The sequence below is a fragment of the Lactuca virosa genome, chromosome 9, assembly GCF_052849685.1.
Source record: "Lactuca virosa cultivar CGN04683 chromosome 9, Lactuca_virosa_CGN04683_v6, whole genome shotgun sequence".
Taxonomy (NCBI): Eukaryota; Viridiplantae; Streptophyta; class Magnoliopsida; order Asterales; family Asteraceae; genus Lactuca; species Lactuca virosa.
Genome location: NC_136434.1, coordinates 153,609,094 through 153,753,272, shown reverse-complemented (window position 1 = coordinate 153,753,272; position 144,179 = coordinate 153,609,094). Strand labels below are relative to the sequence as shown.

The 144,179-nt window shown below is 39.2% G+C and overlaps 1 protein-coding gene across 1 annotated transcript; it reads left to right on the top strand.

The window, feature by feature from the left end:
* Window positions 1–17,797: 17,797 nt before the first annotated feature.
* Window positions 17,798–18,406, top strand: LOC145139925 (uncharacterized). Its single transcript, XM_079073582.1, has one exon. It carries the CDS (start codon window positions 17,798–17,800, stop codon window positions 18,404–18,406), a length of 609 nt encoding a protein of 202 aa, XP_078929708.1.
* The last annotated feature ends 125,773 nt before the right edge of the window (window positions 18,407–144,179 follow it).

Genomic DNA, 144,179 nt, shown 5'->3' with positions numbered 1-144,179 from the left:
GCCTTGGTTTGAGGGATTCGGGCATACTCGCGGGTGTGTCGGGACTCATACTAAGGAAATGGTAAATTTGTTTTTAAAAAAATGACATAAAAAGCTTTTGAAATAAAGGAAAAGATGAGAGTGCAACGCGCGTGATCAGCCGAGCCAAGTAAGTAGTTCCCCAATGTGCTACCCATGTTATTCTGATATTTGAGCATTGATGATCATATGGAACTTTCTATGTGTATGCTTTTAAAGTTATATACGGTTAGGAGCTTATAGCCTTAGAATGATTGATTTGGCATTATTTCCTGTTCCTTGTCTGGTTGTGGTCCTAGGGTAGAATCTTTTATTCCAAAGTCTATTTGATCCTTTTCTGTGTATAATTTGCTTGCATAAAGGCAACCAGTTATGATTGGTCTGATTTATATGAGTAGAGAAAATCTTAAGACAACCTGAGATTGACGTATGCAGTAGTTTGTGGAATATGGGTTGGTTTTGGGAGGAACTGGGGTTATCAGCTACAACATTGGGGAAAGGTACAGGTAGGTGTGGAAGGTAGTATTGGGCCCGTACTACTGAAAGCACAGGACCTGTAGTCGAACCGATGTTAAATCTGACGACTTCAAGGAGGACCGGTGTAGGAAGACCCTTTTATGGAAAATCCTAATCGTTATGATTTATGACATTTCAGTTTAGCATGGTGACGACACGATTTTGAGCAGGGGGATCAGGATCGGGATCTGGATCCGTGGGAGGATCAGGCGACACTACCGATGTGATTGATGAGAGGCTGCGCGAGCTTATTGCAGCCGAGGTTACCAAGGGCATCCTTGACGCTACCCCAATCATTTTTGGGATGGTCAAGGAGGGTATTTATGGAGATCATGGAGGAGAGACTCAGATCATTCAGGGCTGAGATTGATGCGGTCAAGATTGGGGCCCGAACTCCGTCGTTCTGGGAGTTCAAGGCGTGTGGGGCGCCAGAGTTCTTCGGGGCCAGGGACCCCATTGTTAGCCGACGATGGGTGGCGAATATCGAGACGCCCAGTGCACGAGTTCTTGCCCGGATATGGCAAATGTGGGATTTGCTTCTTGTATGTTGATAGACAGGGCCCGGGATTGGTGGGGCGAGGTTACGAGTCAGGTGGGAGCAGCCGGTGTGGCTGAGATGACCTGGGCCGAGTTTGTTCGGTGATTCGACTTGGAGTTTGCAACAGCCATTGAGGTGCAACGACTTGTGAGGGAGTTTCATGACTTACAGCAGACCACCGAGACTGTGGCAGAGATCACCGCCAAGTTTCGAGAGCGAGACTTGTTGATCCCGCAGTATGCTACCGATAAGGAGATGCGGAGGACGAGGTATCATTCCATGCTGAGGGATGATATCCGGGAGTTTGTGAGCTTTATAGGGTGCAAAACCATGAATGAGATGGTAGAGAAGGCTTCGGAACGGGAAATGGAGTTGGACTTCCGCACCAAGCGGAAGCAGGAGCAAACGCAGGCAGCAGGGGGTCAGGCTAAGAAGCCTAAGACCACAGACACTTCCAGCAGGGTCAGGGTCGGTGTTCCAAGTGTAGTAGGGTGCACGATGAAGCTTGTCGTATCACAGGCACGGGATGTTATGCCGACGGCCATCAGGGCTACTTGAGCAGGGACTGGCCCACGAAGGGATTGATTTGTTTTCACTGCAACCGGATCGGCCATAAGCGGGCCAACTGTCCAACATTACAGGGAGGGGGATGAGCGGTGGCGGCACCTGCACCCGCCACGATGAGGATTACCGATGGCTGCCCGGCCAAGGCGGATGCTCCAGTGGTGAAGAGTCGCGCATTTCAGTTGACCACTGAGGAGGCCCAGGCAGCGCCAGACGTTGTGGCTGGTACATGTCTATTATTCTCTACTCTTTATTATTCGTATGGCTTACGTGTGCATTATTTTTGTATAAGGACCATTTCGGTCAATGTTATGTCGGTACATGTCTTGTTTGATTCGGGTGCTACCCGATCGTTCGTGTCACTTGCGCTTAGAAAGAAGTTCTGGGATGCGCCGGGAACATTGGTTTCCCGCTGGAGGTAGAGATTGCAGATGACCGCACGACGAATGTTGTGAGGGTGACATTAGTTTGAGCAGCTAGAGTAATTCGCATTGTTGGGATTCAAGAAGTGCTAGCTCGTCTTCAGGAGTCACGTTGTATGGAAGGGTTATTCGTGGTGCTGGAGCTCTGTTAGGCGCCGACCGTCAGCAAATTGTCAATTGGGACGGGAGACGGTTTGGGGAATCCTTCAATTCTCGTGTGCCGAGCGGACCTAGTTGAATCTAAGTGGGGGAGAATCTTTCAGATATCTAGAATGGAAGTGAGTGTGAGATGAGGATGCATTTCACATCCACATTGGGGAAGGAAAGGAGGCCTTAGGGGCCTGCTAAACATAGGATAGCAAAGGATGGGAGGTCGGGAAACTCCCCAATGTTTGGATCGCGTCTTCTTGACGCCATATAGCAGAATTTGGAGGAGGGAACCAGGTAGAGCTCCTGTCAGTGTTTGATTTCAGCTGGGAGGGTGGACCGTGTGGGCGCTCACCGCTAAGATGCGTTCGGATTGATAGATGAGCGATAGAACTATGGTTAGTGATCATTTTTGTGCGGGAAGTGTCCTAAGTCTGCGGGTGTAGCTGTAGCATTCACGAATTTATTCAGATGGCTTAGACCAGTTCGCAAGGTCATGGGGAATCCACAACTTAGGTGGAATCCGGGTTGGAGATGATTATTCAATTGGATACCTGTGGGCGAGCCCGGGTGGTTATGAGAATTCATAATGGAATTGGTAGAGACTGTTGAGTCAAGGGTTGGGAACTTGAGTTGCAGGATCTGGTGGATAAGCGGTACGTGACGCAGGAGAGCTACGGCTGGGTGGTCCTGATATTTGATCACTTGGAAACTTGGTGGTTGGACCGGGTGCGAGACTGGTAATCTCAGGGATCGGCTAACGATGTCTATCTATCGGTCAGGTAAGGGTAATCGGATGTTATGATGCATAATGGATCAAGGATTGAAGGAGTCGAGAGAAGAGGAATTGCCAGGGAGGTTATTATCAGACGAGGTGTTCCTCGGAGGTTCTGTAGGACTGTTGAGCGTGTGTCTCTGGCTCAACAGTCGGTAAGGTGTCCGGTATTTCAGATAGTTAGTAGGCGAGTTGGGACCAGGAAGGTCCCGACCGTTCATCAGGAAGCAGTCATGCGGCATCAAGAGGAGTAGGAGCGACTTCAGTGGTTTGGAATCTATGTGTGGAATTACGAGTTATTCGTTAGTCACAGTTGGTCGGTGACGTTTGTTCTTTGAGAAGCCTCAAGGTATTATGAGTAGAAAGTATTCTATCTAGGCCAGCCTCTTGTGGAATCAGTTCAAGGATGATTTGATGTGGACAGTCTATCAGGGAGACAGACCATCTCGAGGCTTTAGGTTCAGATGGACCGGATGTGATCAGTTTGCAAGGAAATCGTTCATCTTTGGATTCTAGAACCCTGTGAGGGTTGGTTTTGATTTCCTTGGGAAGACTGGTGTATTCCCGGGTTTGTGTCCGTAATGCTCAGGTAGTCTGGTATGTCGGGGATGATGATGCATGACTTCGAGGACGAAGTCTAGTTTAAGTGGGGGAGAGTTCTAACACCTTGTTTGAAAGTACTCGGTTGGGGTCTCGGAAGCCAAAGGGTAGGGGCAATCGGTCATTTATGGGTCTCGGGTTTCATTTGGAAGGTTTTAGACTTGGAGGTGTCGATAGGAGTGTAGGGCTTCCCGCCACATTTTCGTGGATATAAGTTCGTCGGAAACGGACTTAGAATGAAGGAGATATAACACTTTGAAGTTATTGTCAATTTTAGCCCCTAATGGAAATTAGTGACGATAATGTCCCATGCATCCAAGGTGGCCAACATGAGTACGGCCAACGTAAGCTGGGGTACGCCCAACGTAGATGGGGTAAATGGTCACGGGTGATTGGAGACGTACGCCCAGAGTCACTAAACCCTAATTTTAAGGGTGTGACACTATATAAAGAACATTGCACCCTCTAGGGTCAGCCTCTTTCTCATCCTTCAGCCACTCTTCGAAACACTAACCCTAATTGTGAGAGTGTGAGCTTGTAAGGTCATCTTGGAGTGCATCTTAGTGTTCTTGAATAGGAGAGATCATATTGGAGTCTCATTGATTAGGGAAGAGCTTTTGGATCCAGGTTCTCCAGCTCATTTGCAAGTCTCAAAAGGTATAAAGTTTCTACCTTGTTATCTTATAGCTTGAGAACTAGATTAGGGCTTGTTTGGTGTTTCTTATGAGCTTATGGACTATCTCTTGGGAGTTGAGCAACTCCAGAGCTTAGGAAGAGTAGATATGAGGTCCTTTGATCCATCTACTTCATAAAAATGCAATCTTGATGAGTATTCTAACCTCATGCATGAATCAAGACCCTTGGAATGGTCTTAATGGGTTGTTGGGAGCATTTGGAGCATGCAAAGGCATAAAGTTGTCAAATTTATGCCTTAAGACGTCTTAATGGACTTAGATCTGATGTTTGATGTTGAAATTCCAAGTATTAAGCACTTAATGCAAAAGTAGCTTCACAGAGGAGTACGTTGGGTGTACATGCAGGTACGCAAAGCGTACACCACCTTTAGCCAGTACGCTTAGCTTACATAGGAGTACGCCCCGTGTACTCATCAGTTATGGCCTTGTGATGTTTTGGGCCCCGGGTTGGGCCAAGCAGTGGACTTTGGGTCTTTAGACCTTAGTGGGCCATCAGGAGTCACATGGTTTGGGCTAGAAATATGTTTGGGCTTAGGGTAAGGCCCATTAGAGGGATTGGGCCCAATTTAGAAAATTAGGCCATTAGTGGACCACTAGGGGGCTTGGAAAGCCTACTTAGTGTTGGGTTTTGTTTTGGGTTTCAGGCCTTAGTTTTTGGACCATACTGGGCCAGGGGTAGAATAGTCATTTTACCACCCCCCCCCAATGCATGGATTAAGGATCATGGTATAGGACCCAATTGCTAATTGGTGGGTATATTGATCGGTATTGATGGTTCAGGAAGTGGACATGGCAGCAGCTAAGGATTTTTTAAGGAAGCTTCTACATTTAAGGTAAGTCTTCTCACCATACCAATGGGTCTAAGGCACTAAGGCCGACCCATTTTATAATAGTTGGTATACTTGTTGTGTAGAGATGTGTGGCATTCTTATGCATTGATATGTGGTAGAGATATCCTTTATAGCTAGTGGTAGAGATAGCCTTCAGGGCTAATAGTAGAGATAGCCTTCAGAGCTAGTGGTAGAGATAGCCTTTAGGGCTAATGGTAGAGATAGCCTGTATGGCTAAAGGTAGCGATAGCCTTTGTGGCTAATGGTAAAGATAGCTTTATAGCTAATTGATTGCATTATGTGGTAGAGGTAGCTTTATATCTAATTGATATGTGCTATGTGATAGAGGTCGCTTTTATAGCTAGCATGTTATGTGGTTTGTGTGTGGGGTATGCTCTGGGGAAACTCACTAAGCTTCGTGCTTACAGGTTTGTTATGGTTTCAGGTACTTCAGATCCCAACGCCAAGGGCAAGGCGTGATGATGCGGCGTGCACTCTCTCACAGGCGTTTTATGGGACACTCTGATATTTGGAATAAAAGTTGTATTTGACTTATGTTCTGAAAACAATTATAAATGGGTTTCTTAATGAATGGGAATATGTTTGATAACTCTAAAATGAAAAATTTACATTGAAAATTTGGGTCGTTACATTATTATTCAAAAAACAAACTTAAGAAGTTCTTTAAGAAGCCATTCAATCTGAAGTTGAAAGGAAACAATGATTTCAAGGGAAGCTCATCATCTGGGAAGAATGTAAGATAAAAGTCAAAGGTTGAGAACAAAGAGAGTAAGGTTACTGGTGAGAAGGTGGAGAAGAAGTTAAAAGGAGATTCTTGTTTTGATTGCCATGACTGCAATGGTGCGAATCATATGGCAGTTGAGTGCATGTTGAGGAAGAGAGAGGAGAAGAAGGATAGAGTGAAGGACGAAGCCTATTATGTCGAAAGGCTGGAGGAAGTGAGAGCAAGGACGAAGGGAATGTCGCTTGTATCAAATGCAACTAGTGATGGGGATGGTACCTATCAAATCTGGTCATCTGGATCAGATGACGAAGAGATGAAAAACCCCACACACAGAGCAATGTATGCGAGTTATGAAGAGGGAAGTCAGGGTGAGGAGAAGGTGACCAAAAATGTTTCGTCTCTACTGGCGCACAGAAGTCTCCAATGACTTCGAATGTATGTTCTCTTCTTGAATCCTTTAATATTCCTTTTAGTTCATATGATATTGTTTTGTCTGATTTCGATGATACTAGTACGTATGTTAATGTTTTGTTTATTTCTATTAGTAGTGATGCTGAAAAATCGAAATCTTTATTGATAGAAACACATAAACGATTGGATTCGAAGAGGAGTAGACTAGACAATCATGAGTTGCAATTGAAAAATGTTACTATTGACAGGGATTATATTACAACAGATAATTGTATTTTGATGAAACAATGTAACATCTATTGCAGTTCTGCTAAGAGATTGTATGCTAAACTAATAGATTTACATCATTTTTCTGACATTAGTAAGGAACAACATAGGAAACTATAGCCCTTTTCGTCCTTTTAAAGGGATAAAATAGATTCGACATCCTATGATTGTGAGAAAAAGAGTTCTGAATTTGACAAAGTCCCAAATGATTCATATGCATATTGTATTGTTAAAATAGATGAATGTTTAGATGCTAATGATTTGGTACATATTGTTAATGAGACCTTGACCAAGACCGAGCATATACATTTTTTGAAAAAGACTGATAATTCGACATCTGACTCTCAACATAATTGTGCTGACATCGAAGACAATTCGTACAATATCAGTGAAATTGAGGAGGAAGAAGTAAAGATTATTCTCAGTTATCTGTCGTTAATGTCACTTCGATAACTAAGGGTAAAGAAATTTGTAATGATTCAATGGAAAAGTTTAACACTAAAAAACCCTTAACATCGAGAGTTCATGACTATGATCGTGTGATTGTCGAAGATAGTCAAACTGATAATGATAATGACGAAGAAGATGTTCTAATCGAAACAACTGTTCCAAGGGTTGTTGTCGATTAAGTTTATGAGGAAACACAGAAATTCGAAAAAGTGATGAAGGAAAAAGGTCCTCATTATCTCGAATCGAACTCAGTTGTTTACCCAAATTACAAATGCACCGATGATGTGGTGTTTCCCAATCAGGTGTTTGTCACTATAGAAAATGAAGACAAAGTGAATCCTAAACTCAACAAAATTGTTGTTGAAGATAACAAAGGAGTTTCGAAAGAAGGGTTTTTCTTAAACAAAGCACAGTTGAAAATACTCTTAACAATAAATCATCTACTTTTCAAAGGCAAAAACCAAAAAGAACTTGGGAAGTTAAGACAGAAAAAGTAAATGAGGACAAACAATCAAATGAACTAGTTTCTCAAAATCAAAAGACAAAAGCACAAATTTTCAATGAAAAAATTCAAAAGGTTCCAAAAGAAGAAGGAATTTCGATGTCAAAAGCTCAAAACAAGGTGTATTGCAAAAATAAAAAGTCTTTTAAGAAACCAAAGAAGATTGCACAAAAATCGTTTGATCAGAAAACAACTAAATAGGTTCAGACTTTTCCACAAAATAAGTCTTTTGTTCAGAACAAACCCGCTCTAAGGCAAATCGATTTCTCAAAAAGTCATTCAAAATTTCAAAAACAAATTCAAAAACCGAATGTTCAAAAACCAAGAAATGAGAATTTTGTTCAAAACCAACAACAAAGGAATTTTGTTCCCAATCGTCAAAGTGCATGGTTTTCACAAAACAGTTTTCATAGAAATGGTTTTAAACAAAATGAACAAAGACATTTTCATCAATTTCAAAATCAAAGCCGATTATCAAATGGACAACAAGTTTGTAATCGAACAACAGTTGGTTAAAACAAACTTTTTCAAAACCGTTTTCAAACCCAGGCAAAACCATCATTTCCAAAAAGAAATTTTGTAAAGTTGGATGTCAAAGACAAGAGAAACAAACCATTTAAACCAAAACCACGTCACTTTCCCAATCATGATTCGCACCAACAAGTTAAAGCTTCATCTGTAAAAGGGAAAACTGACTCAAAGAATATCAATCATTGGCTTGAAGGAAAAGGGAAGTTATACCAATCAAGGAAGTTTTCACAAGAGGAAATCAGATATGCCTATGAAAGCTACTTGAATGAGTCACAAACTGGAAGTATTTCGTCACAGGAATCTAATCCTTCTGTTCGAAAATGGAAAGCTTTTCCCAAAGTAAAAGTTGAAGTAAAACGAAGTGCTGAGGAAAAAGGGAAAGTCAGTGTCGAACCTAAACCAATGAATAATTTGTTTTCGATACCTAAGTCTATAGAAGTTGACTTGATCGATAGTTTGAAATCCAAGGTTCGTAAATGGGTATTAGGTCCTTCATTTCATAATGCATTTCACTCTAATCACCAAGGACCGAAAAAGCCTTGGGGACCTAAATTCTTTAATTAATCGCAGGTGATAAGTGACTAGCAATACAATGAACATTGGTACATGGACAGTGGTTGCTCTCGTCACATGTGACATCCCCTAATTTATCGGCCAGAAAAGACCGATTTGATTTATGCTTTTTAAAATAAAATCAGAGTAATCCTTTTAAAAGATGTTGCGGAGTTTGTTCCCAAAACAAAACATGATAAAAAAAATATTTATCAAAACCTTTCTTTAAAAATATATATTTTCATTTTATATCAAAATCTCGGGATGTCATGTTCTGATACAGATCATAAGCATAAACAAGACATTATAAGCCTTACAACAATTATTTACAACTACTGGCCTATAATCCGAAAATCTCTCATCATCATCCGACTATGCTCGGAGTCAACTACCTGTAAGATAAAAAGGCTGCGTGGGTCAGGCTTAGGAGCCTGGTGAGCATATAGGGTTTTCAACCCATAATAAATAATAAACTTATCAATCAGCAATAAATTTATTAATTTCATCAAACAAAAAATAACCCTAATTACCCGTTCCCGTTATCCTCACTTTAAGTCCCTAAAACAACTATCACAAGGGACCTAGCCTAAGGATTTTCATTAGGGGGACAACATTGCTTCGGGGGTTCCTCAACAATTTATGTCAAATAAGGCAACCATCGTGGTGACAACACTGATTTCTTCAGCAATTTATGTCAAATAAGACAACCAATGGGGTTAAAACATTGCTTTCCTCAACAATTTATGTCAAACAAGACAACCAATAAGGTAACAACATTGCTTTCCTCAGCAATTTATGTCAAATAAGACAACCTGACATAAAACAATCAATAAGGTGACAACATTGCTTTCCTCAGCAATTTATGTCAAACAAGACAAACATCGGGGTGACAACACTTCTTTTCCTCAACAATTTATGTCAAACAGGCACGAAGTCACATCGTCGCCAAGGTTTATACAACAGGCACTAAGTCCATAGCTGCCAACCTACTAAATCCATAGCTACCAGCGTACGTCTATATTGTACTAAATTCATAGCTACCAACGTACATCTATACTGTACTAAATTCATAGCTACCAACGTACATCTATACTGTACTTTTATCCCTCATTCTTTATCTACCCATGTTTTACCCAACATGTTTGAAGACAAAATATATATACATTATTTTAAACATGTATAAAACATCCATTCAACATCCATTTCAAATAAACAAACAACATATATACACATAGCACGTATTTTATATAAAATACTTCATATCTATGTGTAAGATGAAAATGACTATACACTCACTTGATTTAACGATAATCGGGAAGCACTTCGTTTCCTAAAACAATCGTTCCTAATAAAACCGGGAGTTTTATTGAGAAACCGGGCTCTGCGAGGGTCGGGCTTCAAAACCGAAAAGATAAATTTTTTGGGCTTCTCGGGCACTTCGGGACGTGTTTCGGGTGCTATAATCGATACCGGGGCTTCGGGGGATGTTAAAATAATGAAAATATTGAAAAATGGGTGAAAATGGGCAATTTTCCAAAATTACCCGGGAAGGCTCGCAAGCCTTCTATTTATAGGAGGTCCGAAGGTCGGCTAAGAAGCCTGAGTCAGCAGTGAGGGTACGTGGCAGCAGGAGAGCGAAGGCGCACAGGTGGCTCGTACGTGGGTTGCGCATGCGAGGGTCTCGCTGTCGGCCTCTGATTGGACCGAGGTCTAGGTCCGAGACTTCGGACGTGGCACTCCCTACGAGGCTCGATCATGTGAGAAAGGACACGCGTCGGATTTTCAGTGGACCACTTCGGAAGACACAGCAATTCCTGACTAGTGGCACGATTTGAGCGAGGGTGACGTGGCCGAAGTCCACGTATGTGAAATTTCCCGGTTTTGACATTTTTTTCTCGATTTTCGCGCCAAAACTTCTAAAATCCATAGCTTTCGCATACGAGCTCCGTTTTTGACGTTCTTTATATGCACGCGTAGGTAAAATTACGCTTTATAACTTTTGTTTAGACTTCGTCGGCAAATTTTGACCCTAATTTTTATATTATTATTTTTAACAGACCGGGACAGGAAATCCGTTAAAAATTCATAACTTTTTCATCCGACGTCCGTTTTCGTCTGTCTTTTTACCGTTGTACTACTATTTACGAGACCTTCGATTCTCGTTTAGGTCGTGTCGGCTAAAAATCACTCGATCTAAAATTCGAGTTTTTAGCTGTCTACTGCTACGCTGAAACTTCGAAAAATCATAACTTCCTCATACGAAGTCAGATTTGGGCGTTCTTTTTATACATACTCTCGGTTTAACGAACACTGCAACTTTCGTTTAGATCACTAATGCTAAAAAGTAGTTTATCAAAAACTCACTTTTTACGACATTCGGCACCGTGTTGGTTTTGTCGCGAAACTTCAATAGGTCATAACTTCTTCGTTATAACTCGGATTTCGGCATTCTTTATATATCCGTAATCCTTGTCATGACCACTACAACTTTCTTAATAAATATCGGCTTTATCTAATATTTATTTTCGACGCTCATTTTTATTCTTAATTAATTAAACCCTAATAATTAAGCATATAACAAATAAAACACATAATATTCACATAATTCCTTTTCATTTCTTCAAATTGAGTCACAAAGGTTAACCTAGACTATCATGTCAACATTAATGCCTAGCCTAGAAACACGGGCGTTACATCACATGACAGGTCGAAAGGAAAATCTACGAGATTATCGAAGTTTGGAAAATGTGGAGTTGTGAAATTTGGAAATAATCAGAAATGCAAGGTTATAGGCTATGGGAAAGTTACAAATGGAAAGTTCACTGTTAATCGAGTGGCATACATCAAAGGTCTTAAACACAACTTCGTTAGCGTTTCACAACTTGTTGTGGGCACTAATAATCAAGTGGTCTTCGATGAGGAAGGTAGTGTCATTTCGAACAAAGAAACCAAAGAGGTGTTGCTCAAGTCTAAGAGGAAAGGTGATATATTCACTCTCGATATCAAGCCAATCATTGGTATACTCTCTGTTTGCAAGGCATCATCTAATTTGAGCTGGATCTGGCATCGTAGATTGTCTCGTCTGAATTTCAAAAATATGAACAAATTGGTGGTAAATGATCTTCTTCGAGGCTTTCCTGTTTTAAAATTTGATAATGATTTGATTTGTGCAGCATGCGAACAGAGGACGCCACACCGTCAAGGTCATCCTATAGTCATCGATTTGAAGATCATTGAACCTCTGGAACGTCTTCACATTGACCTTTGTGGACCTTCAACAATTAAGACTCTCAATAAGAAGATGTACATCTTGGTCATTGTCGATGATTTTTCAAGGTTTACATGGGTTTTCTTTCTTCGTCATAAGTCTGAAACTACTTAAGTAATGATCGATTTCATAAAGTACATTGAACTCAGTTTGATAAAGAAAGTTAGAAAGATCAAAAGTGATAATGGCTTAGAATTCAAGAATCATGTTCTTGATACATTTTTGGCTAATCTAGGGCTTACGCATAATTTTTCATCTCCTTACACACCTCAACAAAACGGTGTTGTCGAAATGAGAAACATGTCTCTTTGCGAAGCAGCGAGGTCTATGCTCACCTATGCGAATCTACCACAATATCTATGGGCAGAAGCAATTTTGACAGTATGTTTCACTCAAAACTGATCATTTATTCATCGTCATTTTAATATCACACCCTATGAAATAATTAACAATAGAAAACCAAATGTGAAATTTTTCCATTTTTTTGGTTGCAGATGCTTTATAATGAATCTCAAAGATAATCTTTCGAAACTTCAATCCAAAGGTGATGAGGGGATATTCTTGGGATATTCGATCAATTCAGTCGCATATCGGGTGTTGAATAAGCGAAAAAGGTTGAAGAAAATTTCATTCTAACTTTTGATGATTACTATGTTATGCGTGTCGAAAAGATTTTTGAACAAAATCCAATCCTCACAGAAACTAATGACGAGTCAAAAATTGGCAATTCTTTTGATTTTGAGTATGATTTAATTTTTGGTGTTCCTGACAGGCAATAGATGCAGAACTTCATGCTGATGACAATCAGATTCCTGAAGCATCGAAACATTTTGATGATTCGACAATCACTCAGGAAGATGATGTTTCACATTCTACAACAAACTCTCCAATTCATGTCGAAATTCAACCGATGTTGCAAGGTGATCAAGTGGAGGGGGAGCACTTAAACTCGCAAGATGATATCGAGGGGGGGCATGGATGTTCGAATGATAATTTCAAGGGGGAGCATCACAATTATAATCCAATTTTCGAAAGGGAGCATCACAATACAAATCCAATTGTCGAGGAGGAGAAAAATGGATTTATACCTACCAATTCAAATGACCAAACTGATGTTCTTGATGATGTGGCTGATAATGTGTCTAGTGTAGGTGAAGGTTCTGAAATGGATGAAATGTTCGAAGATGCACCTTTGGATTTCCATCCTGTATATCCACTATAGCACCCGATTCCTGGTACGTATTTAAATTCAAGAATTTCATGTATTTCCTCTGGGACTCGACGAGTTGGTGACCAAACTCGTCGAGTAGAGTCGTGATTCGCGGGAAGTTTAAGTGGCCTACTCGACAAGTCGGGAGACTGACTCGACGAGTAGGTGCTGTTTGAGTGAAACCCTAAATTTGAGGGTTTGTGCCCTATTTAAACAACTTATCTCAGCCTCCATCATCCCTATTACTCCCAGAAAGCAGTATCTCGAAACCCTAGCCGTTATTAGTGTGTTTTTGAGGTTTGAGGTGTTACTTTGGGTGTTTGAAGCTTGAAAAGAAGGAGGAGGCTTGTGAGATCAATGAGGAATCTGGAAGATCCAGAGCTTTGGGCACATTTCCAGCTTATTGGAGGTATAAAGCTGAACCTTATCTATTCTTTTTGTAGATCTTGATATTGGTCCATTTTCCTCCATTTTCTAAGCCCTAGTGAGGATGTCTTCGGGATTTAGTGTAAGGAATGAGTTTGTGGTTCAGATCAAGGGGTATTGAGGGTTTTTATGGCATAAAGGTGCCTACCTTGTTGCCATAAACAACCCATGCACCTTGTAGACCATCTTTTATGGCTTTTTGAGCCAAGGACCCCATGCATCCACACCAAGTTTGGAACTTTACATGTAAAATGGACATTAGGAGGCTAGATCTATGGTTTTGATGTGTTAAGACCCATTTAAATCGACTGTATAGTAATGGTCAAGGATAGACTCGGCGAGTCGTTCTTGGGACTCGGCGAGTCAGGGTGTAATGACCACCAAATCCTTTCTATAGAGGGATCAGATGATAGGGTGGTAAGTCCCTCAGTTGTTTAGGCTCATAAAGGACCTGAGAATCATGGGACTCGACGAGTGGTTGAGCAAACTCGGCGAGTCCAAGGCAATCTCCCAATCTTTGAAGATGGACTCGACGAGTTGTTCATACAACTTGGCGAGTCATAGAATGGACACATTCTTATGCGGGAGATGAACTCGACGAGTTCAAGGATGAACTTGGCGAGTCAAATGAAGATGGTCCCGATGGTATGGTTGAAGGAGAACCCGTCGAGTTCTTGCTAGACTCGACGAGTAGAGTAGGGGGTTGGTTCGAGTTAGAGGAGTATGGACTCAACGAGTTGGTAGACCAACTCGGAGAGTCAGGTCAACTGGATGTTGACTTTGACCAATATTGACTTTGATTGAATTGAGTTGACACTGGTTTGGGTTGCATGTTCGAATGATAACTTAGAACGGTTTCCGTGTAGGGATTGAGGAGTCGAGGGGAGTCGATTTTCACGCGGAGGACATTTCAGACACTACATGACATCGAGGTGAGTTACATTCCAGTAGAAGTGGGTGTAAGGCACTAAGGTCGGGCCACTAGTAATTGTTTAGTTGTGATGATTGTCTTTGTGATAATCATCTGGGTTGCTTGTGCTTGATATATGTGTATGCTAGTATGCTATGTTATGTGAGATAGTATTAGTAGGAGGGGACTAGTCCCCGATTCGGTCGCTAGGACCAATGGGTAGGTCGGACACCCCAGATATGTCTGAAAGCATGATTATGATATGATATTATATGCTAGTGTTAGGGGGTGAAATAGTCCCCATATTCGTTTGAGATAGACCGGAGGGTAGGTCGGCACCCCATGGTTTAGATTCAGTCACAACATTGGAAGGGATCTGAGAGGACTTGGGAGTCGGAGTCCGAGATGCGAGAGCATTACCCAAGGTTGTTTCCGGAGAATAACTTCGAGGGCGAAGTCTGATTCTATTGGGGGAGAATTGTAACATCCCGACTCCCAGGTATAATATTTAATTGTGTATTATATTCATTTTGTTAGGGTGACTGGACGAGTTGGAGGCCCCAACTCGCCGAGTACAGATGGAGATGCCCACGTGATTTTTAGAGTCTACTCGACGAGTTGGAGGACCCCAACTCGACGACTAGGAGTTGAGTATGAAAACCCTAATTTTCGGGGTTTGTGTCCTATTTTAAGAACCTTAAGCCCTCATTTCTGCCTCCCTTATCAACCTAACACTCTGTGAGAAACCCTAATCAAGCTTCATTCATCGTAAGAGAGAGAGAGAGAGAGAGAGAGAGAGAGAGAGAGAGAGAGAGAGAGACTAATTTTCAGTATTCTAGTGCACTTTTGGAAGGAGGACGGAGAGCAACAAGGCTTGGAACGACAAGGGAATTTTGGATCCAATGTTCTTCGGGGTTAGCTTCTGTTTGGAGGTAAAAAGCTACAATCTTGATCATTTCTTTTGTTAGATCTCTTTCTAGGGAGTTTTAGGGCCTTTTCCCATCCATCTTTTGGTTCTTGAGTTGCTTGAGCTTGCCATGGAGTTGAGACTCAAGATCTGAACAATATGAGGTCCCATGAGCCCTAAGATGCAAGCTTTATCAAGCTATTGGCAAGCATCCATGCACTAAACATTCTACAGAGCGTTGTTTTGGTATTTTGAGCCCTAGATGCCATGCATGGACGTAAATCTTGCAGCTTTACATGGTATTTTAGCCTTGGGAGGCTAGATCTAGAGTTTCGGACCTTGGTTCTGCTTAGAATTGTCTAAATGCTAAATGGTCTACAGGGACTCGATGAGTGTATGCGCCAACTCGGCGAGTTAAGTTGAACTTTCCCGATATTTCTGAAGAGCACGGGGCACTCGACGAGTCGCATAGATTCACTCGACGAGTTGAGTCAACATGGACTGTTGACTTGAGTGTTGAATTTCGTTGACTTTTAGGGTTTGGTCAATTGTGGACTTTGGAGACCATGGACGGGTAAAATGGTATTTTCACCCTGTTGAGACTTAGTAGAAGAGTTACCTTAACATTTTAGGGTTGTTACTACAAATTTTTAATTAGAGATGATCATGATACATGTAGGGGGAGTCTAGACCTACCATTGAGTCCGAGATATTCTTATTCTGCTTACGAGGTGGATCTTCTCACTATACTTACCTGAGTGGTAATATTCGGTGAGTGGAGGGTCTTATTTGAGTTATCGACTGGAGGGTCCTATGTGCTTATATTGAGTTATGTAATATTATGCATCTTGTCTTTGTGATATATCCTATATTATTCTGTGCCTTACTGAGTTAGGACCGGAGGGTCCAATCCGAGTTGTGAGACCGGAGGGTCTTCACTGAGATATAGGACTGGAGGGTCCGACCCGAGCTGTGAGGCCGGAGGGCCTTCACTGAGACACATGACCGGAGGTTCCACACCAAGCTATAGCCATTAGAGGCTTACTATTTGTGTATGTGGCATTTTGGGGAACTTACTAAGCTTAGTGCTTACCGTGTAGTGTGATATGTGTTTCAGGTACTTCTCAGGATCGCGCGAAGGCGCCGGATTGATAGTACACACCTGTTCGAGATTATGTTTGATTATTCTAGGATATTATCAGTCATTTGTTGATTTGTGTTTTGACAACTGATACATTTGTGGTTTTTGATAAATGTGATATTGAGTTTTATGTGGTTTGAAAATGAAAATTTTGTTTTAAAAATTTAGATTGTTACATGCAACAATTGAGGCACTAAGCTTGTTAAAAATAATATATATTTTAAATACAATCATAAATTTGTTATTTTTCTTATTAATGTGAAATGGGTTTGTTATGTTAAGTTTGGATTGTATATTGGTGTAAAAGTAAGTTGTAGGTAAAGTGCGCAAATCTTTTTGTGGATCAAGATAAACCCGAACCTGGTTCATTTCCCATGAATTTTGATATAAAGATAGAGAGAGACTGCAGAGTTCATTTCATTCAGTCGTTTTAGATCAAACTGTTAGGATATCGTCTCTATATCTCTCTCGTTCTTTCATCTGTTATGATCAATATTTATGTTCTACTTTGTGTATATACATCTGTTAGATGAGTTGTAGATTTGATATAGAATAGGATGAGTGATAATTTTGAGAGTAGAATAGGGTTTTCGTAGTGAATTTTCTATTGTAAGTATCGTGAAAACCTTCTGTTTCTTAGTCCTTAAATGATTTAAGAAATGAAGATCTTGGTAATATTTGATTTGTCTATTTCAACATGGTATCAGAGCTGTAACGCTCGTGATTCTCGATCCTGACGTTTCGTTTGTCGTTCATCATTTGGTGTTCCTTTCCTGACGATTCGTTGAAAGGTATTATTTCTTGTTCGTTTAAGGTTCTTTTTCTTTTGCGATTGAATCTGTGAAGCTTTAGGGTTTTCTATTCTTTTAGGGTTGTCGTTTCTTATTTCCATAAAATTGAATATGTTTTTTTGTTAAGATCTTGGTACTGCGAGTTGTTTTGGTTTGATCTTACAGATCGGCGAGCTCGGTTTTTTGCTGAAATGCTATTGTTGTGATATTTGGCTAAAACTCTGAAGATTAATCGATCAATCCCTATAATCTGAAATAACTCTCTTGGGGTTGGATTTCATCTCCGATAAACCCTTGAAGAGAACGGATTTAGGGAGTTGATTCCAATAAACATCCTTGCCTGTTGCACCGTGAGGGTTTCTTGTTCCTTTGTTTTCTTTTTTTAGTTGTAGACGTGGGTGATCCTGGTTGTCTTGTGTACACCAGTTATTTGTTTTTTGTTCTATGGTTGTTTTGTTTGTTCTTAACTCTGTGTTGATCGTCTTGGGCCCCGCCATACTGTGGTGACCATCTGGACTTTAAGTCAACATAGTTGTCTGTTATTTGTTCTCTTTGGTTTGTTATATCTTCTATGATTCATTATGTATGGTGATATTCCTGAAGCAAGTAGTACTCCTAAAGACAGTCCTATTGACTTTGATGATCCTTTATATGTACATCCATTTGATAATGTTGTAACCTCTATCATAACTATTAAACTTACTGGAAATGAGAACTATCGCTTGTGGTGTAGTGCTATGACAAGAGGCTTAAACGCAACGAATAAACTAGGGTTTGTAGATGGTACTCTTACTCTTGGGAAAACTGAATCATCTAAAGCTTCCAAATGGGAGCATGTTAATGCTGTTTTGTGTAATTGGATCTTAGGATCAATCTCTGAAACTATATATGCTAGTCATGTGTATTCTGATAAAGCTGAGGGTATTTGGAATGAGTTGTTTGAAACATATAATAAAGCTGATGGGTCTGTAATCTTTAATGTTCATCAACAAATTAATACTTTAAAACAAAATGGCTATTCTCTCTCAGATTACTATAATAAACTTGATTCCTTGTGGAAAGAATTTGATGGCTTAACTATCTTAACTGAATGTGTATGTGAGGCTGCTACCAAGCTTAATGATCACTCTAAACTAATGAAATTAATGCAGTTTCTTAGTGGTCTTGATGATGTTTATGATGGATTTTGAGCAATCTAACACTCCTATGGTGTACATGCAACCCTAGAAACCTTGGATCTATGTTTTCTCTAATATATATATGCATCTTTGATTTTTCAAAGGTTCACATCCTAACTAGCATTTTATGGGGTACTTGTAATATAAAACTTAGTAGGATGACATACCTTTTCTTGTGGTTGATTGCTTGGAGCTTCAAGAGCCTAGCACCAATAATGTAGATGCCTCAAGTGGAATAATAAATCAACACACAACTTGGAAAACTTGAGAGAATAGTATGCACTTGTAGAAATCGGCCCACCTTTTTTCTCACACACACTAGTGCCATTTCATGTGCCAAAGACCTCTTTATATAGTATGTTGGATTAGGGTTACATCCATGTAAACCCTAATACCCATGACCTTTCATTTCCATATGATCCATGGGTTAAAACCTCCATCGACTATCCATGGACTTCCATGCAAGCTTAGCCCATCCTAATTGAACATTGTCCCATTCTATGTATAAAATAATCCATATCTAATTAGTTACCTTTTGATCACTAAATTAATTCTAAATTATTTCTTGATCAATATTAATTAAATAATATGATTTCATATTAATATATCATAACTTATAATATATTAATAAATCATAAATATACTATTCTAAAAAGATTATCCTTATAAATTGTTCTGGTGAAGTGCAACCCAAATGCACCATGCCGGGTCGGGTCAAGTACATACCAAATATAGTTATGGACTTAGACAACTTATCCAACAGTTTATAATGAAGTCAAAAGGTATATTCTTTTGATGGAACCCTTATCCAATGTTAAATTTGTTCTTTCTATTCTTTCTAGGGAAGAATCTCTTCAAAAGAATGGTTCTCTAGGTTCCTCTAGTTCTTCAAAATCACAGATTTCAGTTTTTAATAGTAAAGCCAATGAGTTTAAAAAGGCACAGGGTTAAAATAGGTCCAGAAATCAGGGACTACAATGTAAACATTGTGGTCTTAAAGGTCATTCTGTTAATAGATGTTATAAGTTTAGAGGATATCCGAAGGATTTTAAACCTAGAAATGAAAATAATAATCAAAGTAGGACTTATATGATATTACCGTCTCACTATGTAGTGCCACTTTAGATAAGTGATCAGATAATCCTCTGTTCAAGACATCAGTCAGACAAATACATAGAACAAGGTCGTACTTATTATCCAACAGTTTGTTTCCCGATTTCTGATTTGCTTGATATAGAACTAAATTGAACACATCAATTAGGTTCTGACCGGGACCGGTACATAGATCAAAAAAATCATCGAGGGGCCCAAATATCGCTTTTAATCCTCCAAGGACTAAAACGAACAGATAAACTTTGACTCATATGCTTGTACTAACTACTTGTTGAATCATACACAAAGGTACGTTTTATAACATCAAGTTACTGATGTGTTTTCATACAATCAATGTACAACCAACTCATAGTCAGCAACTCATATCTCTAGGTTTGAAGACTTATATGATATTTCCGTCTAACGATCACTCGAGATAAATTCCATGAAGTGATACAAGTGAGTATGGGTTTAATCCAATACTCAGAACTTATGAGCACTAATAAATGTTGCAGCAACATTTGCTATGTCTAAGCACCTTAGACATCTACAAGCCCAATTCATGACAGTCTTGATTCATACCTACTTCCAAAGTATGATTGACTGTGGAAAGTTTGAATAAAGTAATTATTCTGGAAGTCAAAACATGCAAAGTTGAAACAATAGTAAACGATTGACACAAGATAGTAACGCTTTACTCATAAACAAATAACAACTTTTATTTAATCACCAAATGTCAAATACATTTTACAAGTTTTAGAAATAGCTATCTAATTATTAAAACTAATATCGTCCTTCAGCCCGATGCTCCTCGCATGTTGCAAATGCTAAACCCTAGTCAGTCCCTTCGTGATGGGATCTGTTGGGTTATCTTCGGACGATACCCTCTTTGCCACGATGATTTCTTCTTCTATCTTGTGTCTTATGAAGTGATATTTTCTGTCAATGTGTCTGGATTTGCCATGATCTCTTGGTTCCTTGGATAAGTCCACCGCACTATTGCTATCACATAAAATCTCCATAGGCTCCTTTATAGCTGGTACAACTCCAAGGTCTCTAATGAAGTTCTTCAGCCATATCGCCTCCTTTTCCGCATCACTTGCTGCTATGTACTCAGATTCGCAAGTTGAATTAGCTACTGTCTCCTGCTTGGAACTTTTCCACGTAATTTCTCCTCCATTTAGAGTAAAGACCCACCCCGACTGAGAGCGGAAATTATCCCTATCAGTCTGGAAGCTGACGTCACTGTACCCTATCACTCTCTAGTCATCACTCCCACCGAAGTTAAGGACCCAGTCCTTAGTCCTTCGCATGTACCTGAGAATATTCTTTACCATAGTCCAGTGGGTTTTGCCAGGGTTCCCCGGATATCTTCTGACAATGCTCAAAGCAAATACCACATCAGGGCGAGTACAAGTCATAACATACATGATCGAGCCAACAGCGGAAGCATACGGTAATCAACTCATCTCAGCTATCTCAGCCTCTGTACTCGGACTCTAAGTCTTACTGAGTCTGGCATTGTGATGGATCGATAAGTCGCCTTTCTTGGAATTCTGCATGTTGAACCTCTTCAACACCTTATCCAAGTAAGTTCTTTGACTAAGTTCAATTAGTCTTTTACTCCTCTCTCTCAATATCCTTATCCCTAGGATATAGGTAGCTTCTCCAAGGTCCTTCATAGCGAAACACTTCCCAAGCCAGGACTTAACCTCATCCAAAGTTTGGATGTCATTTCCTATGAGTAGTATGTCATCCACATACAACACCAAAAATCTAACTATACTCCCACTAGCTCTGACATATACACATGACTCATTCTCGCTTATCGAAAAACCAAACTCTTTGACTTTTTCATCAAAACAAAGATTCCAGCTGTGAGATTCTTGTTTCAATCCATATATGGATTTCTCAAGCTTACACACTTTATCAGAGTACTTTGCATTGACAAAACCCTCTGGCTGATTCATGTAAACATCCTCAGCCAACTTTCCATTGCGGAAAGCGGTTTTGACATCCATTTGCCATATTTCATAATCATGAAATGCAGCAATGGCTAGCATAACTCTAATAGACTTAATCTTCCCTACTGGCGAGAAGGTTTCATCATAGTCAACTACCAGAGTTTGAGTAAAGCCCTTCGCGACCAGTCGCGCTTTGTAAGTCTGTACCTTCCCATCCATGTTTGTCTTCTTCTTGACGATCCCTTTGCACCCGACTGTCTTACGACCCGGTACATTTTCAACCAAGTTCCAAACTTGATTGTCATACATGGATTGGATCTCACTGTCCATAGCCTCTTTCCATTTAGTAGACTCGGGGCCTGCCATGGCTTCCCTATAGTTGTTAGGTTCATCCAGATTTACCATTGTACTATCACTGATAAATGTATCACCTTCCGCAGTAATATGGAAACCATAATAATGCTCAGGTAGATTCCTAACTCTAGTGGAACGCCTCAGAGGTATGGGCTCGTCAGTTGATTCAACAGGAGTTTCCTCCTCAGGTTGATTGCTAGGGTTTGAGGTTCCTTCACCGCTTGACTCATGAAGCTCTTCAAGGTCAATTTGCCTCCCACTATTTCCTTGGCTTATGAATTATCTCGCACGAAAGACTCCTCTCCTTGCCACAAATACCACATTCTCACTGGGTCTGTAGAAGAGGTAACCAAAGGATTTTTATGGTTAGCCGATGAAAATACACCGCTCACTTCGAGGTTCGAGCTTATCGTGAGTCTCGTGCCTCACGAAAGCCTCGCAACCGGAAATGTTGATGTGGTCTAAAGTGGGTAGTTTCCCAGTCCACATCTCGTGAGGTGTTTTGGCAAACTTCTTGGTAGGGACTAGATTAAGCATATGGGCAGCAGTCTCTAAGGAATACCCCCAAAATGAGGTTGGTAACGAAGCTCGACTCATCATGGAACGAACCATGTCCAACAAGGTTCGATTGCGCCTCTCAGCCACTCCATTTAGCTGTGGTGTCCTGGGAGGTGTCAATTATGAAACAATTACACATTCCTTAAGATAGTCAAGGAACTTTGTGCTAAGATACTCACCACCTCGATCGGATCGAAGCATCTTAATGTTCCTGCCCAGCTGATTCTCCACTTCCTGTTTAAACTCTTTCAACTTTTCAAAGGATCTGACTTATGCTTGATTAAGTAGATGTAACCATATCTACTATAATCATCAATAAAAGTCACATAGAAGTGATTAGCATCCCTTGTGGCGGTTTTGAAAGGTCCAGACACATCTGTGTGTATGAGATCCAACAAACCCTCACCCCTTGCACAAGTACTAGTGAAGGGTGACTTTGTCATTTTTCCAAGTAAACAAGACTCGCAACTATCATCTGACTTTAAGTCAAATGATTCCAAAACTCCAGACTTCTAGATTTGGCCTATGCGCTTCTAGTGGAAGAATCAATATGCAATACATTATTTCCTAAGTTATCTACAAAATTCACAGCTTCATATACACCATTGCAAGGTAGTGCTTGAAAATAAAACACATCATTATAAAAAACATTAATAGCACCACATTCATTAACAATGAAAAACTATAACCTTGTTTGTACAAGCCATGAAAAGAAATAATATTTCTCGCCATTTCAGACGAGTAACAGCATTTATTCAAATCTAATGTTAACCCACTACTTAGCAATAAAGAGTAAACTCCAATCTTCGTGACAGGTGATGCTTTCCTATTCCCCATGACTGAGTTTATCTTCCCGTGCTCCAGTTCCTCACTTCTTCTTAGTCCCTGCAAATCAGAACAAATGTGAATTCCACACCCTATATCAAGGACCCAAGAATTAGTATGTGGTGAGTTATTAGACAATATAGTGTAAATACCTGCAAAGGAGGGCTTGATCTTCCCATCCTTTATATCTTGCAAGTACTTGGGGCAACTTTGCTTCCAGTGCCCTTTTTCTTGACAATAGAAGCATTGTGCTTCTTTTAGGTTGGAAGTGGGTGTAGCAGAACCACCTTTGGAGTAGCATTGTGCTTCTCTCTCATGAATCTTCCAGTGCCCTTTTTCATGCCTGATTGCCAGAACAGGGGCAGTGGTAGGAGTAGAAACAACATTTTTCCCTTTGAGGTTGCTTTTAGCAGTCCTCAAAAGTCCCTGAAGCTTGCTCAAGGTGACCTCCTCCTTATTCATATGATAAGTCATGCAGAACTGATCATAACAGGGAGGTAAGGAGTGTAGTATGATGTCAATAGCTAGATCTTCATCAAAGTTCACATTCAGTTTGAGCAGACAGTCCACAAATCTTTGCATTTTTTGTAGGTGGGCCGTGATGGACTCTTTATCCTTCATCTTGGTTGTCATCTTGGCGGCGATTATTTCATACCACTCTTAACGTGCACTCTGATGGTACCTTTCCATCAGATCCTGGTGCATCTCAAAAGGGTAGAAGTCCTCCTAGGACTTTTGGAGTTCAGGTGCTATAGTGACATGCATGATACAAGCTACCTTGGTGGCATCTTTCTCATGTTCCCTATAATCAGCAACCTCCTGTGGAGTAGCAGACAACTCATCAAGTTCCTTCAGCTCCTTGTCGAGGACATATTCCTTGTCCTCGTAACGTGTGACCATCCTGATCTTCCTGATCCAATCATTAAAGTTTGAACCATCAAAGATGACTCTTCCACAAAGATTCATGAGAGAGAAGGAGCCGCTAGGGTTCGAGCCAGAAGCATTGTTGGAAAACATCTGAAAAAGAAGAAAGACAAAGTTTAAATTAGATAAAGAGTCGTTTTTAAGACATCCAAATGTAATATTAAGGCTAGGACACAACACAATACTTTATAACTTGGAAGAGGGATGTCGTAATCCAAGCTATAAAATATTTGAAGGTAGGTGAATGACGATTCACCAATTTCCACCATGAAAAAACGAAATAAATTATTAAGTTTTAATGAATTGAAATTCCTAGATTCTTTTGAGATTCATTGAACTTTTCAATGGCATGTTTAAATCTCGATTGTCCCATCATAAGTTTGTGACTAGGATGCCGAGGATCACAAACAAGGTGCGAATAACCATGGAAACTAACTTGGTACCCTTAATTTTATCACCTAATCGATGTACCGGTTAACCACACGCGCTCCACCAATCAATGATAAGCATTAAGTAACCCCTTGCCACTCTTTCTAGTCCATGTTGGTGTGTCGGTTAACCACACACGCTCCACTAACGACTTGGTAAGGTACAAAGTGTAATTTCATGGGTTAGCACCAAATTCACATTTTCCAAAGTAACTAAGATTGTGAATTTATAAAAGGTTAGTTACTTTATATTTATCATTATACTTTTAATGAGAATTATAGTCCTTGTCCTACCCATTCGGCTAATGACCCTCCACCAGTCAAGGAAGTGGTGGGTGAGAGTGGACACCCATTAAGCTGCCATTTTATAGGCAACAACCTTATACTCCCCTTATATATTGGCTTCTTGAATGAGGCCTACTAACGGTAAGACTGACTTGATCTTATATATATATATATATATATATATATATATATATATATATATATATATATATATATATATATATATATTATTAACTTATAATATTATAAAGTATAACGGTTGAATTTTAAGCTTTTAAAACTCTAGGGTTTGGAATTAAAGTGTGTGTGAGACTTTACAAATTCCATAACTTGAGGACAACTTATGGAGTCCATTAATTTTCATTTAGATCAAGAATTACACTAACAAAAAAATTTGCAAATAATTCCAATGATCTAATAAAACTCATGAGCAGGAACATTCATATCAACAAATTTTAAGAATCATATAAACATATATAAAACTTGAAACATTGATAAATATCATTGAAAATGGATTAGCATAATCATTACCACATCAAAAACAGATATTACAAGTCCCAAACAGTTTAGGGTAATGATTCTACTCCAATTCTAGCAACAAAACTCGAAAAATTGCACACAGGGCCTCCTACTCGCCGAGTGCATGAACCTACTCAACGAGTAGGATGAACTTTCCCTTGGACTCGTCGAGTCCCCCCATGGACTCGGCGAGTCCACTAAACAGTGAGCACAATTTCGACTTTTTCAAGCAATTTGCATCAAATATAATGAAAACAAGCCTAGGCTCTGATACCACTAATGGATTTTTAGCATTCTAACACTCCTATGGTGTACATGGAAGCCTAGAAACCTTGGATCTATGTTTTCTCTAATATATATATATATATATATATATATATATATATATATATATGCAAATTTGATTTTTCCAAGGTTCACATCATAATTAGCATGTTTTGGGTTACTTGTAATATAAAACTTAGTAGCATGACATACCTTTTCTTGTAGTTGATTGCTTGGGGCTTCAAGAGCCTAGCACCAATAATGTGGATGCCTCAAGTGGAATCAAAAATCACCACACAACTTGGAAAACTTGAGAGAATAGTATGCACTTGTAGAAATCGGCCCACCTTTGTTCTCACACACACTAATGCCACTTCATGTGCCAAAGACCTCTTTATATAGTATGGTGGATTAGGGTTACATCCATGTAAACCCTAGTACCCATGACCTTTCATTTCCATAGGATCCATGTGTTAAATGCTCCATGGACTATCCATGGACTTCCATGCAAGCTTAGCCCATCTGAAATGAACATTGGCCCATTCTATATATAAAAGAATCCATATCTAATTAGTTACATTTTGATCACTAAATTAATTCCAAATTAATTCTTGATCAATACGAAAATAATATGATTTCATATTAATATATTATAGCTTATAATATATTAATAAATCATAAATATACTATTCTCAAAAGATTATCCATACAAATTGTTCTGGTGAAATTCAACCCAAATGGACCATGCCGGGTCGGGTCAAATACATACCAAATATAGCTATGGACTTAGACACCTTATCCAACAGTTTATAATCAAGTCAAAAGTCATATTCTTTTGATGGAACCCTTACCGAATGTTAAATCTGCTTTTTCTATTCTTTCTAGGGAAGAATCTCTTCAAAATAATGGTTCTCTAGGTTCCTCTAGTTCTTCAAAATCACAATTTTCGGTTTTTAATAGTAAATCCAATGAGTTAAAAAAGGCACAATGTTAAACTAGGTCCAAAAATCAGGGACTACAATGTAAACATTGTGGTCTTAAAGGTCATTCTGTTAATAGATGTTATAAGTTTAGAGGATATCCGAAGGATTTTAAACCTAGAAATGAAAATAATAATCAAAGTAGACCTTTTCTGTGAATTCTTCTACTATTGGGTCTAACAGCAGCATCCCATGTGTACCTTCTGAGGTTGTTCATAATTGTGATGCTCACTATCTCACTAGTGAACAGTACAACAAATTTCTTCGTCTCATCAATGAGAACTCTGCTAGTGAGTATGTTACTGCTGCTGCTAATATGGCAAGTACATCTATTTTTCAGTGTTGTAGTTCCTTTGTTAGTTCTGATAACTCTCAAAGTTGGATAGTAGGCTCAGGGGCAAATCAACATATGATATCCTCTGAGTCTCAACTTAGAGATGCATTGGATTTGTCTGGTCTTAATCTTCTTGTGAAACATCCAAATGGATCCTCTGCTCATATAAACAAAATAGGAAATCTCCAGTTGTCCTCACATCTCACTTTACTTGATGTCTTTGATGTTCCTGACTTTACTGTTAATCTTTTGTTTGTACATAAGCTATGTAAAGATAGTGGTTGTGAAGTTGTTTTTTCTGAACATAATTTCAAAATTTAGGATTCACTATCAAAGGAGATGGTGGAGAATGGTAGAGAATCTGGGGTGCTGTATTATCTTGATTGTATCCCCTCAGGTAATTCTACTATTACAACTAACACTATGTGTTGTATTTCTAAACTTACTTGGCATAGTAGACTTGGTCATCCAGCAGATCAAGCTTTGAGTCTTTAAAAGAAAAATGAAAACTTGGTAATGAATCTCTTCCACCTTGTGATGTTTGTCATAAGGCAAAACAAAAAAGAGAATATTTTCCACATAGTCAGTATAATTCAACTACACTTGGTGAATTGATTCACCTAGATGTTTGGGGACCATATAGACTTGCTTATGTAAGGGTTTTAAGTATTTTCTTACTGTAGTGGATGATTTTACTGGGGCCACTTGGTTTTTTCTCTTGAAATCAAAAAGTGAAGTTTTTGGATGTTTTAAATCTTTTGTAAACATTCTTCAACATCAATTTAGTCTAAAAATCAAATTAATCTGTATTGATAATGGAACAGAAATTGTTAACAATCAAATGAATTATTTTTGTTCTGAAAATGGTGTTTTACATCAAACTTCTTGTGCTTACACTCCCCAACAAAATGGAGTTGTGGAAAGAAACCATAAACATATTCTCAATGTAGCTCGTTCACTTTTGTTTCAATCAGGAGTTCCTGTTCAATATTAGGGAGATGCTATTTTGACCTCTGTTTTTTTTAAAATAGGATGCCTTCTTCTGTTTTAAATGGATTGTCTCCCTCTGAACTTGTTTTTAAAAAGACTCCTAGTTTTGATCATTTAAAAGTATTAGGTTGTTTATGTTTTGCTGTTAAACTAAATGTCAATGATAAATTTTCTGAACATGCAGAGAAATGTATTTTATTAGGGTATTCTTCTGATAAAAAGTCTTATATACTTCTTAGTTTGGATACTAATACTTCTTTTGTATCCAGGGATGTACAATTTTATGAATCCGTCTTTCCGTTCAAATTAAAATCAACTTATGTTGATAAAATATCAAGTAATCCTGGCCTTAGTGATCCAGTTTCCTATGATGTTTTTGACACTAATGAATATCTTAATGAATCTATTAATCTTGATGAGCTGAGAATTTATCACACCCCCAAACCAGAACGGCGTAAACGTCTGGGGGCGGATGGAGTGACTTCATGTGCAGTATCATAACAATTGAATATAAATGAATCATAGCATCAGAAACATTCATAAATTAAGAATACAAGATTACATTGTTTACAAGCTTCATTTGCTCAAAAGTTAAGTACAAATAATTGAAAAGTAGAAATCATGATGTAGTGACGCCTATCCTCAAAATGTTTTCGTAATACCTGTTCACTGGTTTGCTGAGAATACAAGCGGTTTTGAAAAGCGTCAATAATAAAGTCGGTGAGTTCATAAGCGTTTTTGTATGAATAAACTCTATAATGTTTCCTTGTAAATGATAGCGTAAATTTTTCTAGAAAATACAGTATTTTCTTAAATGTAAAATGTAGTCTTAAAACCCTAAGACTAAATATTTAAGTAGTGTTGTATTGTAAAGTAGTATCATATAGCTTCATATATTTTATAAAACCGAATGAAGATGCATTAGCCCCGTAAACCAAATGATTGTTAATACCCTATGTGAGTTATTATAACCATACTTAATACGACTAGTGGCATGTACGATGTTCTTCAGGCGTCGGAGCTGGTATACATTTGTCACCCTAGACTTCCGGTCTAACTGTAGCGAACAGCTTAGGTGCAGGGTTGTGAATCCTGTATAGATCTATACACAACGATCTCTCTCTCTCTCTCTCTGGGAGACTCTGGTTATAATGCATGACTGATGGTGTACTTTAGGGAAAGTACGTGAAGAGAGTGTGTCTCACAAACTGTACCAACGGATTACGTGTAATGTAGTGAAATCCTTTTTGCATATAGAAGCGTTTCCCTTTCATAGTAGTTTATAGAGTTACATAATTATAGTTTGAAATAATTATCGATGATAAACCCAAAAACTGATAACTAGTTTAAATGAACCACAAACTATCCCATTATAGTTTAGCTGAAAAAGTTGTAGAGTCAGTGAAATGTAAACCAATTTATACATTTTATTATACAAAATAATAGGTTTAGAATGTTCATAACTTGGTTAAAACCCAAGAGAATATTGTCTTAGAATAGTTATGAAAACTAATTCTTGATAGAAAATTTCCTTTTTCATAAAAGTCATAATTTTCCCATTTGTTCATGTAGTAAATTTAAACTTGTTTTTATATAGTTTCATACTATAACTTAACCATATTGTGCATGAAAGCTTGAAATAACTAGTAAAATCATACAGCTTGCACATCAAACTTTATACACAGCATATAGATGAACACATATAACAACATTTTGCCATAATATAGTTTTGCTTGTATTCCCCCCCCAAAAAAAAAAACATGAAATTCTTGAAAAGGATAGGGTATGAACACACCTTTAAAGCTTGGAAATTGACCTCATGAGAGAAAATGGAGTTTTACAGTAAGTGAAAAGAGATTTGTGGTATGTGAGGGAATGATTTTGTCATTAATAAAAGAAAGGAGATGATAGAATGTTTACTTGGTTAACTGGAGGTTAAAGCATGAATATGTGGTGGGTAATACATGGGATATTGCTATTTCATTGGAAATGGGTGAGATATCAAATCCTAAAGTTAACTTTCCTTGGTTTTTCCTTATCGTTGACCGCAAACCCTTTTAAAACACACTAGTATGTTTCACCCTTGGGTTTTCGGCCATAAAGAAGGTGATTTCGGCCTAGGCGTGACCGAAATCCCTTCGTACATACTCCTATTGATGATTTCGGTCCTATAGTGTCACAAACAAGTGTTTTCAGTCTTGTATTGAAAGGTTTTCGGCCTTAATGGGCCACAAAATAAGGATTTCAGTCTTGTAGTGTCTCCATGCGTGTGTTTTCGGTTTTGAGTAATAGAAATTACAAAGGTGGTGGCCTTAAATTTGAGGATTCAAGGTCATGGCATAAATACATGTTGTTATGTTAAAACCATTTCATTCTTGTTTGACTTGCATTGGCTTTTCAAGTTTTATTTCAACATGAATTTCCAAGTGTATATTATCTTTAATCATACAATCGGTGCCCTCTTGGCTTTCAACAAACATTATTGTATCAAAGTTACATAGATACACTCATACACAAGACCCTTTATACTTGGTTTGACCCAAAATTTTCTAGTTGTCACATCATCCCCCCGTTAGAGGGAATTTCGTCTCGAAATTAGTTTAGAATAGGTACTCATGAACTGGGGAAAAGATGTGGTTACTTATGTTTCATTTCATCTTCGTGTTCCCAGATGAACTCAGGCCCTCTTTTGGCGTTCCGTCGGACCTTCACAATGGGGATGCGGCTTTGTTTAGTCCGTTTCACCTCCCTTTCCATTATTTCTACGGGTTCCTCGACGAAAGGAGATTTTCGTTTACTTCAATCTCCTCAAGAGGGATGACAAGAGTTTCGTCAGATAGGCATTTCTTCAAATTCGACACGTGGAAAGTAAGATGTATGTTGTTGAGTTCCTGTGGTAACCGAAGCCTATAGGCCACTGGACCGATCTTCGCGAGGATCTCGAATGGTCCAATGTATCTCGGATTCAATTTTCCATGCTTCCCAAAGCGTATCATCCCTTTCCAGGGCGAGACCTTGAACATCACGCGGTCGCTGACTTGGAATTCCAAGGGTTTCCGTCATCTATCCTCGTAGCTCGTTTGTCGGTCCCTGGATGCCTTTAGTCGTTCCCGAATTTGGACAATCTTCTCGGTAGTCTCTCTGATGATCTCGGGACCGGTGAGGATGTTGTCTAGCACTCGTCTCTTTTCCAATTGCGTGTTGCCAACCTCAATCCATCACAGATGGGATCTGCACTTGCATCCGTAAAGGGCTTCAAATGGTGCAACTTTGATGCTAGTGTTATAGTTGTTATTGTAGGAGAACTCGACGAGTGGCAAGTGGGTATCCCAGTGCTTACCAAAGTCTATCACACAAGCTCTTAACATATCTTCTAGTGTTTGTATGGCTCTTTCACTCTGACCGTCTGTTTGAGGATGGTAAGTTGTACTCAAATCGAGTTTGGTTCCCAAGGACTTTTACAGGGACTTCCAAAACTGTGAGGTAAATCTACTATCTTTGTCGGAGATAATAGATATTGGCACGCCGTGTAATTGTATGATTTCCTTTATGTATGTCCTGGTCAGCTTCTCCATCTTGTCAGTCTACTTGATTGGCAGGAAGTGGGCAGATTTGGTTAGTCTGTCAGCGATCACCCAGATAGTGTCATGTCCACCTGATGTCTTGGGAAACTTGGTTATGAAATCCATGGTTATTCTCATCCACTTCCACTCGGGTATGTCTGGTTGTTGTAGTAGACCCGAGGGCTTCTGGTATTCTACCCTGACTTTGGCGCAAGTCAGGCACTTGCCCACATAGGTAGCGATTTTGGCATTCATGTCCGGCCACCAATAGAGTTTCTTGAGGTCCAGGTACATTTTGTCCGAACCTGGATGGACAGAGTGCTTGGTCTTGTGGGCTTTGTTCATGAAAACGTCTCTGTACCCACCGAACTTCGGTGTCCAGATCTGATCCATGAGGTAGTAGCCTTCGTCGTCTTTGACTGTAAAGTTCTTATCCATCCCTCGCAAGGCTTCGTTTGATACAATCCCGGGTTTCAGGGCTTCCAGTTGATCCTCTATGATTTGTGAAGATAGGTGGGAATGGATAGTCAGGGTTAGTGTCTTTACTCGGCGACTCGAGTATTCTTTTCGGCTTAAAGCATCTGCGACTACATTGGCCTTTCCCGGATGATATCGGATTTCACACTCGTAGTCGTTCAAGAGTTCTACCCATCGCCGCTGCCTCATGTTCAGCTCCTTCTGCTTTAGAATGTGTTCGAGACTCTTGTGATCCATGAAAATGGTGCACTTTGTACCATAATGGTAGTGCCTCCAGATCTTTAGAGCGAACACTACCGCTCCCAGCTCGAGGTCATGAGTGGTGTAGTTCACCTCGTGGGTCTTTATTTGTCTTGACATGTAGGCTATGACCTTCCCTCGCTACATGAGTACGCAACCTAATCCTTGCTTGGATGCGTCGCAATAGACCACGAAGTCTTCCGTCTCTTCTGGGAGAGACAAGACCGGGGCGCTGCATAGAGCTTGTTTCAAGGTTTGGAAAGCAGCCTCTTGTTTTGTAACAACCCGTTACTTTCCAAGTCAACAAAAGTCAAATCCGATAAATAAAATTCAAGTCTTTATTTATTTCGTTAAGTTTGAAAAGATTAGAAAATAATTTAAATTATATAAATAAAGTTTATATAAGTTTATATAAGTTTATATAAGTTTTCGGAATCAAAAACACTCGAAAAACCAAGATTTTTCCCTCGAAACCGCAAAACCTCGTGACAGCAAACTGTATTCGGCCGAAAACCCTCTTTCCGGCCGAAAACTAAACCGCATATATTGGTTTCATCCGAAAACTTAGTCATTTTCTCAGTTTTTCACTCGAAAACACTCCCAATTCTCTCTCAAGTATCATCCAAGAACATTCATACCTTCAAGAACAATCCTTCGAATCTTCATATATTTCACCAAGAACACCAAGAACAGCCTTCAAATCTTCAAGTAACCGAAAACAGCTCAGGATCGTAATTCGTTTTCGGCCGAGAACCGTTTTCGGCTGAGAACTCCTGACACTTTAATTAATGGCTTCACAAATTTAAATACAATTATTTGTTTAAATATTATTAGGATACCGTTAGGTACACATACACCAACCCGAGGGTCATCCCGTCAGTCTCACCATCCAGTCACGAGCACATACCAAATGTGATTTCATACCCCTACATTTTCACTGTTTTCAATGTTTTTAGGGGGAATACAAGTAGAACACAAGGATTTCTGTGTTTTTATACAAACAATTTCCAACAATTTCAAAACTTTTGCAATTAATTCAAACAGAGATTTCACTACATTTTACAAATACATTCATATAGTTTAACACTTTTGTACCATGTTGAGCATAAGGGTGTTTTCCTTCATACAACTAAATTGAAAAAGCTTTAAGTACAATACAAATCATACATTAAACAATAATTGGTATAGTTTGGGAACACTACACTACTTTTACGAAGTACAGTACACGAAATAAGAACATACATACAAACTATAATAGGTATAGTTTGGGATACAATACACTATTTTAATAGTTCAGAAACAACACGTAAACTATGGTTGATATAGTTTATGGAACACTACACTATATTCCTGATACAGGGATGCATTACTAAATAATTATTTAATTATGATTATTTTACTTTACAAAGTACATTACTACAAGGTTATGCATACATTTTCAAGTACAAGAGAACACTACAACACTACACGTATACTAGTTGATACAAGGTTGTCAGACACTACTTCAATTGTACCCATCAGGGTACGGAACTAAATCCTATACAATATAACCAGAGTCTCCTGGAGGGAGGGCGTGAGATTTGTGTACAGATCTATACAGGACTGACAATCCCACACCTGAACTGCTAGCTACAGTTAGGCCGGCTGGCCTGGGGTGACAAATGTTATAATGTTTTCGACGCCTGAAGAACGTCGTACAGGTCACTAGGTCATATCAAGCATGGTTATATGAAACTCAAAACAGTATAAACTAAAACATTTGTTTACGGAATTTCATTTCTTCAAATGGTTTTATTTTAAATAATAAAACTACACTACATTACAACTGGAGGATTCCAGGGATTACAAACAAACAGTTTTATTTTAATTAATGAAACTACAGTACACTACTATACATTACTGCTGGGGGTATCTAGGGATTCATACACAAGTTTTCATATAGCACTATTATACATTACAGCTGGTAGTAACCAGACATACATACAAAGGTTTTCATACAAGAGTTTCATAACAAACACTACTATGTTATACTATTACAGAATACAGGACACACATACATTTTGGTCTTAAGGCCTAAGAATACTTTTCACTACAAAATAAAATATTGAATTTTTTGAAGAAACATACTAACGATTTCAAGGAACAAAGATAGGCTTTCCATTACAAAAACATGCTTATGAACTCACCAACTTAAATGTTGATACACTTGTATTCTCAGGGAACTGGTAGACAGGTACACCCGCAGATTTTGAGAAGACGGAGCCTTTAGAGTCACGTCTTTTCTACTTTTGTTATACATTTTTGATGTCATACAAAGTATGTATTGAATAGATGTAAATACTATATTCAATCAATGTAATGGTTGTGTTTGCTTTGATTACTATTATGCAATTGTTGTGATACTGTACATGATGTCCTCCGCCCCTGAATGTTTCCGCCGTTCTGGTTTGGGGATGTTACAGATTGGTATTAGAGCATCGCTTATAGTGAACTAAGTATATCATGCCTTAGAAGATCGTCACAACTGGCATTTTAGGGATATGATTTCCTATTCATATACAAGATAGCTCTGTGTGTAACTATATGACACTATGTTAAATGTGAACCAAACTTCAATGTTATATCAGTTTATACATCCAAAAATTGTCTCAAGTCGAAACTCCCTTGTGAAAGCTCTAAACCTAATCCAATAAGCTTTATTCACTCAACTTTGGATTCAGACCTTGGATTCTCGGTTCACACCTCTTAATGTACCAAACCCTTCTTATTGGGCCCTAATGGGCCAATAACCCCTCAACTTGGTTCTTTTGTGGATAGTAGATGCATATAAGTCGAAGTTTATCTGTTCCTTTTATCCTAAGAGGGTAAAAGCGATATCAGGGCCCCTCAATGATTTGATTTGACTTATATGTCGGGCCCGGTCAGTACTGAATTGATGTGTTCAATTAAGTTCTATGTCAAATGAATCTGAGATCGCGAAACCAATTGCAGGACAATAAGTATGACCATGTTCCATGTAATTGTCCGCACGATATCTAGAACAGAGGATTATACGATCCCTTATCTGAAGGACAGGATACTGATAAGATCAGAGTTTTACAGCATCTTTGAGAGCTACGATTGCTAATCGGATTGTGTTTGCATTTATAGTTATTAGACTTATCCAAGTGGGAGACTGGTGGATTAGTGTCTAAGCCCGTAACTATATTTGGTAAGTACTTGACCCGGTTGTGCATGGTCCTTTTGGGTTGCCTTCACTATAGCAACTTGACAGGTTGATTTATATAGAGAGAAGAGATATTATTATATTAATATGTTATAAGAATAATATATTAAAGGAATAATAATATTATTTAATTAATATTAGTCATAAATTAATTAGGAATTAATTTGGTGACTAAAAGAGGTTAATTGAATAAAGGGGCTTAAACTGTCAAATGTTTGATAGTTGTGTCTTTGGGCTATGAATCCTTATGGATATTAGGGTGGCCGAATTTTAGGGTTAGGATATCTTAAATTCGTCTAAGCCTCATATCTAGAAGGATCCTTGCATTGCTTAGGGCCTAAGTTATTCAATTAGGGTTAAGGATGTAACCCTAGTAGCTCATAGTATAAATAGATCCTATGGGTGAGGGAAATCGGCCACTCTTGTTAGATTGAAACCCTAGAGCCGATTTTCTCATCTCTCCTCTCTCTCCAAATCATCCTCTTGCTAGTTGGTGTTTGTAAGCCATTAGAGGAGTGACAATTGTGACTCTAAGCTCCAAGAACAAAAAGATTCAAGCAAGCAACTTAAGGTATTCTTCTAGATCTGATTTCATGTGTTATGATTCAATTGTTATCTCTAGATCTAGCATTGTAAGCCTTGGAAACATTGCATGTTCAACTTAGGGTTTGCATGTGCACATAGGAAAGTTCTTATGGCTCAAACCCATCACATATATCTAGGAGTTTTATTTTCCACCAAATATCTAGGTTTCAACCTCTCTCCTCTCTCCTTTATTTATGGCCAAAAACCACCATCACCCTCACTTCATCTCATTCTTCAACTTTCATTTCTCTCTAAAACATAAAGAATCCTTTCCATTTTTCTCTAAAAATCATGTGGTGTGTGTGTGTGTGTGTGTTCAAGGCTTCTTCTTCAAGGATCATTAAGTTTGTAAGTCTATATCATCATCCAAGTTTCACATTCTTCTTATACTAAGATTTACCCATCATAATCACCTAATTTTTGTGTATATTCTCCTAGAACCACCTAAGTCTCGAAAATCTCTTCAGAGAAGCTAGCTAATGTTGAAAACTCACACCATCCTTCCTCTTCAAAATCGAGAACCCCCAAGGTGAGTTCATACCCCCCTTGTTTTCGGTTTTTACTATGTTTTGGGGGAGGATACAAGTTGCTTGTGTTAGATCTATGTATTTATGCATGTATATGTGTGTTTACATGTTATATTTTGTGATTATGCTATGAAAACTTGTTAAAACATCACAAAAACTCGAGATCTACTAAAGTTTGGTGATGTTTGTAAACTAAATCATCATATGCAACTTACTATGAAGTTAAAAGGATTAAACATGTTAAGTAACACTATAAAACTAAACAAAACCATATAAGGGGCCATATTTGACAAATAAACAAAAACTAAAGTCTTTTTGACAACTCACGACTTTGAGAGGTCCAAAAGAGTCATTTTTAGATAAAAATGGATCTTTATGCTATCCACAGTTTTAAAGGGGCCAAAAATGTAAATTTTCAGTTAAATGACTAAAAATGTCATTTCTATTAAATTTGGACCGAAAATGTTATTTCTATCAAAGGGTGCGCTGAAAATCTCATTTTATTCAAAATGAGCCCTTAAATGTAAACTTTTGGTCTTAATGGTCCTAAAGTGTCATTTTTACCAAAAATTGTGCCTTAATTGTAAATTTTCGGCTTAATGGGCCAAGAATGTCATTTTTACAAAAAGTGGGCCTGTTATGTTATTTTGGTAAATAATTGAGCTAAAACAAGCAATATAATAACAAACGGGCTAATTACGTCATTCTCACTTTTATTGGGCCATGTTTACCCATTTTCATGTTATTGGGCCTTTGTGGTCCCTGTACATGCATATTGGGCCTGATACATTCGTTACACGTTTATTGGGCCTTAGTGACCCATTTACATGCTTATTGGGCCTGATACTTTCATTACATGTTATTGGGCCTTAGTGACCCATTTATATGCTTGATAGGTCCTATATACTCCTTACATGTTTATTGGGCCTTGTTGACCCATTTACATTCTCGACGGACCTTGTGTACATATTTCATGCTTATTGGGCCACATTCATTCATGTACTTACACATTGGGCCTTGTAACCGAAATACATACACGAAAACATTATTTAAAACATTAAATAGTGAGTTACACTGTTTCCGTAAAATTTAGTTAAGGTTCTTGTGAGACGCTCTTTCATTCGTACCTACCTAGTGTACAACCTTTAGTCATGTAGTTATAACAAGAGTCTAGAAAGGGAGAGCGAGAGTTTGTGTATAGATCTATAAAGGGTTGACAGCCCCGCACCTGAGCTGTTAGCTATAGCTAGACTAGGCCAGTCTAGGGTGACAAATGTCTTACCTTAAACAAGTCGACGCCTGAAAAACTTCATGACAGGAAGATCCGTCATATCAAGCATGGTTATAACGACACACATAGAAATTAACTCCACTGTAAATTTACGGAATACATATATATTTCTGCTATTACAAAATCATATAAACACCATTTTTTCGGTCTTAGTGTTTTAAGACTACAACACTTTTACAAGTAGAAAATATCGGATTTTCTGGGAAAATACATTATACATTACATTTTGCTTACAACAGAAAACATGGGATTTTCTGGAATACACTCTTTATACATTTTAAAAACCGAAACACACATACTTTAATACAAGATTTGACACAAAACTTCCAAACTATTTTTATAGAAAATATCGAATTTTCTGACATTTACAAAGTGATACAAAACTTTCATACAAACATGCTTATGAACTCACCAACATTATATATGTTGACAATTTTCAAAATAACTTGTATTCTCAGAGAATCGTTAAGCAGGTTTGTCAGCGAGAACATGTGGACTTCTTTTGTATTTTTTTATCATCATACATTTGACATTTGGCATGTAATTTGTAAACCAACACACTGATGTAAACTATGATGGTTGTTATATTTCATGTGTGATGATGATGTTGTCTTTGAGTCAATTATATACACTATGATGATATTACAAGATAAAGTCACCCAACCCCCGGACGTTTTCGTCGTCTGGTTCCGGGGTGTGACAAAGATATACAACTATAAACACTACGGGGCCAAAGCGCTCTGAACTAAAAGTATACTTTTAAAATCTAAGTATTTTATAGGAAGTATACAAGTATACCTACATACCAGAAATAGTATCACAAGCAGAATGAAACAAAAGTATTTAGATGTTGTGCACTACGGTTAAACCTGAATAGTTATGTAATCATATATGGGATAAATATAGCCTGATCAGCTATATTTATTTGAGATACAACCAACATGTGTTTGGGAGTGATAGTAGTGTCGCAACAAGTGTACAACTTACCAAACTCTATACAAAAGAAATACTAGACCCTAACATACAGATAAAATACTATAGGAGTATTTTATAGCACTACAATTGCTAAGTGTATACATCTAAGTTATATATAAGTAAGATTTCATCGACTAAGAATAGGTGGTTTAACTTTACTTCCTGTTCCTCGTTTGGTTGTGGACTTAGAGTAGGATCACTTAGTCGAAGGTCTATTTTGTTTTAGTTATATATAGTTTGTGTACACTATGTGATTATAGGGGGATCAAACACGAACCACACTATACAAATTCATTCCAAGTGTTTCTATTAACTTCATGGCGATTGTTTACTTGTATTAGTATACTTCCGTTGTAAATCGCTTAATAGAACACTATAACAGTCAGGATTAAATATATCTCGTTCATTATCACCTGACTCATGACCCCTATAGAGGACTTATTGTTACTTTCTCCTTAATCGTTATAGAGAAAGATGCCTCCAAAGAAGTCCAACAAGAAGAAAAGCAGCACCTCGAGAAACCCACCACTGCCACCACCACCCCAATTTGACCATGCTGTCTTCCAAGCAGCAGTGACCGCCGCCGAGGCTGCCGCCATATCGCAGATTAATGGCACTGGCACAAGCGGTTCGGGTAGTTGTACCAATCCTCTTAACCTCGGAGGTTGCCAAGGACACCTGAAAGAGTGTTCCTATAAGGATTTCACAACCGCTAAACCCAAATCCTTCGATGGTACTGGAGGTGCCATTGCCTTAACTCGTTGGTTCGAAAAGACCACATCAATCTTTGAGATCTGTGCGTTCCCCGAGTCGAGCAAAGTAAAATTTGCAGCATGCACGTTCACCGATAGAGCTCTAACTTGGTGGAATAGCCATGTTAAGTCCCTAACTCTTCCAGTAGCCAATCCTATGAGTTTGGACGATTTGAAGGAGTTAATGTTGGTTGAATACTGCCCGAAGGGCGAGATGCAGAAACTGGAGCAGGAACTCTGGAACCTGAAGATGAAGGGTTCCGACATCGCTGCTTACACTGCAAGGTTTAGTGACTTGGCTCTACTTTGTCCCGGGATGGTCACCCCGGAGAGCAAGAAAATGAAGAGGTACATTTGGGGACTGACTCCTCCAACTCAAGCGAATGTTCTGGCCGCTAAACAACTTACATTCGACAGTGCCAAGCTTCTGGCACAGACACTGATAGATAATGGAGATAGCCAAGACTTCGTGTCAGTCATTTCTGATCAGGCCAAAGAGGGTGGTAGTAAGAAGAAGTTCTGGAGCAAGCGGAAAGGCCAATCTCCGCAGGAACCCTCCAAGAAACAGCAAATAGTGGTAGCCCACGCTGCTACCATTCCTGCTGTCGTTCCTGCTACTCAAACACCTCCCAATCGATATGTTGGGAATCTGCCGAGGTGTGACAAATACAACTTCCACCACCACGGGCCTTGCCATGAGAGGCAGTGCAGTAATTGTAACAAAAAGGGTCACACAGCCCGTTTCTGCAAGACACCAGCACTACCAACCTACCAAACCCCCGGAGCTGGAGTAGGCCAAGCCTGCTATGGATGTGGTGAAACCAGGCACTACAAGGGGGATTGGCCAAAGGGAAGAAGTACTGGAAACACAGGGAGTGTGCCGACAATGGGTCCGGAGAAAGCAGTAGCTGATCCTACCGTAGTCACGGGTACGTTCCTACTCGATAACTCTTATGCATGAATTCTCTTTGATAGTGGTCCGGAGAGGAGTTTCGTTAGCCATAAATTCAACCTCCTACTCAAACACAAACCACAATCACCAAACGAAACATTCACCGTCGATATGGATAACGGGAAGAAAGAGACCACTAACGACATATTCATAGGTTGTACCCTTAATCTAAACGACCACTCTTTCTCTATTGACCTTATGTCTGTCTCCATAAAAAGTTTTGACATTATCATAGGCATGGATTGGTTATGTCCTAACCGTGCCGATATCCTTTGCTACGAAAAATCCATTCGGCTTAATCTACGAAATGGTGAAGCCCTTGTTATCTACGGCGACAAACTCAGTTCGAACCTTCATATCATCTCGTGCATTAAAGCCCAAAAAATACCAGCGAAAAGAGTGTCACACATTCTTAGCTCATGTAGTTAACAAAAAACAAGAAGTTAAAGACCTCGAGAGAATCCGTAAAGTCTGTAACTTTCCTGATATATTCCCCGAAGATCTTCCAGGAGTTCCTCCTGAACGCCAAGTCGAATTCCGAATCGACTTGATTCCTGGAGCTACCCCGTAGCTAAATCCCCATACCGTCTTGCACCCGCGGAGATGCAGGAATTATCCATCTAGCTAAACGAACTGCTCAGCAAGGGATTCATTCGACCAAGCTTCTCACCCTGGGGAGCACCGGTCTTGTTCGTAAAGAAGAAGGATGTATCTTTCCGAATGTGCATAGATTATCGCGAACTGAACAAGCTTACTATTAAAAACTGATACCCTCTCCCACGTATAGATGACCTCTTCGATCACATCCAAGGAGCCAACTACTTTTCAAAGATAGACCTGAGATCGGGGTATCACCAATTACGAGTCCATGAGAATGATGTTCCCAAAATAGTATTCTGCACTCGTTATGGTCACTACGAGTTTGTAGTAATGCCCTTTGGTCTAACCAATGCACCCGCAATATTGATGGATCTACTGAATCGGGTGCGCTGACCCTTCCTAGACAAATTTGTGATAGTATTCATAGATGATATACTCATCTATTCACGAAGCAAGGAAGAACATAGTCAGCACTTGAGACAAGTTCTAGAAACTTTACGGACGGAGAAGCTTTACGCTAAATTCTCAAAGTGCGAGTTTGGATTAGGAAAGTAAATTTCCTTGGTCACGTGGTCAGCGAAGAAGGTATACACGTGGACCCTTCCAAAATTAAGTCAATCGAGAATTGGTCAGCATCGAGAACACCCACATAAATCCATCAATTATTGGGTCTTGCTGCCTACTATCGCAGATTCATACATAATTTCTCCAAAATCGCTAAAACGCTTACTACCCTGACTCGGAAGGGTGTAACCTTTAGTTGGGGAGAATAACAAGACACTGCGTTCCAGAATCTGAAGTAAGATCTGTTCAGCGAATCTTCTTGTCTCTTCCTGAAGGGACAGAAGACTTCGTAGTTTACTGCGATGCATCCAATCAGGGGCTAGGTTATGTACTTATGCAGCGAGGAAAGGTTATTGCCTATGCCTCGAGACAGCTAAAGACACACGAAGTCAACTACACTACTCACAACCTTGAGTTAGGAGCAGTAGTCTTTGCATTGAAAATCTGGAGACATTACCTTTATGGTACTAAGTACACTATCTTCACTGACCACAACAACCTTTAACACATCTTTGATCAGAAAGAACTTAACATCAGAAAACGACGATGGGTAGAGCTACTCAATGATTACAAATGCAAAATTCAATATCATCCCGGTAAAGCTAATGTGGTAGCGGATGCCCTTAGCCGAAAGGAGTACTCGGGTCGTCGGGTGAAGGCACCATGACAATCCATTCACATATGTCCAAACAAATCAAGGAGGCTCAGCTAAAAGCCTTGAAGCCAGATGATGTGGAAGATGAAGCCTTGAGAGGAATGGAGGAGAACTTAGAAATCAAGGGTGATGGAATTCGCTACTTCATGAAATCAAGGGTGGTGGCTACAGAGACGTTCTCATGAATGAGGCCCACAAGACACGATATTCCATTCACCCAGGTTCAGACAAGATGTATCTGGATCTCAAGAAACTGTATTGCTGGACGAACATGAGAGCATAGATTGCAACCTACGTGAGCAAGTGCTTAACTTGTGCCAAAGTTAAGGTAGAATATCAAAATCCCTCAGGTTTACTTCAACAGCCAGAGATACCTGAGTGGAAGTGGGAACGGATTACAATGGATTTCATAACCAAGTTGCCCAAGACATCGGGTGGTCATGACACCATTTGGGTAATCGTCTATAGATTAACCAAATCTGCCCACTTCATGCCAATCAAGGAAACAGACAAGATGGAGAAGCTGACCCGAACTTACATCCGAGAGATAGTACGACTACACGGTGTTCCCATATCTATTATCTCAGATAGAGATAGTAGATTCACCTCGAGATTTTGGCAGTCACTTCAGAAGGCTCTTGGAACTAAGTTGGACATGAGCACAGCTTAGCATCCTCAAAATGACGGGCAGAGTGAGAGAACCATTCAAACCCTAGAGGACATGCTGAGAGGATGTGTGATTGAATTTGGTAAAGCGTGGGACACCCATTTGTCACTGGTCGAGTTTCCATATAACAATAGCTATCACACTAGTATCAAGGTTGCTCCATTCGAAGCCCTCTATGGCCGCAAGTGCAGATCCCCTCTATGTTGGGCTGAGGTGTGTGACATGCACCTAGCTAAAGGGCAAGTTCCTGATAGCACTCTCACTGGACCAAAAATCATTCGGGAAACCATAGAAAAGATCGTACAAATCCGAGAACGGTTGAAAGCCTCAAGGGATAGACAAAAGAGCTACGCAGACAATAGACGAAAACCCTTAGAGTTCCAGGTTGGTGGCCGCGTTCTGTTGAAGGTCTCACCCTGGAAGGGTATGATACGCTTCGGAAAGCATGGAAAGCTAAATCCAAGGTACATTGGGCCGTTCGAGATCCTCGCTAGAATCGGCCTCGTAGCTTACAAACTCCGTCTACCACAAGAACTTAACAACGTACACTCCGTGTTCCACGTGTCAAACTTAAAGAAGTGTCTATCCGACGAGACTCTTATCATTCCACTCGATGAAATCAAGGTAAACGAGAGCCTTAACTTCGTGGAAGAACCAGTAGAAATCATGGATAGGGAAGTCAAACGAACGAAACAAAGTCGCATACCAATAGTGAAGGTTCGCTGGAATGCCAAGCGGGGACCTGAATTCACTTGGGAGCGAGAGGATCAAATGAAACAAAAGTATCCACATCTTTTTCCCTAATTCGTAGTTTACTCTCTCTAGAAAGAATTTCGGGACGAAATTCCCTCTAACGGGGGGATAATGTAACAACCCGTTACTTTCCGAGTCAACAAAAGTCAAATCCGATAAATAAAATTCAATTCTTTATTTACTTCGTTAAATTCGTAAAGATTAGAAAAAAAAATTAAATTATATAAATAAAGCTTTTATAAGTTTTCGGAATCAAAAACACTCTAAAAAACAAGGTTTTTCCCTCGAAACCGCAAAACCTTGTGACAGCAAACTGTTTTCGGCCGAAAACCTTCGGACCGAAAACAGATTTCGGCCGAAAAGCCTCTTTCCGGCCGAAAACTCAACCGGATATATTGGTTTCATCCAAAAACTTAGTCATTTTCTCACTTTTTCACTAGAAAACACTCCTAATTCTCTCTGAAGTATCATCCAAGAACATTCATACCTTCAAGAACAATCCTTCGAATCTTCATATATTTCACCAAGAACACCAAGAACAACCTTCAAATCTTCAAGTGACCGAAAACAACTTAGGACCGCAATCTGTTTTCTGCCGAGAACCATTTTCGGCCGAGAACTCCTTGGAACCGAAAACCCTTCAACACTTGTGCAATTTTCGGTAATCACTCTCAACACAAAAACAAGTGTTTTCTAGACCAACCCGAGGGTCATCTCGTCAGTATCGCCATCCAGTCACGAACACATACCAAAAGTGAGTTCATACCCCTACATTTCCACTGTTTTCAATGATTTTAGGGGGAATCCAAGTAAAACACAAGGATTTCTATGTTTTTATACAAACGATTTCCAACAGTTTCAAAACTTTTGCAATTGATTCAAATAGAAATTTCACTACATTTTACAAATACATTCATATATTTTAACCCTTTTGGATGGTGTCGAGCATAAGGGTGTTTTCCTTCATACAACTAAATTGCAAAAGCTTTCAGTACAATACAGATCATACATTAAACTATAATTGGTATAGTTTGGGAACACTACACTACTTTTACCAAGTACAATACACGAAATAAGAACATACATACAAACTATAATAGGTATAGTTTGGGATACAACACACTATTTTAATAGTTTAGAAACAACATGTAAACTATGGTAGATATAGTTTATGGAACACTACACTATATTCCTGATACAAGGATGCATTACTAAATAATTATTTATGTATAATTATTTTACTTTACAAAGTACATTACTACAAGGTTATGCATACATTTTCAAGTACAAGAGAACACTACAACACTACACGTAAACTAGTTAATACAGGGTTATGAGGCACTGTTTCAATTGTACCCATCAGGGTACGAAACTAAATCCTATACAATATAACCAGAGTCTCCTGGAGGGAGAGCATGAGATTTGTGTATATATCTATATGGGACTGACAATCCCAGACCTGAACTGCTAGCTATAGTTAGGTCGGCAGGCCTGGGGTGAAAAATGTCATAATGTTTCTGACGCCTGAAGAACGTCGTATAGGTCACTAGGTCATATCAAGCATGGTTATACGAAACTCACAACAGTATAAACTAAAACATTTGTTTACGGGATTTCATTTCTTCAAATGGTTTTATTTTAAATAATAAAAGTACACTACATTACAACTGGAGGATTCCATGGATTACAAACTACTGGTGGTATCCATGGATTCATACACAGGTTTTCATATAGCACTATTATACATTACAGCTGGTAGTAACCAGGCATACATACAAAGGTTTTCATACAAGAGTTTCAAAACAAACACTACTATGTTATACTATTACAGAATCCAGAACAAACGTACATTTTGGTCTTAAGGCCAACGACTAATTTTCGCTACAAAAGAAAATATTGAATTTTCTGAAGAAACATACTAACGATTTCAAGGAACAAAGACAGGCTTTCCATTACAAAAACATGCTTATGAACTCACCAACTTAAATGTTGATACACTTTCAAAACCACTTGTATTCTCAGGGAACCTGTAGACAGGTACACCCGTAGGTTTTGAGAAGACAGCATTTAGAGTCACATCTTTTATACTTTTGTTATACATTTTTGATGTCATACAAACTATGTATTGAATAGATGTAAATACTATATTCAATCAATGTAATGGTTGTGCTTGCTTTGATTACTATTATGCAATTGTTGTGATACTGTACATGACGTCCTCCACCCCCGAACGTTTCTGCCGTTCCGGTTTAGGGGTGTGACATGTTTCCTCTCCCAGATGAAGGTTACACCCTTCTAAGTTAGGGCGGTGAGCAGCTTAGTGATCTTGGAGAAATTCTATATGAACCTCCTGCAGTAACCAGCGAGACCTAAGAATTGCCTGATCTTCGTTGGGGTTCTTGGTGTTGCCCAGCCTTCGATTGCCTTTAGTTTGGCAGGGTCCATGTGTATTCCCTCTTTGCTGACCACATTCCCCAAGAAATCCACTCTACGGATCTAAAATTCGCATTTGGAGAACTTCGCATACAGCTTCTCCGACCTTAATGTTTCCAAGACTTGTCGCAGGTGTTCACTGTGCTCTTCCTTACATCGTGAGTACACTAGTATGTCATCGATGAAAACTATTATGAATTTTTCTAGATAAGGTCGACACACCCGGTTCATCAAGTCCATGAATGTCGCAGGCGCATTTGTTAGACCGAAGGGCATTACTACGAATTCATAGTGACCGTAGCGAGTTCGGAAGGTAGTCTTGGGGATATGTTCCTCCCGGACCCGTAGTTGGTGGTACCCGGATATTAGAATTATCTTTGAAAATTAACTTGATCTTTGTAGTTGGTCAAATAGGTCGTCGATCCGGGGAAGGGGGTATTGGTTTTTGACGGTGAGTTTTTTAGCTCTCGGTAATCGATGCACATGCAGAACGATCCATCCTTCTTCTTTACGAATAAGACCGGAGCTCCCCAGGGTGAGAAGCTTGGCCTTATGAACCCCTTGCCCAGTAATTCGTTCAGTTGACTGGAAAGTTCTTGCATCTCCGCAGGAGCTAGTCTATATGGTGACATGGTGATTGGTGTGGCTCTGGAAATCAAGTCGATTCTAAATTCGAATTGTCATTCGGGGGGTACTCCGGGATGCCTTCAAGAAATATGTCGGGGAAGTTACATACCTCCGGGATGTCCTTAATGTTCTTTTCTCCTTTCTTCTTTGTCACACCCCCAAACCAGAATGGCGGAAACGTTCAGGGGCGGAGGACGTCATGCTCAGTATCATAACCATGGTGAACAAAGTAAAACACAACCATCATAGATATAATTTAAAAGGTGAAATTGTTTCCAAAATACATGTTTCTAAATAAATTACATATGATGTTCAAAATACAGCAAAAGAAGATGTGACAACCCGATATTTCGAGTCGATGTAATGTTCAAAAAAAAGTCAAATATTATAAACTATTTTGAACCAATAAAAATAGCTTCAATAATGAAGTGTTCTAAAGTCTCAATTAGGATGCATAAAGTGTTAGATATCGTGTCAAGGTTTTCAGAAATATAAAGAACACTCAAATCCGAGTTATAACGAAGAAGTTATGACCAATCAAAAATCCGCGACAAAACCGGTAGAACAATGTTAAGCGTGAAAAATAAAATTTCAATAAAATACTTTTTAGCCTTAGGTATCTAAACGAAAGTCGTAGATTATGTTTAACCATAAACGTACATAAAAAGAACGTCCAAATCTGACTTTGTATGAGAAAGTTATGATTTTTCGAAGTTTCAGATGTACCAGTAGACAGCTAAAAACCCGAGATAAAAATCGAACGACTTTTAGCCGACGCAACCTAAACGAGAATTGAAGGTCTCGACAATAGTAGTAAAACGGTAAAAAGACAGACGAAAGCGGGCATCGGATGAAGAAGTTATGAATTTTTAACGGATTTATCCTGTCCCGGCCTATTAAAAGGTATATAATTAAAAATAAATTCAAAATTAGCCGAAGAAGTCTAAACGAAAGTTGTAGATTATATTCTTACCTACACGTGGATATAAAGAACATCGAAAACGGAGCTTGTATGCGAAAGTTACGGATTTTCAAAGTTTTAGGCACACACTTCGAGGCTTATCCGAAGGGTTACGCCCAACGTACTTCGGAGTACGCCCAGCGTACCCAATGTAAGGCCTCGGATCGGCGTACAAGGTATTCCCCGCGTAATTCGGAGTACGCCCAGCGTACGAAGCCTGGCATCCCTTCCTATAAATAGCATGCGAGACTTCCGATTTTTACTTTCACGTTTACCCTCTTCTCTCCCATTTTCTCATTTTCAAGCCTCTCGAGACTATCCCGACATCCCGGTTTCATATCCAAGCTCTGACAGAAGTTCGAAGCCCCGAGAGTCCCGAAAGATTCACCACTTTTCGGTAGAGGTGCCGCCCGAGAAAATCAAGTTTTCTTCATATCACCACATTTTCCAGGTGAGTTCATACCCCTGCATTTTTCCCCTTTTCTTTAGTTTCTAGGGGGGGATGCAAGTTAAAACACCAAAACGTATTTGAAACTTAACTTGACAGCTTACAACAACAAAGTTGTGGCCTGTTCACAGGCTGTTTTACCCAACCTAAACTTAATATTTTTACAAAACTGTCAAATACATGTTTAAGAGTTATCCACACCTTGTAACATGTTGAGCAAGGTGTGTACGGTTTACACTTAGTATTTCAAATGTCATTTTATGGAAATACAATGACGTACATAACAAGGTTTCTTTCAAACACACAACACTTTTGATAAACTATAATAGGTATAGTTTGAGCACTTCGTTTAACAAAGAAATAGTAACTCAATCGACTTACAAAACAAATATTTCATTGCACACTACGTGAACTTGTTAATGAATAAACTTGGGAGACATTCTCCTTCGGGGTACTCTTAAGTACCACAGAAAAGTCCTGTAGTTATAATCAGAATCTCCTGGAGGGAGAACGTGATAATTGTGTATAGATCTATACTGGGTCTGACAAACCCGCACCTAAGCTGCTTGCAACAGCTAGACCGACAGGTCTGGGGTGACAAGTGTCATAACATTCCGACGCCCGAAGAACATCGCATACGAGGCCTTCTAGTCCCTAGTATGGTTATAACATCTCGCATGGAGCATTAATAAAACATACAGTTCACGGAAATTCTACGACCTTTACAAAAAACGGGTTTTATTTAAATATAAAAACCACGCACATAAGTACGACGATTTACTTACACATACTAGGTCTTGTTTCCGTTAAGACTACAACAAACCTTTTAGAAAATATTGGATTTTCTGGTGGAAAACTTTAAGGAAACAACATTTTTTTTTAAAATTGCTTATGAACTCACCAGCTTTATGCTGATGCTGTCTTTTCAAAACAACTTGTATTATCAGGTAATCAGTAATTCAGGTAACCACAAGATTTCTGAAGTGAAGACGCTAAGGCGTAGATTCTTTTCCTGTATTTTGAACATCATATATAATTTATTTGGAAACATGTGTTTTGGAAACAATGTAACCTTTTAAATTATATCTATGATGGTTGTGTTTTAGTTTCTTCACCATGGTTATGATACTGAGCATGACGTCCTCCGCCCCTGAACGTTTCTGCCATTCTGGTTTGGGGGTGTGACAGATTGGTATCAGAGCTTTGTTTATAGTGAACTAAGTATATCGAACCACATAAGATATACAAACTATAAATACAACGAGACATAAATTCTCTTACGTAGCTTTTCAAAATATTTTGAAATAAGAATTAATATTTATATAAAAGTATTCGCACAATCGCACTTACTAATTCAGTGTCATAATGGCAATAACATAAAAGTATCAAGACAAGTTGAACACCATGATTCAGCTTCGGGGTATGTAGTCAGATCTTGGATGAATATAGCCTGATCAACTATATTTAGCCAAGGTAGGACCAATGTATGCCGAAGAAGGATCATGATGAACAACAAGCCTTCAACTAATCAAAAACTTCAAAAATCAAACATAAAAATTCTATAGGAGTATTTTAACTGAAAAAGCGTAATAAGCACATTATGAATTGCGATAACTAACTTCTTATTCCCAAAATTTCTGGCGATATCCTTCTTATCTCTATTCTCGTACAGGCACAATGGCAGGATTTCACTTACCAGGTGATCCCTACTTTCCCAACCAAGGGAATGCCGGCTGGATTGAGGAAGCCAAGAGTAGGATCCCGAAGAGGAACCCATCGAGGATGAAGAACCCCTGAAGAAGGAAGAATCAGTAGACGGTGAAGAGGAAGAAGACTCAGATGGACCCGACTCCGAACCCGAAATTTACAATCCACGCCCTGCCCCTATTCCTACGCGACACTTCCAGGGCCTGACGCCCCAATGGGCTGAAACTATACATCGATGGAGCCGAGAACAAGGTCAACGACCTCCCTACGACATACAATGAGGTTTTTTACGATCTTAGCAGAGGAGGGTCAGCCGACCGAGCCCTACCTATCGTAGTTCACCGTGTCACACGCCATGAAGAGCAAACAAGAGTTAACACCCAACACCTCATGGAAGTAGGTGCCACCAGCCAAGTCAACTCCGTTCGCATTCGCCGGTTGGATGACGACCACGATCGGACTCGATACCGCACCGAGCTTCTTCAACGAGAAATGGCTGCAACCCGAACTGAAGTGCATGAACTCCGGGAGCACCGAGCCACTCTAGAGGGACGTCTGGCTGAAGCAGAGTGCCAAGCGGCGGAATCCAGAGCCAAAATGAGGAACTTCGTGATCCTCAGAGCTTCAACCGCTGCAAGTAGCATTTGCACTGCTCGCTCCAGTTTAACCTAGTTTTGCGGATAAATATTACTGTTATTTTCTAGTATTGTATGTCCGATCTCGCGATTTAAGTGTTTACACTTCCAGGATCAGTTAGGCGGTCAAAATTTTCCATGCATTGATGTAGCATAGACCCCTAGTCGGGTCGAATTTTCCCCAATATTGTATACTAAGTTATATCAATGAAATTGGCACGCCATTTGCTTTACTACATCAGATTCATAACATGAGCTATTTTCAGATTAAATTACTGATGTCCGATTTATGATAGTTTGGGGTATAAATCAAATTTATATATAATTAAGACCATATCGACCTAGAAATGGTGGTTCTGCCTTGGATCCTGTTCTTTTTTTGGTTGTGGGCCCAGGGCAGAACCATTAGATTTGAAAGTTTATTTAATCTCAATTATGTATAAATATTATACATCAAACGATCATTGGATAGGACAGTATGAATTCTATTACAGACATTTCATGTGGATCAAAACTATCAGCATTCATAAAGTCTATAATATAGACCTCCATTATGAATGGATTCATACAAAATCTTTACAAGTCAGAATCATGATGCATATAAAGAATTAATAATGTTTAGTTTTAACTCTCGATTTGTGAGTATTATCAAAGACTTATTGTCTTTTCATTCTTGATCTGGTAGAAAATGCCACCTTGTAGAAATCCTAGATACGGCGGCGCCGCAGGAGCTGCAACGCCACCACCACCTCCACCGCCCCCTCAGTTCGACCCAGCAATGTTCCAAGCTGCCGTGAAGGCCGCAGTAGCAGCCGTGATAGCCCAAATCAACCCTAGTAATTCAGGAGGTGCGGGTAGTGGTACCTCAAATTCTAATAACGGGGACGGCCAGGGACGCTCGAGAGAGTGTACCTACAAAGACTTTACTAACGGCAAGCCCAAAACCTTCAACGGAAGCGGAGGTGTGATAGCGTTACTACAATAGTTCGAGAAAAACGAGACAATTTTCGAAATATGCGCATGGCCTGAAGCAAGCAAGGTCAAATTTGCTGCATTCACATTCTCCGAAAGGGCGCTCACCTGGTGGAAGGGCCACGTCAAAGCACTAACGCTCCCGGTAGCTAACTCGATAACATGGGAAGATCTGAAAACCATGTTAATGAAAGAGTACTGCCCCAGGGGCGAGATACCGAAGCTCGAAGAAGAATTTTGGGGTCTCAAAATGACAGACTCTGACATCCTATCGTACACCTGAAGGTTCAGCGATCTAGCCATGTTGTGTCCCGGGATGGTTCCTACTGAAAGCAAGAAGGTGGAAAGGTACATATGGAGATTATCTCCCCAACTTCAAGGAAACGTATTGGCCTCAAAGCCACTTACCTTTGACAGTGCCAAGGAACTGGCACAGCAACTCATCGACCACAAAGCCAGCCATGGCCCTGTGTTGACCACCTCCGAGCAAGCAAAAGGGGGAAACAACAAAAGGAAATTATGGGATAAGGAGAAGGGCCAACCCGCTCAAGACCCTGCCAAGAAACAACAAATGGTCGCGGTGCACGCTGCCACAACCACTACCAACCCAACTCTGATAAGGCAATACGTCGGAAACCTACCCAAGTGCAACAAGTGCAGCTATCACCACAACGGTGCATGCCGTGAAATGCATTGCACCAACTGTAACAAAAAGGGGCACACTGCCCGGTTTTGTAGAACTCCGGCCCAGCAGAACGCACAAGCTGCCAACGCTAGGGCCAGCCGAACCTGTTGTGGATGTAGAGAAGTAGGGCACTTCAAGCGTAACTGCCCAAAGGCAAGAAACCCCAACCCCGGCAAAGTGGGCAGAGTTCTGGCGATAGGTCATGAGGAAGCCGTCGCAGATCCAACTGTGGTTACCTGTACGTTCCTCCTCAACAATACATATGCATGCATTCTTTTCGATAGTGGCACGGAGAAAAGCTTCGTGAGCCACCAATTTAAACGCTTGCTTAATCAAACCCCACAAACACTAAAAGACACATTCACCATAGAAATGGCTAACGAAAAAACAGAGAAAACTAATGACATTTACATCGGGTGTACCCACCTTAAACAATAATTCCTTCCAAATCGACCTTATGCCGGTCACCATAAAAAATTTTGATGTTATCATTGGCATGGATTGGTTATGCCCTCACCATGATGAAATCCTATGTCACGAAAAGGCCATTCGCCTTAATCTGCCGAGTAGCGAAACTCTCGTTGTCTATGGAGAAAAACCTAGCTCAAACTTTCAGATCATCTCCTGTATCAAGGCTCAAAAGTATCTCCGCAAGGAATACCACGCCTTCCTAGCCCACGTCGTAGACCTTCCAGGAGTGCCCCCTCCTCAAGGCCCTTCTGGAGGTCTGTGATTTCCCTGATGTATTCCCAGAAGACCTTCCACGAGTGCCCCCTCCTCGACAAGTCAAATTCCGAATCGACTTAATTCCTAAAGCCACCCCCGTAGCCAAATCGCCATACCGTCTAGCCCCGGCCGAAATGCAGGAAGTGTCCAGTCAACTGAACAAACTACTGAGCAAAGGCTTCATTAGACCAAGCTTCTCGCATTGGGGAGCACCGGTTTTGTTCGTTAAGAAGAAGGACGAATCGTTCTGGATGTGCATTGACTATCGTGAATTAAACAAACTCACCATTAAAAACCGATACCCTTTGCCTCGAGTCGATGACCTCTTCAACCAGCTTCAAGGGGCAAGTTTCTTCTCGAAGATTGACCATAGATCTGGGTACCATCAACTACGAGTTCAAGAGGAGGATATCCCCAAGACAGCTTTTAGAACATGTTATGGTCACTACGAATTTGTAGTGATGCCTTTCGGCTTAACAAATGCACCCGCAACGTTTATGGATCTGATGAATCGGGTGTGTCAACCTTACTTAGACAAGTTCGTGATTGTTTTCATCGATGATACACTAGTCTACTCCCGAAGCAAGGAAGAACACAACCAGCACTTACGTCGAGTCCTGGAGACGCTGAGGGCGGAGAAATTGTACGCAAAGTTTTCAAAGTGTGAGTTCTGGATTCGAGAGGTGAATTTACTCGGACATGTAGTCAGTAAGGAAGGAATCCATGTGGACCCTTCAAATATCAAGGCGATTGAAAGCTGGGCAGCACCAAGAACACCCACGGAGATCCGACAATTTTTAGGACTCGCCGGTTACTATCAAAGATTCATTAAGAACTTCTCCAAAATTGCAAAACCACTTACCATCTTGACTAAAAAAGGAGTGACTTTCGTCTGGGGGGATAAGCAAGAGGCTGCATTTCAAACACTAAACCGAACTCTGTGTAGTGCTCCGATTTTGTCCTTACTAGCTAGAACCGAAGACTTTGTGGTTTATTGCGATGCGTCAAACCAAGCTCTAGGATGTATGTTAATGCAACGAGGAAAGGTCATTGCCTACGCCTCAAGACAACTGAAGACACACAAAGTAAACTACACGACACACGATCTCGAATTAGGAGCAGTAGTTTTCGCCCTAAAAATCTGGAGACATTACCTCTACGGCACTAAGTGCACTATCTTCGATGATCACAAAAGCCTTCAGCATATCCTCAATCAAAAAGAACTTAACATGAGACAAAGACGATGCGTGGAATTACTAAATGATTACGAATGTGAGGTTCGTTATCACCCCGGAAAAGCCAATGTGGTTGTGGACGCTTTGAGCAGAAAGGAGTACTCGGGCCGCCGAGTAAAGGCATTAACCATGACCATCCACTCACATCTGTCCGCTCAAATCAAGGAAGCACAGGAAGAAGCCTTGAAGCCAGATAACGTGGCAGGTGAAGCATTGAGAGGAATGGACAAAAATCTTGAAGTCAAGGATGACGGAGTTCGTTGTCTCATGAACAGGATCTGGACACCAAAATTTGGTGGATTCAGGGACGTTGTCATGAACGAAGCTCATAAAACTCGCTACTCTGTGCATCCCGGCTCAGACAAGATGTACTTAGACCTCATGAAGTTGTATTGGTTTCCGAACATGAAAGCCGAAATAGCTACCTTTGTGGGCAAGTGCCTGACTTGCGCCAAGGTTAAGTTAGAATATCAAAAGCCCTCGGGACTAGTTCAACTGTTGGGTCAAAAATATGGTTTATACTTTGCTTTTCTAAGCATTTATTGTTTTTATTATTTGGGCGAAAAATAGTATAGGATTAATTGTAGCTTGGACCGAGCATTGGATTATTTGAATTTTGGGCTTGGCCTTAGGTCCATATATATATAGGGTGAGGAGTGCATGTGAATGATGAACACATACAATAGAGGAGCTTAAGTGTGTGCATTTGAAGGTGTTCTAGAGGGAGAGAACAGAGAGTGTGTGTAAGTGTGTGTGAATCATGTATCCGGATCTTCATTCATATCAATACATACAAGATTCATCTTCTTCTTCTTCTCCTTCTCTTCTATTTGATCTGACATCATCCGTTTGATTGAGATTCCGCACCATCAAACGGATCTGATTGATACACAAGCAAATTAGGAACTTACAATTGGTATCAGAGCGAGGTTGTATCAGTCAATTTTGTCAGATCTAGAGCTTATTTGATAAAAACGGGTTTGTTCTTGGCGTTTTTCATAAAAACGGGTTTTTGATCTAGTTTTGGAGCTTCAAAGTCGAAAAAAACATTGTTTTTGGTCGTAACCAGTGAGGGGGTGGCGGCGTTTAAGGTCAGCAGCTAGGGTTTCCGAGGTTTACGGTCTGAGGTTTACGGTCCGAGGTTTAGGGTCCGGAGTTTGCGGTCCGAGTTTACGGTCCGGTGTTTGCGGTCCGAGTATGCGGCCCCAGCATTTACGGCTCGGAGTTTCCGGTTCACACCGCGCCTCGTCCTCGCTTCGCCTCGGCCTCGTCCTCACTTCGTAGCCGTCTTCACAAGCCCTTGTCCTCGCATCGTACAATTAAAAAGTAAAGGGGGGCATATTTTTGGAGGTGCCAGGGATCGAACCCGGGTTCCTCGCTTCAGCATCGCATGCGCCTTACCATCTCAGCTAGGCTGCTTGATGATTCAACTCTTCCGATTTTAATTCAAATAGACTCCTTTTCGCACCCAATTTCGAAAATTTGACACTTTTAACCCAAAAATTAAATTTCCTTTATTTTTAAATTCCTTTTTCATCCAAAATAAAAAAATAAAATAATTAAATAAAAAAAATAAAATAATAATAAATAATAATAATAATAATAAAAGTTTTTTTATTTTTGACTTTTTACTTAAAATTTTGACTTTGACTTTAAAAATTTGACCTTTGACTTTAAACTTTGACTTTCTCATTTAACTTTTAAATTTTCAAATTTAGCTTTTCGGTTTGACTCTTCAGGTTTGACTTTTGAGTTCTTAATGGCTTTTGAGGTCTACGAAGACATGAAAGAGAGTCAGGCTATGTTAAGACAAAAATTCAACATGTTCAACTATATCCCTGGGGAAACCCTTGAAGCTCAGTTGCAGCGATTTACTACACTTACTACTGAGATGAGTATAGCTGGGATCTTCTTGACTAAATCTGAGATAAACAAAAAGCTGCTGAATGCACTTCCAAAGTCGTGGGATATGAACGTGGCTGTCAACAAGAAGACAAAAGATCTCAATCGTCTTAGTCTTGCTGATATAATTGAAGAACTTGACGCTTTGAATTGTCGAAAAACAATAAGTTCCGCAAACCTTCCGGTCAATGAAGTTTCATGTTCTCAATCATGTAAAGTTTCATGTTCTCAATCATGTGAAGCTACGATTAAACTTCTTCGTGAACATAATGATTTGCTAAAAAGGGAAGTTGAGGACCTGAGATATGAAGGTTATCAACTCAGGAAAGGACAGAAAACCCTAAAGGCCTAGTTAGAAACAAAAATAAAGGACTTTAGGAAGCTTCAGGAAGAATTCAGCAACAAGTGTGAAAATTATGACTATATTAAGAGACAACTTGATGCTGTAACCGAAGAACTTGACGCTTTGAAAATTAAGTGTGGAAAAACAGATGTTAGTTTCAAAAATTATATTGCGTCAAGTAAGACAGTCGAGTCCTTATTTGAAACCCAATTAAAATTCAAAGATAATCAAAACAAGGGTCTAGGGTATGATAGTGTTCCTCCACCTTTCAATCATAACTACACATCCATCCCTTCGACACAGGAAGAAATTGACAGGGAGGCACATCTTCAATATGGAAAACCAGCTGGATTTGTGTCAGGAGGTATTCAGGTTGAAAATTCTAATGCTTCTACTTCATGTGCAGGTAAAGTAGCAGAAGATGAAAACAAGGAGAAAACCACTGAACAAACCAACATCTCCTTGAGCTCTGAATCTGTTGCTTCGAACTCAGCTGCTTCTGATCAACCTGCTGTTGAGAAATACAGGCCACCAATTCCAATGAAACAGAGTGCCTGTTGTAATTGTGCTTGTGGGAACAATAAGAGACAAGGCAAGTATACGCCACCAGGGGCAGGAAGAAACAACTCCTACGTGAAGAAGCAGACTTGCTTTCAGTGTGGAACACCTGGACACATTGCCAGAAATTGTCCTAATCGTGCATACGTTCCCTACTATACACAAGGGTGGCAGAACGCGCCAAGAGGGAGATACTCCAAAAGAAACCCCTCAAGGTCACGTTCAGACAATGGTGACTGGAACGCGCAGAAGGCGAAGAATCAATCCCAAAAGGCTAAGAATCTGAATCCCAAGGGCAAGAAGGGAATGTCGGCCCAGAAGCCAATTTCAAGAAATGCTCCAACGAAACCAAGACCGGTTAGGTCAAAGTCATCTCAACGGCCGACATCAAGCTCAAAAGAAAGTACTGAGCCACCCATCAGATCGAAAAAGAAATGGGTTAAACCCAACTACAAATGGGTTCCGAAGGCTCAATCTCCCAAATCAACAAATGACTCTAATATTTCTTCATCTTCTGTTTGTGATAAACAGGATATGTCATGGGAGAGAGTACCCTGCAATGATGAAAAAGGTCATCCCGGTTTCAAATTGGACTGGGTTCCAAAGACCAACTGATCCCTCTCTGTGTCGGAGCAGCTATGGGGGCATATCATCAGACTTCGGTTTGTTGGTACTGGCTGTTCCAGGCACATGATAGGGGACATCTCTCAACTGTACAACACTCAGAACATTGTTTGAGAGTATGTGTCCTTTGCGGGAAAGCAAGAAAGGAAGGGATCACTCATGGGGTTAGTGCTTAACGATGTGAAGAATTTTTGGATCTGTTCTGAGATTACGCGTGCTGTTCTCAGACCTTCTGGATGCAAATTCAATCGGTGACTTACGGTTTCATTTTTCTTCTCTATACTCCTGAGTTTTTCTTAAGCTGATTCGCTTTAAAGACTAATTTTTGTTTTAGGATAGTTTAAATTTGCGCATTTACTTTCGTTTCTCTCCTATGCACAAATTTAGGGGGAGAAATAAAAACAAAACAAAAAATTAGAAAATTTTAAAAATCCAAAAACATTAGAAAATCAGAAAATCCAAAAATATGTTTGTTATGGAATGTGCTTGCAGGTGATGTGTTGGGAAGTGATATAATCATGTGATAACAGGCAATCTGAATCTGTGTAAGGGACTGAATCTGAATTGTCTAGGCTCTGTGTTCGATGCGCTGGTAGACACGAAAGATTCTAAATGGACTTGACTAGGCATAGATGAACTTAAGGAATCTAGAGACTGAAAAATCTTGACCTAGATAGATCCATTTAGCCTAACAATACGACATTCAGATAGGTTGAGCAGGGAGATATACATGATAATCCACCGGTCACACTAAAATAATTTGTATCTAGAAACGTGGTTTAACTCTTCCTCGATGTACGGACTTTGTCCTTAATTCCGGTATTGATGGGGTGACTGGGGAATTCCAATTAATTAGGTCTGTAGAAGATTATTTTCTTTCTTTCTGTCTGTTAGTCATATGTTGCCTCCTCTGCGTGATTGAAATACATCCGACCTAGATTGTAACATATGCAACTCTATCTCTATGCATCTTCTATCTATGCAATTCTTTCCATCTGTTAGTCATATGTTGTCTCCTTTGTGTGATTAACCACCCGACCTGGTACACAACATATGCACCATTCTACTTCTCAATCCCTCTAAATTTGGTTAGTCATATGTTTCACCCTCTGCGAGATTGGAAGAGATCTGACCTGGGTGTATAGCATTTGCATTCTAAATCTGACTTCTCTCATAATAATTGTCTGCTCACCTAAAGTAAGGAGTACTTTGGAAGTTCCTGATTATTGGGGTATGTCAGGAAGTGGGAAACATGTTCTAGTACATTTCAAAATGAACAATCACTAGGTTGTTTGTAGATCTTGCTGCTCAATTTAGGTGGACAACAATATCCCTGGTCGTCGTCAGCTGAATGGTCCTTAAGAAATAGTATCTAGGAGCTTAGGATCACTTTGTCTTATAACTTATAGTATGTCCTAATTTTGTCACAATCTCTCGTGTTTAAGTGGACCACAATACCGGCGATTGACCAGATCTATTCATGAAGGAAGAGGTACTGATAAACGGATAAAGGATGTCTAAAAACTTTGATCCCAAATCACTCTTAAAGTTAGATATCATTTTATTTTTGTTAAATTTGTTCATAGTTTTCTTCTAATTTAAATATTAGGGGAGAATTAAAAATTAAAAAAAAAAAAAAAAAAAAAAAAAAAAAACCAAACAAAAATCAGAAAATTAAAAATCCAAAAATAGTGTTATTTCTGTTTTATTTCTTTTTCAGAAAATATGAAAAATCCAAAAATATTGTGTGCTAAGTTTTCTTTTAGTTTTGTTTTGTCTTGAAAAGTGAATTCAGGTGAAGATGAAACTCATGGAGTTTGTGTCGAAGATTTCTGAGCCAAGGCTTCATCCGTGAGCATCAAAGAATTCTCATTCGAAGGAGCAAGAAATGAAGATTAATCTTTCGACGTTCAATCTTTCAACCCCAGAAGCAAGGTGAAGCTGCACTTGAAGATTAGGTGACGGATTGCATTGAAGCCTCCTCAATCAGTCTGCTGCTATCTTAAACCTGCTGAAGTGATCCAGAAGATTTGTTCTCTCTGACGTTCTCTCTAAAGATTCTCAAGCTGAAAGCGCTATCTTTCAAGAATCAGTACAAGAAGCCTCCTCATCCGACGTGCGTTCAAAGCCAAATTCTGAAGAAAAGCCCAACTGCTCAAGATGAAGTCATTCATTAAAGATTCATATGTTCATCTTGAAGTCATGAAGATATCAAAGAGTAAAGCTGAAGCCAAAGCTCCCAATGAAGATTAACAAGAAAGCCAGCTATTTTTTAGGGGGAGCTTGTTGGGTCATTTAAGAAAAGAAAAGAAAGATATAAACCAAGGGGGAGATTGTTGGGTCAAAAATATGGTTTATACTTTGCTTTTCTAAGCATTTTTTGTTTTTATTATTTGGGCCAAAAATAGTATAGGATTAATTGTAGCTTGGACCGAGCATTGGATTATTTGTATTTTGGGCTTGGCCTTAGGTCCATATATATATATATATATATATATATATATATATATATATATATATATATATATATATATATATATATATATATATAGGGTGAGGAGTGCATGTGAATGATGAACACATACAATAGAGGAGCTTAAGTGTGTGCATTTGAAGGTGTTCTAGAGAGAGAGAAAAGAGAGTATATATATATATATATATATATATATATATATATATATATATATATATATATATATATATATATATATATATATATATATATATATATATATATATATATATATATATATATATATAGGGTGAGGAGTGCATGTGAATGATGAACACATACAATAGAGGAGCTTAAGTGTGTGCATTTGAAGGTGTTCTAGAGAGAGAGAAAAGAGAGTGTGTGTAAGTGTGTATGAATCTTGTATCCGGATCTTCATTCATATCAATACATACACGATTCATCATCTTCTTCTTCTCTTTCTCTTCTATTTGATCTGACATCATCCGTTTGATTGGGATTCCGCACCATCAAACGGATCTGATTGATACACAAGCAGATTAGGGACTTACATCAACAGCCAGAGATACCCGAGTGGAAGTGGGAGCGGATTACGATGGATTTCATTACCAAGTTACCTAAGACCACGGGTGGACTTGACACCATTTGGGTAATCGTCGACAGATTAACCAAATCCGCACACTTCCTACCAATAAAAGAGACTGACAAAATGGAGAAGCTGACAAGGATCTACGTTAAAGAAATAGTGTGCCTTCATGGAGTACCGATATCCATTATCTCCGATAGAGATAGTCGGTTCACATCACGATTCTGGCAGTCACTGCAGAAGTCTATGGGAACTAGGTTGGACATGAGTACAACCTACCACCCACAGACCGACGGGCAGAGTGAAAGAACCATTCAGACATTAGAGCACATGCTAAGAGCTTGCGTGATAGACTTTAGAAAAGCTTGGTATACTCATCTGCCTCTTATATAGTTTTCCTACAATAATAGCTATCATACTAGCATCAAATTTTCTCCGTTCGAAGCCCTCTATGGTCGTAAGTGCAGGTCTCCCCTGTACTGGGCTGAGGTGGGTGATACACAACTAGCAAAAGGGCAAGTCCCTAACAGTGCACTCACTGGCCCGGAGATCATAAGGGAAACAACCGAAAAGATCATCCAGATTCGAGAATGAATGAATTCTTCGCAAGACCGACAAAAGACCTACGCAGACAACAGACGAAAACCTTTGGAGTTTCATGTTGGGGATCGTGTACTTCTGAAGGTATCACCTTGGAAGGGACTAATACGTTTCGGAAAACATGGGAAACTAAATCCAAGATACATCGGACCATTCGAAATGCTCGCCAGGATTGGCCCGGTGGCATACAAACTACGATTACCATAGGAACTCAATCACGTTCATCCTACCGTTCATGTGTCAAACCTGAAGAAATGTTTGTCTGATGAGGCCCTTGTCATTCCCTTGGAAGAAATTGAGATCAATGAGAACCTCCACTTCGTAGAGGAACCTGTTGAAATCATGGACCGAGAGGTCAAATCGACGAAACAAAGCCGCATTCCCATCGTAAAAGTCCGGTGGAACGCCAAACGAGGACCTGAATACACTTGGGAGCGCGAGGATCAGATGAAACGAAAGTGCCCGCATCTTTTTCCTAGTCCATAAACTCTGTCTTAGATTAAAATTTCGGGACGAAATTCCCTCTAACAGGGGAATGATGTGACAACCCGATATTTCGAGTCGATGTAATGTTAAAAGAAAGTCAAATATTATAAACTATTTTGAACCAATAAAAATAGCGTCAAATATGAAGTGTTCTAAAGTCTCAATTGGGATGCATAAAGTGTTAAATATCGTGTCAAGGTTTTCAGAAATACAAAGAACACTCAAATCCGAGTTATAACGAAGAAGTTATGACCAATCAAAAATCTGCGACACAACCGGTAGAACACTGTTAAGCGTGAAAAATAAAATTTCAATAAAATACTTTTTAGCCTTAGGTATCTAAACGAAAGTCGTAGATTATGTTAAACCATAAACGTACATAAAACGAACGTCCAAATCTGACATCGTATGAGGAAGTTATGATTTTTCGAAGTTTCAGATGTAACAGTAGACAGCTAAAAACCCGAGATAAAAATCGAACGACTTTTAGCCGACGCAACCTAAACAAGAATTGAAGGTCTCGACAAAAGTATTACAACGGTAAAAAGACAGACGAAAGCGGGCATCGTATGAAGAAGTTATGAATTTTTAACGGATTTATCCTGTCCTGGCCTATTAAAAGGTATATAATTAAAAATAAATTCAAAATTATCCGACGAAGTCTAAACGAAAGTTGTAGAGCATATTCTCACCTACGCGTGGATATAGAGAACATCGAAAACAGAGCTCGTATGCTAAAGTTACAGATTTTCAAAGTTTTGGTCACACACTTCGAGGGTTATCCGAAGGGTTACGCCCAGCGTACTTCGGAGTACGCCCAACGTACCCAATGCAAGGCCTCGGATCGGCCACATCGCCCCTACACCCTCTACTACCGTCCCATCCGAAGACCGGCGACCAGTGGCGTCATCGCTGACGTATGCCCCGCATACGAGGGTACGTCAAGCGTACGAGGGTACGTCAAGCGTACGAGGTACGTCCCGCGTACTTCGGAGTACGCCCAGCGTACGAAGCCTGGCACCCTTCCTATAAATAGCATGCGAGACTTCCGATTTTTACTTTCACAATTACCCTCTTCTCTCCCATTTTCTTATTTTCGAGCTTCTCGAGACTATCCCGACATCCCGATTTCATATCCAAGATCTGACGGAAGTTCGAAGCCCCAAGAGTCCCGAAAGATTCACCACATTCCGGTCGAGGTGCTGCCCAAGAGAGTCTTGTTTTCTTCAAATCACCACACTTTCCAGGTAATTTCATAACCCTGCATTTTTCCCTTTTCTTTAGTTTTCAGGGGGAGATACAAGTTAAAACACCAAAACATATTTGAAACTTAACTTGACAGCTTACAACAGCAAAGTTGTGGCCTGTTCACAGGCTGTTTTACCCAACCTAAACTTATTATTTTTACAAAACTGTCAAATACATGTTTAAGAGTTATCCACACCTTGTAACATGCTGAGCAAGGTGTGTACGTTTTACACTTAGTATTTCAAATGTCATTTTATGGAAATACAATGACGTGCATAACAAGGTTTCTTTCAAACACACAACACTTTTGATAAACTATAATAGGTATAGTTTGAGCACTTCGTTTAACAAAGAAATAGTAACTCAATCGACTTACAAAACAAATATTTCATTGCACACTACGTGAACTTGTTAATGAATAAACTTGGGAGACATTCTCCTTCGGTGTACTCTTAAGTACCACAGAAAAGTCCTGTAGTTATAATCAGAATCTCCTGGAGGGAGAACGTGATAACTGTGTATAGATCTATACTGGGTCTGACAAACCCACACTTAAGTTGCTTGCAACAGCTAGACCGGCAGGTCTGGGGTGACAAGTGTCATAACATTCCGACGCCCGAAGAACGTCGCATACGAGGCCTTCTAGTCCTTAGTATGGTTATAACATCTCGCATGGAGCATTAATAAAACATACAGTTCCCGAAATTCTACGACCTTTACAAAAAAGGGGTTTTATTTAAATATAAAAACCACGCACATAAGTACGACGATTTACTTACACATACTAGGTCTTGTTTCGGTTAAGACTACAACAAACCTTTTAGAAAATATTGGATTTTCTGGTGGCAAACTTTAAGGAAACAACATTTTTTTTAATAAATTGCTTATGAACTCACCAGCTTTATGCTGATGCTCTCTTTTCAAAACAACTTGTATTCTCAGGTAATCAGTAATTCCGGTAACCATAATATTTCTGAAGTCAAGACGCTAAGGCGTAGATTCTTTTGTTGTATTTTGAACATCATATGTAATTTATTTGGAAACATGTATTTTGGAAACAATGTAACCTTTTAAATTATATCTATGATGGTTGTGTTTTACTTTCTTCACCATGGTTATGATACTGAGCATGCCGTCCTCCTCCCCTGAACGTTTCCGTCATTCTGGTTTGGGGGTGCGACATTCTTGTCGAGAACGTGGGCTAATAAGGCTTGGTTCTTATTGTGTAAACACTTATGTGCCTTGATACATGAGATGATGTGGAGGTTCGTTCTGGGTTTGTTGACGTATGCGACCAAGGTTTCGTTGTTTGGTAGGTGAAGGCGAATGGCCTTCTCAAAACATATAATGTCGGCACGGTGAGGACTTAGCGAGTCCATGCCGATGATAACATCAAAACTCCTTATGGTAACCGACATTAAGTCGATTTGGAAGGAGTGGTTATTTAAAAATAGTGTACATCCTATGAATACATTGTTTGTTGTTTCGGTTTTTATGTTGGCCATTTCCACGGTGAATGTTTCGTTTAGAGTTTGAGGGTTTTGTTTGAGTAGATGTTTAAACTTATGACTCACAAAGCTTCTCTCTGCACCATTATCAAATAGTATGCATGCATAAATGTTATTGAGGAGGAATGTACTGGTGACCACTGCCATATCTTTCATCGTCTCCTCGTGTCATATCATTAGGACCCTTCCCATTTCTCCAATATTTTTGTTGTTGGATTTCATACAGTTCCTCTTGTAGTGGCCTGTTTCCCCACAACCATAGCACGCTTGGCTCACCCCAGCATTTGCGGCTTGGGTGGCCGGTTGTGCGGATGTTTTGCAGTATTGGGTAGTGGCCCCCTTCCTGTTGCAGTTTGTATAGTGCAGCTCTCGGCATGCTCCGTGGTGGTGAAAATTGCACTTGTCACACTTTGGGAGGGTACCGGCATATGGCTTGGTAGGTGCTGGTGCTGCTGTGGCGGTAGCGGCATGAACCGCCACGACTTGTGGTTTCTTTGCGGCCTCCTGAGTTGGCTGACCCTTTTTCTTATTTTCGAACTTCCTCTTGTTATCACTTCCCTTTTTCTGTTTGGGGGCAGGAGTCATTATGCCTTCTCGTACTCCATGATCGATGAGTTTTGAGCGACGCGCTCGGCGCTGTCGAAAGTTGTTGGGTTGGCAGCAATTACATTCCCCTGAATCTGGGAAGATAGCCCCCAGATGAAACGTTCTACTTTCTTGCTCTCCAAAGTGATCATTCCAGGGCATAGGATTGCCAGGTCGCTGAATCTGGCAGTGTAGGCTTTGATGTCTGATTCATTCATTGTGAGATCCCAAAGCTCTTGTTCTAGCTTCTGTACCTCGCCCCTTGAGGAGTATTCTTCGAGCATCATGATTTTGAGATCATCCCAGCTCATCGAGTTCGCCAACGGGAGTGTTAGGGCTTTGATGTGACCATTCCACCATGAAAGGGCTTTATCAGAAAGAGTGCAGGCTGCAAATTTGACTTTGCTCTCCTCCGGGCAAGCATTGATTTCAAATAATGATTCCGTCTTTTCAAACCACTGTGTCAGAGCAGTGACAACATCGCTTCTTGTAACGCCCGGGTTTCAGGGCTAAGCATTATCATATGATGTAATAATCTAGGTCAACTATTGTATATCTTTTGAGATAATAAAGACGAAATATTTGAGTATTATGTGAATTATGTGCCTTTATATGCTTATTACTTATTTATAAATGTGTAATAAATAAAGAATAAAAATAAGCATCAAAATTAAAATGTGAGATAAACTCGATATCTCTACATAAAGTTGTGGTGGTTGAAACAAGGATTCCGGGGATATAAAGAACGCCGAAATCCGAGTTATAACGAAGAAGTTATGACCCGTCGAAGTTTCGCGGCGGAACCGGCACGGCACCGGGAAGCGTAAATAGTGAATTTACAATAGAGAGACTTTTAGCCTTAGCGATCTAAACTAAAGTCGTAGAAAACATTAAACCAAGAGCGTCCATAAAAAGAACGCCAAAATCTGACTTCGTATGAGGAAGTTATGATTTTTCGAAGTTTCGGCTTAGCAGTGTACAGCCCGAAGTTTGAATATTAGCTCGAGCTGTTTTTAGCCGACACAGCCTAAACGATAATCGAATATCTCATTAATAGTAGCGCATCAATAAAAAGACAGACGAAAACGGACGTCGGAGGAAAAAGTTATGAATTTTCAACGAATCAATCTTGTCCCGGCCTGTTAATAACATAACTTTCAAAATAAAGTCAATATTAGCCGACGGAGTCTAAATGAAAGTTGTAGAGTACGTTCCTGCCTAGACGTGGATATAAAGAACATCGAAAACGGAGCTTGTATGCTAAAGTTATGAATTTTAGAAGTCGGGAAGCAAAATTGCGAATCTACGAGAAGGGTGATGACGTGGCCGCATATGACCCGTTGCTTTTTGCGCAAGGCCTCGCTTCGGATTTCGACACGTCACCTCGCCACTACACCCCGCGTCCGAGGCCGAGTACGCCCAGTGTACTTCGGTTCTTATCCGTTTCCGATGTGCGAGACAGCTGGTGCGAGCTGGCACCCTTATCCGAACTATGCCCAGCGTAGTGCTGCTGAACGCGCAGTGTAGTCCGAGGATGTTGGCCCTATAAATAGTTGCGAGATGTTCCGAGCAATTCACACCAAATCTCTTTCTCTCTCTAAATACTTTCTCTCTCTAGGGTTTCTAACCCCCCCCCCCCAAAAAAAAAGCCTAGGTGAACCCCTAGCAACCGAAGGAAGCCCCGAGGCTCCCGGAGTCCCGAGAAAAAGGGTCTTTTGGTTCGGAAACGCTGCTCCAAGCAAAGCCCGGTTTTCTATAAAACTCGTTGTAAGTGAGCTACGCCTACGCTATTTTTAATATAGCTTTTATTTAATTATAGTAACGTTATTAGGAATTTATAATAAGTACTTGGACTATTATTATGGGTTATATAAGTATTGTTTAACGCTTATATCATAGTAATAATAGCTAGACCATTAATTAATCGCGGTTAACATTAGACTAAAACCTAGTGGTATTGATACTAGGTTTTGTCAAAGGAAAATTTTTTTGGGATAACGAAGTGCTCTCCGAGTACCGAGTCACCACCTAATCAGGTGAGTGCATAGTCACTTTCATCTTACACATAGATATGAAGTATTTAATATAAATTACGTGCTATGTGTGCATATTGTCTGAATACTTGTTGTTTATGCTAATGAAAGATTTATATACACGTTTTGAATGATTTAAACTGTATATGTATTTTATATCTACAAAATGTTGGGGTAAAACATGGGTAGATGTAATAGACGATGTGTGATAAAATGATGAGAGGCCTCGATGTTCTTGTGGTTGATTCTGTCATCTAGGGGAGAATGGATGACAACCATGGAATCTTCTAAACAGTCCAGTGGAACGCTAGCAGGCTCGCAACCTGTAGGTCTTTGTGAACGATGTGTTCACCGGTGTACTCCATCGCCCTCATGGTTGCCTTTAGGACATTTATTGCAGAGGAACCCCCTTATCAGTAGTGTCCATCCCGTTGATGATCCTTAGGCTAGGTCCCTTATGATAGGTGTTTAGGGACGTAAAGTGAGGATAATGGGAACGGGTAATCGGGTTGAAAACCCTATGTGCTCACCAGGCTCCCAAGCCTGACCCACTCAGTTTCTTGTATTACATGTAGTGGTGCACGAGCATAGATATGATGTTTGGGATGAGAGATTACAGATATAGGCATGTAGATATGAATAAATGTAGTAAGTCTTATATTGTACTGTTTATGCTTTTGATATGTATCGAACATGACATCCCGAGTCTTTTTAATGAAATACATTTCTACGAAAATGATTTGATAAATCTTTATCATATTTTATTTTGGGAACAAATTCCGCAACACTTTTATGTAAAATGTTACTCTGATTTTTAAACAAAGCATAAACAAAATCGGTCTTTTCTGGCCGTGAAAATGAGGAGGTCACAGTTGGTATCAGAGCATTAGTTTAAGCGAACTAGGAATTTGTAGGATTTCTAGACTTAAACTTAGAATGCTAAGCGATGATTGTGAGATGTGAGCACTAGCATATTTAGGAAAGTATGCCTAATATGCTTTATGTGCTAAAAGATTTATGCCTTATATGCTGTTATTTGGTCGGATCTATGGTATGTTGCTGACCGGATCTGGAAACCTTATGTGTTTAGGATTCTAAATGTACGACTACGATATTAGAACTAGCATGTAAACGTTTCGAAGCGATAAGGATGATTTAAACGTCTATCCTAAATAAAGATCTAAATTCACCTTATTCGGTGTATAGATCAAAATAGCAAGAACGCGCAGTGGAGCTAGGAATGCGAATGGGGATAGGAATCAACCCCCACTGATTGAGCAAATACCTATTGTAGTAGTCGCTCCTTAGCCAATCACGATGGCCGGAGTACAAGCGATGATCCAGAGGATGTTGGATCGTCAGATGGAGGAGACCAGACGTTTACTTCAACAGAATCGAGAGGAAGCTACAATACTGGTCGAACAACCCGAGCTTAATGATGGGCAGTCAGAAGGAGGAAACTATAGTGGGACTGTTGGTCAAGCCAACCCACCGATAGTTAGGCGAAACAACCAGGATGGAGGAAATGACGTACGTGGATGCAAGTACAAGGATTTCATGGCATCCAAACCACCGTGTCTATCTGGAAACCCGACACCGGTGGAAGTCATGAGCTGGATCTCCGAGATGGAGACAATGTTTGAGAGTTACGAGTGCAGCAACAGGCAGAAGACCGCTCTCGCGGTTCCTCTGTTAAAATCTGGAGTACTAAGCTCGTGGAAGCTACTAGCTGATTCAATGCCCAAGGGTGAAGCGAGCAAGATGTCTTCGGAGGATTTTATGGTGCAACTAAAGATGCAATATTGCTCTAAGCAGAATCTTCTGGAGATCAACAATGAGTTCCAGAATCTGAAGAATCGAAGAATGAGCGTTACTGAATACGCTGCAAGCTTTACAGATAAAATGAAGCTTGTTCCTGACCTCGTCCCAACTGAAATCTCCAAGGTTAACAAGTTTTCCCTCGGATTACCAGCGGACTTCGGTCCAATGGTCAAGCAAACAACCACTCTGATAGCCGCCATCTGGGCTGCTAAGAATGTGGAGACCCAGATACGAGAGAAGGGTCTGGAGAGAGCGGAGGTGGGAGAGAAAAGCAAATTTGATGGCTCGTCAAAATTCAGCAAGAAAAGCAAGTTCTCAAGGTCTGGTACGCAGAAGTATAGAGGAGGTGAAGCCAAACGGTGCGACAAGTGCAATAAGAAGCACCAGGGGAAATGTGACGGAGGAGTCGCCTATTTTAAGTGTGGAAAGCCCGGGCACTATGCCAACGAGTGAACGTTCACTAAGAAGGTCTGTTATGAGTGCAACGAGGAAGGGCACATTTCGAGGGACTGCCCGAAGAAGAAGGAGGAAGGAAGACCCAACATTCCACCGAAGCCGAAGGCAAGAGCCTTCCATATGATGCTCGAAGCTGCAAAGGAGGCATCAGATGTCGCTTCAGGTACATTTCTTGTAAATGGTTTGCCTGCCAATATACTGTTTGATTCCGGAGCCAACTACTCCTTTGTGTCACATAAATTTGGTGGGAAATTAGCATTGCCTGTAGAGAAACTTGATAATGCCCTGATTGTAGAAGTTGCTAGTGGCAAATTCGTACCTGTTAGTGATCGTATTAGGAACATCGTCATCGACCTAAATGGAAACGAATTCCATGAAGAACTGTTGCCCACAGATTTGAACGGTTTTGATATCGTTATGGGTATAGATTGGCTTAGTACCAATGATGCTGAGATACTATGCCGAAAGAAGATAGTAAGAGTGAACCCACCTGGGAAGGAGTCATTTATGGTGTACGGGGACAAACGCAGAGTAAATTCTGGAATCATCTCCCTGATGAAAGCCAGAAAATGTTTGTCCAAGGGATGTGCATCATATTTGGCATTCGTGATCTATGCTAAGAAGGAAAAGAAAGAGGTGCAGAATATACCGGTTGTGTGTGATTATCCGGAAGTCTTTCCCGAAGATCTTCCTGGATTACCGCCTGATAGACAAGTGGAGTTTCGGATAGACTTGTTAGCAGGAACGACACAGATAGCAAAAGCACCATACCGATTAGCACCGACAGAGATGAAGGAGCTCATGACGCAACTTCAGGAGCTGTTGGACAACGGTTTCATTCGACCTAGTTCATCACCCTGGGGAGCTCCAGTGTTATTCGTAAAGAAGAAGGATGGAAGCATGAGGATGTGCATAGATTATAGAGAGCTGAACAAGGCAACGGTGAAGAACAAATACCCATTGTCGAGGATTGATGACCTATTCGACCAGCTGCAAGGTTCGAGCTATTTCTCAAAGATCGATCTTAGGTTAGAATATCATCAGCTGAAGGTGAGAGAGCAGGATATCGAGAAGACTGCATTCAGAACAAGATATGGACACTACGAGTTCTTGGTTATGTCGTTTGGACTAACCAATGCTCCAACAGCGTTCATGGATTTGATGACCAGGGTTTGTAAACCATTCCTCGATAAATATGTGATAGTGTTCATCGACGACATTCTGATCTACTCGAAAAGCCAAGAGGAGAATGGCAAGCATCTACGAGAAGTGTTGGAAGTCTTGAAGAAGGAGAAGTTGTATGCAAAGTTCTCCAAGTGTGATTTTTGGATCCAAGAAGTACAATTCTTGGGTCATGTGGTTAACCAGGAGGGAATAATGGTTGACCCAGCAAAAATCGAAGCTGTGATGAAGTGGGAACGTCCAAAGAGTCCCACAGAGATTCGAAGGTTTCTTGGATTTAGCTGGATATTACCGAAGGTTTATCCAAGGATTTTCTTCGATAGCTGCTCCATTGACAGCTTTGACCCACAAAGAAGCTACTGATACATGGAGCGAGAAGCATGAACAAGCATTCGAGAAACTAAAGAAGAAGTTATGTGAAGCACCGATTCTTTCTCTACCCGATGTAGTTGAAGAATTTGCGGTCTATAGTGACGCATTTGGAGTCGGGTTGGGTTGTGTTCTGACCCAAAGAAAAAGGTGATAGCATACGCATCTCGACAGTTAAAGGATCGCGAAAAGAACTACCCCACTCACGATTTGGAGTTGGCAGCGGTAGTTTTTGCTCTAAAGATATGGAGGCATTACCTCTATGGAACGAAGTGCAAACTTTTCACTGATCACAAGAGTCTCCAGTATCTCTTTAATCAGAAGGAATTGAATATGAGGCAACGACGCTGGCTAGAGTTACTCAAGGACTACGACTGTGAGATACTTTACCACCCCGGTAAAGCAAATGTTTTCGCTGATGCTCTCAGTCGAAAAGTCAACCTTGAGAGAAAAAGGCCAAGAGCGTTGAGAATAGAAGTTGCCTCGACCATTGTGGAAAGTATAAAGAAAGCTCAACAAGAAGCTACAGAGAAGAATGACCGAAAAGAAGAACATTTGGGTAAAACATTGGTGTTCGGTACAAACAGTCAAGGACTGAAGCTATTCCAAGATAGAATTTGGGTACCTAAGACGGGAGGGATACGAGATCTTCTGATGGAAGAAGCTCACAAGACCATGTACTCGATTCATCCCGGTAGCACTAAAATGTATAGGGACTTAAAACCCTAATACTGGTGGCCGACGATGAAGCTCGATGTTGCAAAGTATGTGGCCGAGTGTGTAACTTGTGCAAGAGTTAAGGCACAACATCAGAAACCGTATGGGAGTTTAGAACCCTTACCTGTACGCACGGGTAAATGGGAAGACATCACCATGGATTTTGTAACTAAACTGCCCAGGACGAAGAACAGACACGACATGATTTGGGTGGTCATAGATCATTTCACCAAGATTGCACACTTCATAGCAGCCAACGAGAAGTGGTCTATGGATAAGCTTGCAAATGCTTACGTGAAGGAAGTGGTAAGACTTCACGGTGTTCCGCTAACGATTGTATCAGATCGTGATAGTCGTTTCACGTCGAGGTTTTGGAGAAGTCTACAAGAGGAATTGGGTACGAAGTTGTGTTTTAGTACGGCTTACCATCCACACACTGATGCTCAGAGCGAAATAACGATTCAAACACTGGAAGATATGCTAAGAGCATGTACTCTCGAGTTCCAAGGGAACTAGGACAAGCACTTACCTCTGGTAGAGTTTTCCTACAATAACAATTTCCATTCGAGCATCAAGATGGCACCTTATCAAGCCTTATATGGACAAAAGTGTCGTACGCCGTCTTGTTGGCTTGAGGCTGGAGAAAAGCAGTTTATGGGCCCCGAGATAGTCCATGAGACTGCTGAGAAGCTGAAGGTGATTAGGGAAAGAATGTTAGCAGCTCAGGATCGTCAGAAGAGCTATGCTGACAAGAAAAGACGACCGATGACTTTTGAAGTTGCGGATTCGGTTTTGCTTAAAGTCTGACCGTGGAAGGGACTTATAAGATTCGGGAAATGAGGAAAGTTGAGTTCGAGATTTATTGGACCATTCAAAGTTCTTCAGAAGATTGGGAACCAAGCTTACAAGCTCGAAATACCCGAAGAACTGGATGGAATTCATAACACCTTCCATGTGTGTTATTTGAGGAAGTTCACGGGAGAATTTCCCGACATAATTCCGATCTCAGAGTTAAGAATGGATGAAAACAAGAGGCTGATTGAAGAGCCAGAGGCAATTGTTGACCGTAAGGCTAAGAAGTTACGACGCAAGATGGTCGACTTAGTGCTAGTCCGTTGGAAACATTCGAATGGGTCGAATCTCACTTGGGAAACAGAGAGTGACATGATGAGCCGCTACCCACATCTGTTTGTTGATGCATGATTCCAGGACGGAATCATCCTAAGGGGAGAGAATTGTAACGCCCGGGTTTCGTGGCTAAGCATTATAAGATGATATAATAGTCTAGGTCCACTATTGTAACTCTTTTGTGATAATAAAGATGAAATATTTGAGTATTATGTGAATTATGTGCCTTTATATGCTTATTATTTATTTATAAATGTGTAATAAATAAAGAATAAAAATAAACGTCAAAATTAAAATTTGAGATAAGCCTGATATCTCTACATAAAGTTGTGGTGGTCGAAACAAGGATTCTGGGGATATAAGGAAGCCGAAATCCGAGTTATAACGAAGAAGTTATGACTCGTCGAAGTTTTGCGACGGAACCGGCACGGCACCGGGAAGCGTAAATAGTGAATTTACGATAGAGCGACTTTTAGCCTTAGCGATCTAAATGAAATTCGTAGAAAAAATTAAACCGAGAGCGTCCATAAAAAAGAACTCCCAAATCCGACTTCTTATGAGGAAGTTATGATTTTTCGAAGTTTCGGCTTAGTAGTGTATAGCCCGAAGTTCGAATATTAGATCGAGCGGTTTTTAGCCGACACAACCTAAACGAGAATCAAATATCTCGTTAATAGTAGCGCATCGATAAAAAGATAGACGAAAACAGACATCGGAGGAAGAAGTTATGAATTTTTAACGGACCAATCCTGTCCCGACCTGTTAATAATATAAGTTTTATCCGAACTACGCCCAGCGTAGTGCTGCTGAACGTGCAGCGTAGTCCGAGGATGCTGGCCCTATAAATAGCTGTGAGATGTTCCGAGCAATTCACACCAAATCTTTTTCTCTCTCTAATTACTTTTTCTCTCTAGGGTTTCTAAACCCCCCCCCCCCCCGAAAGCCTAGGTGAACCCCTAGCACCCGAAGGAAGCCCCGAGGCTCCCGAAGTCCCGAGAAAAAGGGTCTTTCGGTTCGGAAACGCTGCTCCAAGCAAAGTCCGGTTTTTTATAAAACCCGCTGTAAGTGAGCTACGCCTACACTATTTTTAGTATAGCTTTTATTTAATTATAGTAACGTTATTAGGAACTTATAATAAGTACTTGGCTATTATTATGGGTTATATAAGTATTGTTTAACGCTTATATAATAGTAATAATAGCTAGACTATTAATTAATCACGGTTAATGTTAGACTAAACCCTAGTGATATTGATATTAGGTTTTATCAAAGGAAAATTGTTTTGGAATAACGAAGTGTTGTCCGAGTACCGAGTCACCACCTAATCAGGTGAGTGCATAGTCACTTTCATCTTACACATAGATATGAAGTATTTAATATAAATTGTGTGCTATGTGTGCATATTGTTTGAATACTTGTTGTCTGTGCTGATGAAAGATTTTTATACACGTTTTGAATGATTTAAACTGTATATGTATTTTATATCTACAAAATGTTAGGGTAAAACATGGATAGATGTAATGGACGATGTGTGATAAAATGATGAGAGACCTCGATGTTGTTGTGGTTGATTCTGACATCTAGCGGAGTATGGATGACGACCACGGACTCTTCTAGACAGTCCAGTGGAACGCTAGCAGGCTCGCAACCCGTAGGTGTTTGTGAACGATGTGTTCACCGGTGTACTCCATCCCCCCATGGTTGCCTTTAGGACATTTATTGATGAGGAACCCCCTTAGCAGTAGTGTCCATCCCGATGATGATCCTTAGGCTAGGTCCCTTATGATAGGTGTTTAGGGACGTAAAGTGAGGATAACGGGAACGGGTAATCGGGTTATTGTTGGTTGATGAAATTAATAAACTTATTTATTGTGGGTTGAAAACCCTATGTGCTCACCAGGCTCCCAAGCCTGACCCACTCAATTTCTTGTATTACAGGTAGTGATGCACGAGCATAGATATGATGTTTGGGATGAGAGATTACGGATATAGGCCTGTAGATATGAATAAATGTAGTAAGGCTTATATTGTACTGTTTATGCTTTTGATCTGTATCGAACATGACATCCCGAGTCTTTTTAATGAAATACATTTCTACGGAAATGCTTTGATAAATATTTATCATATTTTATTTTGGGAACAAATTCTGCAACACTTTTATGTAAAATGTTACTCTGATTTTTAAACAAAGCATAAACAAAATCGGTCTTTTTTGGCCGTGAAAATGGGGATGTCACACTTCCGTTGAAGGTCTTGGTCTTACAGTTTGCGAAGTCTTTATAAGTGCATTACCTTGGGTGCCCTTGGTTTTCGCTTTGATTGGAGTTGTTTGTTCCATTTCCGCCTCCATTGCTGCTACCGCTGATTTGGGCTACAGCAGCAGCCACAACAACGGTTACTGCAGCTTGGCACACTGCAGTGTCCATTTGTGGGGGAGGTGGCGGTGGCGGTGGCGGTGGTGCCGATCTATTGTTCTTGCGCCTGTTATATCTTCGGGGCGGCATTTTCTGCCACAATGTGGAATGATGATAAGTTTTTGATATGAGTTATGGTTCAGGCACTATTGTAATGGAACACCTTGTTTGTATCGAATCTAGTTGTTATTGAGAGTCGCTTGTACTTTGTAATTGAAATTTGACTATACCAAATAAAAATGAAAAGACATAGCAGATAACATCATCCAATAAAATGAAATACATATCCTTTTCATTGAAGAAAATGTGCTAGTACATAAGTTTTGGGTAAAATTGACCTCTAAGGATGTCTATAGTACATCAAAAGATAAAAAAAATATGGCAGCATAACGACCCTTCAAATAGTGTAATCACTTAGACGTAGGGCCAGTCCTACATACAGGAAAAGGGGTAGCACCAATGCATACCCATAAACCTAGTCCATAACAAATTGTGAGTAGGATGAACCCTACTCACGACAGGTAGTCCCTTGCGGTCCCTGAGATGAAGTAGAGGCACCCTGTAGCCCAGCCAATCGACGTTGGGTTGCGATCACTCTCTCTTTCATAGCTGCATGCCTCTCCTGATATTCCCTTACCTTCGCTCGAGCAATGGTAAGGTCCTCAATGAGTTGGTCCATGGGATAGTAGTCTCTCTCCAGGTCTCAATTATGCGCATCAGTGACCTCTACCGCAGCTCCCAACTCCAGAACGCGGTTCGCCGTTGCCCTAGTCTAATCACCAAAGTCCGTGATGCGCTGAATCATGACTGTGAGGGCTCTGTCAGCCGATCCTCCGTGACTAAGGTTATAGAAACCTCGCTTGATGCCAAAAGTAGGGTGCTGGTGCTGATATCGGCTCCATCTCTCCAGATCTTCCGCCCAACGGGGCGTAGGTCCGTTGTAGCCTAAACGATGTGTAGGGACTCGACCGACATAAGGGGGATTTATGACTTCGGACTCCGCATCTGATTCCTCCTCTTCTTCTTCCGATTCCTCTAGATCTTCCTCAAACTCTTCTTCTTCCTCTTCCTCTTCCATGATCTCCACGGGATCCTCCTCCGGATCCTCTTCGATCCAGCCTCCATTCGCCTGATTGGGGAAGTAGGGATCTCCTGGGATTTGGAAACCTCCCATAGTGTCTATACGAGAATATAAGTACGAGAAATACATGAAAGGTTTGTAATGTGCTATAATACCCCTGTAGTATTTTAATTCTTTATGTTTGGTTCTTAGAGATTTTTGGTATAAGGTTGGTAAGTTTTAGATTTGTTGTCCACCTCGACCATTCCTAAACACATGTTGGTCATATCTCGAATAAATATAGTTGATCGGGCTATATTTATCCCAAATATGATTACATAACTATCTAGACTTAACCGCGTTGTGCAACTCTTCTAAACACTTTTTATTTGCTTCTTGTTATGACACTACTCCTAATGTGCATGCATGTATGTATACTTTTATAAAATACTTATACTTTTAAAGTATACTTTATTGCAAAGTGTTTTAGCCCCATTGTATTTATAGTTGTATATCTTGTATGGTTTGATATACTAGTTCACTATAAACAATGCTCTGATACCAATTTGTCAAACCCCCAAACCAGAACGGTGGAAATGTCTGGGGCGGATGGAGTGACTTCATGTGCAGTTTCATAAAAATTGAATATAAATGAATCAGAGCATCACAAACATTCATAAATTAAGAATACAAGTTTACATTGTTTACAAACGTCGTTTGCTCAAAAGTTAAGTAAAAATAATTGAAAAGTAGAAATCATGATGTAGTGACACCTGTCCTCAAAATGTTTTTGTAATACATGTTCACTGGTTTCCTGAGAATACAAGCAGTTTTGAAAAGCGTCAACAATAAAGTCGGTGAGTTCATAAGCGTTTTTGTATGAATAAAATCTATAATGTTTCCTTGTAAATGATAGCGTAAAGTTTTCCAGAAAATGCAGTATTTTCTTAAATGTAAAATGTAGTCTTAAAACCCTAAGACTAAAAATGTAAGGAGTGTTGTATTGTAAAGTAGTATCATATAGCTTCATATATTTTATAAAACCGAATGAAGATGCATTACGACCGTAAACCAAATGATTGTTAATACCCTGTGTGAGTTATTATAACCATACTTAATACGACTAGTGGCCTGTACGACTTTCTTCAGGCGTCGGAGCTGGTATACATTTGTCACCCTAGACTTTCGGTCTAACTGTAGCGAACAGCTTAGGTGTGGGGTTGTGAATCCCGTATAGATCTATACACAACGATCTCTCTCTCTCTCTCTCTCTCTCTCTCTCTCTCTCTCTGGGAGACTCTGGTTATAATGCAGGACTTATGGTGTACTTTAGGGAAAGTACCTGACGAGAGTGTGTGTCACAAACAGTACCAACGGTTTACGTGTAATGTAGTGAAATCCATTTTGTATGTAGAAGCGTTTCTATTTCATAGTAGTTTATAGAGTTACATAATTATAGTTTGAAAGAAGTATTTGTGATAAACCCGAAAACTGATAACTAGTTTAAATGAACCACAAACTATACCCATTATAGTTTAGCTGAAAAAGTTGTGGAGTCAGTGAAATGTAAAGCCATTTATACATTTTATTATACAAAATAATAGGTTTAGAATGTTCATAACTTGGTTAAAACCCAAGAGAATATTGTTTTAGAATAGTTATGAAAACTCATTCTTGATAGAAAATTTCCTTTTATCATCAAAGTCATTATTTTCCCATTTGTTCATTTAGTAAATTCAAACTTGTTTTTATATAGTTTCATACCATAACTTAACCATATTGTTCATGAAAGCCTGAAATAAGTAGTAAAATCATATAGCTTGCACATAAAACTTTATACACAGCATATAGATGAAAACATATAACAACATTTTGCCATAATATAGTTTTGCTTGTATCCCCCCTCCCCAAAAAAAACATGAAATTCTTGAAAAAGGTGGGGTATGAACTCACCTTGAGTGGTTTTGTTGGTTGATTTGAAGAGGTGTTGAGAAGTTTTCATGCCTAACCACTTGAATGGAGTTGATGAACATCCTTGAGAATAATGCTATCCTAAGGATTTTATCATATTTAAAGTGTGTAAATGGAATGAGCTAAACATAAGAATGTACAAGATGCTAGGAAGTCTCGAATTTACTTACCAATATCTAGGAAAATGCTTGAAGAAATAAGCCCCTTTAAAGATTGGAACTTGACCTCTTGAGAGAAAATGGAGTTTTACAATAAGTGAAATGGGATTTGTGGTATGTGAGGGAATGAATTCGTCCTTAATAAAAGAAAGGAGATGATAGGATTTTTACTTGGTTAACTGGAGGTTAAAGCATGGATATTTGGTGGGTAATACGTGGGATACTGCTATTTCATTGGAACTGGTGAGATATCAAATCCTAAAGTCAACTTTCCTTGCTTTTTCCTTATCCTTGACCACAAACCGTTTTAGAACACCCTAGTATGATTCACCCTTGGGTTTTCGGCCATAAAGAAGGTGATTTCGGCCTAGGAGTGACTGAAATCCCTTGGTACATACTCCTATTGATGATTTCGGTCCTATAGTGTCACAAACAAGTGTTTTCGGTCTTGTATTGAAAGGTTTTCGGCCTTAATGGGCCACAAAATAAGGATTTCAGTCTTGTAGTGTCTGCATGTGTGTGTTTTTGGTTTTGAGTAATAGAAATCACAAAGGTGGTGGCCTTAAATTCAAGGATTCAAGGTCATGGCATAAATACATGTTGTTATGTTAAAACCATTTCGAGTAGTAAGTCACATTTTTCTTCTTCAATTGAGTAGTCTATAGGTGCTTCTAGGACTAGGTGTAAGTCACATATGCCGGTTAAGTTTTTTGATTATGTGGTTGAAAGTAAATACGAATATGGTATTGAAAGAACCATTAATTACTCTTGTCTTAGTTTTGAAACTAAGTGTTTTATTTCTAATCTAAATAAAACAATTGAACCTAAGACTATTAAGGAAGCATTGTCTGACCCAAACTGGGTTAAGGCAATGAATGAGGAAATGAAAGCACTGCATAGAAATCATACTTGGGAAATAACTAAGTTGCCTAAAAACAGAAAACCAATTGGTTGTAAATGGGTGTTCAAAATCAAATATAAGTCAAATGGTGAAGTAGAAAGGTATAAGGCAGGATTAGTTGCAAAGGGATATAATCAAAGAGAGGGCATAGACTTTGAAGAAAATTTGTCTCCAGTTGCAAAAATTGTAACTGTTCGCATTATTATTTCATTATTTGTTCATAATTCTTGGCCTTTCAAAAGATGTTTATATGTCTCTTCCACCTGGTTATTATTCTGATAATGATTCTAGGTTTTGCAAACTGACTAAGTCCTTATACGGCCTTAAACAAGCCCCTAGAAAATGGAATGAAAAACTTTGTGCTGCTCTGTTTATGTTTGGTTTTCAACAAAGTGTTAGTGATTATTCTTTGTTTATTAAAAAATTTGAAAGTTCAATTACTATTTTGTTAGTATATGTTGATGATATTATCTTAACTAGAAGTCATGAGTCTGAACTTAAAAAGGTCAAAGATTTTATGAAAGTTCAATTTTTGATTAAAGATTTAGGTATTCTTAAATACTTTCCAGGAATAGAGGTTGTGAACATTGAGAACGGATTATGTTCAAATCAGAGAAAGTATTGTCTTGAGCTTTTGCATGAATATGGAATGCTTGGGTGTAAGACTGTAAATACACATTTAGAAACTAACTTTGTAATAAGTTCAGGGGAGTTTGATAAAAGGGATGAATTGTTGAATAATAAAACAGAATTTCAAAAGCTTATTGGAAAATTGATGTATCTTACTGTTACAAGACCTGATATCTCTTGTGCGGTTCAAGTTCTTAGCCAATTTATGCACAAACCGAGAAAGTCTCATTTAAAAATTGCTTTTAGATTATTAAGGATTTGAAAAAAGTCCTGGAAAATGTGTTGCTTTGACAAAGTCTGGTGCTTTTGAACTAAAAGGATTTGCAGATACAAATTGGGCTAAGTGCTTGACCATTAGAAAATCTGTAGCAGGGTATATGGTGTATTTTAATAATTCCTTTATTTCACGGAAAAGTAAGAAACAGTCCACTGTTTGAAGATCATCTATTGAATCTGAGTATAGAGCTCTTGGCTTTATAACATGCGAAATAATTTGGATTTTAAAGATTTTGTTTGAGTTGGATATTAAGGATATTATTCATGTGTCAGTTTTCTGTGATAATGACTCGACGATTAAGTTAGCACTTAATCCCGTTTTTCATGAAAGAACGAAGCATTTTCAAATTGACCTACATTTTGTTAGAGAATTTATTTTCAAATGGAGTATTAAAATTGATAAAAATAAATTCTTCTAATCAAAATGTTGATATTCTTACCAATTCATTGAGTATTAAACAACATAGTTTTTTGTTAAACAAAATGGGTCTTTTACATGTTTTTAGAACAGAAAAATAATAAATATTATGATTGAGGGGGGATGTTAAAAATAATAAATGTTTTAAATACAATCATATATTTTTTATTTTTCTTATTAATGTGAAATGGGTTTGTTATGTTAAGTTTGGATTGTATAAGGGTGTAAAAGTAAGTTGCAGGTAAAGCGCGCCGGTCTTTTTGTGGATCAAGTTAAACCCGAACCTGGTTAATTTCCAATGAGTTGTGATATAAAGATAGAGAGAGACTGCAGAGTTCTTTTCATTCAGTCGTTTTTAGATCAAACTATTAAGGTATCGTCTCTATATCTCTCTCGTTCTTTCATCTGTTATGATCAATATTTATGTTCTACTTTGTGTATATACATCTGTTAGATGAGTTGTAGATTTGATATAGATTAGGATGAGTGATAACTGTGAGAGTAGATTAGGGTTTTTGTAGTGAGTTTTCTATTGTAAGTATCTTGAAAACCTTCTATTTCTTAGTCCTTAAATGATATAAGAAATGAAGATGTTGGGAATATTTTATTTTTCTATTTCAACAAAGCTCTTGAAAGTCAAGATCAAGGAAAGGATTACTTGTTATTACTAGTTAACAAGAAATGTATTCTTCTAACTTATGTTTATTCATTAAATCCGAAAAATGTATGCTAGATTAGGGTTCTTGCTTTTGATATTTGAATTGCATGTATAACTTGAGAAAACCCAAGATCCAAAACATTAGGGTTGCATGTGCACCATAGGAATGTTGTAGTGATCAAAACCCATCAGCCTTCACCATAACAACTTGACAAGATGAATTATGCGAAGGAGGTTGATAGCTGATTTATTAATATATTATAAGAAGCTCTCGCACACAAGACAGAAAAAGTGCAGGTATTAAACATCAAGCTTGAGACTGCTGAAAAGAAGATAGACGAGCTCATATCCGAGAGAGCTATTGTAAAAATTTGTGTTTCGGTTGTGAACTCATTGTTGTCTAATATCATTGAGGCTCGTGATCCTTTGATCCATATCAATGTTCGGAAGCATCTGGCAGACAAGCTCAGTCCTGCATTCCCAGATCTCAACAGGCTTGAAGGTGTTTTGGATTCCGCGATCCTTCTTAAACAAGGGTAGAGACTACAAAAAATCAATCAACGAAAGAACCAACCCTAAGGGATGATGGTACTTCTGTTAATACCGATGAACCTAAGTCGACAAACGAACCGAAGGGTAATGTACCTTTGGGTTCAAGAGGAAAGGAGAACGTGATAGAAGATGAAGAAAAGGAAGAAAAGGAAAATGAGAAAAGGAAACGCAAGGCTCGTGATGCAATTCTAGATGAAAATATACGCATTGCGAGAGAAACAGAAGAAAAAAAAAGGATGGATGTGAGGCTCACACTGCTTTAGCTGCAAAGAAATTGTTATTTCCTCCTTGGTTCGTGGAGCGAATTTTTAATGAAGCAGTGGATAATCCAAGCCTTCACTGGTTGGAGGCAGTTACTTCATTCGAACTGGAGAACACTCTTGATTCGCAACTCGATTTCTCCATCACAACGAAAGCATTCCTATTTCGTTTTTTTGATGTGATTGCGAACACTCCAGATGTTGATGTGAATGTTGATAAGTCACTGATGACTTTTTACTTGATGTATGGAAAACCTCAGTTCCAGACCTGGAGTTCGTAGAAGATAAATGTTGTCAAAGTTATTGGACCTATTAAAACCGATAGTTTCGTTAATATTAAATTCAAAACCACTCGAGGTTCTACGAACTCAGTGTTTGAATTCTCTCTTGCAGACTTACCATGCTTAAATCCTTATGACTGGATCATCCTGTTGCATTTTCTGATGCAAGACGAGAAGAAATATGAACCTGTTGTTGCTCACATCAAAAGTATGTTGGTTTCGTATATATATGAAGTTGTAAAGTTTAATGTTGAAATCGCTTCGGTATTACGAAAGAAACCAACTGTCCTTCCCCAAGGATAAGCAAGTGATATTGATAAGATGCAAATGGGGAAAATCGAAACTGCTAACTGGACAGTTATGTTTCAGAGAGGTTCAACAGATAGAGGAGACATTCAGAGATGTTTGTACGCACTGCCAGATAAGCATCTGTATTCTACAGTTTGCTTTAACTACATTTTGGACATCACATGCAATTGCAATGCAAAGAATGATGCTGTGAAGAAGTGTTATTCCGACATGATTCGCTGGTATATTGCCTTTCGTAGTAGCCTTCTCAGTTTTATGCCGAAACTATTCAATACTCAGAAGCACGCTAAACAATGAAGGTCTTCCTCCCAATTGACACAAAGAGGGAGATTGTTGGGTATTTAGTGTTGCGTCTTTATGGGCTTTTTGTATAGTCCATTTATTATCCGTGTTGGGCATGTCCACCCGTCATTTACATTTAGGGTTTTACTATTTAAGATGCATGCATGCATCGTGTATTAGTTAATTGTGTCATTGTAAACCCTACATAGCCGCTACAGTAGCAGTTCTTTATCGAGCTCTTCTGAGGCTGTGACTTTTAATCATTCAACACATTCTTGATTCATATTTTGTGTTTAATTGCTTTTTCATGTTTGAATCTATTCGATCTTTAGAGTTTTAATCTCAACACTGCTGCAATGAACAAATACGGATAATGCTCCTGCATCCCAGCCTCTGGCTCCCAAGTCTACTCGGATCCCCTCTGATGCTTCCACATGTACCTTTACCAAAGGTATCTCCTTGCTACGTAAAACCTTTACCTTCCTTTCCAATACGGCGACCGGCCTCTCGACGTTGTTTAGGAGCTCATTGTCCTGGAGATCACCCAATGATATCACAGCATCCTCGTCCGACACACACTTTCGCAACTGCGAAACACGGAAAGTGCTATGAATCTGGCTGAGCTCCTCCAGAAGACCCAATCGATACGCTGCCTTTCCAACCTTAGGAAAAGTTGAAATGGCCCGATATATCGGAAACCCAATTTCCCTTCTTCCTGAAGCGGATCATACCCTGAAAACCTGAAGTTCTCGCCAGAACAAAATCATGGATCATACGCGGTTGCCGATAATTCTCTGCTGGAAAAGAGATTATATATTCTTTCAAGAGAAAGCTCATTCAATGACCGACTTTCCAGGGATAAAATGAAAAATGGGAGGCAAACTGGGTGATGAACCCTTCTTGTGCTGGTAGGATAAGGCTTCCTTTAGCTCCCGAACCAACACACATAAAACAACCAACTAACAAGCACAAACACTCATACCTAGCCCAATCAGCCTCGGGCTGGAATACCAGGCATGCCTACGATGGGTCCATTCATCCCTAGGATGGAATACCCTTGTATCACACACATGTTCGGCCCAATCAACCCTCGGGTTGGAATACCAAACACGTAAAGTACAATCAATCATAGGGTCCGGTCATCCTCACGATGGAATACCCTAGATTAGAATACCACTATATACATTAATCGGGTCTAAATCCATAACTTGAGATCCAAGGGCCTATCCTTGCATCTCGTCCAAAATCCTTTGATTCGTCACAACCGCTCGACTCGTCGGACCTCAACAATACATCCATTCTGAAAGAGCTCCAATAGGAGAAATTAACCATTCAATCTCTAAGCCCACAGCCTATGACTGGAATACTCCTACGTGGTCCTCAACGTAGGTATGGATTGCCTCTGAGCCCACAACATGAGTCTGGTATGCCCTCCCCGGCCCTCAGCTCATGAATGTAATGATCCCTATAAGGCTATAACTATTATTAATGTCGCCAATCCATCAGTCGCCCAGTACTTCAGGCCTGAAGATACTCACCTTCCTACATTGCCCAAAAAGGCCTAATCAACGTCCTTCACAGCATCAAACAAGCACCACAATATTGAAACCCTACCCTGCATGATTTCCTTATAGAACAAGTTCCTACCCAAGAGTTTTCAGGCTCTCCTACATGACCACCAACAGTCCCTAAGGGCACTTCATAGATGATAACCAGTAAGTACAGATAACATAGGGTTCCACCGCTTATTATCACAAAGCAGCATGCTCAATACCCGAACGTAGATCTAACAAAATACATACAGAGTCTTCAGCGTGACTGGACCGCCTCACCGGGCCTTCAGCCTATCTGGACCACTATCAGAACCTTCAGGATGTCTGGATCGCCTCTACGGGCCTTCAGCCTATCTGGACCATTCTCCGGGCCTTCGGCCTGACTGGTAAGCGTCGTTGGGCCTTCAGTCTATTCGGGCTGCCCTAGGTCTATTGAGCCAAAACCCTAGACCCATTCTGGTTCCCTTTCCATAAATAACCAGCTCTCACCCTCTTGGGATTCAAACTTTTGATCCAATTCACAGAATAAAATCCCGACCTAACCATACACGTAAGTTGAACCAAACCCCAATGCTACCTTGAACACCTGCAGATACACTCGAAAAATCGCCTCCATGCACGTACTTGGGGAAACCCTTGACCTAATGTTTGATCGCCCAACCACTCTGGAAACCGTTATCCGAACACCAACAGACAAGACCTTCGATGGCAGACGCTCCATCTGAGAATTCTCAATTCTCCCCCACTGAGAACCCTAACCACTACCCACTGGTCGCGAAACCAAAACACGACTTAACCGTCCCAACCAGGTATTACCATACTTAACCATGGAATGATTAACCCTTGAATGGTGATTCTCTATCCCAACTCCTCATCCTCAAATGCATCTCTGGATCCTAACTATCTACAATCCCTTGATAATAAATTCGCCTGACCCTTCTATGTCCTAACGTCTCATGCAGAAGGTATATGAAAGTTTACAATACAATCATAAACAATAAGATAAGAGGTAAAGACATACCAGTCGCCACATCAGGTGCTATCCAGGCCTCTTCAGCAGTGAGCTGAAAGGCGCGTCCACGAGCCCTCGGGCGCTCTACCCTACCCTGGCACCCGTATGTGATCCTCAAGGTAGCCGGCGCTGGCCTGGCAGCTAGCAGGGGACACTAGGCCTTCATATGGCCCACCTGCTCGCATTGGTAACAAAGTCTGACACTAGAACCTGGAGTCTGTTGCCTACAATCCTTCACGATGTGACCCTCCTTGCCATACTTGTGGCATCCTGAAGAATATTGGAAAACCCCATCATGCACCTTACCGCACTTCCCATAAGTGAGATCCCTCTGACTCTCCTACCTGGAATCAGCGGACCTAAACCATTTCGGCGCAGGCTGTGACTGCACCGAGGCATATCTCCGCTCCCTCAACTGAAGCTCAATCTCTAACTCACGCCGCCTGGACACTTCCTGTAGCTCCAACAATGTATCACAACGCTGGGTGGAGACGAACTGTCGGATGTCCGTATTGAGCATGCACAGATAACGAGTCATCTGAGCCTGCTCGGAAGCAAACTCCAGGCAAAACATCTCCCTCTCAGTGCACATACGGGTGATCTCCATCACCATCTCTGATCCCTGTCTCAGCTCCAAAAACTCCTGAGTCAACCGCTCATGTTCAACCCATGCAATTTATCGAGTACGGAATAGCTCCTTGAACTAATCCCATGTAACCGCAGCTCTCTGCTTGTCAGAATACGACCCAGAAATCAACCTCCACCAATCCTTTGCTCCAGACCTCAACAAGTTTAGAGCACACCTGACCTTCTGGTCAACAGGGTAGGAACAAGTGAAGAAACATCCCTCCACATCAGACAACCACCTTATGGCTACAATCGGGTCCTGGACTCCCTCAAAACCATCCACAGTCGGTCATATGTTGGAAGTCGCTCTTCCTGAATGATTAAATTATTCTTGTGTTTCACTTTGCATGTTTTGACTTCCAGAATAACTAAGTCGCTCTTCCTGAATGATTAAGTTATTCAAACCATCCACAGTCAGTCATATGTTGGAAGTAGATATGAATCAAGACTGTCATGGGCTGGTTTGTAGAGGTCCAATTTGGTGGACAAAGTGGTGCTACAACACTCATGAGTGCTCATAAGTTCTGAGTATTGGATTCAACCCGCGCTCATTTGAATCACTTCATGGATTTTATCACGAGTGATCATGAGACGATAATATCTTATATTCTTCAAACCTAGAGATATGAGTTGTTACTATGAGTTGGTTATACATTGATTGCACGAAAACGCATTGGTAACTCGATGTTATAAAACGTGCCTTTGTGTATGATTCAACAAGTAGTAGAACAAGCCATATGAGTCGAAGTTTATCCATTCCTTTTACCTTCGGGATAAAAGCGATATCTGTAGGCCCCTCGATGATTTAAAGATGATACATGTGAGTGCTTGGCCAAGCCAGGACTGATTTGATTTGTTCAATCAGTCAGTCATCATGAATCGGAAATCGGGAAACAACAAATGGACAGAGAGAATGATTGATAATCCATGTCTCAGTCCATATGATATCTAGAATGGAGGAATATATGATCCCTTATCTAATGGACAAGTCATTGACAAAGGTCAGAGTTCGACAAAAGCTTTTGAGAGCTACGATTGCTGATCGGTTCCTGAAGTCATATGCAATAATAGTTTTAGACTTATCCAAGTGGGAGACTGTTGGATTAATGTCTAAGTCCATAACTATAATTGGTAAGACTTGACCCGACCCGGCATGGTCCATTTTGGTTGCATGGCATCATGCATTTGGATAGACTATAATGAGAGAAATAACACTTAAGGTTGGTTAATATATTATAAGTTCTAATATATTAATAAGGTTATTTAATTAGTATTGATCAAGAATTAATTTGGAATTAATTAAGTGATCAAAAGGAGACTAATTAAATATATGGGTTGATTGTGTAAATCATTCATTCTTATATATGTGGGCTTGTGATCCAAGATTCCTTATGTTGGACTAAGTCCATGGGGTGACCCATGGATACTCCATGGAGGTTAAAATCCATGGAGCATAAGGAATGGGTAAAGTTATGAGTTACATGGTGTAACCCTAATAGCCACCATATAAAAGAATCCCATGGCTCAAGAAATCGTGCACTAATGTGTGAGTGTGAGGGCTAGACGATTTCAAGGAGTGTTCAAGTTTCTCTCAAGTTCTTCCAAGTGTATTTGGTGTTGTGTGAACCATTTGAGGTGTCACACTTGGGGCACTAGGCACTTAAGCTTCATGAAGACATTCTACATCAAAGAGGTATGTATTCTATCTTGTTATATTTATTATTTTGTATGCTAGATTAGGATAATACCTTGGATGTTCATAATTGTATGTATAATAGAGAAAACATAGATCCAAGGTATTTAGGGTTACATGTACACTTAGGAGTGTTAGAATGCTCAAAACCCAACAGTGGTATCAGAGCCAGGTTTGTTTTCTTGTTATACTTGTAAAAGTAGCTGAAAAATCGAGTTGGATGCATATATTCGATTGTTTTGGCTGGAATTGGACTAGGAACATTACCCTAAGATGTTTTTGGACTTATAAACTTGTTTTTGATGTGGTAATGTTCATGCTAATCCAATTTCTAAGATAATTGTCATAATTTCAAGATTTGTATTAGTTTGTATGTTCATGCTAATTTCTTGAAGATTGATGATTTGAATTATCTTGTTCTTATGAGGTTCTTAGATTAATAGAAAAGTTTTGTGAAATAGTTGTTTTCAATCCATTTTAATCTAAGAGTTGATTCCAAAGTGTGTTTTTGTAACTTGTCCTCATGTTATATGAAAAGTCACATTTAAGAATCATAAAACTCATAAAAGTTGGCAAAGGTTACAAAATGAAGAATCTAGTTCTAATTAAATGGTTTTATGACTCCATAACTTGTCCTCAAGTTATGGAGGTTCAAGAGTCTCTTCATTAAATTAAAAAAAAAATTGTAACCTTCATTAGTTCCATAAGTTACAATAAAAAAAAGTTATTTTTTTTTATTAATTAGTTTAAAGTCTTCCATAACTTGTCCTCAAGTTATGGAACTTGAAGAGTTTTTTTTTTTTTTTAATTAAAACTACTTTAAACTCATAAGTTATGGAATTAATTAGTTTTGAATAGTTTCAAAACTTGCCCTCAAGTTTTGGAATTTGAAAAGTTTTCACTTATGAATACTTTAATTCCAAGTTAGCCCTTAGAATTTTAAAAGTTAAAATTCAACCCTTATACTTTATAATATTATAAGTTAATAATATTTATATATATGTATAAGAGTAAAGTCAGTCTTACCGTTAGTAGGCCTCATTCACGAAGCCGGTCTATAAGGGGGGTATAAGGTTACTGCCTATGAAATGGCAGTTTAATGGGTGTCCACTCTCACCCACCGCTTCCTTGACTGTTGGAGGGTCGTTAGCCGAACGGGTAGGACAAGGACTATAATTCTCCTTTCATTAAAAGTATTAATGATAAATACTAAGTAACTAAACTCTTATTAATACCTAATCTTAGTTACTTAGGAAAATGCGAATTTGGTGCTAACCCATGAAATTACACTTTGCACTTTGCTTAAGTCGTTAGTGGAGCGTGTGTGGTTAACCGGCACACTAACCTGGACTTAACAAGGTAGGCAAAGGGTAACTTAATATTTATCATAGTATCGGTGGAGCGTGTGTGGTTAACCGGCACACTGATTAAGGGGTAAATATTAAGGGTACCAAGTATATTTGCATGGTTATTCACACCTTGTTTTGTGATCTTCGGCATCCCAGTCACAAAACCTGAAGGGCACACTCGAGATTGAAACATGCCTTTGAACAGTTCAATGAATCTCAAAGATCTAGGACTTTCAAATCCAATTAAAACCTAATAAATTATTTCGTTTTTCATGGTGGAAATTGGTGAATCGTCATTCACCTACCTTCAAATATTTTATAGCTTGGATTACGGCATCCCTCTTCTAAGTTATAAAATAGTTTGTTGGGTCCTAGCCTTAATATTTCATATTGGGTGTCATATTAAGGACTTTAAATCAACTATCTTGAATATCTCCCAAAAAGATGTCTGGTCTAGACATTTATGATCTTCCCAAATCTCTTGAAACAAGCTTTCCTAAATGAAGATGATGTCCCAAGGATATCATACTTCTTTCACCTCCTCCAATTATTCTCCCTAACCCACAAGTTCCTAAAAAGTTTAAGGTCACTCAAGCCCTATTGGCAAGGCAAGGTCTAGGTGTGATCACATCTTGGAGATGTAGTCACATATTGACAAGCCGGGAGAGTTGGGTGTCAAAGTCTTGAGAAAGTTGGTGGCTCAACTACTTTCTAAGTCACATAGTGAGTTCTTTTGGGAATCCTATGAAACAGACTAAGACAAGACCCTTAATGATCTTATCTATTTGCTAAGATCAACTTCCTAAAACGCTATGGACATTGACAATGATGACATTGGATATCCAATAAAGCTCTCTCTTCCCAATGGAAAGGGATCGGCCATAGTTAACTCGGTTGACCCAATGGTAAAGAGAGAGGCGAAGTCTGAGATAGTCCCATTATCAAGGGTCCATAGGTAACTATTGCCAAAGGAAGGGGCATTGGTTACGAAGCTGCCAAATTTACCTACGGATGTTAAAGTCAATAAGTTTGGCTCTACTTCAGGTAAAGTCCATTGTCTAACTCTATTAAGTACATGCTGATTCTGATCGCGAAGATGGATTTCAATCGCATGGTTCGGTGATCAGAATTTTGGGCTATTACTTAAGAGTTATGATATTTATATTGCTTAGGAATAGATAACAACAAGGTTTTCATATGGATTGTAAGGATAAGTTTTTTCGCAAAGTTTTAAAATAAAAGAAAAAGGTTTTGATTTTATTTATTTTAAGTATCCTTACAATGGCATTTGTGAAAAGTTGTTGCTTATAAGATTCCATTGATAGCAATATTGGAAAAATGGATTTGATTCTTTCGGTTGTGGTAGTGTCTAATATTACCAAATAAGGAAAGATTCTCATCACCCAAGGTTCAATTGGACCGAAACTTGGAATCATGCAAGTTGTATAGTATGATGAATGAGAACTTTCAGCTTGGAAAATTAAGACTAATTCCTTATGTGAATAAGGAAAGGACTAAGGGATCGAGTACACATTCTTGTGCACTGGTCAAGTCCACCACAAAAGATCAAGAAGACTATTCGTCATGATTTACTTAAGTTCAGTAAATATGGTTATACTTATAAGTTTAAGTATAAGTCTGTAGCATTGGAGAAGTTTCAATGTGAGACAGAACGAATAAGAAGAATCAAAGTATGGCAGAAAGATAAAAGTTTCTCAAATCTGAAAAGATGGGAGAGTACTTTAGTATCATGTTTATGATCATCTTAATGATTAAGATACCATATCACAATTGGTCCTCTAAAGTCATCTTAGTGCATTCTTATGACTAAGAAGAGGAGTCATGAATTGTTGAAATGGTTAAATCAAAAAGATGAGTCATACTTCGTTCCAAAACAATTCTTAGAGTCATACTCCAAGATTGTAACTTGAGTGACATATCTTAAAGAGGGTTTGTTAACACTAGTCAAATGTAAGAGTAAAAGGTTATCTACTCTTGTACATTTGAAATTGGTAAGTTGTGATGTTTTGGATAAAACAGAGACCAACTTAGGCCAATTGTGTAAAGTGTTAGTCTTGATAAAGAATCCGCACTATCTCTTGAATATTTGACAAGGGAGTCTTATATGTCAAGAGGACAGTGGGAGTCTTAAAGATCTTGAAAGTTTCAAGATTTAATCAAGAATAAAACCTAAAGTCCTTCACTAGCACACGACTTGAGGTTTATAACCTATCGTGTTGAAATTTTTGTGCCTATTCAAGTTGGCTTTGCATAGGAGTTCTGAGAGATCTCAATTGGTTGCACAACTACTTGGAAGCAATGGCAGGCACCTGAGCTGCCAAATGGCAAGAATTTAAGATTGCACAAGTTTAATCAATATGAGTTTGGATTTGTCACTAACCTTGTCTTGTGATTATGGTTTTGACAAATTCACATGGATAAGAACACATACACTATTAAATCTAAGTGTCATAAGGTTTCTCTCCGATTCATGAAAATGATGGTGAGGAAACACTTTCACTAAGTAGATTTTAGCTAGATAGCAATTGTGATATTTGCATTCTCAAAGTCGTTAGTGGAGCGTGTGTGGTTTACCGGCACACTAACATGGACTTGTGAGAAGTGGCAAAGGTCTAAACAATTAAGACTATGATTACGGCATCCCTTTTCATAGTTCTAAAATTGTTTAGACACACATGTGAGCTATCTAAGAGAGGTGTATGATTTTGATAAAGTTTTATCAAAACAATCTAGTATCAGAAATCTGAACTTTGGTAAGAAAGTCAGTTGATTTCTGAGTACATGTCAAAGCTAGTGGGAACATAAGTGCTATGCTAATAATCATCATGTTAGTGGGAGCATGATAATTATGACAAAGGTTGCAAGTTAGCAATGTTAATTATAGAAAACAAAAGTTTCAATTCGTGAGGTTGCAGGGGTTGAAAAAGTTGTTTTGCTATAATTAAGGGAGAGGAAATTATACTTCATTTCAATTCTAAAAGCTTAGATTGAGATTTTAATCGTATTTAATCAAGGATATATATATGAATTTCATGTTGGAATGGCTCAACATAAGGAAATTCTATATATGGGTCCATTATTTGCGTTCTAAAATTCGATTATGATTACGACATCCCTTTTCATAATCTGAATTTTGAGAACTTGCCAAATTGAAATGGAAATATTATAGCAAAAGACTGGTTTAGTCTTTATGTGAGACATCATGAATCGTGTCCCATATGCTTCGGATATAGGATCGATTACATGTGCTATATTCATCCTTTCTAAAATTTTCCAAATGCCTGGGGCATTATGAAGGGAAAAGGTCTAGAATTGGATATGACTAAAATGATTAAGCAATTGTCGAGGACAATCTAAGGTTTACCAAAGATTGGTTGCTCAAGGACAGTTGGAAGTATAATGTTAATTCTGGAAGGACCATATTGACATAATCTGTAAGGAGGCAACTCTTGTTCAGAAGTGATGGTCAAAATGGAATATGGAAATGTTTCAAAGTTAGAAATTATTCAATCTGTGTAAGATTAGGAAACTTAATGAAAGAAGGATGTTTCCAAGGAGCTGATCTCCTTTGGAATGCTCTGTAATGATTGTTGTCAAGTCTTTCTGACTTCGTGCATAATCATTAAGAGGATCAATGCATATAAGTTTAGAATCTAATAGATTTCAGTAAATGGCATGAATTTGGAATTCTTGCATTTGCAGTAAGGATTTGGGACTGTGAAAAGAGGATCATTGGAGTGATGTTCAATTGATCTATTTTAAAAAGTAAAGATCATAGACAAACATAGTATGCATACTTGGTGTATGGCATGACTAGTGTTTAGAAAACATAGTGTACATGCTTGGAGCATGGGACAACTATTGTTTTTAAATTCAAGTATAAAGTTGATAAAACCGAAACAATGAATAATGAGTAATCAGTATGGTGATAAATAAAAGTGTTTATTTATATTCATAGGGTTTGATACCATATTTGATTCATTTATTCTTGTGTTTCACTTTGCATGTTTTGACTTCCAGAATAACTAAGTCGCTCTTCCTGAATGATTAAGTTATTCAAACCATCCACAGTCGGTCATATGTTGGAAGTAGATATGAATCAAGACTGTCATGGGTTGGTTTGTAGAGGTCCAATTTGGTGGACAAAGTGGTGCTACAACACTCATGAGTGCTCATAAGTTCTGAGTATTGGATTCAATCCGCGCTCATTTGAATCACTTCATGGATTTTATCACGAGTGATCATGAGACGATAATATCTTATATTCTTCAAACCTAGAGATATGAGTTGTTACTATGAGTTGGTTATACATTGATTGCACGAAAACGCATTGGTAACTCGATGTTATAAAACGTGCCTTTGTGTATGATTCAACAAGTATTAGAACAAGCCATATGAGTCGAAGTTTATCCATTCCTTTTACCTTCGGGATAAAAGCGATATCTGTAGGCCCCTCGATGATTTAAAGATGATACATGTGAGTGCTTGGCCAAGCCAGGACTGATTTGATTTGTTCAATCAGTCAGTCATCATGAATCGGAAATCGGGAAACAACAAATGGAAAGAGAGAATGATTGATAATCCATGTCTCAGTCCATATGATATCTAGAATGGAGGAATATATGATCCCTTATCTAATGGACAAGTCATTGACAAAGGTCAGAGTTCGACAGAAGCTTTTGAGAGCTACGATTGCTGATCGGTTCCTGAAGTCATACGCAATAATAGTTTTAGACTTATCCAAGTGGGAGACTGTTGGATTAATGTCTAAGTCCATAACTATAATTGGTAAGACTTGACCCGACCCGGCATGGTCCATTTGGGTTGCATGGCATCATGCATTTGGATAGACTATAATGAGAGAAATAACACTTAAGGTTGGTTAATATATTATAAGTTCTAATATATTAATAAGGTTATTTAATTAGTATTGATCAAGAATTAATTTGGAATTAATTAAGTGATCAAAAGGAGACTAATTAAATATATGGGTTGATTGTGTAAATCATTCATTCTTATATATGTGGGCTTGTGATCCAAGATTCCTTATGTTGGACTAAGTCCATGGGGTGACCCATGGATACTCCATGGAGGTTAAAATCCATGGAGCATAAGGAATGGGTAAAGTTATGAGTTACATGGTGTAACCCTAATAGCCACCATATAAAAGAATCCCATGGCTCAAGAAATCGTGCACTAATGTGTGAGTGTGAGGGCTAGACGATTTCAAGGAGTGTTCAAGTTTCTCTCAAGTTATTCCAAGTGTATTTGGTGTTGTGTGAACCATTTGAGGTGTCACACTTGGGGCACTAGGCACTTAAGCTTCATGAAGACATTCTACATCAAAGAGGTATGTATTCTATCTTGTTATATTTATTATTTTGTATGCTAGATTAGGATAATACCTTGGATGTTCATAATTGTATGTATAATAGAGAAAACATAGATCCAAGGTATTTAGGGTTGCATGTACACTTAGGAGTGTTAGAATGCTCAAAACCCAACATTTGTGACTTCCTTTCTATGCATATGGGTCTTGTGCATTCAATAGTACGGGCCCATACTACCTTCCACACCTACCCATATTTGTCTCAAGGATCATCACAATACCCTAACAGTGTACATAAGCATAGGCGAACGCTCAATCCTCACTCCTAGAGGAAGGCTTAATATCTCACAACTGGATGACTGAACCCGCACAACTCATCCGTCCTACCACTACCTGCCACACGACCCTCCGTTGGTGTCAGATGACTATTATATGAATACAATCACATACCCCGCAGTTGAGACAATCGTAGGCTAAAAGATTAAATCCCACAACGGTTGGACTCAGACGAGAGTTTCACAACAGGACCAAACCTCTCAGCCTAAGATCCTTTAAACCAGGCAGTACGTGACTTAGCGTATCCACTGAATAGCCAGTTCACATGCGAAAGAGTTACAAATCATCTCAACAAGAGAACTCTATAGGAACTAAGGCATCATATAATAAAGCAATTGTATCATGCAATTCCTGAAGATCCCTAGCCTATCACTAGCATGTTGTTCTAACATATCACAATATCAAATAACTGTATGGTATCTTGGGGTCTATTTACTGGCTCTGGCTGATCGTACACATCACATCTCCTTACTTATTTTGAAAACCGTTTTGAAAATCATTTTGATAACTTTTCCTTAGTTTGAGACTGGATTCACACGAGTGTTCCTCCAATTCAATCAAACCAAGGCTCTGATACCAACTTGTAACATCCATAAATATTCACAAAAATTTTAAAACTTTTTCAACAATCAAACCACCATGTAATACAAAATTGTTTTCAAAATAGTTTGAACATCAGAGTATCCCAGTAAATCAAATCATAACATGTGAGGATGTGTACGGTCACACCTTCGCCTTCCTGTGATCATATGAAGTACCTGAAACAATAATCCATAAATGTAAGCTCGAAGGCTTAGTGAGTTACCCCCAAAATACCCATACACACAACAATACACATATAATCACAAACAGCATACTATAGGTCCAATCAACCATCGGGTTGGAATACCCAGGCCCTCAACCATCGGGTTGGAATGCCAACATACTACGGGTCCAATCAACCATCAGGTTGGAATACCTTAGGCCCTCAACCATTGGGTTGGAATGACAACATACTATGGGTCCAATCAACCATCGGGTTGGGATACCCCAGGCCCTCAACCATCGGGTTGGAATGCCAACATACTGCGGGTCCAATCAACCATCGGGTTGGAATACCCCAGGCCCTCAACCATCGGGTTGGAATGTCAACATAATATGGGTCCAATCAACTATCAGGCTGGAATACCCCAGGCCCTCAACCATCGGGTTGGAATGCCAACATACTACGGGTCCAATCAACCATTGGGTTGGAATACCCAGGCCCTCATCGGGTTGGAATGCCAACATAGTATGAGTCCAATCATCCTCGGGATGGAATACTCTCCACTACTAATCAACCATGTGCACATATATCAGCTAATCACATAACAGTCTACAGACAGTCAAACCAATCTACAGATCACTAAGCATAGCAACATCCTATCTACCAGGATACCGGTCTAACCAATCATAACCACATAGGAACATCCTATCTACCAGGATACCGATCCAACATATCACACTAACAATAAAGCAGGATAACAATCAAAAGGATCGACCTTGGTGCCTTCGACCCTTGAGTATAGTGAGGAAAACTCACGTCACAGTAGGGCCATAGTGACAATATCCAACTCCCGAATCACAGCTACGAACTCAACCGCCTGTAACCACCATATGACTAATTCCATTAAAATCCCAAATTACCAAAATGCCGTCAGAAGTCAAACTTCATCAACCCTTCGTCAAAGTCAAAGTCAACGGTCAAGCTAAACAGTCCATGTTGACTCAACTCATCGAGTGCAGCTTACCGACTCGTCGAGTTCCTTCAGAACTCAGAAAACCGCAAAAACTCGAGTCAACTCATAAAGTTGCCAAACAACTCGTTGAGTCCATGTAGTATCCAGAAGATCAGGGAAAGCCTTAACCAACTTGTCGAGTTATCTCACCAATTCACCGAGTTCACTCAGAATCCAGAAAGCGGGAAAACCCTTATCAAACTCATCGAGTTCCTTCTGCCCATTTCTCATTCAGACGCTTTTAAGTAAAACCAAGGCTCCAAACTGTAGATCTAGCCTCTTAGGGTGTAGTTCCCACGTAAAGTTGCCAACTTTACGTGCATGCAAGGCTTCAAGAGACTAAAATGCTAAAACCAAGTTTGATAATAGGTTTAGGGCATGGAGAAGGGCCAAAGCTAGATAAATTTGATAACTCTATGACTATGGGGGCCTAGAGGAGTCCAGGTCTGAAGTTACAACTTTAATTCATGCCCAACTTCCAAAAATGGATCCAAAGTGGGCTAAAAACCCCTAAAGTATTGAATGGAGAGATCTAACAAGAGAATGATCAAGGTAACAACTTTTTACCTTCAAATGGTTGCTACAACTGAGTAGATGTTGGATCTATAAGCTTCTTCCCATTCCAAGCTCTTTAATCTCCGAGTTCTTGAAGAAGTGCACCAAACACACACTCTTTAGCCTTACACACACTCAATATGGAAGGTTAGCTCGATTAGGGTTTTCTTCTGGATGATAAGGTGGTAAGGGAGGCTGAAGAGATGACTTAAGGATCTTTAAATAGGGTGCAAACCCTAAAAATTAGGGTTTTCATAATCAGCTCCAACTCATCGAGTTGGGTTCTCCAACTTGTCGAGTAGGTTCTCCGGAATACGCGACACTTATTTGTTTCTACACGACGAGTTGGGACCTCCAACTCGTCGAGTAGACTTTCTAAAGTGCACAAATCTCTAAATTTCATTCCTGGAAATCGGGATGTTACATGAATTATTTCTATTTCTAACAAAAAAATTAATAATCATTTACACTTTGACAGAAACCATAACTAAAAAGGGCATAACACAATTTTTGGTTCCATTTTCTAGGAGCATGTTTTAAACAGTATAATGATTTTACTAATTTCCAGACTCTAGTATCAACTTTTGTGTGATACGCTTCGGGAAGAGACATATACATCCTCAAACAGATCACCATATAAAAATGCATTATTGATATCAAGTTGATACAAAGGCCAAGAATTATTAACAAACTAAGAAATAACAATTTGAACTGTAACAATTTTTGCAACTGGAGATAATGTTTCCTGATAGTCAACACCCTCTCTCTGACTATACCCTTTAGCAACAAGATGAAACTAGTATCTCTCAACTTCCCCATTAGGTTTATATTTAATCTATACACCCACTTGCATCCTATTGGTTTTATATTTTTAGTTAATTTTGTCATGTCCCAAGTATGATTACGATAAAGGGATTCCATTTCCTCATTCATTGATTTTACCCAGATAGGATCATAAAAGGCTTCATCAAAAATTTTGGGTTCAACTATTTTTTTTTTAAATTTGAAACAAAACACTTATTTTCATTATTAAGAATAGAATAATTCACACTTCTTTTAATACCATATTTATGTTTTCCTTTTACAATATAATCATTAAATTTAATAGGCATTCGTGATTAACGTCTAGACCTAAAGGCCCAAGAGATTGATTAAAAGTAGATAAGGTATTATTTTGACTATTTTTGTGACAACCGTCAACTTAGGGACAAACAAAGTCAATGATTCAACTCAGTCAACTCAACTAGTACTAGTACGATTAGGGTTTACTCTATGTTTTCCTAATGTACAACTTACTATTATAATGAAGTATCACTCGGAAGTTTCTTATGTTCAGAAAATCTAAACCCTAAATAGGGTGAGTGACGTGTCAACTCGATAAATGCACTTATGTATCCTTCGAGGATGTATAACACTCATAACACAACGTAGTGGGGTCCATAACCTTAACACTTCGGGGAGAAATCATAACACAGGATTCAAACGCAATCTCTCTCTCTCTCTCTCTCTCTCTCTGTATATATATATATATATATATATATATATATATATATATATATATATATATATATATATATATATATATATATATATATATATATATATATATATATATACATCTCCCAAAATCTCTCCCAATCTCTCTTAAATCTCTCCTAAATCTCTCTTGGTAAAAAAATCACATTTTCCAACTTTCCCATGAACATCCATACCATCCCAAACCTTCCCTTGGTCGAAAACAGCTCAAAAAGGAAGAAGGAAACCAAAAAGGGACAACAAGGTTCGCAAGTTAGAGTTCACCTGCGAACCATCGCATGTATTCGGACCCACAACAGCAAGCAAACTTCACCTTCAGACCGAACCCACACCTTTCGCACACGAAACCAGACACTTTCGCATCTCCTCAGCAAGGTTCGCATTCGCACTCGGTGACTTTCTCATCTTGGACTCTCGCAACGAACCCTCTCGCATCCTCAGCTCTCGCACCGAAGCCCTCGTCTCCTATACATTCGCACTCAGCAGCATTCGCAGGTAGTACCTTCGCATGAGAACCTTCGCAGGCTGCAAAGGTTTCGCATCCAAACCCTGCATGACGCCTTCTAACCCTTGATTTTTGGCATTTTCACACTTTTCGTTATTTTTATGAGATTTTGATGTAGGATTTCCACCAAACTCATATTTTTCACATCTTAGACTCCCTAAACTCATATTTTATCCACATCATGAAGATTTATTAAATATAAAGAATTCTTTTTCATTAAGAAATATCTAAAGATAAATAGATATTATATTATACAAGTGGGTCAAGTGGATCCCCACTTGCCACCTTTATCTCACTTCTACACTTCCCATTGGTCAAATCATTATCCATTACACATTTCAAGGCCAATCCACTTGCATTATTATATTCTATTCAATTTCCATAAAAACCCACCTCCAGGAGAAGATCTATTCTTCAATTCACCAACTTCTCATCTTTTTCCACTAAACTCTCCAAGAACATTTTCACTCTCTCTCTAGCAAAGAAACCCTTCAAGAGTTTTTCTTGGATATTTTGGTAAGTTTTCCCTCCAACTACTAAACATCTTACATATTCTATACAAATCCCGAATCATTTACACAAATATATATATATATATATATATATATATATATATATATATATATATATATATATATTTGCTCTTAGGATCATCAAATCTTCAAGTATTGTTCAAGCGTTATTGACTTGAAAACTCATCATCCTCAACCTCCCACTCTACAAGAAATCACATAAGGTGAGTTCATACCCCTACATTTTCAAGTTTTTCTAAGTTTTCAGGGGGGGAATACAAGTCATATCACTAAAATATAATCTAAACTTAAAAATCAGCTTTTCCCAGAAACATTGAGTCCTGTTCACAGATTGTTTTGTCTATCATAAACTTTATATTTTTTAAAACTGTACAATATGCAAATAGTTCAGGTTTATATCTTTCTAAGGACTACTCGCACGCATTCATACGATTTTTCTACAATTTATAGCGATTTTTAAAAAACTGTCTATCATTTCAGAAAAGATTTAGGACTAGTCTATGAAAATGAACATTTGCACACTGGTTAGAGACCACTACAGGTCATAACAAAAATTATGGACAAAGTAGATTCTTTTTATAAACTCACAGACTTTACGGATTTAGGTTTCGACTTACAATGATTTTTCTATAATTTTTCTAAAAATGTGAACAGAAAAGTTAAAACTAGAAAAATGATTTATATAATTATTAACACTTTGTAACATGTTGAGCAAAGTATATAATATTAAGGAAACGTATATAATATTAAGGAAAGGTTTATAATATTAAGGAAAAGTATATAATATTAAGGAAATGTTTATAATATTAAGAAAAAGTATATAACACTAAGGAACCGAATGTTGAATATTTTCATGCTATCATGCTTGTATAAAACAAAAAGGGTTTTCCTTTCATTTACAAAAGGGTTTTCATTTTCATTTACTAAAGGATATTACATTTTCATTTATTAAAGGATATTACATTTTCATTTACTAAAGGGTTTTTTATTTCATTACTCGTAAACTCGTTGAAGCAATAAATTTGTGAGACACGTCTTCAAGTACTTACCTAAGTACCGATAAAAGTCATGAGTTGTAACGAGAGTCTCTTTTAGGGAGAGAGAGATATTTGTGTATAGATCTATATGGAACTGACAATCCCACACTCTAAATGTTAGCTACAGTTGTACCGGTAGGTCTGGGGTGACAAATGTCGTTAACATTCCGCCGCCTGAAGAACGTCGTATTAGGCCGACTGGGTCATAGTATGGTTATAGGAACTCACATCGAGAAAACAACGACACATTTACATAGTAATATGCTTTCAAACACTCTTATTGGAGTATTAACTTTACATTCGGTTTACGGGAAAACATACCTTCAACTAGTTTTACAAATAATAAAACTACATTACACGATTTTCTAGTACAGTGTAACTTACATTTCAGAAAGAACCATTATTGTTAACTCTATGATTACTTAGTGTATTCATTAGGGTTATATATAAATAATATCTGATAGGCAGTAGAATGTGTGATTTTCGCTTTACTTCCTGTTTCTTGTTTGGTTGTGGGCTTAGAGCAGAACCACACATTTGACTGTCCGTTCGAATTTTTGATTATATATAACTTGTATATACTAAGTGAGCATAGGAAGAACCGATATGGTTCATACCACTTCATACAAGTACAGTACACTATTTTCTAGCACAAAAAGTTACATTTCTAGAAAAACATTTATCCAGGATTATATATATAAATACAACTACACTACACTACTTTTCTAGTACAGTACAACTTACATTTCTGAAAGGACCATTAATGTTAATTCTATGACTACCTGGTGAATACGTTAGGGTTATACACAATGAAGATCTGATAGGCAGTAGAATGTGTGATTTCCGCTTTACTTCATGTTCCTTGTTTGGTTGTGGGCTTAGAGCAGAACCACACATTCGACTGTCCGTTTGTAACACCAGTCAAATTTAGCTCAAAAATAAATTGATCAATAATCGTAATTGGGATTAACAAAGTGGTAGAGATTATAACAAGGTTTCCAAAAATATAAAGAACACTGAAATCTGAGTTATAACGAAGAACTTATGACCAATCGAAGATCCGCGACAAAACCGGCAAAACACTGTTCAGTGTAAAATGTGAATTTTTGATAAAAGGCTTTTTAGCCTTAACAATCTAAATGAAAGTTGTAGAATATGTTAAACTGAGAACTTTCATAAAAAGAACGTAAAAATCTGACTTCGTATGAGGAAGTTATGATTTTTCTAAGTTTCGGTTTAGCAGTAGACAGCTAAAAATTCGAAATAAAAATCGATCATATTTAGCCGACACAACTTAAACGAGAAACGAAGTTCTCGTCAAAAGTAGTACAACGATAAAAAGACAGACGAAAACGGACGTCGGATGAAGAAGTTATGAATTTTTAACGGATTTCATGTCCCGGTCTGTTAAAAATAATAATATTAAAAATAAATCAAAATTAGCCAATGAAGTTTAAAAGAAAGTCGTAGATTATAATTTTACCTACGCGTGCATATAAAGAAACGTCGAAAACGGAGCTCGTATGCGAAAGTTATGAATTTCGCAAGTTTTGGGCACGAAAATCGAAAAATGTTGAAAACCGGGAAAAATCGCATGGTCACCCTTTGGCCACGTACCTCGCATGCGAGGCTTCCTCGTGTCCGCCCCATTTCATCTTCTGATTCGACCGAAGGAAAGGTCCAAGCGAAATCCGACGCGTGTTGCCTCCTCCTCGCATCTGAAACGCGGTCCACTCCGGTTCCGACATGTGGCTTCGCGGTGGCTTCTTCCGAGCTCGGACACGTGCACTCCTCGCCTGCGAGACGCGTGTCCTGTTGACTCTTCTCTTCAGCCGAACACTCATAACCCTATATAAAGGGTGTGAGATCTCTCGGATTTTACACACATTTCACCTAAATTTTCACCTTTCTTCACAGTTTCACCCACGTAAACTTCCTTATAACCCCCCGAAGCCCCGATATCATATCTAGAACCCGAAGCAAGCCCCGAAGCCCCGGAATTCTCGAGAAGCTAACCTCTTTCCAGTCGAAGTGATGCCCGCATAAAGCCCGATTTTTAATCAAAAACTCACGGTTTCTTCGAGAAAAATCATCTGTAGAAACGAAACGCTGCCCAAATCAACACTTATCAAGTGAGTTCATACCCCTATAATATACCTTTTTAAATGCTTTTATATACTTTATAAGGGGGGAATACAAGTTGAACACAATCATATTGTGTTAATAATTCATGTGATATCAATCGCATAAAAATTCTTCTTATGTTTTTAAATATGGACTTTAAAATACAGGATTACCAATTGTTTCCAGAATAAATTGAAGTCATATAAATTCTTCTAGAAAAACGTTAAACTCTTTTAAATGTTTTTATAACTCTTTAAACTTATAATTGCCAAAATCATGTTTATATATGTATAAATATATAAATAAGATTTGAAGGGCTTAGGACTAATGAATTATCTTATTTCCTTTTCCTTGTTAGGATGTGGAATTAAGGTGGTGTTATTTGTCCGAAGGTCATTTCCTTCTTAATTGTATATATATATTATACATATATGAATATAAAAGGTTACTTCATTCGGTATCATTACCTTTGTATCATGCTGAGCTAAGGGGTACGTTCAGGAGAGATCATGCTAATCACATAAAACATATTAATTATGATAGGTATAATTTATGATTCAAAACTAAATATATTGAAGAAGTAATAATACATCATACCGGGTTTGCATTAACAGGGGTACAAATACAACGTACCAGGGTTAGCAATCACAGGGTAATAATACATCATACCGGGTTTGCATTAACAGGGGTACAAAAATACAACGTACCAGGGTTAGCAATCACAGTGTAATAATACATCATACCGGGTTTGCATTAACAAGGGTACAAATACAACGTACCAGAGTTAGCAATCACGGGGTAATAATACATCGTAATCTCGTTGAAACAATAAATTTGTGAGACAATTCATGGTGTACTTATCTAAGTACGACCTTAAGTCCTGACTTGTTAACCAGAATCTCCTGGATGGAGAGCTTGAATTTGTGTATAGATCTATATGGGACTGACAATCCCGCACCTTCACTGTTCGCTACAGTTTGATCGGCAGTCCTAGGGCGACAACTGTCATATCGTTTCCGACGCCTGAAGAACGTCGCATCAGGAACATCAGTCATATTAGTATGGTTAATAGAACTCACATGGATAAAACAGCGATTGAATTACTTAGTAATATACTTCTCTTAAAACAGTAAGAAAAGATAATTACATCCTATCTATTTTACTGACCAAATATACCTTCTCTTAGTTTTTACTTATAGTAAAAACTACATATCATGAAATCAAGTATGGCAAATATACTTGTACTTTTGGTTTTGGAACGTTTAAAACCACAAATCAGTATTATGGATAATATAATATTTTCCAGGATTTATACCAATGTTTTACTGTAGAACGGAACTAAGAATACTTTTACAAATGAAATGGTTTATGGGATTAAACTACTTTAACAAATGGAACGGTTTTATGGGGATTTAAAACTACTATTCAGAAACGGTTTTATGGGGATTTAAAACAACTATTCAGAAACGGTTTCATGGGGATTTAAAACTACTATTCAGAAACGGTTTTATGGGGATTTAAAACTACTTATCAGATGGAACTTAGTCATTCACTCTCTTTCAACTAGTATAACATAAAGGAGCTTTAGTGGTTAATTCTACAATTCCTTAGTTTTTACATCAGAGTTATACATATGTAATATCTGATTGACAGTGAAATGTATGACTTCCGCCTTACTTCCTGTTCCTTGTTTGGTTGTGGGCTTAGGGTAGATACACCCATTTAACTGTCCATTCGATATTAGGTTATATATAACTAGTATAAACTAAGTAATTGCAGAGGGAACTATTGAGGCTATCATTTTATCACCTCAGGAAATATAGGATTTTCTGGAGGAACCAATGAACTTTTCCAAGAACTTTGAGTATACTTTATAGAACTAAAATACTTATGAACTCACCAGCTTAAATGCTGATCTACTCTTTCAAAATAACTTGTATTCTCAGGAATCCAGTACACAGGTACACTCCCAAAGCTTTTGAGAAGACTACCTAATACCGTACTGCGACTCTTGTCTTCTACTGTATCTACTTTGGTGTTTGAATATGTAATGTTTAAACACTTATGTAAAACTTATACTTATTAATGCAATGGTTGTTTGTACTTTGATTACTATATTGCATGTGTTGTGATACTTACATGAAGTCCTCCGCCCCCGAACGTTTTCGCCGTTCTGGTTTGGGGGTGTGACAGATTGGTATCAGATCAGTGTTTATAGTGAACTCAGTATATCAGTCATAAAAGATATACAACTAGAAACCCATTGGGATAAAAACACTCCGACCAAGAGTTATACTTTAAAGATATAACAATATTTTATAAAAGTATAAGTACATGCAGAATATATATACTAGAATGAGTATCACAAGAAGAACAAAACAAAAGTATTTGGATGTTGGACATTACAGTTAAACCTGGACAGTTATGTAATCATATCTGGGATCAATATAGCCTGATCAACTATATTCATTTGAGATATGACCAACATGTGTTTGGGAGTGATTCTAGTGTTGCAACAAGTCTAAAACTTACCTAGGTACCAGAAGAATTCTAGAACCAAACATAAAGGTTAGAATACTATAGGATTATTTTAGGATGCTATAACAAGAAAACTGAAAACTTATCAACTTCTTATATCTAGAAGTCCAAGAATCAAACTTATAATTAAAATACCATGGAAGTATTTTGGATACCATAAATAACTTTGGGGAAATGTTAAAAAGATCTTTTCTAGTAAGTCTATAATTACTAAGTGGATACATTAAGGTTATATATACTTGAGATTTTATAGACTTAGAATATGTGATTTTCACTCTACTTCCTTTTCCTTGTTTGGATGTGGTTTTAGAGTAGGATTACTTATTCGAATGTGTAGAGTTTAATTGTGTTGCGTCTTGGGCTTTATGTTTTGTATCCGGATTGGGCCTGTCCATCCGTGATTATCTAGTAGGGTTATACTATAAATATGCATGCATGTATGCATAATACGCTGTTGATTACTACGTTTATTGTTTTGTAACCCTAAACACCTCTACAGTCGAAGTTCTTAATCGAGCTCTTCTGAGGTGTTGAAGCATTAATCATACGACATATTCAAAGCCATAAGTGTGTTCTTATTTACGTTCATAATTGTTTGCTTGCATAGAATCTAACGATCCTAATAGAACTTTGTTCTAACAATTGGTATCAGAGTAGGAGACTGTGTGATCAATACACATTCCTTCTGTATTCAGAATTCCTTAGGGTTTCCGCTTTTATCGTATAAATAGAAGTCGTCTTCTTCATATCGACGATAACTCTGTTTCTGATAAAACCCTAATCTCAAGTTTACAGGTTTGATTCTAGCAGCTCACCATGTCTCACGAAGATTCGCAAACAAATCCCATCAACATCTCAAACAGCATTGGATCTACAACCAGAATACCCATTCTCTACACTAAAGACTATGAAGTATGGGTGCATCACTTCGAAGACTACGTGGTTGGATCTGAAGACAATGGCTATCTCATTTGGGAAGCTATCACGCTTGGGCCGTTTGTTCACTCAGGAACGAACACGACAGTTAAGTCCCAAAAGGAATATAACAAGCTGGTGGCAGATGTTGAGAAGATGCCACAGGATGAGAAAGACAAGTTGCTGTGTAATGTGAAAGCCATGAGAATGATAAGATTCGCCTTGCAATCTGACACTTTTCGTTTGGTTGGATCATGCACGACAGCCAAAGAAATCTGGGATAGGTTGAAAGAACTTTATTCAACTGATGAAGATCTGGAACACTCCATTCAAACCTTGTTGCTGTCAGAATTTGGAGTTTTCGAACAGAAACCAGAGGAGAAACTCATACAAACTTTCGATCGATTCAATCATCTCCTAAGTAAGATGATCAAGCATGGAATAGAAAGAAAACTGATTGAGCAGAAAGTGACCTTCATGAACGGTCTAAGACCAGAATGGATGGCTGTGGTTTCAACTGTGAAAGCACACGAACAGTTTAAGTCTTACTCACTAGCAAAACTTGTGGGAATACTTAAGTCCCATGAAAGTGTAGTAACCAAAGAAGAGAAAGTGGTTTCTGGTATGGGATCGCTGGCTCTTGTCTCAAAAGGAAAAAGCATTGCAGAAGAAGAAGAAGAGTCTGATACGTTTGAGTGTGATCTTACAAGCGAAGAATACGCTATGATGGTCACTAATCCAAAGAAGTTTGCACGAAGAAAATTTCCTGTCAACAAGAACCGAAACTGCCAAGGAAGTTACAGTTCAGAGAAGGTGAAGGACGAAGCGAAAGTCTCTTCTCAAAAGGATGAAGACAAGAAGGAGAGCAAACTAGCAGGAGACTCTGGGTACGACTGCAACTACTGTCATGGCAAGAACCACTTTGCCAAAGATTGCATGCTTAGGAAAATGGCTGAGAAAAGAGATGGTGAAGATGATGAGGCGTACTACATGCGCAAGTTGGAAGAGATTAAAAAAAAAAGGCAACTAACAGCTCTATGAATGCCTTGATTGTGCAGGAGAATGCAGGTGAAGATGAGTTCGGTGGCGTCGAAGTATGGTCAACCGATTCTGAAGATGAAGAGGTGAGAAAGCCCACTCATGGAAGGGCGTATGTGGCAAAGGAAGTAGGTTCGGCTGGTAAATGTTTAATGGTCACACCTGGTGCATCAACAGAAAGTGCAAGTGAGGAACCGAACTTGACTGAGGACAAGTGTTTTGCAGCCAAGCCTGTGAGTGAGAAGATCAACGACTGCGATCGGCTGATCAAAAAGGTACAATCCATCCTTGAATCACTTAAAGTTCCAATAACAGATTATGAAGAAGAATTAAATGAATTAAAATTTAAATTTTCTAACTTAAGTGGTAGTCTCATGCAAACTCGCTTAGCGAATTCTAACCTAACTGACCAACTCAGCAGAGTGTCTTCAAAAAGTGAGGATAGGAGGATGTGGATTGAGCTGAAGGAGGGAGAATTGAATAGAGCTAGGGACGAAAGTATTTATTTACAAAGAGACAATTTAAAGTTTTTAAAACAAAGGAATGTTTTTTGTTTAATTGCTAAGCGTTTATACTTTAATATTGCTCAATTGCATTTAAATTGTGAGATAGGAAAGAAGATTCATAAAATGATGTTACCCTTCCTTGAATTTAAGGAGGATGAGGTCATAGCAGAATGTGAATCAGAAGTGTCCTCAGAAGAAACGTCAATTCATTACAAAATCGGATTGGACAAAATAGAAACCTTCATTGACTCTAAGGAACATAAATTTATGCTCAAAGATCTTTTAGATGAAAATGATAGGTTAAAAATAAAGTCTGAAACTATTAAATCATTTGACTCGTCTAACGCAAAATTGATATGAGAAAATAAAATGAACTTAGAAAATACGTCTGAGTTTGATGAGGAAAGTGAGATGAGCGAGATCTCAGTTGAAGACGAAGTTGATTGCTCTGAGTTCATGAAGAAAGAAACCGAGCATGAGAAACCCCTTATTTTAGAAAATTCGGTTGAATTCGCTCGCTTGTCAAAAGAAAAGCCACAGAAACTCAAGGAAAAAGCTATGGTCTATCAAAAGGTTCAAACGGTGCCGAATCAGGTGTATGCAGTTACAGGAATTACTGCTAAACAGACAGCATAATTACAAATCCTGGTAGACAAAGACAATGCTGAAGGATGCGACGATTACTTCTGGTCTGCCCCTATCGACAACGCAGACAAAACAGTAGGCTTATCAGAGCAGACTTCATGGAGGGTTAAAGGAAGATATGTTGCTGAACCCATCAACAAACCCTCAAGTTTTGACAAACCAAGCACGAGTGGAACTAAAGAAATTCCTGAAGAACCAATCACATAAACAACTGTTCCAGCCAATACAACCGAAAGTCAAAAGGAGAAGCTAAAGGCCAGCTTCAATATCCACAAATCTCAGAAAGACTTAGCTGAACAAAAACGCTTGAGAAATCAAAGATACGCAAAGAATCTGAATGAACGAAAACGACTCTGGGATTCTCAAAATCCCAACTACGTTCCTCATAAGAAAGAATCAACGGATAAAGGAAAGGAAAAACTGAATGGAAAAGAAAACTTCAGCCCAAGTTCCTATTATTCCAAAACTTAGAACCAAAAGTCCAGTTTCGGTCCCCAAAAGGGCTCCCAGAACCGAAAGTCAAGTTTCGGTCCCCACACAGGCTCACAGAATCAAAAGATAAGAATCGGTCCGAACGTTACGGTTAACAACCGAAAGTACGCTTTCGGTCCCAACACCGTCACTCAGAACCGAAAGTCAGGTTTCGGTCCTAAGTCTAGTTTCGGTCCTAAGTCTAGTTTCGGTCCTTCCAAGTCCCAATGCAAAACAAATCCTGTGAAGGACATCAAAGGAAAGGGAAAGCTAGCATCAGATTCTAAGTTCCATAATAAGAAATTATCAGCTAACCTTAGGAGTCAAAAGAAAAATCCTAAACCATCTAACAACACACCAAGTAATGCACCAAAAATCAAACAAGATAAAACTAAAATCAAGGTGTATACCATTAAAATAAAAGATCAAACAACTCTAGTAAAAAGAACATATTTGGTTGATATTTCTTCTGTAATTCCTTTCTCTGTGAAAGACTCACCAGGACCCAAGAAACTTTGGGTTCCTAAATCTGCTTGAATTTGCAGGTAATCAGTGACGAGCAGTTCGATGATGAATGGTATATAGACAGTGGCTGCTCGCGTCACATGACAGGAAGGAAGGAAGAGCTAAGAGAGTTTCGGTCCCTGAAAGATGGTGGGTGTGTAAAGTATGGAAATAACTCCTATGGAACAATCAAGGGATACGGTATGATAACAAATAGAGATTTCTCGATTCGAAAAGTGGCGTATGTGGACTGATTGCAACATAACCTCATTAGTGTGTCACAATTAGTTGTGGGCACAGGTTTGAAGGTTTCATTTGATGATGAGGGATCTGAGATAATTGAGAAACAATCTAAGAAGGTTCTGTTGAAATCTGAACGCAAGGGAGAGATGTACCCTTTAAATCTCAACCCAATACGAGGAAAACCAGCAATATGTTTGTTGTCAAAGGCAAACACAGATGAAAGCTGGTTGTGGCATTGGCGACTATCGCACCTGAACTTCAAAGACATTAATAAGTTGGTGCTTGGTGATCACGTTCGAGGCCTCCCTCTTCTCAAGTTTGACAAAGAGCATCTGTGTGCAGCGTGTGAGATGGGCAAACAAAGCAGAAAGAGCCACCCTACACGAATCAATACGAAGATTGTTGAAGCTCTTGAACTTCTGCATACTGACCTATGTGGACCTTCGGCTATCGAGAGCATCGGTGGTAGTAAGTACATCCTTGTTATAGTAGACGATTTTTCACACTTCACCTGGGTTTTCTTTCTTAAACAGAAATCAGATGCAACTCCCAAGTTGAAGACATTTATCAAGCAAGTAGAAGTACAGCTGAGGAAAACGGTGAGGAATATCAGAAGTGACAACGGTCTGGAATTCAAGAATAACGATTTTGAAGATTTTCTGGCTGACAAGGGGATCACTCACAATTTTTCAGCTCCTTATACACCACATTAGAATGGGATTGTTGAAAGACAAAACCGATCTTTGTGTGAAGCAGCCAGAACCATGCTTAGTTTCGCTTCTCTTCCGTTATACTTCTGGGCTGATGCAGTAGCAGCCGCATGCTACACTCAGAACCGATCTTTGCTCAACAAGAGATTCTCGATCACTCCATACGAAATCATAAACAATCGGAAGCCCAACGTCAAATTTTTCCATGTGTTCGGTTCAAGGTGCTTCATCTTTAATTCAAAGGAGAACCGAAACAAGTTTGACGTCAAAGCAGATGAAGGAATTTTTCTTGGTTATTCACTCTCTTCAAAAGCTTACAGAGTGTTAACCAAACGCTCCAAACGTATTGAAGAAACCTATTACGTCACTTTTGACGATAATTACATGAAGAAAGTGCAAAGGAGTGAAGGTGACTTAGCTGAAATATTTCCGGAATCTGGACAGGTCTCGGTTCCAATATCCAACTTATTTGAAGAGTACATTCGGTTATTCGATGAACCAGAGAAAGCGGCACACTCAGAGGCGAAAGCAGCAGATAACAAAATTGATAATCTCAAAAAGATCATAGATGAAGCTGCCAAAGAAATGGAAAGTGAACCTCTTAAAACTACAGATGGTCAATCCTCAACTGACTCTCCAACTAACGACCCAATATTCAAGGGGGAGAGTTCATCAGCACCAAAGACAACTGGAGTATCTTTCGAGGGGGAGAATCCAATTTCATCCCCGATTCTTAAAGGTCCAGGCGTAGGGGACAACTCTGCCACAAACCCACTCAATAGCAGTTTAATCGAGGGGGAGAATCCATCTCCAACAGAGGATGCAAATTCTGATACTGCGGCAGGTTTCACTTCGCCAGTCAAGGGGGAGAAAGAGAATACAACTGACGAAGGCGAGGGTGATCAATCAGAATTGGAAGAGGAGGTGGATGCTGAATTGGATCCTGCATATGACCCAAATTATCCTCCATTAGTCAAATGGACCAAGGACCATCCCAAAGCTCAAATTATTGGAGAATCATCTGAAAAAGTGCTCACTCGTTTACAGTTGCAAGCGAAACAAACTGCATTATTCTCTAAAGTTGAATTATGTATGTTTAATTCATTCATCTCCAAGGTTGAGCCAAAAACAATTAATGTTGCACTTGATCATTCTGATTGGGTTCAAGCAATGCAAGATGAGCCCCATGAGCTTGAACGCAACCGAGTTTGGAGGCTGATTCCTACACCAAAGGATGCTTCAGTGGTTGGCTTAAAATGGGTCTTCAGAAATAAATTGGATAAATAGGGTAATGTCATTCGCAACAAGGCTCGGTTGGTGGTTAAAGGTTATTGTCAAGAGGAAGGGATAGATTATGAGGAAACCTTTGCTCCAGTAGCTAGGTTGGAATCAGTAAGAATCTTCCTTGCTTATGCTGCTCACAAAAATTTCGAAGTCTTCCAAATGGATGTCAAATGTGCTTTCTTGAATGGAGAAATAGAAGAGACAGTGTATGTTGAACAACCTCCCGGGTTCGTAAATGAGAAATTTCCTGATCATTGCTATGTGCTGGATAAAGCGGTATATGGCTTGAAGCAAGCACCAAGGGCCTGCTATGAAACTTTAACTCGCTTTCAGAAAATGTCAAAATTTAAGAAAGGTTCGGTTGACCCAACCTTCTTTCGAAAGAAAGAAGGCGAACATCTAATGATAGTTCAAATCTATGTCGATGACATCATCTTCGGCTCTACGAATCCTAGCTTAACAGCTGAATTTAGGAAGTTGATGGAGACTAAATTTGAAATGAGCGCAATGGGTCCAATTAATTATTTCCTTGGTTTGAATATTAGACAGGGACCAGAAGGTATCTTTATCAACCAGGAGGCGTATACAAAGACCTTACTAACAAATTTTGGCATGACATGATACTCTAAAGTGAAGGTTCCTATGGCATTTGGCACCAAGTTAACTCCATCTCTGGAAAAACCTGCTGTTGACATGACACTTTATCGACAAATGATAGGGTCCCTCATGTATCTAACAGCTAGTAGACCGGACATTATGTTTTCTGTTTGTTATTGTGCCAGGTTTCAAGCTAATCCAAGAGAACCTCACATGGTGGCAGTGAAGAATATATTCTGTTACCTGAAGCGAACCTCATCTCTCGGTCTCTGGTATCCTGCAAGATCTGGATTCTTCATTCAAGCTTTTTCTGATGCTGATCTTGGAGGATGTGGTCTAGACCGAAAGAGCACTACAGGTGGATGCCAATTTCTTAATGGAAAACTCGTTAGCTGGCAGTCCAAAAAGCAAACCTGCGTGTCACTTTCAACAGCCGAAGCTGAGTATATAGCTGATGCATCTTGTACTTCTCAAGTCATATGGATTCAAAGTCAACTGAGAGATTACAGGCTAAATATGAAGAAGATTCCTCTCTATTGTGACTCAGAAAGTGCAATAAGGATTTGTCACAATCCAGTGCAACACTCAAAGACTAAGCACATTGCACTTAGATATCATTTCATCAAGGATCATGTAGAAGATGGGAACGTGGAAGTGCATTTTGTTCGACCCTCTGATCAACTGGCTGACATATTCACTAAGGCCTTACCTGAAGCAAGTTTCAATAAAATTTCACAAGGCCTGGGAATGATGGAAGCAGAGTCGGTACCGAATCCTCAAATCTTACACTAAAAATTAGACAGGCGAAATGGAGCGACCGCTTGGTCTATTTCGGCTCCCTAATTTTCGGGAACCGAAATGAACCGAACGCTCGGTCTATTTCGGCTCTGGAATTTTAAGGAACCGAAATGAACCGAACGCTCGGTCTATTTCGGCTCCATAATTTTCGGGAACCGAAATGAACCGATCGTTCGGTCTATTTTGGCTCTGGAATTTTAAGGAACCGACATGAACCGAACGCTCGGTCTATTTCGCTTCATTCAATAAAGATAAGGTTTCGGTTGTATATTCTGTGTTTTCTATAATCTCTATTCTTTTAACTACTTTCTATTTTTTTCTTTTCAGAAAACTTCAAAACTCCAAAAATATTTTCTCTTTCTATTTTTATTATTTTTCAGAAAACTTCAAAACTCAAAAAATATTTTCTCTTTCTGTTTTAATTATTTTTCAGAAAACTTCAAAACTCCAAAAATATTTTCTCTTTCTGTTTTTATTATTTTTCAGAAAACTTCAAAACTCCAAAAATATTTTCTCTTTCTGTTTTTATTATTTTTCAGAAAACTTAAAAAATATTTTTTTGTTTTGTTTGTTTGTTTGTTTTGTTTGTGTGGTGTGTTTGTTTGCTCTTTCTTTTTATTAGATCATAAGTGAACCAATCCAACAGAATTTGGAGCTAAGGCAAGTACAATCATTTCCATAAGAACTAGTTAAGGGTCCCTAGAAGCATGCTGCTGCATGTTGACCAAAGCCTCTTTGACTAAGAGCAAAGCCTTAATGAATCGATCTCTACCTATCGTTTCTTCCCAATCAGGCTATTAAAATTAACTCAGTCTAGAGCTACCTTACTCTTCTCATATGAGTTAAGAGTTTTTCTGCTTTGTCCCACTTATATAGCAGAAGGTACCTTCGGTTCTTTAAACCACCTTCCTTATATTCTCCATCTACTTTCGGTTCATCACTGCAACCCTTGAGACTCTCGGTCCTTACCACTGAGGTTTATGGATGCACAAAATCTGTGTTTATGATCTTAGATGCGTATACCACGTGCTGAGTGAAACCCAAAATTCAACACCTATAATGAATTGAAGGTGAATTCTTACATTCAAGATCTTACTGATTACCAATTTGAAATCTTATTTTTATTTTTGAGTGATCTTTTATGAATTCGTCTAACACCAAGGCTTTTCTTCCCATAATGATCCAGTTTATTTTTGTTTTTAAGATTTCTATATCTTCTTTTGTCATAATAAAATATATCCTACCTACTTGTTCAACAGACCACATCGGTCTCACAAGTACTTCTTCCAACGTTCGGTCTTATGTTAAGACTCGAAGTTCGGTTGAAGATAAGCTACCCACAGCCTAATAATCAAAAGAAGCCTTTCAATGTTTCTCTACAAACACTTGATCGTATTTTTCGGGAAACCACACAAGCACTTCAAGTCTCTCTTGACTTTGAAGGAAGCGATTCTTGCCCGGAATCCCCTGCTTTCTGTCTTATAATGAGACATCACTCACATCCCATACACATTTGCTTTATTTCTTTATCTTTTGTCACTCTATTGCACGTAAATTTTATTTTCCAACTTTCTGGTTGTTGTTGGTTCGAGTTTTGTTTATCTTTTGGCTAAACAGGGGTTATCCTGAATTTTGGAACGACGCAGAATTTCAAATGACGATTGAGGATAAGAATTTGGGCACGTGAATTTGAACGGTCTCTATACCCACGTGTGCTGACGTATTCATGGGAGTAACCATACTGTCACATCGTGCTTTTTTAGGCGACGTTTTAGTGATCACGTCATTATCGTCATGATTTTTCTCTCTCCTGGCAACGGTATATAAAGGGGGTTCTACTTTTGTTTGTCTTTTACAAGCAACAAATTCTCTCAAATCACAAGGCAAGTTCAAACTGTTCATCTTCCTTCTTCGATCAACAATGGCGACTTCTTCATCAGTTCACGATCAGACTGCTTCATCCACATTGCTTTCGATAAAGCCAAATCAGAATATGATCATCGAACTCAATCCGTTTTTGTATGATTCATATATGCTGCACGTAGTTGAATGTTTGAAGTATTCACCGTTGGTTCTAGCCCTAATGCAGGTGGAAGCCGTTCTGATATCGCTCTTATCGCATGTCTACTCTACTGCCATGTATGACAAGAATAAAGAACGCATCTACTTTCAAATACATAATAAAAAGGCTTCTATTTCAAAGGGGAGATTTTGTTCGTTGATGCATCTTTCCGTGGATTCCTCTGTCATCTCGCCAGACTTTATCACGACTACTCAATTATTCTCGATGCTTTACGATACGGGGTATACGGATGTGCTCACCACAGTTACAAAGGTTAAGAAGTCTTGTTTACCATCACAGTGGAATGGTTTGCTTACTCTTCTCATCAAGAGTTTAGCAGAGAGGAGTGGTGGATCGGATGGCACCAGCAAGGGTTTTCTAACCCTTCTCTACGGTGTTTACAATGGTATTAATCTGGATTATGGGACGATTATCTGGTCTCAAGTGGTGCAGAGCCTCAACACTTCTACGAGGCATTCAGAGATTTCGTGTGGACGCTTCTGGACTCTTATTACACGCAGGGCGATTAACACTTTGGATATTCCTGTAATGAAGGATGCCCTAGTCGCGTCAATTGCCACGTTTCACACCAAGAAGATCATTATTTCTGATCCAATCAAGTTCCCTCACAATGGCTCTATCCCTGAGTCTATGTATCGATGTGTCACAGCCCAGAGTACGGTAATGGCTGATTATCGCAAACTTACTCCTACAGGACCGAGAGTCCTTTCTCCAAAACAGCAGGCTGCCCTGGAAGCTGTGGACAAGCCTGGAAACCGAGGGAAAAGGACTACAACAAAGAAGGAGACAACAGAGGAGGACAAGTCTAAGGCTTCTAAGTCAACGAAGCGAAAGTCTGATAAAGGAGATTCTTCCAAGCCCAAGAAGATCAAAAAGATGGCCAGAAGGTCCAAGAGTCCCACTCCTCCTAGCTCAGAAAATGACAAGGAAGATGAAGAAGAGGAAAGTCATCATGAATCACCGAGAGGTAATACTCCTCCCCGCTCCCCAACTCCAACCGAACCTATTCATGACAAAATTCCAACTCCACCTCCATCACCGAAACAGACAATTCCAGTTTCGGTTGCGCCTATTCCTCCACCTACCACATCACCAACTACAACTTCTTTTCCACCACCACCACCAGTTACTTCTATTCCTATTTCTACAACTCCCTTACCACCTCCAATAATTTCCCAATCTACCACCACCACTATTCCTGGACCGACAGTAGTGGTCAACGTATCTGATACGGGGGCAACTACTGAAACCAAACCTCCTGTCATCACTAAACCTCTCTCACCCTCACATTCAACTGACTCTGGTGCCACTCTCGGTGGTGCTAATGATGAGTATGACTCTACATACTTCAGTCCCTATCGGCTTTCTACAAATGAGGATGAGGATGCTCCTATTACCAGCCAACACTTGCAGAGCATTCATGAGAAGTTGGATAAGTTGCTTGAAGACAGCAAGTCCTATAGTGGAGTGGTGCTCAAAGCTTTTATGGATACTGCTTTAGAGCAATACACAGAGTCAATTGAAAAATCCACAAAAGCCATTGATGCCTCTACCTCCTCTTGCAAAAAGGCACCAGTGATGTTACTAACATTGTTCATACCACTCAGATTTTTCTTGAGTCGCTGAAAGGGCATGCCGACACAAATACAGCCAAGGTTCAAGCCTTTGTGGATTCCTTTTCTAAGTCTCTTCAAGAAGAGCAAATCAAGTTTGAAGCTGTGCGTTCATCTATTCAAACCGAGAATTCATCCCTTATCAGCTCAGTGACTTCTCACCTTGAATCTCTTCACGCTAATCTAGCAACAGAAAGTGCTTGGAAGGAAGAACTAGCCCGACAATCCTCCACTATTGAAGTACAGAAAGTGCAGCTAGCCCAAGCAGAAAAAGAGATTTCTTTGTTGAAGACCGAAAGGGCTGTATTCCGTAGCTGTGCAGGAGATGTGAAGGACATGTTGACCAATCTTCTTGGTGCTCATGATCCTATTCTTACTTTGACAATCAGAAATCATCTCACTACCAAACTTCTTCCTGTCCTTGCCATGTTACACGAATTGAAAGGTGTTTCGGAGCCATTCACTTCTCCAAAACAAGGGGGAGAAGGTGTTCAACAGAAGGTGATTGTGAAAACAGAAACTACCCAACCGAAAGTCAAAGTCACAACCGAACTGAAGGATAATGTAGCTTTAGGTTCTGGTTCACAAGCTAAGCAAAAGGAGATTAATGATGACAGTGATAGTGATGTGGAAGAAACCATTGCTGAGGCTCTCCAAAGAAAGAAGAGAGACCGAGAGTTGGATGAGAATTTAAAGGTTGCGAAGGATGCAGAGGAGAGGGAAAGGAGAAACAAGGAAGTAGAAGAAGCCTTGAACTGCAAGAAGGCCTTGTTTCCCTTATGGACTAAAGAGGCACTTATCAATCAAGCTATAGAGTTTCCAAGTGTTTATTGGTTGGAACCTGTTGCTTCGTTTGACTGTGATAACTCTAAGGACTCGCAGTTCGATATGTCAATCACAAGAAAAGCATTCACGTTTCACTGCTTTGACTCGACTGCTGAGGTTCCTTTTCCTCATCCCAAGGTTGACCGAGAGCTGATTGATTTCTATTTTAAGTATGGACAACCTCAGTACTTGACATGGAATGCACAGAAAATAATCACTGTCAAGGTACTCAAACCAACACCTGCTGGGAAGTTTGTGAATGTTAATTTCAAAATCACACGAGGTTCTGCAAACTCGGTGTCGATTATTTCTTTAGCAGATCTTCCTAATCTTAACCCTCATGATTGGATTTTTCTGTTCAACATTCTGCTCACAAATCCGAGAGAATATGAGCCGATTTTGGAACACTTGAAGAGGATGTTGGCTTCTTACATCCATGAGGTCGCAGCTATGGATCAAGAGATAGCAAAAGTAATGAACAAGAAACCGACCATCAAGCCAACATCAAAACCAGGAGATGTGAATAAGATGAAGATGGGCCAAATAGATTCAAAACATCTCACTGTGATGTTTACCAAAGGCGAAGCTCACATATTTTTATTCGCTCTTGTGGATAAACACTTGTTTTCAACCGACTGCTTAGAGCACATCATCAACATTATTCATCGGTGCAAGCAGAACTCGGATGCTGATAAGAAGAACTTCACTGACATGCTTCGGTGGTACATAACGTTCCGTCATCATCTTTTGGCTATCATTCTGAAGGTTTTCAAAACAGTAAAGAAGACTTTTGCAGCTCAACCGAAGTGAGCTTTCGGTTCCAAAGACGCAAAAGGGGAGATTGTAGAGTTTAATTGTGTTGCGTCTTGGGCTTTATGTTTTGTATCCGGATTGGGCCTGTCCATCCGTGATTATCTAGTAGGGTTATACTATAAATATGCATGCATGTATGCATAATACGCTGTTGATTATTACGTTTATTGTTTTGTAACCCTAAACACCTCTACAGTCGAAGTTCTTAATCGAGCTCTTCTGAGGTGTTGAAGCATTAATCATACGACATATTCAAAGCCATACTTGTGTTCTTATTTACGTTCATAATTGTTTGCTTGCATAGAATCTAACAATCCTAATAGAACTTTGTTCTAACAGAATGTCTACTTGATCTGGATTATATATAATTGGTACACACTATACGATTATAGAAGGACCAGAAAGGATCACCTTCGTAAAAATTTAAATTTTCTCATAGATTCTTTAGACATTCTCATTCTCGTATAAACCCCTTTGATAGATGTAGTTACTCCAGCAATCAATAGAAGAGTCAAGGAGGATCCAACAAAATTTCATTAGGAGAATTATGAGAAAGAAACAGATGAGAAGTAAAGAAACTATACAAATCATTTAGTGCCCTTACCCTATTAAGGACACTAATGAGAGATTCGCCTGAACTTCTGAGATTCAAAATCTTCATTACGAAGTAATGAGGATCAGTGTCAGAATCGGAAGTAAGACAGCTCAGGAATTCAATATACCTATGGAGGAGAAGGACACCCTATAGATACCAGGAGAGAACAAATCATTACCACCCAGAATAGAACAGAGAACAAAGGAAAACCACGCGTGATTCATGTGAAGTGTTTGAGCGCCTTTTCATCTAAGTAATAACTAGTAAATCGATTCAACCTAGTGAGTTAGTATTTACATTACTCACATTAGGTTTTGAGCTTATCTTCTTTTCCTGTCACGGCTAATAACAATAAATCAGATCACAAAATCTCAATTGATAGTGATTACTTCTCAAATTCATAAGTCTATTTTATGTAGACTTTATTATGAATTGTTTTCAAATCATTTCCAAAGTTGGAAAACGATATCCACCAATCGAAGGTAACTTAGTTCGGATGACACTCGGTTCATAACCATTCTAGAAACTTATTTATGCTCCTTACCAGGACTGCATCATAGGGATGCAGGTTGAATCATTGAGAACAGTATAACAAAATGAAAGATTTATATGTAGATACAAATGATTAGAATACATCTAGAGTCAACGATAGTCGCTCACGAGCTCATTTTCTTATCATGTAACAGAATCATGCCTCCGAAGAAACGTAACCAACCCACCAGCAAAACACGAATCCTTCAAGTAGATGCGGCTACGTTTCAAGCTGCAGTCACAGCATCTATAGCAGCTGTCATGGCACATCTTAATGCTAACAACGCAAATGTTAGTAGTAATGCTATCGGCAATCCTGATAGTGGTGATGACCAAGTACAGCAACGAGTACCTATTTGTAAGGACACTTCGAACATTATGCCTAATATCCTGAAACGAAAGTTCGAGAACAAGAAAGGGAGTTGTTCAACTCAAGAACCTAACAGTGGGAAACAAACTGGGGCAGTCAATACCCCCATCAGTCCTGTTATTCCAGCACCGACCACGCCGTACTTAGGAAACCTCCCACACTTCAGCAAGTGCAACTACCATCATCATGGAGGTTGCCGAGAGCTGCATTGCAATAGACGCAACATGAAGGGGCACACTGCCCGCATCTATAGAACCCCAGTTGAGTTCATCACTTCAACTACCAATGTTGGAACCATTCCAATATGTCACCTTTGTGGTGAAATAGGACATTACAAGAGGGACTGTCCAACAGAGAAGAACGACGGAGGAGCAGGAGGAGTTTGACCCCAATGCATGGGAAGGCATCAAAGAACCCTGCTATATTTTGGTACGCTTCCAAACCTCGATAATTATCTATAATTATGATTACTCTCCCGTTCAAATTAAATCACAGCATTCATATAAAATTTGAAACCCTAACAGGTAAGCTATGATGACTTAGTGTATACATAAGGGTCATTTACAATTAAGATTTGTAGACTTAGAGTGAGTAATCCCGCCTCATTTCTTGTTCCTTGTTTGGTTGTGGATTTAGGGCAGGGTTGCTCAGTCAAAGGTCTTACCAATCTTAATTATACATGACTTGTATACACCAAGCGATTATAGAGAGACCTAGTAAGGATCATTTCATGAAAGTTCATAATTTCAAATTATCAGAATCCTCGTATTGGTAGTACCCGCCAATTTCGAATCAAAAAGGGGATTCGTAACAGTAATAACAAAATAGAACCGAAAGCGCTGAAAACTTAGGTACATAGGATAGTTCATTATCCTAAGTAATCATTTCCCCCAGAACGACCTAATATCTATTTCGTCGAGAAAATTTTTGACATCCTCATTCGACATAGTTTGGCCTGGCCCTTACCATGTGAAAATTATTATGCTGTGTAAGAGAACTTTTTCCTTAATCAGCCGTAAGATGAAATTCTTCCAATCCATAACGCAAACCCTTAGGTTGTCTCTCATTTCAAAACTTCAGAAGTACCCATGGGAAGGGTACCACGCCCTTCTAGCCTACTTAGTAGACAGGAAACTTCAAACAAAAAGCACCGAAGTAGTCTTAGAAGTCAGTAACCACCGAAGTACTCCAATAGATCTCATAGGAAAATCATTGGACCGCAAGTCAAGTTCAAGAATAGAGACTAAGAACTCTTTAGGTTAATCTATCGCTGCTAAGTGTATACACGAGAGTGGTATATAATTTAGACTTAACAAGATTTAGGATGTGTAATTCCGCCCTATCTCCTGTTCCTTGTTTGGTTGTGGACCTGGGGCAGAGTCACCCATCCGAACGTTTTGTGAAATCTAAATTATATACGACTCGTATACACGAGGTGATGATAGATGAGCCAAGTATGAGTCTTATCGAAGCAAAAGTAGTAGGCATACTACAACAACCGGAGATACCTGAGTGGAAGTGGTAGCGGATTACAATGGGCTTTATAATCAAGTTACCAAGGCAACAGGTGGACTTGATGCCATTTTGGGTGATCGTCGACAGATTAGCTAAGTCCGTGCACTTCCTACAATTTTGAAGAAACAGGCAAATAGAGAACATAAATAGAACGTGTGATAGAGAGATTAGTCAGAGTGCACGGTGTTCCAATATTTGTTATCTCCGTCGAGATAATAGAATCATCTCCTAGTTCAGGCAGTCACTTCAGAAATATCTGGGAACTAGAGTAGTCATGAGCATATGTGATCAACTATGGTAAAGTATGGGATACCCATTTACCAATTAGTTGAGTCCTTTACCATGATAGCATTTAAGTCGCTCCATTCGAAACCTTCTGTGGTCGCAAGTGCAGATCCTATCTGCACTGGACTAAATTAGGTGACACGCAACTAGCTAGATGTTCAATTTCCACATAGCACCTTCGATGGTCTGGAATTCATCCGAGAAACTTCCGAAAAGAAAATACGAATCAGGAAGCGACATAAAGCTTCCAGAGTTAATCAGAGAAGCTACGACTTCGATAAAAGAAAACCCTTGGAATTCCAGGTTGGTGACCTTGTCATAGGAAGGTCTCACCCCGGAAGGGAAAGATATGCTTCAGAAATCGTGGAATACTAAATCCAAGGTACATAGGACCATCCGAGTTATAACGAAGAAGTTATGACCAATCGAAGATCCGCGACAAAACCGGCAAAACACTTTTCAGTGTAAAATGTGAATTTTCGATAAAAGGCTTTTTAGCCTTAACAATCTAAATGAAAGTTGTAGAATATGTTAAACCGGTAACTTTCATAAAAAGAACGAAAATATCTGACTTTGTATGAGGAAGTTATGATTTTTCTAAGTTTCGGTTTAGCAGTAGACAACTAAAAATTCGAAATAAAAATCGATCGATATTTAGTCGACATAACTTAAACGAGAATCTAAGGTCTCGTCAAAAGTAGTACAACGGTAAAAAGACAAACGAAAACGGACGTCGGATGAAGAAGTTATGAATTTTTAACGGATTTCATGTCCCGGTCTGTTAAAAATAATAATATTAAAAATAAATCAAAATTAGCCAACGAAGTTTAAATGAAAGTCGTAGAGTATAATTTTACCTACGCGTGCATATAAAGAACGTCGAAACCGGAGCTCGTATGCGAAAGTTATGAATTTCGCAAGTTTTGGGCACGAAAATCGAAAAATGTTGAAAACCGGGAAAAATCGCATGGTCACACTTCGGCCACGTCACCTCGCATGCGAGGCTTCCTCGTGTCCGACCCGTGTCATCTTCTGATTCGACTGAAGGTGAGGTCCAAGCGAAATCCGACGCGTGTTGCCTCCTCCTCGCACCCGAAGCGCGGTCCACTCCGGTTCCGACATGTGGCTTCGTGGTGGCTTCTTCTGAGCTCGGACATGTGCACTCCTGGCCTGCGAGATGCGTGTCCTGCTGACTCTTTTCTTCGGCCGAACCCTCGCAATCCTATATAAAGGGTGCGAGATCTCTCGGATTTTAGACACATTTCACCCAAATACTCACCTTTCTTCACATTTTCACCCCCGTAAACTTCCTTATAACCCCCCGAAGCGCCGATATCATATCTAAAACCCGAAGCAAGCCCCGAAGACCCGGAATTCTCGAGAAGCTAACCTCTTTCCATTCGAAGTGTTGCCCGCATAAAGCCCGGTTTTTAATCAAAAACTCGCGGTTTCTTCGAGAAAGATCATCTATAGAAACGAAATGTTCCCCAAATCACCACTTATCAACTGAGTTCCTACCCCTATAATATACCTTTTTAAATGGTTTTATATACTTTATAAGGGGGGAATACAAGTTGAACACAATCATATTGTGTTAATAATTCATGTGATATCAATCGCATAAAAATTCTTCTTATGTTTTTAAATATGGACTTTAAAATACAGGATTACCAATTGTTTCCACAATAAATTAAAGTCATATAAATTCTTCTAGAAAAACGTTAAACTCTTTTAAATGTTTTTATAACTCTTTAAACTTATAATTGCCAAAATCATGTTTATATATGTATAAATATATAAATAAGATTTGAAGGGCTTAGGACTAATGAATTATCTTATTTCCTTTTCCATGTTTGGATGTGGAATTAAGGTGGTGTTATTTGTCCGAAGGTCGTTTCCTTCTTAATTGTATATATATATATATATATATATATATATATATATATATATATATATATATATATATATATATATATGAATATAAAAGGTTACTTCATTCGGTATCATTAACTTTGTATGCTAATCACATAGAATGTATAAATTATGATAGGTATAATTTATGATTCAAAACTAAATATATTAAAGAAGTAATAATGCATCATACCGGGTTTGCATTAACATGGGTACAAATACAACGTACCAGGGTTAGCAATCACGGGGTAATAATACATCATACCGGGTTTGCATTAACAGGGGTACAAATACAACGTACCATGGTTAGCAATCACGGGGTAATAATACATCATACCGGGTTTGCATTAACAAGGGTACAAATACAACATACAGGGTTAGCAATCACGGGGTAATAATACATCGTAATCTCGTTGAAACAATAAATTTGGGAGACACTTCATGGTGTACTTATCTAAGTACGACCTTAAGTCCTGACTTATTAACCAGAATCTCCTGGAGGGAGAGCGTGAATTTGTGTATAGATCTATATGGGACTGACAATCCTGCACCTTCACTGTTCGCTACAGTTTGGCCAGCAGGCCTAGGGTGACAAATGTCATATCATTTACGACGCCTGAAGAACGTCGCATCAGGCACATCAGTCATATTAGTATGGTTAATAGAACTCACATGGATAAAACAACGATTGAATTACTTAGTAATATACTTCTCTTTAAAAAGTAAGAAAATATAATTACATCCTATCTATTTTACTGTCCAAATATACCTTCCGTTAGTTTTTACTTATAGTAACAACTACATATCATGAAATCAAGTATGGCAAATATACTTGTACTTTTGGTTTTGGAACGTTTAAAACCACAAATTAGTATTATGGATAATATAATATTTTCCAGGATTAATACCAATGTTTTACTGTAGAACGGATATAACTAAGAATACGTTTACAAATGAAACGGTTTATGGGATTAAACTACTTTTACAAATGGAACGGTTCTATGGGGATTTAAAACTACTATTTAGAAACGGTTTTATGGGGATTTAAAACTACTATTCAGAAACGGTTTTATGGGGATTTAAAACTACTATTCAGAAACGGTTTTATGGGGATTTAAAACTACTTATCAGATGGAACTTAGTCATTCACTCTCTTTAAACTAGTATAACATAAAGGACCTTTAGTGGTTAATTATACAATTCCTTAGTTTTTACATCAGTGTTATACATAAGTAATATCCGATTGACGGTTAAATGTGTGACTTCCGCCTTACTTCCTGTTCCTTGTTTGGTTGTGGGCTTAGGGCAGATACACCCATTTAACTGTCCATCTAATATTAGGTTATATATAAATAGTATAAACTAATTAATTGCAGAGGGAACTATTGAGGTTATCATTTTATCACCTCTGGAAATATAGGATTTTCTGGAAAAACCAGCGAACTTTTCCAAGAATTTGGAGTATACTTTATAGAACTGAAATACTTATGAACTCGCCAGCTTAAATGCTGATCTACTCTTTCAAAATAACTTGTATTCTCAGGAATCCAGTAGACAGGTACACTCCCAAAGCTTTTGAGAAGACTACCTAGTACCGTACTGCGACTCTTGTCTTCTACTGTATCTACTTTGGTGTTTGAATATGTAATGTTTAAACACTTATGTAAAACTTATACTTATTAATGCAATGGTTGTTTGTACTTTGATCACTATATTGCATGTGTTGTGATACTTACATGAAGTCTGCCGCCCCCGAACGTTTCCGCCGTTCTGGGTTGGGGGTGTGACACCGTTCGATCTTGATTATATATAACTTCTATACACTAAGTGATCGTAGAAGGAGCTAGTATGGGTCACACTACTTACATGAATTCATACTTCGTATTATAAATTTTAAAGTATAAGAAACTTATACATTTTGGTCTTAAGGTCTAAGAATACATTTCATTTACAAATGAAAATATTAGATTTTCTGGAAGGACACACTAACGTTTTCAAGGAACAAAGAACATATATTTTCATACAAAATGCTTATGAACTCACCAACTTAAATGTTGACACTTTTTCAAAACCACTTGTATTCTCAGGAAATCAGTAAACAGATACTCACTCAGGTTTTGAAGATGGGGCGTAGCAGCGTCAAATCTTAGTTTTTGCTATAGTTTTGTTGTCAAACAAACAATGATTCGAATACAAATGTAAACACTATATTATCAATACAATGGTTTTTGTTTCTTTGATTACTATTATTCAATTGTTATGATATTGTACATTACGTCCTCCGCCCCCAAACGTTTCCGCCGTTCCGGTTTCGGGGTGTGACAGATTGGTATCAGAGCATTGTTTATAGTGAACTAAGTATATCAAACCATATAAGATATACGACTATAAATACAATGGGGCTAAAACACTCTGACCAAGAGTTATACTTTTTAATATAATAATATTTTATAAAAGTATACATACATGCATACATACTAGAAAAGTGTTATAACAAGAACAATACAAAAGTATTTAGATAAGTTGAATGTTGTGGTTAAGCCCGGATAGTTATGTAATCATATATGCGATAAATATAGCATGATCAACTATATCTATTCAAGATACGACCAACATGTGTTTGGAAATGATCGTGGTGTTGCAACAAGTCTAAAACTTACCAACTCTACGTACAAAGGAACTCTGGAACCAAACATAAATTTAAAATACTATAGAAGTATTTTAAGATACTATACCATAACAACAAGTCTAAAAACTTATCATCTTCATATACCAAGAAACTCTACAATTAAACATAAAGTTAAAATACTATAGGAGTATTTTAAGGTACTATATAAAACCTATGTGAAAACTAAAAGACCCTTACTGGTAGGTCTATAATTGATGAGTGTATACACTGAGGTTGTATATAATTGAGATTTTATGGACTTAGAATTCGTGATTTCGCTTTCCTTCCTATTCCTTGTTTGGTTGTGGTCTTAGAGTGGGATCACTTATTCGAAGGTCTATTCGATCTTACTTATATACAACTTGTATGCACTACGTCATTATAGGAGGACCCGGTAAGGATCACACCATCAAAATTTCAATTGAAATGCTTTTATTAATATCATAGATTCTTTATACACCCCTATTCTCGTACAAACGACATATCTAGACATTGCAACCCACTACAACAGCCAATAGAGGATTCGAGGAAGAACCAGAAGGGGTTCATGAAGAGCATTCTGAGAAGGGATCAGAAGAAAAGATAGCCACCATGAGACAACAAATCTTTGCAGTTGAAGCTAGGGCAATCACAGCGAGACAGAGAGCAGAAGAGACCACTAGCGAGTCGTGCGAAGTGGCAGAGCCCCTTATGCGTCACTCTAATAACTAATAAACTAATATAACCTAGTGAGTTGGTGGCTACACTACTCACACTATGTGTTAGGCTTATTGCCTCTTTCGTCGCAATTAGTAACAGTAAATCAAGTCACGGAATTTCATTTAAGGGTGGTTACTATTAAAAAATCACAAGTTTATTTTTCATAGACTTCTGTTTAAAAGTCGGAACATGATACACACAAAACTAAGATAACTCAGTTCTTATAACATTCGAATTATAACCACTACTGAAGACTTACCACCATTTCATCTTTTAAATTTAATGACAGAAAGATGCCTCCACGTAGACCAATCAGGTGTGTCAACAACAACACACCAACAAATCCACCGTCGCCACCACCATAGTACGACCCTGCTGTTTCCCAGGCTGCTGTAACAGTCGCAGTAACAGCAGCTATGACTCACATCCACGCAAGTGGTGCAAGTGGGGCGAGTAGTGATGCCAACCATTCTAACCTCTGGGAAAGTCACAGACACCCAAGGGAGTGTTCCTATAAAGACTTCACGAATGCCAAACCCAAATCCTTTGATGGCACAGAAGACAAAATCAGTGTTTGAAATCTGTGTGTGCCCTGAAGCTAGCAAAGTGAAATTTACAGCATGCACTTTCATGGATAGAGCCCTCTCCTGGTGGAACGGCTATGTCAAATCATTAACACTCCTAGTAGCCAACGCCATGAGCTGGGAAGGCGTAAAAGTTCTGATACTAGCAGAATACTGCCCGAGGGGCGAAGTGCAAAAGTTAGAGAAAAAACTCTGGAGTCTAACAATGATCGACTCCGACATTGCAGCTTACACTGCCAGATTTAGTGACCTATTTATTCTATGCCCCGAGATGGCCACACCGGAAAGTAAGAAAGTGGAAACGTACATATGGGGACTATCTCCTCAGATCCAAGGAAACGTGATAGCTGCAAACCCACTTACTTTCGACAGTGTCAAGCGTCTGGCACAAACACTCGTGGATCATGAAATTCGCCAAGACTTCATGAAAACCATCACTGAGCAACCCAAAGAAGGTGGTAACAAAAAGAAATTTTGGAACAAAATAAAGGGCCAATCATCACAAGAGTCCTCAAAGAAATAGAAAATTGTGGCAGTCCATGCTGCTACTGTTCCTATGTTGTCCCTGCCACTCCAACACCTCCCAATCAATATGATGGAAACCTTCCAAAGTGTAACAAGTGCAACTTCCATCACACGGGAGTTTACCGAGAAATGCATTGCAAAAACTGCAACAGGAAGGGGCATACCGCCCATTTCTGTAGGGCACCAGCACAACCAATCACCCAAGTTCCCGACATTGGAGTAAGCCCGACTTGTTATGAGTGTGGTGAAACTGGACACTTCAAGAGAGATTTTTCAAGAGCAAGGAATACTGGTGGTGATGGAAGGGTACTTATGATCACTGCAGGAAAGACTCTCCCGGAACCACCTATGAATATTGGTACGTTTCCTAACAACAATGTTTAGGCCTTAATTTTTACTAAAACTGGCGCCAATTAAATCGTAACCATAAATTTCTCCCTCATCCGAACAAATCACATCATACATATAAAAACTAAGGATCCTTGCAGGTGAGCTATGATGGCTTAGTGTAAACGTTAGGGTCATATATAATTAAGATCCTACAGGCTTAGAATGTGTGATTCCAACTTATTTCCTGTTCCTTGTTTGGTTGTGGATTTAGGTTAGAATCACTCATTCGACTGTCTTCTCAACCTTAATAATATATGATTTGCATACATCAAGCGATTATAGAGGGACCTGGTAAGGATCATACTATGAGATTTCATCACTATTTATCGGAGCACTCTTACTGCATGTACTCGCTTAATGCGGTACAAATGTTCGCAGTAGTAATAACAAGGATAAAACTGAAAGCACTAACGACGTATACACATTATGCATTATCGCTCTACCAATCACTTCTTAAAAATCGACTTAACACCTGTTATAATAAGAAGTTCTGACGTCATCATTTGACATGAGTTGGCTTGGTCCTCCCCATACCAATTTCATATGCTACGAAAAGACCCTTCGGCTTAACTGACCGACTAACGAAACCCTTTTAATCTATAACAACAAACCCGACACAAACCTCCGAATCGTCTCTCGCTTCAAAACCCAGAAGTACCCATGTGAGGGGTACCATGCCTTCCTAACTCAGACAAGAGATGAGAAACAAGAAACGGAAAACATCGAGGATGTTCCAGAAGTCCGTAACCTTCCCGAAGTATTCCCAGTAGACCTCCTAAGAATACCACTCGTACAGCAAGTCAATTTTAAAATTAAAGACTAAGGACCCATGCGGCTAACCTATCACTACTAGGTGTATGCGTGAGGGTTGTATATAATTAAGATTCTATAGACTTAGAATGTGTGATTCCGCCTTACTTCATGTTCCTTGTTTAGTTTTGGGCTTAGGGAAGAATCACGTATTCGTCTTTTAAATCTTATTTATATACGACTTGTATACACAGAGCAATGATAGATGAACCAGGTGTGAGTCCTACCACGAACTTCAGAACAAAGCTGCCCAGGTCTTCTAATAGACATGTTACCATTTGGGTGAATGTAGACAAATAAACCACACTCATACACTTCGTACAGATCAAAGCAACAGGTGAAATAGAAGAGACGACAGGAACGTATCACAAGGAGGCTGTGAATCTGCACAGTATACCACTATCAGTTTTACGGATAAAGGACAAGCAATTCGCCTCGCACCTTTGACAGTCATAACAAAAGTCTTAGAAAACCCAACTTGTCTTGAGTATAGCTTACCATTTCTAAGCAAACAATCAGAATAAGAGATACAAAGCCATATACCAATAGCGAAGATCCGCTGGAACGCCAAGCAAGGACCTGAATTCACCTGGGAATGAGAAGATCAAATGAAACAAAAGCACCCACATCTTTTCCCCAACCCTTGAAGTCCCACTCACAATGCTAATTTCGGTACGAAATTCCTTCTAATGGGGGGATGATGTGACAACCGTCAACTTAGGGTCAAATAAAGTCAACGAGTCAACTCAGTCAGCTCAACTAGTACTAGTACGATTAGGGTTTACTCTATGTTTTCCTAATGTGCAACTTACTATTATAATGAAGTATCACTCGGAAGTTTCTTATGTTCAGAAAATCTAAACCCTAAATAGGGTGAGTGACGTATCAACTTGATAAACGCAACTATGTATCCTTCGAGGATGTATAACACTCATAACACGACGTAGTGGGGTCCATAACCTTAACACTTCGGGGCAAAATCATAACACAGGCTACAAACACAATCTTTCTCTCTATCTCTCTCTCTCCTAAAATCTCTCCTAATCTCTCCCAAATATCTCTTGGTAATAAAAACCACATTTTCCAACTTTCCCATGAACATCCATACCATCCCAAACCTTCCCTTGGTCGAAAACAGCTCAAAAAGGAAGAAGGAAACCAAAAAAGGGTCAAGAAGGGTCGCAAGTTACTGTTCACCTGCGAACCCTCGCAGGTCTTCGGACCCACAACAGGAAGCGAACTTCACCTTCGGACCGAACCCATACCTTTCGCAAACGAAACCGGACACTTTTGCATCTCCTCGGCAAGGTTCGCATTCGCACTCGGTGACCTTCGCATCTTGGACTCTCGCATCGAACCCTCTTGCATGCCTAGATATTGCACCGAAGCCCTCGTCTCCTATACATTCGCCCTCAGCAGCATTCACAGGTAGTACCTTCACATGCAAACCTTCGCAGGCTGCAAAGTTTTTGCATCCAAACCCTCCAGGACGCCTTCTAACCCCGGATTTTTGGAATTTTCGCACTTTTCATCATTTTTATGAGATTTTCACGTAGGATTTCCACCAAACTCATATTTTCACATCGTAGACTCCCTAAACTCATATTTTATCCACATCATGAAGATTTATTAATTATAAATCATTCTTTTTCATTAAGAAATATCTAAAGATAAATAGATATTAAATTACACAAGTGGGCAAGTGGATCCCCACTTGCCACCTTTATGTCACTTCTAGACTTCTCATTGGTCAAATCATTATCCATTACACATTCCAAGGCCAATCCACTTGCATTATTATATTCTATTCAATTTCCATATAAACCCACCTCCAGGAGAAGATCTATTCTTCAATTCACCAACTTCTCATCTTTTTCCACTAAACTCTCCAAGAACATTTTCACTCTCTTTAGCAAAGAAACCCTTCAAGAGTTTTTCTTGGATATTTTGGTAAGTTTTTCCCTCCAAGTTCTAAACATCTTACATATTCTATACAAATCCCGAATCATTTACACAAATATTTATGTATATATTTATTCTTAAGATCATCAAATCTTCAAGTAATCTTGGGTTATACCACTTCACACAAGTACAGTACAATATTTTCTAGCACATAAACTTACATTTCTGGAAAAACATTTATCCAGGATTATATATATATATAAATACAACTACAAAAGACTACTTTTCTAGTACAGTACAACTTACATTTCTGAAAGGACCATTATTGTTAATTATATGACTACCTAGTGAATACGTTAGGGTTATACACAATGAAGATCCGATAGGCAGTAGAATGTGTGATCTCCGCTTTACTTCCTGTTCCTTGTTTGGTTGTGGGTGTAGAGCAGAACCACACATTCGATAGTCCGTTCGATCTTGATTATATATAACTTGTATACACTAAGTGATCATAGAAGGAGCCAGTATGGGCCACACTACTTACATGAATTCATACTCCGTATTATAAATTTTAAAGCATAAGAAACTTATATATTTTTGTCTTAAGGTCTAAGATACATTTCATTTACAAAATAAAATATTGGATTTTCTGAAAGGACACACTAACGTTTTCAATGAAAAAAGAACATATGTTTTCATACAAAATGCATATGAACTCACCAAGTTAAATGTTGTCACTTTTTCAAAACCACTTTTATTCTCAGGAAATTAGTAAACAGGTATTCACTCAGGTTTTGAAGATGGGGCGTAGCAGCATCAAGTCTTAGTTTTTGCAATAGTTTTGTAACATCCTGTTTGTTAAATAAATAAATAGATAAAAATTAATATGAATAGTAGCCCTGAATGCGGAATAGTTTAGCAAGGCGTAAGTTCTGGGTATTAAAAGTTATAAATTTAGAAGTTGGGGTTAAAGTGTAAGTTCCAAGATTTATTTTGTGAAGATTGTTAGAAGACAGGGGGTGTTTGGGATCATTTGGACCTAATATGAAAGGACTTATGGAAGCAAGGGCTAAATGGTAAATTTTGGACCTAAGTTGAAAAGGGTTTTGTATAGGAAGGGCCGTTTGCTAACATTTGGATTAAATTTGAAAGAAAATGGAGAAGGAGGGGACATTTCCATCATTATGAGCTGAAGTTGTATGAATCGGGTATATAACCGTCGACTCATCCGTAACCCAAACCCTAAGTGCCATCGTTCAGCCGACACCCCTTATACCCCCAAGTTTCCGGCCGCCAAGTCTCACCAGAACTGACGAACAGTGCCACTCCCGTGGACCGTTCGAACGTTAACGACGCAATCCCCGCTCCACCTTCTTTCCTTCGATATCCGGCTGTCACATGCTTGTTTTTTCGATCAGTGAGCGGCTGCAAGCGACCACAGGACGGCCGCATTATTCTCCTTTTCTTTCTCCAGCCGGTCCAGTAGACGTCGTAGTGGAGCCGCTGCCATTGCAAACTGCCTCTGTTGTCCGCCATCTCGCGCCACCACAGCCCCAGCGGCTGTTCCTTTCAGTTGCTGACCTCCGACCGTCCCACGCCACCAGGTGGGGGTTTGCTCAAGTTAGCGTGTGATGTTGTTGTTGATTATGTTTGTTGTGTGTGCGTGATAGCTTAGTCGGAGATCGAGAGAAAAACCCACCAAGGCAGCCGACCATGGTGGTTGTTGCCCTGAAACTGTTTTCTACCACCACAAGCCACCGTAAGGTGGTAACTGTGGGAGTGAATCCTATAATGAGTGTGTTCTTGAAGTTTTTTGCACAGTATATGGACGGAAAACCAAGAAAAGGCATCACCACCACCGTGAGGTGGTGGCTACCACCACGTGTCACCGCTGGCAACCACTAGGGTGGCTGTGTAGGTGTGTTTGTATTAGTGTGTGTGTGTGTTATTTGAGATTTTTCATTGTAAAAATGTAACCAGGTAGTAATAATCAATAGAATACTCAAAACCACCATAGTGGGGTGGGGGCTACCACCTCCTGCCACCACCAACCGCCGTGTTGGGTGGCGGTGTGCTTAGTTTGTGTTTTGATTGCTTTTGGAGTGCTTGGATACGATTTGACTAGGACCATAACCACCACCGTGAGGTGGTGGCTGCCGTCGTGAGCCGCCGTTGACCACCACTACCCGAGGTGGTAGTGAGTGGTGCCCGACTTATGAAACCCTAATTGATCTAAGGACTTAGTTTTTGGCCTATTAGGCTATGATTGGGTTAAAAACCCTAAGTAGGGTTTAGAAAACCCTAATTTTTGATATATGGGCCTTATACTTATCGGGACCCGCATATTGGGCCATTGGAATGTGTTGGGTCGAATAGTGTTGCGTCTTGGGCTTGGTCCTTAGCCCAGTTTTGTTATACGGTTTGGTCTTGTCCAACCGTGTTTTATTTTATTAGGGTTTAGTATTTAAGGTGCATGCATGCATCCTTTATTGTTAACGCTTTAATTATAATTTTAAATTGTACTACAAACCCTAGCTCGCCTCTACAGCGAAAGTTCTTCATCGAGCTCTGCTGAGGCGTGACTACATTTGAATCATTAAGCATTATTTGATTCTATATCGTGTTCATTGTGTTTGATTGCTTTTGTTGTTTAACCTGTTGAAGATCTAATCGATCTAAGAGTTTTTCAACTCATCAATTGGTATCAGAGCAGGAGACTGTGTAATTCATACACATCTCTTCCGTTGAAGAAGATCTTAGGGTTTTCCGCTTAGATTGATATCACTAGAGCCGTCATCTGCTATTGACGTTGTTCTTTAAATATTCAATCTTACCCTAATGTTATTTACAAGTCTGATCTTAAGTAGGTTTAAACAAACATCGACATATCCATTGATGATTCTCAGTCAAACCCAATCAATATCTCCAACAGCATAGGATCGACGACAAGGATTCCTATATTATACACTCAGGATTATGAGGCCTGGGCGTATCACTTTGAAGACTAAGTGATTGGCTCTAAAGACAATGGATACTTGATCTGGGAGGCGATCACTGTAGGTCCATTCGCTCACTCAAGCTCTTCAAGAATCGTTAAAACTCAAAAGGAGTACAATCAACTCATCAGCGACGTGAAAGATATACCCCAAGATGAGAAGGAAAAGTTTCAGTGCAACATCAAAAGCTTTAAGGATGATTAAGATTGCTTTACAATCGGACACGTTTCGGTTGGTAAGCTCATGCACAACGGCAAAAGAAATATGGAACAGACTGAAGGAATTGTACTCTACGGATGAAGATCTTGAGCATTCATTCCAAACATTGTTCTTATCAGAATTTGGTGATTTCAAGCAGAAGCCTAAAGAGAAGCTCGTTCAAGCCTTCGATCATTTCAATCATCTCTTAAGTAAGATGATAAAGCATGGGATTGAAAGGAAGATCATTGAACAGAAGGTAACATTCATGAATGGCCTTAGATCAGAATGGATGGCTATGGTGTCTACAGTGAAGGAACATGAACAATTTAAAAGTTATTCTCTTGCAAAACTAGTGGGAATATTAAAGTTGCATGAGAGTGCCTTGACTAAAGAAACGAATGTGGTTTCTGGCATGGGATCCTTGGCCCTAATCTCCAAAGCGAAGAATGCTGCTGAGGAAGAAGAAGATTTAGATCTCTCTGAATATGATCTAACAAGTGAAGATTATGCCTTGATGGTGTCAAATCCCAAGAAGTTCATCAATAGAAGGTTCTCAACAAACAAGAACCGAAACTGGCAAGGCAGCTACAGTGCCGAGAAAGCACAGGAGGAACCGAAAAGTGTTTCTCAGACCGAAGAACCAAAGAAGGAAGCGAAACTTGGAGGTGACTCAGGCTTTAACTGTCACTATTGTGGAGGTAAAAATCACTTCGCTAAAGACTGCATGCTGAGAAAGATGTCAGAGAAGAACGAAGATGAGGACGAGGAAGCGAACCTCACACGGCGTTTAGAGGAAATCAGGAAAAAGAAAGCTGGATCTAACAACACTATGAATGCTCTTATTGTGCAGGGAAATATTGTTGACGATGAGTTTGGAGGTGTTGAAGTTTGGTCCACCGATTCAGAAGATGAAGAGGTAAGGAAGCCTACTCATGGCAGAGCTTTGTTGGTGAAAGAGGAGGACATTGTAGGAAAGTGTCTAATGGTGACTTATGGAGTGTCACGAGTGAAAAGCTGTACCGATGATGAGGGATTGGATGAAGCAAAGGAGCATGAAGACAGGTGTTTTGCAGCGAAACCTGTCAGTGAGCAGATCAACGAATGTGACGAGTTGATCAAGAAGGTACAATCCATCCGTGTTTCCTTGCAAATTCCAATCACTAACTATGAAAAAGAACTAAATGGATTAAAATCTAAATTCTCTAGTATAAGCGGTAGTTTATCTCAAACTCGCGTCACAAACTCTAACCTAACTGATCAAATCAGCAGGGTATCATCGAAGAGTGAGGAGAGGCGTATGTGGATTGAGCAGAAGGAGAAGGAGTTGATTAGGTCTAGGGATGAAAGAATTTATTTGCAAAGAGATAATTTAAAGCTTTTGAAACAACGAAATGTTTTTTGTTTAATTGCTAAGCGGTTATATACCAATATTACTCAATTGCATCTTGATTGTGAAATAGGAAAGTGTTGGATAAGGTGTATAAGTCCATAACTATTTCTGGTATGTACTTGACCCGACCCGGCATGGTCCATTTGGGTTGCATGGCACCATGCAATTGGATAAACTAAAATGAGAGAAATAACACTTATGGTTTATTAATATATTATAAGTTCTAATATATTAATAATATTATTTAATTAGTTTGATCAAGAATTAATTTAGAATTAATTAAGTGATCAAAAGATAAACTAATTAAATATATGGGTAGATTATGTAAATCTTCCATATCTTATATAGTGGGCTAAGAGGCTCCATGGATTATCAAGTTGGGTTCCACCCATAGGATGCTCCATGGAGGCTCCATGGGAGTTACAAACCCATGGGTCATGGAAATGAAGAGTCATGCCACATTAGGGTTTACATGGTGTAACCCTAGATGTGACACACTATATAAGCAACATGTTCTTCACCAAAATCGGCGACACTAAGAAACAAGAGGGCTAGAGCCGATTTTGCAAGTGTAAGATTCTCTCAAAGTTTACTCCTTTGCATTTGGTGTTGTGTGAAGCATTTGAGGCATCACACTTGGGGTGCTAGGCTCACAAGGTTTCAAGGATCATAATCAACAACAAGGTAAGTTATTCTATCTTTCATTCAAGTTAAAAATGTTCCCCATGTATGCTAGATAGGAATATAACCTTGGAATTCAACTTTGCATGATAATTAGACAAACATAGATCTAAGGTTATTAGGGTTGCATGTACACTTAGGAAGTGTTAGAATGCTCAAAACCCATCAGAAAGAAGATACATGGTATGATTTTGCCCTTCCTTGAGTTAAAGGAGGACGAAATCGATGCCGATGCATATAACTGTGAAAGCGTTGTTTCTTCTAATGATATTTCTCCCGCCTACAAAATTGGTCTTGACAAAATAGAGTCCTTCATACAGTCAAAAGACCATAAGGACATGCTCAAAAATTTGTTGGATGAAAATGACAAATTGAAAATCAAAACCGAAACAGTACAGAAATTTGACTCCTTGAATGCCAAGTTGAGTTCAGAAAATAAAATTGATTTTGAAAATTCTTCTGAATTCAATGAGGATGATGATATGAGTGTTATTTCTGTGGAAGATGACGTTGACTGTTCTGAATTTGTCAAGAGCAAACCCGAAACCAATAAAAATCTTATCTCTGAAAACTCAGTTGAATTCGCTCGTCTATCCAAAGATAAGACCAAAGTCCTTAAGGAAAAAGCTGTTGTATATCAAAAGGTTCAAACAACTCCAAACCAGGTTTACAAAGTTCATGGAGTTACTCAGCAACAGACAGCTGAACTGACAGCGTTAGTAGCAGAAGATAATGTTGATGGCTGTGATGAGTTTTTCTGGTCAGCACCAATTGATAACGCCGATGAAACAAAAGGTCTGTCTCAGAAAACATCATGGAGAGTAAAAGGAAGGTATGTGCCCGAACCTCTCAATGACCCTACACGTTTTGATGTGCCCAGTACAAGCGGTACCAAAACTCCTTCAGGTGAACCGAACAAGGTGTCAAGCGAAACCCATTCACCAAAGAGCGAGCCTCAAACTCAAAAACCAGAGAAAAAGGCCAATATCCACAATAATCTGAAACAGGTGTTAGACCAAAAACATCAACGGAATTTGAGGTACAAGAAGAATCTCACTGAAAGGAAACAGTTATGGCGATCTCAAAACCCCAATTACGTTCGCTATGAAAAGCCTTCAAAGTCAAAGAAGGAAGGAAAAGCAAACTCCAGCGTTCGCACTCAACATGGCGAAAACAACAGAAAACAGAGTTTCGGTCCTCAGAACCAAAACAACCGAAATAAGAGTTTCGGTCCTCAGAACCAAATCAACCGAAAACAAAATCGCGGTCCACAAAGGCATAGCAACCGAACAAGCAGTTTCGGTCCTCAGGATAAGAGAACCCAAAAGAGTGGTTTCGGTTCTAAACCATCATGTGAGAGGAAAAGAAGGGAAAGCAGTTTCGGACCTCAACCTTGTAAGAGCATTGACCGAAACTGTAACTCTAATCCCAAATCTCATCTCTCTCGTTCTCACTATGACTCACAGAATGATAGAAAGGGAAAAGGAAAGCTCTATCCAGAAGACGTCAAGGAGACGTCATTTATACCTGATGCTTAGAATCGAAAGTCTCCTAACGTTAAATTCACGAATTCAAAAGCACCACCCAAAGTGCTTAAATCAGATAAAATCAAACTCTTCGCCTTAAAAAGAAAAGATGAAACAACTTTAACAAAAAGAACTTTTTTAGTTGATGTTACTCTTGCAATTCCCTGTTCTGTAAAAGGCTCACGAGGACCCAAGAAACTTTGGGTTCCTAAATCTGCTTAATTTTTGCAGGTTGTACGTGACGAGCAGTTTGACGATGAATGGTACATAGACAGTGGTTGCTCGCGTCACATGACGGGAAGAAGGGAAGAACTGAGGGAGTTTCGGTCCCTTACAAATGGTGGAAGTGTCAAGTACGGTAACAACTCTTTTGGCATGATCAAAGGTTATGGTATGATTACCAATGGCGAGTTCTCGATACAAAAAGTGGCGTATGTTGAAGGCTTGCAACACAACCTTATCAGTGTTTCTCAACTAGTGGTTGGTACCGGGCTAAAAGTTTCATTCGATGAAGAGGGATCAGAGATTATTGAAAAGAAGTCGAACAATATTTTGCTGAAATCAAAGCGAAAAGGAGAAATGTACCCTCTGAATCTCAATCCCATACGAGGGAAACCTGCAATCTGCCTACTAACGAAGGCTCAATCGAACGAAAGCTGGATTTGGCATCGAAGACTCTCCCATCTGAATTTTAAAGACATCAACAAAATGGTGCTTGGGGATCATGTTCGAGGTCTTCCTGTTCTGAAGTTCGATAAAGAACACTTGTGTGCTGCATGTGAAATGGGAAAGCAAAGTCGACAGAGTCATCCTTCTCGAGTCAACACAAAAATTATTGCACCGCTTGAATTACTTCACATTGATTTGTGTGGTCCATCTTCAATCGAAAGCATTGGCGGTAACAAGTATATACTTGTCATAGTGGATGACTTCTCTCGGTTGACTTGGGTGTTCTTTTTGAAGCAGAAATCAGAGGCCACTCCTAAACTTAAACTCTTTATCAAGCAGGTCGAAGTTCAACTGCGAAAGGTAGTTCGTAACATAAGAAGTGACAACGGGTTGGAGTTCAAGAACAAAGACTTTGAAGATTTTCTTGTAGAGAAAGGAACAACTCACAATTTCTCGGCTCCGTATACTCCACAACAGAATGGTATTGTCAAAAGGCGAAACCGATCTTTGTGTGAAGCAGCCCAAACCATACTGAGCTTCGCTTCTCTACCTCTGTATTTCTGGGCTGATGTCATTGCTGCTACATGATTTATACAGAACAGATCCTATCTCAACAAACGTTTCTCTATTACTCCCTACAAGATCTTGAACAACCGAAAGCCTAATGTAAAGTTATTTCACGTGTTCGGTTCAAGATGCTTTATCTTCAATTCAAAGGAACACAGAAACAAGTTTGATGTGAAAGCAGACGAAGGAATTTTTCTGGGTTATTCCTTAACCTCCAAAGCATATAGGGTTCTCAACAAACTCTTAAAGAAAATAGAGGAGACCTATTATGTTACCTTCGATGATAACTACGTCAAGAAACTGAAGACAACCGAAGGTTCTGTGGAGGAAATTTTTCCAATCTCTGGTAAAGTCATGATACCCATTTCAAATCTTTTTAAACAGTATCTCCTGCTGTTTGATGAACCAGAAAAGGCTATTCATTTGGAATCTGAAGCTGCAGACAATAAGGTAGATAACTTGAAGAAGATAATCGATGATGCGGTGTAGAAAATGGCAGAAGAACAACCATTACCACCCGAACAGCCAAAAATAAGCGAATCTCCAAAAGATTGTTCTCATACTCAGGGGGAGGGTTCGTCTTCCCAACATAACCAAGATTCACAATTCTAGGGGGAGAGCTCATCTTCATTCGTTCCAACCGAAAGACAAGTCCAGGTGGAGAATTCTGAACCTGAAACTGAAGAAGTGTCATCATTCGAGGGGGAGAATGTGAATTTAAATGATGATGATACTCAGTCTGAACTTGAAGAAGAAGTAAATGCTGAACTGGACCCCTCATATGATCCTAATTACCCTCCACTCATCAAATGGACCAAATATCATCCACAAGCACAAATTATTGATGATTCGGCTGAAAAAGTTCTTACACGATCACAACTGAAAGCGAAACAAACTGCACTTTTCTCTAAAGTTGAATTGTGCATGTTTAATTCGTTTATCTCCAAAGTCGAACCCAAGACGGTCAAGACTGCACTCGATCATTCCGATTGGGTACAGGAAATGCAGGACGAACTCAATGAGTTTGAGAGAATAAAGTGTGGAGATTGATTCCAACTCCAAAGGATGCTTCTGTGGTTGGGTTAAAGTGGGTTTTCCGGAACAAGATGGATAAGGAAGGGAATGTGATACGCAACAAGGCAAGACTGGTTGTGAAAGGTTACTGTCAAGAAGAAGGAATAGACTACGAAGAGACCTTCGCTCCAGTAGCAAGACTGGAATCAGTTCGTACTTTTCTTACTTACGCTGCACACAAGAAATTTGAAGTATTCCAAATGGACGTGAAGTGTGCCTTCCTAAACGGAGAACTGGAAGAGACAGTATATGTTGAGCAGCCACCGGGTTTCGTGAACGAAAAGTATCCAGATCACTGCTACATTCTGGATAAAGCAGTTTATGGTCTCAAGCAAACACCGAGGGCATGGTATGAAACTCTGACTAGATTTCTGAAAATGTCTAAGTTTAAACAAGGTTCGGTTGACCCAACCTTCTTTCGTAAGAAAGAGGGTGACCACCTTATGATCGTTCAAATTTACGTTGATGATATCATCTTCGGTTCCACAAATCCTAGCATAACAGCTGAATTTAGGAAGTTGATGGAGACTAAATTTGAAATGAGCTCAATGGGTCCTATTAACTTTTTCCTTGGCTTGAATATAAGACAGGGACCCAAAGGCATTTTTATTAATCAAGAGGCTTACACGAAGACCTTGCTCACCAAGTTTGGAATGACGGGTGATTCGAAAGTAAAGGTTCCTATGGCGTTTGGCACATAGCTAACTCCTTCTCTGGACAAACCGGCTGCTGACATGACCCTTTATCGTCAGATGATAGGGTCTCTCATGTATCTAACAGCAAGTCGACCAGACATAATGTTCTCTGTGTGTGTTATTGTGCCAGGTTTCAAGCAAATCCATGCGAACCTCACCTGATAGCTGTGAAGAACATCTTTCGATACCTGAAGCGAACCACTTCTCTCGGTTTGTGGTACCCAGCCAAATCAGGGTTCTTTGTCCAAGCATTCTCAGATGCTGATCTTGGGGGATGTGCACTGGACCAAAAGAATACCACTGGGGGATGCCAATTTCTGGACGGAAAACTTGTTAGCTGGCAATCCAAGAAACAAACGTGTGTATCTCTCTCCACTGCCGAAGCAGAATATATAGCCACAGCATCATGCACATCTCATGTTATTTGGATACAAAGTCAACTTCGCGACTACGGCCTGAACATGAAGAAAATCCCACTATATTGTGACTCAGAGAGTGCAATTAGGATTTGTCATAACCCATGCACCACTCAAAGATGAAACACATAGCACTGAGGTATCACTTTATTAAAGATCATGTGGAAGATGGTAACGTAGAAATTCATTTCGTAAGAACCACTGATCAGTTGGCTTACATCTTCACTAAGGCCTTGCCTGAAGCAAGTTTTAATAAAATCCTTCAAGGCTTAGGAATGATGGAAGCTGAATCTGTAACGAAATATCTTTTGTCTCAATAAACTTTGGAAGTGAAATAAAGCGAACGCTCGGTCCATTTCGGGTTCGGTTCTTCTCGGAACCGAAATGCACCGAATGCTCGGTCTATTTCGGGTTCGGTTTCTCCGGGCTCGGTTCGCCTCGTATCTCTAACTAATGGTTTCGGTTGTATAATATGTATACTCTTTTCTCGCAAGTTATTTTATGTTTTTCCTTTGATTTTCATAAAATTCAAAAATATTTTTCTCTTTCTGTTTTAATTCTTTTTCAGAAAAACTTATAAAATTCAAAAATATTTTTCTCTTTCTGTTTTAATTCTTTTTCAGAAAAATCTTATAAAATCCAAAAATATTTTTCTTTTTTCTATTCTTTTCTATTTACTTTGTGAATACAGATCATTCTCAATGATGGAGCTGGGGCAGGTATAATTCTTTTCCCTTGTACTAGCTAAGTGTCCCTAGAAGCATGCTGTTGCATGTCGTCCCAAGCCTCAAAAGATTTTGAGTGAAGCCTTAATGACTTGATATATACCAATCATGTCTTCCCAATCAGGCTGTTACATTCACTCTAATCATGAGCTACCTTACTCTGCTCAAATTGAGTTAAGAGTTTTTCTGCTTAGTCCATCTTTTGTGGCAGAGGTACGTTCGCTTCTTTCTCCACCTCCTATCTATTCTCCATCATACTTCATCTCATAACGGTAACCCTTGAGACTCTCAGCTTTACCACTGAGGTTTACGGTTACACAACTTCTGTGTTAATGATCTTGGTTTCGTGCCACTACATACCAAGTGAAACCCAAAAATTCAAAACCTTTAATGCATTGACGGTGAACAATTAAATGTTCTAGTTTTCATCCTTGGAATTAACGAAAATATTTTTTTGTGCATGCTCACTGAAATCTCTTTTTTTTAGTGAAACCTATGAAAATGTCTTTCACCATGACTTTTCTTCCCAAAGGATCCAGGTTTTATTTTTTTGAGATTTCTAATTAATGATTATCAACAAGTCACTGAATATGTTCCAAACCTACTTGTTTAACATGCCACATTGGTCTCACAAGTACTTCATTCTATTTCGGTCTTATATCAAGTATTGAAATCAAGATTTGAAGCGAAAGCCACCCTTAATAGCCTTATATAGAAAAGATGCCTTTCAATGCTTCTTAACAAGTACTTGATCGTAATTCAACGGGAATCCAAACAAGCACTTTGAAGTCTCTCTTGATTTTGAAGGAAGAGATTCATGCCCGGGATCCACTACTTTGAGTCTTAAATGACATCACTAATTCCCACAAATAGTTTGATTTATTTCTTTATCTTTGACACTATCTTGCACAAAAATCTTGTATTTTCCAAAATTCTTGTTTGGTTTTTCATAAGCTATTTATCACTATATAGCTTCGGTTCTTAACGATGTATTGCAGTTATTTTCAAAACAATGAGATGCGTCACTGTAACGCCTTTGGTTATTATAGAATTAAAGATTTGATTGGCAGTTCAAGCGGTGACTCAGCAGGAACTTTAAACGATTGCTAATGTGAATTGTGGATAAGTTTGGAAGGCGCCAGAATTTGAATCGTTCCTCATCATGCGTCATCACTACTTTATCACGGTTGCCAGTTGTCAAATCACGCCTTTTTAGGCGTCGTTTCCCAGATTTAAGGAATCATTGCTTGCGATTTTTCTCTCTCTACAAAATCGTATATAAGGGTTTGATTTTTGTGGGGTTATTCTTTACCGCGCTTCAAATCTCACAAGCAAAAGCAGGCGATCCAAATTTCACTGTTCATCTTCTTCCTCGACAAGCTTCATCAATGGCAGAATCTTCCTCTGTTCAAGAAACCACCGCACACTCCACTCTTCTTGCAATCAAGCCCAATCAGAACTTTCTGATCGATCTTACACCATTTCTCTACGATACGTACATGTATCAAGTGGTGGAATGCCTGAAATATTCCCCACTCGTCAAAGCCCTATCAACAGTGGAAGTCGTTCCGATGTCCTGTCTCTCTCAACTCTATTCCACTGCCACGTATAACAAAGGTGCTGACAAGATTTATTTCGACATTCTAAACCAGAAAGCTTCAATCTCCAAGAGTCGTTTTTGCTCACTGCTAGGGCTTCCTTATGAAGAATCCATGGTGAATCCTGATTCGATCGCAACAGGTCAGCTTTTCTCAATGTTCTAAAACATGGGGTACACTGAAACCCTAACCACTGTGACCAAGTTCAAAAAGTCCTTCCTTCCTCCTCTATGGAATGGCCTCTTCACTCTTCTCTTCAAAGGGCTTTCTGAACGAAGTGCCGGATCTGACGGTGCAAGCAAGTCTTTCATGACTCTGCTTTATGGGTTGTACCATGGTCTCAATCTTGA

Coding starts and splice junctions, on each gene's coding strand:
- LOC145139925 (XM_079073582.1), top strand. CDS start 17,798: ATGTATGGTGATATTCCTGAAGCAAGTAGTACTCCTAAAGACAGTCCT.